The sequence below is a fragment of the Triplophysa dalaica genome, chromosome 5, assembly GCF_015846415.1.
Source record: "Triplophysa dalaica isolate WHDGS20190420 chromosome 5, ASM1584641v1, whole genome shotgun sequence".
Classification (NCBI taxonomy): Eukaryota; Metazoa; Chordata; class Actinopteri; order Cypriniformes; family Nemacheilidae; genus Triplophysa; species Triplophysa dalaica.
In genome coordinates this window covers 3,897,519-4,036,794 of record NC_079546.1, presented here as the reverse complement: position 1 = coordinate 4,036,794, position 139,276 = coordinate 3,897,519, and the positions used below count along the sequence as shown (strand labels likewise).

Below are 139,276 nucleotides of genomic sequence, written 5' to 3'. Positions count from 1 at the left end.
AAACTAATGAGTCACTTCAAAACTTGCGGTTTGAATCTGAATGTCATTGCACGAAATATTAAAGTATCAAAGCGAGTTTGTATCAAATGATTTTGTATTTGTGCTGTATCTCTTGTCAGTTTCACCTGACATGACCTGCTGCTGGATCTATCTATCTATGAGTCTATCTCCAGATGATGTTTGTTCTCCAGGCCTGAGGTTGATCTCCAGCTCTTAATAACCCATCACAGACAACAGATGCTTTGTTCTCTTTCATGCTGTTCAAGCTCATGGCTGTTGGTTTTGTTTACTGACTCCAGTGAAATGAGAGACTGAACAGGTATGGCTGTTTTTATCCAGCGGCGAATATCGTTCTCTTCAGCTCCGGTCTGTGCGTCAGGAAGAGAACTGTTGTAAATTCGGATAATTGATGGAGCAGCACAATTTACAATCCTGGGCGGTCCGCGATGTTTTCTGGGCATGATGTGAGGAGGAACATCTGCTCCACAGACCTCACCTGAGCACCTCTGTGCCGCGAGGATCTCTCAGAGGAATCTGGAACGATGTTTGGCATTCTGGCATTCACTTGACGTTTCGCACATTCTGGATGCATATCAATTTCAATGTATTAATCCAGAGGTGATTTGAATCCAAAACAGTTTATGAATGTTATGATAAGATATGATTCTCTTCAGGAGTCAGTATTGTGATGGTTGTGTTTATAATGGTGTAAAGCTCTAGTATGTGTATTACTGTATGTATAGTAGGTGATTTGACCTCAGTCTCTGTTATGAGAGTTACTCACATGCCTGTATACTGACCAGCTAGATTTTCCTTTTGTAGATTCAAGCCTAAAATACCACAGTACAGTATAATCAAGCTCATCTGCTGAGTGACGTGTACCGCGGTAAAGTTTCCCACAGGACTCTTTCAGCTCACAAAAGCAGCCTCATGTTGGCCAAATGAAACAGACCTTTCTGTGAATGAAGGACTATTTTTATCCTGTAGGAAGAAATCACCGGAAATAAAGGCCACAGCGTAGTTTATCTCTATCTGGCTTTATTTGTGTATATATAAAAATACCATTTGATCTATAATATTAAATCACTAAAACCAACGAACCAGTAAGCTACATAGCATTTTATAACAGCTTAATGACTCCGCTTCACATCGTACCTAACGCCGCTTAGCTGTTATAAAATACACTGTAACCCACGGCTTTTTGGGGATTATTGCTTTCTTATATAGCTCTTAATTCATTATTATATAGATATTTTATTATAATCCCATTTTACTGAATTATGAAAAGGGCTACGGGAATCAATTGAACATACAGCGAGAAGTAATGTACAGAAGGAATATTCAAAGTTAAGCGCAACAGCTGGGCTCTGTCTTTCTAATTTTGGTTGGTATGGCGATGGAGGATATCATTTTGTCCTAATGATGTCATCGTCACAGAGGTCAGGCACTGTGTACTGTGCGTGTGGTGTATTTAACCGTCATCTGTGATTGGACGCAAGGCACCTTGTGTTCTTTAATGACACCCATTAGATTCAGTTCCATCTAAAATACCTGCCAGGACTACAGATTGTCTTTGAGCAGTGACCGTTTACTCTATGTGTGTGTGTGTTATGACACTAAGATAGTTGTTTTTTCACACTTGTAGTTGTGTATTTGGTACTTGCAGACGCAGACTTTTCAGAATGCAGGTGTAAGATTTCGCCCTGTTTCCTGTGTGTGTCTACAGAGGTCTGTCTCCCTGTGCTGCCTTGATTCTAGTCTGTGGTTAAAGGTCAGAAGATTTTGGATAGAGAGGGTTAGAAGGTCTGAAACGCAGGCGAGTTTGATGTTAGTTAGAAGAACAGCTTTACATTTGCCCTTGGGTCTGATTGGTACAGACAGAGCTGAAGGTTGAAGAGGGAAGTAAACAAAGATCGCCCGTTTGTCCTTTGGACCCTTTCCTGTTTTTCTTTCCCAGGGCAGGAACTGGTCCAAAACCAGTCTGAATGTGTTACCAGGACAGTAACCATGACAGCTTGACCCTGGCACAGTTCCTGTGCCCTCGCCCCATGCCGAAGCGCTGCGTTCCCTCGTCCAATCCAGTTGACGAATGGACCTGCCTCCGTGCCAGGCGGCCAATAGGAGTGAGCGATGAGCCTTTCCGCTGCTGATGGGGATTCCAGAAGACTTCACCAAAGAAACGGCCACTGGTTTAATCTGTTTGCCCAATGTGTCGCCGTGTGTGAGTGTTGCTTGAGTGTATAGTGTATACGTTTGTTTGTTCTGTGGATTGTGTGTCCTTTAAAATGCTCTCTAGACAGAAGGAGCGCAACCAAACACACAGATGTTGGGCTTCTGTGGAGAGGATGAGAGCTGGAAACAGGCCAGATCTGTGTCCTTGTGAGAGAGACCTGCTGTTGTGTAAATGAGATGACACAATCACCTCTGCTATAGCGTCTGATGAGTTCAGATAAAACATATGTTTGTCAGTGTTTGATTGTGACACATGGACTTTAATCATCATGTTAAACGTCTGTTGTCGTTCGGGTCTGGTCAGATTGTTTGGAAGCCAGCCACCAGCTCATGCGATCGATCTTGTTTTGATTTAGTTATGAAATTTTGTTCTCTTCAACTTCATGAGTCTCTGGTTATGAGGGTTTGTCTCCTGTTGAACACTTGTGTCTCGCTTTCATTTTCATTCCTCTGGCTCAGTGTCGTCTCCTCTGTCTCTCAGGCATCTGGCTCTGTCTCTCGGTGTGTGTTTCATGAGTTTAATGAGAGCATTAGGGTTGCCGGGTTACGAGTGTCACATGGTCCTCTCACAGCCCTGCGGTCACAGACGACTCGATTTGTGCTGGGCTCTCATCTAAAGCTTCTGGAATGATCTCTAAACTTCTCTTCTGCATAAAAACATGCAAAAATAATTAAATCCTGAAATCTCTATCTAAAACGTCTGTGATGTTTACACCTGTACAGGAAGACTTATTACAGTAAAAATCATATATTCAGCTCTGTGTTACATTTACACAATCATCTGTGTGTGTGTGTGTATGTGTGTGTTACAGGCGGAGTTCTCTGAGATCAATCTGGTGTCCTATGTTAACTCCGGCTGTACTGTAGACATTCAGGTGAACAGAGGAGGCAGTAAAGTGGTCAGGTAAGATGCTTCACAACCTCAAAACAAACATCTCACACATTTTACAAATGTGAGAGAAATGGGTTTAACTTGATCTAACAGTAAGTGATCACTGCAGCAATGGGTTACATTCTGAGCTGTTACAGTTACCACAGTAAAACATGGTATACCACAGCAAAGAGACGGCAGCTGCCGAGTGATCAGGTCAACTCAAGAGTAAAAGAAGCAACGGAAGAGGATGTTAGTAATCGCCGAGCGCGGATACAGATGAATGTGACGTCTGAATGAAATAATGAAGCAGACATCAGGCGGGTGTATTGAGGCTCTCTCGCATTCCTGCCTCCGCCCGGCTGCTGATGAGACATACAGATTCCAGACCTCATTTTCCCACCTTATTTTTCTGTTTTCCACTGTTTCAGCCAGACAGGATTCAGCTTTGTTTCTCACCAGACTTTCACTATTCACAAAAAGTCTGGTTAGGAAACCACACACAGAACCCGTGATCACACTCATTGACTGACAAAAGTTCTTCAAAATATGAGACAGATATTGACATCTGGTTAAAGCCCCCTAAATAGAGCTGCAGGTGGGATAGAGTAATGTATGTGTGTCTTGAATGTTTTGAACACTAACGGTGAAGCGTGAACAGTGATGTCTTCAGTTTAAACCTCAGATGTCATTTTAATAGTTTGGTGTGAATTAAGAGTTATAAAATAAACATTCAGACATCTGCAGTATAACACACACCTTCAATCTGAACCTCTCTCAGTTACACGTGTGTGTGTATTTATACCTGCTTGACTTACTGTGATATCTCACACGACTAATAATACATGACACTATTAATACTGTAGTGATTCTGAACAGTACTGCTGCTACAACCCTCACTGTAATTAAACAAACCTGAAATTCACATGTGTGTTGGTGTAGGTGTGTGTAGTGTGTGTACATCCATGTATGTAGTGTATAAGATGTGTGCACGGTGTGTTTACGTGTGTGTGTGTACTTGCATGTTTGTTGCGCCGTGTTTGTACATGCGTGGTGTGTGTACATACATGTATGTTGTGTGTGTGTGTACATGCATTTATGTAGTGTGTATTGTGTTGTGCGCAGTGTGTGTACATGCATTCAAGTTGCCCGTTTGCTGTAAACCGGGTCATTTTCAGATCATTGAACTGGATTTTCATCATGTGTTAGAAAGACTGAAAGCTGAACGTCTCATTCTAGGAGTTTGTGATGAAGGTTTTAAGAGGTCATCCTGGCGTCAAGTTTGCGTTTGAAGACGGAGATTGAATGTTTGGATGAATGTAATTTCTGCATTCCTGCTGAAGTCTGCTGGACCTTTATTTTAATCAAAGTCAGATGTAAATCTCTCGTGCACTGATCTCAGAACAGTGTGAAATGAATGTGTGTGTATATTAGATAATCACGACGGGTTTCTCCGTGAGCGCTCGGCATGTGCTCGCGCAGTGACAGATATGATCCTGCAGCTGTTATGTGTGATCTGAACAGACACATTCAAACACTACAGTACTGTTTTCAAGCTCTTAAACTCTGTTCTGCTGATATGTCTTGACTGCTGTGTGTCAGTTTCCAATGATCATCTGTGTGTTTATAGAATAATGGCGTGAAATACCGCAGAACGCTGCTGTTTTATCTAAATAAATGATTCGATGTTATTAGAAGATTTCTCTTAATGTCATGTGATGTCTTTCGGTGTCATTGATTTTCAGTTTGATTTCCTTTTGGGTTCCAGATCTGTCAAGCCAGATTTTGTCCTCATTCGACAGCACGCCTACAGCATGACTCCAGGAGAGGATTTCAGGAATCTGGTGATCGGTCTGCAGTATGGAGCAGTTCCAAGTGTTAACTCACTCTTCTCCATCTACAACTTCTGCAGCAAACCCTGGGTGGTACGTCGTCTGTTTTATAGCCTGTTCACAAGGGTGGCACGTCAGACACAACCGATATCACAATAATATATTTTGCTCAGTCATGTTTATCAGTGAGATTTATAACACACGTTCACTGAAAAACAAACAGACTGTGATCTAGAGCAGAGGGCTAGGTGCTTTGTATGATATTTCTTTGGTCATTTCTAAAATCTTATGAATAAATGCACTTCAAATAGCAATTTTATTCTTTCTCATAACCCACACACTGGATTGTGGGATGACTTTGGGTTGAAGGGTAGCGTACTGTACATCTGTGCTGCAGAATTCAACCAGACATCAAGTTTCTCAGTAGACAGAGTGGTGGTGTCGCAGGTCTCCATGCTTCTAATTGATCTCCATTGAGCAGATGATGTTACACAAGCTTAGACCAAACAGAGTGTCAGACAGACTAAACATGAGGCGGGTGATCAGAGTTGATATGTGTGATATCTCTGTGACGTGTCGTGTCTTCTGTATGTCCCAGTTCTCACAGATGATCAAGATCTATCAGACTCTGGGTCCGGAGAAGTTTCCTCTGAATGAACAGACCTTCTTCCCCAACCACACACAGATGGTGAGTGTCTCGCTTCCATACATATTATTCATGACTTCACCATATTGTTGACAATATGCTTCAGATTGCGCTCCCCTTGTCTAATAAATGAAAAATACAAACTCAAAACTGTGTTTTCATAATGTTTATTATAAAAATATAAAACAGAAATTAAAAATCAAAACATTCTTTAAAGGCCCTAATTGTAAAATGGTCTCCACTTTATGGAATTGTGCACACACACAACAGGATTGATTTCAGCTGGATGTCGGTATTAATCAGACAGAATATTTACATGTTATAAAAACATGTGTTAGAGGTTGAGAAGATGATAATGTTATTAAAAACCAGCCATCAAACACAAACATTTTTATCATCATCATCTCAGCCTCCAACTGCAGGAATGAAGCAGAACATTGGTGATGTGAAACATGAGTTTAGTGGAAAAAAAAACCTTTTTAAGTTTATTATATCAGATATATGTCAAGATCTACACATATTTACTCTGTTCATTTGGGGCAATATCATCTAACAGAATCATGTCATGTACCCTCAGAGTTTAAGAAAATAACTTAAGGTTGGCACATTTTTTCTCTTCAGGAAAATGGGTCTGGCAGTAGAAATATCTTAAATTCATGTGGGGATAAAACTGTAATACAAACACATTAATCTGAAGTATGTATAAGTCTTATCTGTAATTTCTTCTTTAATGTAATAAAAAAATACTAAGCGATGATTCAATCACAACAAAATAGCTTATATCATAAACGGCAAGAAAAAAACAGAAAATAAAAGCATCCATGACTCTGAACTTGTGCTGTAAAGCTCATTTTACAGTTCTACATCATACAGTATCTATAATAACTGCCGTGGTTAATGAAACATGTACATTCTACATATAAATCTGCAGAAACGAACATTACAGCACAATCCGGAGCAAAACAGAGACGATTCATAAATACGGTATAAATCTTACACATTTATATATATATATATCTGAGTACATACAGAATAGCAGTTATTTTATATTTTAAAATGTAATACATTACTAACAAGATTCATGGATTATTGCCTTCATAAATTATAATATATTTAATCTTTCTGAATGAATTCACATGTCTCACACAGAACAGGTGTTTACTGGAAGAATTATGCAGATTAATGATGTGAATTTTCCATTAATCAATGTCATCGATGCACTGGATGACATTCAGTCTGTGTTCTTGTGATGGTTTCTGTGTCTGTAATCGCAGTTAGCACCAGAAGCGCTACCATGTGTGGACAGGACTTGTGTTGATTGTGTTTTGATGTGTGAATGTGGTTGAGGGGGAGAATGGGACTGATGGTCATGAGCTCACGGGTCGGTGGCGTTTATGGTCACTTTATCTCGGGTGGTCGTACCCCGGTACCAGCTGCAGTATCCCTCCTTCTGCTGGATGCAGGCGTAGTGACGGGACTGGTAACCTGGGTAACCGAAGTGGGACAGCATGTCCGTCCATAGGCATTCGTGCTTAGAGGTCACAAAGCAGGGCAGATAGTGACATGGTTTAATCTATAAAGAGAAGAGATGAGCGACAGGTAAGTGAAATGACATGCTTTACAGACTGAACTAATGTCACATCTCCGATGAAAGCTTAGGATTTAAACTACAGTCATGTATGCCTTTTCTATACCTGATGCTAATGAGCTCGCTTCGGCTTGTGAATGGAATCGGAGTGTCTTTGAAGGATGTTTTATGTCTCTTAGAAAGTCAAATGACGTGCGAGTATAAATTAAATCTGCAGGCGAGTTCTCATTCATTTGTTCATACGGTGAATGACTCTCGTCTCAATCTTTATTGAGATTTAGGAGCATGAATAACCATGCTTTTCTACAAATTCTGTATCTTTTGGCTCGTGATGTGACATTACAGTGTCACGTGTCAGTTTGACCATGGGCATGACGTGAATAAAATTAAACATTAATATAATACATAACAGCAACACTGCAAATCTGTTTGGCAGATATTATCAAACAGAAAAATGGTATATACCATAATCCTGATCCTTACGAGATATACTTTATGATTATATCTGTAAAGAGTGTGAGACGGCTGTTGAAATCTAACATGTCCCATGATGCTTCGCTCTAGTCTGACATTAAAGTGGAGAACATCTGGTCATCTCTCAATAGTTCAGAAAAGTTCTTCATGTGAGTCCAAACCGACTCGTGTCTCGGCTTGACTTCTGAAGCAACAGTTTGGAGTTAAACCACTGCCAGACATCTGGATTCACGATAGTTCAGTTAAGCTCTTTAAATGACAACTGAAGGAACTGGATGAATGGTTCAGTGCATACTGTACACACGTGTGTTTATGTGCTGCGCTGTGATTGGACGTTGCCCCGTCACTCACCCTGCAGTTACAGCCCAGCTGATAGCGATGATTGATGCCTTTCTTCTGAGCCATAGACAAACGTTCCCACCTCTCGTTGAAGTTACACAGTCCGGTGTAGACCTTACCATCATGAACGCGACCTGAAGGAGATGAAGAATAATTCACATCAGATATTAATAACTACATTTAAATATCGGGTCATGTTTCCTTATAGAGGTCAGATATCAAGGGCAGTATATTTGTCCCCTTTATAAATATAATGTATAGGATTTGGCTGAAGCGCTGCTGGTGGATCACAGAGGCTCTTTTGATGCTTATTTATAGTGTCTGAGTGTTTGTGGCTTATCACATACAGTACACAGCATCGTAACCTCTGTGACAGGTGCATGTCATGTGCTCACAGACCGCCCCCCGCCGGCAGAAGACAAGCTACTTTACAGTGTTCCAGTGGATGAAAATGCGAAAATAAATAGAAACTTATTCTGACCTCTCTTTGACCGAATGATCTTCATTACATCATAAGAAACATTTTTGTCACCTAATAATAACGTGTTGACCAGTAGTTTATATTGTTGCATAGTTGAATGTGTGGTCAGTGATGACATCACGCTCTCACCTGTGATCAGGTACTGATATTTGTTGATGTCAAACTTGACTCCGCACATACTCTCAGAGTCATGCGTGTAGATGTACTGCACGTGCTGGATTTTATCAAAGCCCTTATACATCTGTAGAGGAAAAGAGGGATGAGACATTATAGTGAATGACTCGACACTATAAAATGTTAATTTTGTCCAGTAGGATATACTGGCATGCAAACATTCTGTATGTTACAAGAACACAAACACAAGCGTTTTCAAACTCTGAATATCTGAGATTGTAGTTTAATAAATCGTTTTGCAGAAACAAGTCGTGTTACCTTCATCTGTTTGATGGTGTAGCGTAGGGTACCAAAGGGGCCGTCATTCAGAAGCTTCTTCCCCACAACTTTTGCTCTGATAACTGGAGACAGACACACACAAACACACACACACATGCTGGTTAATATCAGTGTTCACCATGAGGCAATCCCAGAATGCACTGCAGTCACATGCAGCAGCTAGCTTTTCATGTTCTCTGTGACTCTCAATTAATTTTTGAGGAAAAGTGTAAAGTGGGTCTCATTCGGAGTCCCTCGGAGAGCAGAGAATGAGGCCATGTCAATATGAAAGGCCTCTTTATAATCCCCAGCAGTAACCTGATCCGTGTGTTCTTCACATTCCTCTGAAGAGTCGACTGATCTCGGAACAGTCTTGACATCTACAGCCTCATTTACATCTGTAACATGTCCAGACGAGACGAGGGAGCGACGGTGTACGTTTCACCTGCTTCATGGAGGTCAGGTGACTGATGAATGTTTATCTTTCACTGCTGGAATTTCCTTCCCGGAATTATTTCAGGCTTAAATTCCTCAGGCCAGAAAAAACGAGGAACGCTTCATTCCTTCAGCTTAGATGGAAAGTTCTAGAACTGTGTTTCAACATCATCATTGTCCTCAGCGCCAGATGTCAGTCACACTGCTGTGGTGTTTCAAAGAGCTCAGAAACTCGATTTATCAGGTTTCTTTAAATGTTTATAAATGCATTGAGCACATGGAATAACTGAATGAATCCTGTTTTTCTAACAGATTTAACCTTGATGTCATCTGTCATGGGACTGTGGCTTTCATCACCTCAGCCAGGGGTCGAAGTTCATAACATTGAACTCAAGTGTAAGAATGGCTCACTGTAGAGCTCTGCTCTGATAGGCTGTTGACCTTGCACATGGTCTGTGACACCAGTGTTTTTCCACTTGTGACCTCTTGACCTCACCATCCCCATCCTCGATTGGTTTCTCTGAACTCTCTCTTCTGCTCGCTCGAGTCAACTCCGGGGCGGCCGTTAATGTTTATGTAACCTAATTCCAAAAAGCAGGCGTGTGGCATGACTTCCACCTGACCACCCTCAGCCTGGCCCGCAGGCGACGATCTTTCACGGCTATATTTAAGATCCTAAACCCCCCCCCCAATAACCCCTGTGAGTCACAAAATAAGAGCTCAGAGCCGTACGCCTGCTGTCACTCGCGAATATTCATCAAGCCCTCAGCGTTTCATGAAAGTAGGTGGATGGTTTCTGTGAGAGGTAAACGATGATGAATCCTCCTCTTCACAACTCCTCCTGACTTACAGCTTCGCTTGTCAAATAAATTCAGGGATCTACAACAAACGATTAATGATTTTTCTGAGTCGAGCATCAAATCTGAGAGTGCTTCTACTGTAGACATGTACACTTGTTATATAGACGTTTCATGTGAAAATGCTCAAGTTTAGTCAAAAGTGATTTTCTGGATAAGCGCTGATGGTTCAACCCTCACTCCATGAACACGTCAGATAAGAAACAGCCTTTCTTTGGCAGGTTATTAGACTTCAGGGGCAAACACTAATCTTTTTGAAATGACATGACAGAATTTTCATATTTGGAGGAACTATCCCTTTAAGGATACAATTTAAAGAGATTTAAAGATCTGACTCTCACCCATCAAAGAGTTTGTGAATAATTGAGTTTTCATGCACTCTTAAAAATAAAGATACTAAAAAGCATATTTTGCAGAGATGCAATATCAAACCATTGACTAAATAATTTTTCTTTAGTGTTTCATTTCCCATTTTTTTCCTATAGAAGCTTCTATAAGACTTCTGGTACCTTTATTTTTAAAAGCGAATCAGCCTGAATCGTATGCTCAAGAAGAAGTGTTTTGTGCAGTCAGTCCATCAACAAATGCTGTAAAACTCCCATCAGCCCCTCAAAATATGTTCAACATGGCAAGAGAAAGTGAAGGCACATTCTAAAGCTGTGAAAGAGATCTGGCTCCCGGCCACGGATTCAGACACGCGAACAAAAGTCCGGCACAAAGTCACAGTCTTCTTTCATAGAGCATGAATACCACACAGCCAAAGTCAGATTTTATGGGACATCTCAATATCTGGTTTATCCACAAACGCTCCGATCAGTATTCCAGTCAAGAGTGAGCTTTAAACCAGACTGGATTTCACTTGAGCCCACACACTTTCATCTGTGCCAGCGAGGCCTGGAACGCTCGGTGTTGGCGTACGCCGCCTTTGCTAATGAGCTTGAACCAAACAGTTTGTGGGTTTGAGCCTTGTTTCCCCGTCAGATGGTAGACGGCTGCTTGTCACTCTGTGCGTTGAGGAGAAAAGCGTTTAATTCATTCGCTGTAGCATGAGTCAGGATGCCTCTGTTTGAGATTTATTAACCTGCTTTATCTGTGACGTACTCGTGGACACGTTTGATTTTATTTATGGTGAACCGATAAGGGTGAAGAATAACAGAGCGTATTAAGTTATAACTGCATGGTTAGAATAGATTAAAATATTTATGTATTTTAAACAACTTTTCTGAAAAACATGCTAAGAATATATGAAGAGTTTTTCCAAAATGAGATAAACTTTTTCAAAAGTCATGTTTTTTTTGTGTGTGCTAGTTACCTGTATTTTTGTTTTTATTGGCAAAACCAACCAACTGCAGTTTGATTGATATTGATTGCAAGGCACAGTAAAAAAAATGAATTTTGAGCTTGAGAAACAAACTCTTCATATATTTGAAAACAATTTTAATCTCTACAGGACACTCTTCATCCATTCCTAAATTCGCATACTCTAAAAGTTTGTACTCAATTGCCAAACGGACGTGTTTTTATCACTTGTTTATGATCTAGATACTTGGAGATTATTATAAGAGAGCGCGTGTCCGAGAATCTGGGACGCACGTCTAAATTTAACTCCACTTTTCTCCATAAAACACCAGAACAACACGTCAGGATTGATACCCGTGTCCGTCAGTATCCAGCTGTAATAAACCTTTGCTCTGCTCCGAGCTGGCGGGACTCTGTTGCCATGGAAACCTTTAAACGTCAGTCGCTCCGGTAACTGCGCGAAACTTTGCGCTTCTCGTGTTGTAGTTGAAGCGCCCACGGTGACGCACTTTGATTCATGAACTTATCATGTGAAGCACGACACACGGAGTCAATGAAGCACGCGACACCGCACACAGACTCACAGCGTTAAATAACACCACGATATGTTATATAAGACACATTGAAATGAATATTGTGATCATCACGTTAATGCGCGCGTCACTCACCGATTTCCGAGTGGCAGTACGCGTCCTGCGGATGCGACATCCCGCACGAGCACGCGTCTGTGCTCCGGTACATCTGCAGACAGAAGAGGAATAACACGACACAAGACTTCATCCTGAAAATGTGATGCGATCTCACAAGCTCCCGCGATCCGTTCGTTACTTTCCGCGTGCACACTGCTGTCAGCCCGAGACTGACGCCAAATACATATAGTGTGCCCGTGGTGACGTCACGCCTTCGGGGTCCAATCCCAGAGCTCGGCGCTGAGCATTACAGACGCATGACGTGATTGAAGCGAGTTTACAGTGTTTTCTCTCTCTAACTCTGTTGAGGTTTTGAGGTACAGACGCTCATTTCCAGCGTGAGGCTGCAGATTGAGCTGGAAAACTGCGGCTGTCATGGAAACACACACATACATCGGGGAGATGTTGTTATTATGGGCTGGGGTAGATAGATTTATAAGTAAAAATGCAGGACATGAGCTCATTTCTCATATATGGTCACGCCACTTTTGAACAGATTCTCACTATTCTGTAATAATAAAATCATTAACACAAATGTTGAACATGGTGATGTCATGAATAGAAAATATTTGTGTTTCTTTGATGTAACCGCTCTCTTAGTCCGCTTCATGAGATTCATCTTGTTTCTAGCTTTGTAAGAGGTTTTATACTGTTTAGATTTGTCTTATCATTAAAGCACCAGACCTCAGATTCAGTCATACTTCACTAATGTTTTTCTTGTGGTTTGTATTAAATATGTATTACGTGACAGTTTGTTTAATAGTAGACGCTCATTGGGAGTATTTCATCGTTCCACAAATATTTAAATACGATTACGTCTGAGCCGAACATTCTTCATTTATAACTGTATGCAGAGGTGCTGTTGATTCAGTTATAAAGCCACAGATACGTTCTCGTCTGACAGAAAATAACACTGCAATAAAAATACACACGAGCACAGTATTCATGCACATTGAAAACATTAGAGTTTCATATGGGTCAGTTAACCTCAATCCCATAATCCTCCAGTGCAGGTCTGAACTGATGAATTAGTGTAAATAATGTGGCGCGGGTAAATATGTCACACGCTCATAATTCACTTCTGTTTCTTTACTGTAACTCTCATTCTGTAGGCGTGTAAGGTCACAGAATGTTTGTAAAATCACGATTTCGTTTGAAATTGTGTGCGTGTCATCTGATTGTGACCTTTATGTTTTCATCGTACTCTTATCATGTACAGCAGTGTCGGATGTTTCATTGTTATTTCATGTTTATTGTGTAATGTGTTCATAATTGCTTAAACTTCAGAGTGATGTTATCAAACATACGCAGGCAGTTTGATGGCATTTACACATCAATGTATGATGACAGCGGTTCTCTGTCATAAACAAATGAGAGCGGGATTGTACAGTACATAGCTCTAAGTAACATGATTTGTGATTTTTATCACCCAAAAAATAAAAGATGTTCAGTAGTTTTCTAAATCTGGTGATTCTGTGAGATGATGTTGACGGAGCTGAGGATAAACAGGAAACAAAAGCATGTTTTATTCGTAGAGTCGACACCATTAATAATTCTGTAAATATGTTTGGGGCTGAGGTTGCTCTATGGAGGGTTTCAGGAATAGTGTTTATTTGACATCCGTTCGGAGTGAAACTTGTGTTAGTTTAACAGAAGTGTGTGTGTTTGTGTGTGTTAGAGGAAATGCCTGTCGTTTTATAGATGTACAGAAGAGCTCCGGGCACCAGAATCCCAACGGGTCTACGTGTGACTCACAGGGATTTCCAGCGTCTGTTCTCATTGTGAAGATGTGCTGTGTTAGAATCTTATCTGCTGAGATTTAAGCGTCTGTGTTCATCAGTGTGGAATGTTCAGTGTGATGTAGATGTTTAGAGGAGGTTATATATACTGTACACTCCAAAAAAGGGAAAGTCTGACTGGATAATCATAATTCAAATGGATCCAAAGTTCATCTTCAGAGCTTCAGCTTCATTATGAACTCAGAGAATCACAGACGGTCACATTCATCCTTACAGTGTGTTATGATGTCACTGTGCTTGTATAAAAAATAGTGTTTGTGTAACACAATAACCGTGTGTGTGTTTTGTTGTGTGTGTGTGCGTGGGGTTGCGGCTGTCATGGGTAAACGGGTTAAGGAAGACTGTCTTGGAGATGAAGATGAAGGGTCAAAGGTCAGTGGGAGATGTCAGAGCGGGTGGGTGGAGGAAACAGGAGGCGGAGCTCTCTCAGGAACCTTTGTCTATATATAGACACAAATGAAACTTCCTGTAATTCCCTCATTCTGGCTGAATAGACACATGCCCTTAACACCCTTCCATTCATCCTCATGTCATTTTAAACATCTGCTGAAAGAAATGAAAGCGTGTGTGAGGATTCACATAGGACAGATTTGTCTTTGACATACCAGAGGGACATGCTTTAGAAAACTCAAATGTGTTTCTTACTGTGACCATCACTGTGAAGATCGCGTCTAATCCTTCACACATGTCATTCACACACTCAACAGGTGAAGTCCTATTGAATAAATATTTAGATTTGGCTGGTTTGATGTTGTTTGACTCTACATGCTGTTCCTGTGACCTCTGACCTCCAGAGGAAATGAGGTCATATCAGTCTTTGAGTGGATCACCAGTCAAATCACTTGTTTTATTTAGAGACATCTCATATTGTGTTTCACATTTGTAGATGTGATCAGTGATGTGCTGATGGATCTGTTAGTTTTAGAGAGTAAAGGGATCAGCTGGTGTAAAAGCCTGTGTTGTCTGCCGAAGTGTCAGAATCTCACACTGACGTGTTAAGAGGAATGATTCAGTCCTGTCAACGGGAATCTCGCCCTACACACACACAGAGAGGCTCTCTCTGGGTTCAGAGGTAAATGGAGAACAGTGTTGTTAATCCATTTCAAGTCTGGAAAATATTTTTTGTTGTTAATTGTTTAAACAGGAAAAGCAAATCTCATTAGGGTCTGGGGTGGAAATATCCTATAATGATTTCTTCAGCAAACTGGAACATTTTTGTAAGAAGGGAAAATAAGTGATCCTATAAACTTGTAAATATAATGACTGTGTGGAATGGTTTTATGTGCAGTTTACTCGCTTCGTAAGTTTATTTAAAGTCATGTGAGGAATTGAGTGACAGTGATTACAGACAGTGTGTCTGTTGTGTGTGCGATGTGATGGTGGGTTGTGTTATTGAAGACGGATTCCTCCGGTAACGAGGTGATGTTCGTTCATGTCACATCACTGCTCTGGGATCAGAGCTGTGGTCTATGTGCTGTTAGTTGAGTTGTGTTTGGTTAAGGAATGAGTGTGTATGTGGTTACGGTTTCCAGAAGAGTTTAGTCACGATGAAACCAGTATGAAGCCGAACGAGCTATGATGTCAAAGAGCAGTTACAGTAAAGACCCCTGCTTCTGTCTGTTTCAGCTGACCGCTGCTTCATTTCCAGTGGTGGTCAAGATGGGACACGCCCATGCCGGCATGGGAAAGGTATGTCATCGCACCATACCCTGCTCTGATGGGTTAGTTGGGTTTGTGTTTTCTTGCTGATCTAATGTGTTATTGTGAATTATCAATATTGAGAAAGACTCCAAAATAGCAGTGTAGAAATAGCTTGACCTCCGTGACCTTTCTAAATCCCTGCAGTGACCTCAGATTACCCCGTAATTGTGTAATAACAGGAAGTGGAAAATGATGGGTGTTTTGACCTCTGAACATACAGTAACATGTAGAGTAGCAAGTGCAAATTTCCTGAAACACACGAAACGCCCTCAGATCATTGTCTTTCAGATGATGATATACTGTTCAGGTAATAATGTCTGTTTAATGTGTTTGTCTGACAGATAAAAGTGGAGACAGCCAATGATTTTCAGGACATCACCAGTGTAGTTGCCATCGCTAAAACCTATGCCACAGCCGAGCCATTTGTGGACTCCAAGTATGACATCCGCATCCAGAAAATCGCCAACAACTATAAAGCATACATGTAAGAACACACTGTGTGTGTGTGTGTTGAAGAGACAAAGATACAAACTCGTCTGGACACACCAATGCTTCATGTCAACAGAAGTTCATGGGAAAAGACTTTTGTGTATCACTGAAGATGTTTGTGTCATCAATCAAACGGAGAAACAAATAAACGCCAACATCTGCTCTGATGTGCAATATGTGTGTGTCTGTTTGTTTGTCTTTCAGGAGAACATCTATCTCCGGTAACTGGAAAGCAAACACAGGATCAGCGATGCTGGAGCAGATCGCTATGACTGACAGGTGACACACACACACGTATCATCATCATCACATACATGTAGATGTCGACATTAAGCGTGTGAATTTGTTGACAGGTATCGTCTGTGGGTGGACTCGTGTGCTGAGATGTTTGGAGGTTTGGATATCTGTGCTGTCAAAGCCGTTCATGGTAAAGATGGGAAGGATTATATCATAGAGGTTTGTCCTGTCTCACACACACATCACAGCACTACCCACAATCCCCTGAGGCATCACACAGATGAACTGGAGATCACTGGACATGTTTTTGTCTAAACTTGAGGATCAGATACACGCTCCTGATGTCAAAATAAAACACACGGCAGACTGTCGGGGCATGAGTTGACCTCATTCATCTTTTGTTTTGAATCAGTGGTAGTTGAAGTGTCATGCGTTAATGATTATGTAACTGCTTTTGGATCCGTTCAACTGGAACGTCACACCAGAATGATCTGGAACGTCCAGACGGCACTTCCTGTTGTTATGATACCTGAGGTCAGCACATCAACCGCCGCCGACTATCAACACACACACATTGTGTGTGTTTTATCTCTGGTATTAGTGTGTCAGTGTTAGATTGTGTTGCATTAGATCACAGTATGACTTCATGGGTTTGGTTTGATTAGATACGACAATGAATGTGTGAGCGCCAAAGCAAACAGAGTGATGTCAATCCTGATTCACTTCACTTCACACATCACCCAATAAGGTTTGATTCTCTCTCCCTTACTGAACTATACGTCACTGTCACACATCTCACAGGTTTAACACATCAGAGAAAACTATTGAAATGTGTTCATGAAAGAAAACTCTATGAATATGTTTCCATGGCAACTATGAGTTCCTGTCATAGAAGTTGTGTATTGAAGTAATGAGGTTGTGTGTCTTTACCTACGTCATTTACATTTACATTTATGCATTTGGCAGACGCTTTTATCCAAAGCGACTTACATTGCAGTATCCTATACATTTATTCTTGGGGATCTGCAATACCCTGGGATCGAACCCACAACCTTGCGTTGTTAACGCAATGCTCTTACCACTGAGTCATACATTTAGCTTTTTTATTTGTTTCTTGTTGTGTCTCACAGTTGATCAATTGCTTCTTAACTAGACATCAGTTCAATTCAATTTTAATTATATAGTGCTTTTCACAATGTGCATTGTTCCAAAGCAGCTTTACAGGAGAAAAATAAAAGCTCAAGGTCAATTACAGTACAGTGCATGGTGTTGTAGAACAAGCAAGATCATTCTAATAAAGCGATGTTAACGGAAAATGACTGAACCTTAAACTAAACTAACATCACTGGACTTCAACACAGATTTAAAATGATTTATTGTGCAATAACAAAGATAATATTTTCAAAGGTTCAGACATTGAAGTGAGTAAATATCATCCTGAACTCTGAGCAGCAGTTATTATAAATGTGAATGGAAGTTGCAATCCTTCTGTTGTATTCATAATGTATTTGACGATAGCGCCTCTCAGTGTTCATAGCTGCATACTGCAGTCTGAACTCAAACCTGTGTGTGTGTGTGTGTGTGTGTGTGTGCGTGTGTCAGGTGATGGACAGCTCCATGCCTCTGATTGGTGAACATATTGAAGAGGATCGACAGCTCATCTGTGATCTGGTCATGAGTAAAATGGCTTTCTCTCTGTTGGGTATCACCACACCACAGACGTCATCCACTAAGGTTCAGTATCACTGTCACTGAGTGATGTCATGCTGTGTGTGTTAAACTAATGTGTGCATGTGTGTGTGCAGACTCCAGCCGGGCCACAGACGACTCAACCCAAACGGACTGCAGGTGTGGGACTACCTAAATCTCATGTGTATAATTTCACAGAATCAAAAGTGTGTTACTGTTATTTAACTGCTGTGTGTTGTGTCGTGTAGGTGGCCCTCGCACCGGCTCTCAGTCGGGTCAAGCTTCACCTCAGCGGGCACGTTCTGCCTCTACCTCACCCAGCCAGGCCTTCCAGCCGGGTCCCATTCCTGCCGCAGGACCGGGCACACAGAAACAACCGCCACAGCTCAAGTAAGATCAGTGAACCTGTCAATCTTTCCTGCTCGTATAGACACACCCACAATCACAAAACTGTGATTATAAGCATGTGATTATATTTCAGTAAATCCCAGTCGCTCACCAACACCTTCAGTGAGACGCTGCGGGGAAACATCACAGACGACGAGGCCAAAGCCGAAACCATCCGCAGCCTGCGGCAGTCCTTCGCCAGCCTCTTCTCTGACTAGTACACGCATGCACACGCGTGTGCTCACGGAGCTTGAGTTGGTCTGACGGCAGCTGTTCTTTCATCATCTGCCATCAGATGAACATCTTGTCTCACAAACAAAACCCACTCCACTGACACTGATGAGAGATTTCATACAAACCCTCTCCTTTATGACTTTCATTCAAATTCTGTGTGTTGTGTTGTGAGATGTTCAATTATGTCACACACACACACATTTAAAGTCATGATATACTGTAGAATCTGATGCAATCAGACTCATTGATAACGTATCAACCAGCAATATTGACATCTGTGCTGCTTGAGTCAGTCTTCCACACTTCAGATTCTTCCCTTTACAAACTTTCAAAGCTTATCTCTCTGTTCTTTTTCAATATCCTCTCATGTGTCGGGAAGTTTACCCCTTTTTACCGTAGTAACTACTGTATGAGAGGAATCATTGCAAAGTGCATTTGAATTCTTATGAAGCAATGCAGAAGAAGCATCAGAAATGAAAGAAGCCGTTTATAATCCATCACATGAGCTCTTGATAACACGCACAGTTACAGATGTGCCATATTCTCCACACGCTTCCTTCACGTGTGTGTCATTCATATTGTACAGTGTCTGAGAATCCAGTGAACGATCGTTCGTTTTCCTTCGGCTTGTTGAAATGGACCAAATTCTGTGTTTGGTGAAAATGAATTTGTGGTTTCCTCTGAAAATGAAGTCGCACATGATGTCGTGCAGTTAAGCCATAAACAACAGAAGAAGATTCTTTCCGTGGATGTGTTTGAATGCTTTAATGTGTCATTGATCGTGTGTTTATGCGTCTGAAGATTGTGATGATGTTAATAACGTGAACTTCTGTGCCTCCGACCGACTCTTTTTCATGTGAATCATTGTAACGCTTTAACTCTGAATCACTTTTATGGATTGATTTGATTCAGGCGAGTCATCTGTGGTCAGTGTTTATCTCTCGCTGTCAAGAACATTTGCATGAGTTTGACTAGATGTCAGCATTTAAATCTGAGGAGCCATTAAAGATCATGAGTTTAGTGTCTACCTCACACTGACAGTGAATATATGCAGAACAAAACAATAATAACTGAAACGCACACACATGACGTGACTGTAGATGAGTGAATCAAAGCCAGATAATATTCATCATGTGCTGATGTCATGTATACGGTATATAACACACACGCTCTCTCTCTCTTTCTCTTCAGTAACACACGGTGACGTCATGATTTAATGTGGCATGTTTGTTTTTGTTGTGAAGAAGATATTCTGTATCTCACAGCTTCATCTTAAACTCTAATGTATGTTTGTGTCTTTTAATTTATTTTGTATACTTTGCTCTGTTATTTATGGAAATGCTATTAAACAGTTTCAAGTGTTTAATATGATGGGCTCGTGCTTTATTATTTGATGATTGTGTTTGAATTGTTGTGTGTCATTCAGAGAGAATCCTGGAGGTGAATCTCACGCTGACGGATGCTGTCTGCAGGTACACACGTGTGCTGAATATCTTCTCTTCATGTCATGATGTTTTCATCAATGTAGACGTTTTCACTGAAGTTTACAGAGAACTACATGAGCAGATGAGAGCAGATGTGAGAATGAAGGAGTTGTGATCAGTCAGCAGATGGCAGCACATCACAGACAAACATTTCACATGACACACGCTCAAGACAAGGTAAAACACATCAATCACACACACACACATCACATGTTCTCAAGGTCCAGCAGCTCGCAATTCAAGACAGTCTCACATTGGCGTGTGAGTGCGAATGTGTGTGTTACAGGTCGTTTTAGTCACATAGAGAAATTGAGAGTTGAAGTTGGAAAACAAAGCCTTGGTCTCCATGGAAACTGCAATGTCTTAAACACAAAGAGAGAGATGAGAGACCGACAGACAGACAGATAGACAGTGCGTGGGCTAAACAGACAATAAATCAAGGCAGGTGTTTTCTGATACGCTCATGTCTTCCCATAATGCCTCTGGAGCTCAAGGTGTGATGTGATCACTACGAGTCTTTGTCTCTAAAGACAATAAGTTCTTCGGTCTGATCATTAAGAGCAGACAACGGGTGATTTACACTCACTGCTTCATCTGCACAATGTCTGATATTTATTACAGTCAGTAGTCAAGTAGATTTCTGTCTTTGGGAATGACGTTCTGTACTTCTGTTGGAATTTTCCTGAAGGACTAATATTACCCACAATCCCCTGAGGCTTGAGACGATGAAACCGTCACAGTTCTTGAACAGTTTTCAGTGATGCGCGTATGTGAATTGTGTTTTCTTTTACTGTTGTGTTGCTTTAGTCATGTAAAGTTACAATATGATGTCACAAGGAACGCGCCCTTCAGCAGCTTTTTGAGAATAAACAGGTGTCAGATGATCTGAGTTTCATGATGAAAGTAACTTTGTGTATATGTGTTTTGTGCAGAGGGTGGGCTCAGGGTCATAAATCATGTCAGGTGATGTGAGATCAGACTCTGTCCTAGCACAGGCGTGGTGCTGATGCTGTGTGTGTAATGTCTTCTGCTGAAGTGTTTAGTGTTGAGCTGCTGTTTATAGACTCAGAAGTTAAGTTTGTGCTGCTCTGTGGCTTCTATTCACAGACACACACATGTAATTATCCTTCATCTGAACATGACACGCCCCGTACACACACACCAGACGACACCCAAACACACACACACTCCAGACAACACCCAATCACACACTTTATGCTGAAGTAAGCTGCTCATTTGTATTGATGAAGATGATGGTTAATCAAGTCTTTATATTTTTTATTATCAGATACATTCTTGAGCACTTCTAGTTATGTTTGTCACGACTGTAATACAAATATTATCCAGCAGCCCATAATACAACACTGTTCTGATGATGAGAACCTTTATGTTCTGAACAGTGTGTGTTTGAGGTTTCATTTAATTTTGCACAAACACTTTACAAGACTTTGCTTTCTCAAGACTTACATCATGACACAAACTGCGTGTGTGTTGTGTTGTGTTGTAGTAATGTTGTTGATCTACACCACAGTTCTGCCTCAACCTGATACTTTGAACTGAAAGTAAAAAATATTTCACATATGTGTGATCACGTGAAGTTCTGTTGAAACAGAAACGTCAGATAATCTTCATGATAATGAAAAAAAATAACGTGTTTTTAGTGTTCGGTTTGTATCTCTTGACACAAAATCCTTCTCTATTCTGGCGCTGATTGTGTGTTCATTTCAATTGTTAAACGTCGTGTTGGAATGCTTGATTCTGATTGGCCAGTTGCGACATTTGCAGGTTCGTTATTTCCAGATAACAACTTCTCAAAACGAATAACACACGGTAACCAGGATGCAGCAAATCATTTGACAGTTTTTTTATATACAAATGAAATTTAAAAATGTCTTTTAAAAACATTTATGACATTATGTTTACCAAATTTCCTGTTTGTGATATTTAAACTTCTTTTTTTATCTTAAAACAAACCGGAATTTTTCCTTTTGTCATGTGGCAAGTAGCCGTGTAATAATTGGGATAATGTACAAGCAGCCGGCTTTTATCGGGAAATAACATCTGCGATATTTCTGCGATAACAATCGGCTGCCTGTACATTATCTCTTACATATTCCACGTGCTTCTGACATCTCAAAACAACTTCATTATTCTCATATTTCTTCTTTCAAATCATTTACACACACACACGTCCTGTTCACACATGATCTGTTTACTGCAATTTTCTGGCAATTTACCAGTAAAGACTTCATGTGTGAAAAACATACACACACACACACACATGCATATATCTGTAGGGTTCTTTGTACTGTACATTTATCTACAATATCAGACGCATTATAAACAGAAAAACACACACAGATGTGTGTTTTAACATCAGATTCACGTGTGTACACATGTTTTCATGAAGGCAGAAATGCTCATGTTTGTTCTTGTGTTTTTGAAGTTAGGAATGTGACAGAACAGAAAAACACAAACACTTTCAAAAATCTTTCCGATAACATGACAAAAATGTTGATGGCCGGTTGAGATTGAGATGTTCAGGAGACGTTCCTGAGGTCCGGCGGGCGGGTCCTCTCCACTGATGTCAGTGCGCTTGGTTTGATGAATGATGTCTGTGCTTGTGTGATGATGGTGATATCTCTGTTGACATTTCACTGTATCCTTCACTTTAGCCGTAAGAACAAATACTCAACAGACTGAAGAAAAACAAAAAATCACATGGCGTGTTTCCAGACCACTTCACGGGCTCCTAGCGTTAAAAAAAAACGTTTCATTTTCTTCCCTGAGGTCCGTTTCGACTGTTAACATCTTCTGTGCCAAAATTCCTCCATCGATGACTCAGTAAATGATTTGTTTTTCAGACACACAGAAACAGCAGAAGCTTTGACCACATTTAACTCTTATTGTTCCTCTGTTTTGAATAATAATGATGAGAGCTTTGTGTTGATGTTTTTAGCTGGTGGGTGTACAGTATCTGTTAAAGCACAATGTTCACACTTGTCTTCATTGAGAATAATGAAGAGAAACAGTGCTCCGTACACGGGCTCTCTCGGCCTCTGTGTGTTTAACTGCTGATTTTCGTCAGCATCTTGTTAATGGCCTGTTTGACGTGTGTGGTGGAGCTCCTGCGGCGTGTTTTGCCCTGTACAGCCCGTCTGCGACGCACCTCGCGGCACAGCTCGTAAAAAGCCTCGGCCACGCCGCCGCCCGTGCCCACCTGATCCGAGCATGCCGAGCACTCGTAAAACGCACAGGCCATTTCCGCCGCCAACCGCTCGCCCTCCTCAGTAGAGACCTGACGGGCGTGCTCCAGATCCGCTTTATTTCCCAGCAGCACCAGCGGGATGTGTTTGGGTCTCTTGACCTCATCCAGGAATCCCTTCAGAGGCGTCACGTCCTCGAAGCTCCCGCGGTCTGTGATATCATACACCAGAATGAAGCCGTCCGCCCAGCGCATGTGACCCTCCTTCTGCAGCACATCCTCCTGAAAAACAACAACACATCACTCTGTCTGATTGGACGGTGAAAAGTGGGCGTGTTCATGTGGTTTTGTGTGCGTTACCTGTCCAGCTGTGTCTAGGATCTCCATGGCAACCGTCTCATCATCGATGTTAGCCTGATGGCGATATGTGGACTCTGTGAGGATGTAGGAAGATTAAGAGGGGACGGGGCTTACAGTAAGGTCAGTACTCTTTATGACACAGGTGACCTTATCAGGACATTTACTGACATACATGTTGTGTGTCAACACGCTGTGAGGTGAACGCTGGAACAGACTGTGAGGTGTGTGTGTCTTACCGAGTGTGGGGTCGTACTCCCAGATGAAACGTTTGGTCAGGAATCTCACCACCAGAGCTGCACACAGACAGATTTCATGTGATTTCTGTTTCTGTACTTGTGTTTAATATGGCAGTGATTCATGTCCATTGATAGATGAATGTGAATGAATGAGTGTTGTGTGGGAGAGCAGTGCGTCTGTGTGTGGGTTTGAAGATGTGTTGACCTCCCTCAGTTCCTCACGCTGTCTGACGCTTTCAACTAGGACTGTGAAATCCGGAGATGTGTGCTGTTGTTACAGACGTGAATTCATCTTCATGAATGAAGCTTTCACTTAAACTGATCGGTCAGGATCTCAGGGCATCTACTGAAGCTTCATCATGAATGTCTGAGCTGATGTGGGTTTGGTTTGTGGTTTTGTGTGTGTTGTTTAGTAATTACATTAGACAAACACAGAACTCATGAACGCAGTCATTTCCTCACAGTTATCCATTAGGACCATCTGATTGATTTTGACAGACACACAGAGAGAGAGAGAGCAAAAGAGAGAAATGTTTGAGTAGATATGATGATGTTTGGGAATGTGTTTGTCTGAAACACAAAAGATCAGATTTATGTAATATTCTCATATTCTTCACTTCTTTTCCCACAATCATCTCAGACTGACATTAAAGTCATGATCAGAAACCTGAAACAGACCCAATCAATCCCAACATCTCCTCTGGAAACATTCAGTGTCCTCATCATGCTGCTGTGTTCTGTGCGGTTGTCAGGGTGTTGTTAGGCTCCTCTAAATGGTTGCCAGGGTATTATTGTGTGTGATGGTTATTTACATGAGATGATTTCTGCAGGAGATGATTGAGTCACTTCCTCTGATCTCTGTATGACCCTGAATCAACTTTCCCACAACCCCTTTCACCAGCACACACTACCACCAGCACGTTCACCATTAAATACACACACAAACGCAGACATACACTCACTCACAATGCTGTCATATTTAGTTTTATTGATCGTATTTATCACTTGTTCCCGCTATTTTATAAAAATGCAGCTGATCTCATCAATCCAGTTTGACCTGAATACACTTGCTATAGATGATCATCACGACTGAACGTCAGAGCTGAAGTGTGATAATGTGTGAATGAATGACATGTAAACTGATGCAGCTCTTCTTTACAAACATCAACACAAATACTGCATTCATACAAGCACTGTTCACTTCCCAAAGTAGGGCGCTTTATCGGCTCTAGTTTCAAACGTTTGTGAAGGTGTAAAAGACTCAAGATTCATCAAAAGCACTCGGAGCGATCCGTGTTTCCCACACAAACCTCTGAATGATAGAAACTACATTCAACCCGCACAGTGTGTGTGTGTGTGTGTGTGTGTGTGTGTGTGTGTGTGTGTTTGTGTGCAGATGAGTCAGTGCGGCTTTTAAAAGCTCCAGTGAAGATAAATTATTAAATATCATTAAGTGTGTCAAAGACAAAACTCACTCTTTTACTCCAGTCATCTTCAAATCTTTTTAATAGACATCTCATTAATAGTGAAGTGCGTTCTAATGACATTCTGACACAAACAACAACCCAACAAACATACAGGAGCAGCTCAGAGAATCTCAAGGACGTGTGTGTGTGTGTTTGTGTGTGTGTGATTCATGTTGATTTGTGCATAAATCACTGAAGCTCACACTTTGTGAATCTGTGAACACAACACCTGAAAGTGGACGGGCCTTAGACTGCATGTCAGTCTGTAAATGAACAACCACAATTCATTTGTATTCTTTGATAGTTAAATGTGAAATCATTGACAAACCTAAGCACAGACACACACACAGAGATGTGTATCAGCAGGTGCGTGCAGTGGCAAGAAACACATATCATATAAACGTCAACATATGAATCCAGTGTCTGATCTCACAGAACTCAAACTGAGATAACCAGAGCATTCAGTTCTGTGAAGACGTGTGTGATGTTTTCTGGTGTGTTTGTGCTGTTGATGTTTTATTTGAGTGGTCTGGATGTTTGAAGGTTGTAATTTCTGCTGTGTTATTTTCTCTTGCTGTCAGAGAGTCTTCATCTGTATTGATGGACTGAATAACACACATAACTGCATCTCATCAACTTATAAACACTCACGGCTCATCTGTGCACAAACATCTGTGTGTTGTCTTACATTACAGACCTGACATGTTTAACTTTCACAACCAATCTCTGTTTCTCTTTTCATCCACTTCAAGCAATTTCCTTATTCCTTCCTGAAACAACAGACCCACAACTGCTCTGGGTGTCATTGCACAAACGCACAAAGACACACACATGCACGGACACACATGCACGCACACACACGCCATTTCAAATCACTCCGCACGTTTGTGTGGATGTTTCTGATGCTGATGTGTCAGTGGACAGTTCTCTTGTCTTGTATGTTACTGTAAATGTGTGAAAGCGCAGTATGAGGAATGTTATGCTCTGTGTTTTCATTCAACACAACAAAGTTCAGTGTCATTAAAATGTGTCCAGATCTGATAAACAAAAGCATTCAGTGCCAGAAGAAGAAAGAGTTGCCATGACACCTGCCAAACCATTCACAACACTGCAGAAACACATCGGGAAAAAAAACAAATAAACAACATGACAGATGAATCAGAGAGATTCAATTTATCTTGTGTGTGAATTATCAGAGATTTTCAATTTGTGTATCTAAATTGAGAAATTAGTGACGTCAATGAATTTTCCAGACAGTGTAGCTGTCAAATCATTGAGTGAAAACATCATCACTAAAGACAACAGGGAAATCAATGTTCAGAGCCATGAAAATATCTCCTGCTCATGGATATTATACACATGATGATCAAATACGTTTATTTTTTGTGTGTCGATGTAGCATCACATAACACTGAAGGCTCCTCACGTGTGAATTAATGTTATGTTTATATCTTAAGTAGTTTCAATCTGAGCTCACGTTTAAATAAATTCAGCCATGAAACAGACAAACTTAAATTCTGTGTGGCTATAATGCGGTCTCTCTTTCTCTCTTACCTGACTTGCCCACTCCTGCACTGCCAAAAACCGCCAGTTTTACCTCTGGACTCTTCGCCATGGTGACAGCAGTCACAAAAACAGAATGAGCCAATCACAGAGCTGATAGAAATGATCGCAGCGGTGCTGTCATCCACCCATCGCCAGCTGAAAACATCAACACATCACTCATTATATCATTATCAATCATTTGACTGCGTCACAGACAACACACACAGAAATCTTTGTTTTGTCATATCAAAGATGGTTGTACTGTATGATGAATTTTAACAGTGAACATCAGCTCCTGATACTTAGATTGAGTTCTGAATAGGCAGCGGTTTGAACAGACTGAGGCATGAATGAAGTGTTGATGTCTCATCAGATTCCCTTAAACTGAACATTCACATCCTCAGATCATCAGTTTCTGGCTCCACTCACATCTTATACTAGACATCAGTTAACATAAACTGATGATACTGACCATGTGGAATTACAAACCTACAAAATATTTATTTTCCAATAAGAACCATTACAATAAAAAAATTCTCGGTAAACAGATGTTAAACCCTAGTCATAACATTTCTTGTAATTGAGGAGGTACATTTTTTTCATGTTTTTATATATTCTGATGTTTGACACACACATCTGTCTCGGTGGTTTCTCACAGTGCATTTATCATCTTGTGTTTATCCTTTAAAAGCAGTATATCTGATTTTATTGCATTCTTTCCTCGTGCTGATGTCATTACATCAGATGGAGAACAACGCTGCATCTTTCATTGATCGCAGATCTGTGGACATCACACAGTTTGAGTGACAGATACAAATGCGATTCACAGCAAATGTGATGTGACAATCACAAGCAGATGATCGCGTGCACAGTCCTTTAACAATGAAACAATTAACAATTTGCTTTCAACATTTCAGCATCACATTTCAAACTTTTACGTGACCACAATCCAACAATGCACAACAGATGTGTTCATAATAGCAGATTAAATCCTTACATCATCTATATCGCCGTGACGCAATAACTGCGCCCGTCATTATGTTAGTAATAAAATGACATGTTGTTTTAATAATAAAGTGATCTGTAAAAATATGACATTTGCTGCTTTGATCGTCAAATATGTGCATGTTTTTTAATAGTAGTTATTGAGTGTTTTAAAGACTCGTGTGTGTGTGTGTGTATACGAGCGGTAGTAAAATGCGCGCTTACCGTCGGATCGTTCAGATCCAGCAGAGATCAGACTAGACCAGATCTGATGATGCGTGCGTGGATGTGGCTGCTGAGAGCTCAGACATTCTGCGTGTGTGTGAGTGACGGGTCCGCCCACACACTGACGTCACGCGCCATCACGGAAAAGAAATTGACGCAACAGTGACGCCTGCTGGATAATTACACGCAACACTTGCATTTACACGTTATATGTATGTAAATATAAATGTGTGCAGTTATGTACTTTGAGCGTATATACATATGACTGTGTGTGATCTAAACTTACTCATCAAAGAGGGAAATATGAAATAGATTTTGTTATACGTTTTGCCGTATAAAGCACTAATTTTAAAATGGTTCATCATTTTTTAATGTTCTGAAATTCCACAATAAAAACAGTCAATTTATTAAAGAAGATGTTCCAGGTGTATAATTACTATTAAAATTTCCCTATAATTTTAACTGTTTGCTTTAAATTGTTTTTAAAAACCAGATCCGGTTCCTTCGTGACGTCACTCGCGATGGGAAAGCAACAGCGTATTTTCGTATTTTAATAATTTTGTGTAGTGGTATTCCTTAGTCTGTCTCAACATGTTTCTTTAATATAAAGAAATCTGTTTGATGATATCACGTTATAAAATGCCCTAAAATAACGAAACGGCCTACATGTAATTATTTGTTTGAGTTTCCAGATCTCGTAATATTTCCACACAAAAGTCTTTATTCAAACAAAGGCGTATTAGTTGTTTTTCATACCATTTCAAATAAAAATGAGGTTTAAGTCGTCTAAGTGTTAAGTAAAGTATTTAGTGGCGTTAAATGTTTTTATTAGTTTATGTTATTTTACATCCACGCAACAGAGAGCAGCACACATCAACTAGATTTAATGCAAATGCTACACACAGTATCAACAAATACAGTTATTATACAATACAATATTTAATAATAAATCTTAAGATGTAGTTAACAGTTGTTTAATTATCAGCTATTGTCATAATTAATGTGATAGTGTGTGTGCTGTTGTACACCGAAGGCCATGAGGAAAGCCTTTGTGCACATTCCATCACCCTGGAGAGCTCATCAGCCAATCACAGAGCAGCTTTTATCTGTGAGGAAAAAAGAAAGAAGGGAAGCTTGAGTGTGATTGGCCAGTTGAAAGGCAACAGCCAGTGTGTGACTGTCTTTTAAGCCTCCTGTTTTCTCACCTGTTTGTCTGATCTCATGTGTGAAATACTGTATATGAAGTGAGTTGTGTGTTTACGTGATTGAAACAACTACTAAGATATAAAACAATGATATTTATACATTTTTGCAATAATAATGAATGTGTAAAACTTTGAGTCTGATTTGTTCGTGTATATAATAAATATGAGTGTATGGTGATGATGATGTTCATGTGATACAGAGCAGATACAGAGCTCTTGTGTTCAGAGATTCAGGGCGGGGCGACAGACGGGCTGCGTCTCAAACCCTACGGACATCTCTACGCTCTCGAGCGCGCGCTGCGCTTCTGCACATCACGTGACTGATGCCATTCAGCACAACGCACTAATGAGTGCTGCAGACAGTGTTCACTAGTTAGTGCGCGCGGCGGGGTATGACACGCGGCCAGGGAGACAGAAACCGCTGCTGTGTCTCCATCATTTACCCGTCCCGCAGAGCCGAACCGCCGCGCCGGTACCAAGCACACGGACCCGATCCCGCTGCGGATGGACGGAACGCGCGAGCTGTGACTTCTGACCGTTGGCTCGTGCATGTTCGTCTCGGTGTGATCGCGGTGTGATCGCGCGCTATTGTTCGATCATGAGTTGTGCTGCGGTGTGGATCGCGCCACTGCTGCTCTTCATCATCATCATTCAGGTGCGTTTTTATTCTCATCGTTCATTCACATCATCGACGTCATGGACGGGCTGCGATTAAACGCGACGCGTACATGACGCGCGGTGCATTCACGCTGATGATTCGCGTTCGTGTGTGATAGAATGAATGAAGTGATTTGACTGAAAGCATCACATCTGATACACGAACAGTGCACGAGAAACTGGGTCATGTGTGTGTGTGTGTGTGTGCTGAGATTGTGCATGTGTAAAACAAAAGTGTGTGTGTGTGTGTGTGTGCTGAGATTGTGTATGTGTAATACAAACGTGTGTGTGTGTGTGTGTGTGTGAGAGAGAGATAACCCAAAATATTGTAAAGGATGATTAGGAAATTGTTTAAATTGTAAAATGCAGAACGTTTTGGAATGTGTGTGTGTGTGTGTGTGTGTGTGTGTTTGCGTGCGCACAGATAGAGAGATGGAGAGCATTAATCAGTTTTACTGTAACACAAGACATAAACCTGCTTGTGTTATAATAGTAATTGAATTATGAATTGAATAAAAAAGAATAAGAGTAATGTTCAGTATAAAGGTGAAGTTCACAGAGAGTAATGTTGTTGCATAGTTTCATACAGATGGATGAGAACAGTTTATGATGTTGTGTTACAGATTCACTGCATCATGACACATTAAACATGAGCAATAACAAGTGAAGATGCTGTGTATGATGACACACCTCACGCATCTCTTTCTGCCAGATCATGTTGAGCTTGATGCACTCATGTTCGTGTCCTAAGAGCAGCATATCTTCACACACGTCTGTGTGTGTTTTTGAGTTAAAGATCCTCTGATTGAGTCTGATCCGCCGCTCGCTCTGATCGGATCACATGCGAACGCTGGACGTTTTAACATGTGTGATCTGCCTAGCAATGACATCTCTCTGTGCCATCATACTGGAGCTCAGAGCTCGGTTTCCATAGCGACAGGCCTGTGTGTTACACAGACATTAATAATCAAACACTGATGAACTTAAGACTCTCATCAGATCTGATTTGTTGTGTTGTGTTAGTGACTGCAGGTGTTTGATGATCACTGGTTGGCTGAAGTAAACCAAACACTTGTTTATCCATCATCATCATCATCACACAACAGATGCGTTTGTTAGACAAATCGGGTGTTGTGGTTTGTCAGAGGTCTTCAGTCATGCCAGAGATTGTGTCTTGTGAACTTTAAACTGTAAAGCAGAGTTTTTGTCGAGGTGTGTGTGAGAGAGAGAGAGTCACAGTTTCTAACAAACACAAATGCATTTTTGCCACAATATTTGTGAAACACACACACACACACACATGATGAGTTTAGTATAGATATATATTTCATGTGAATGAATAAATGAGGACAGATACAGACAACAGTAATGACATCATTGATGGATTCAGATCCTTCTCACGGGTTTTAACTATTGAATGACATTGAAAAGTGTTTTCCATACACACATCTGTAAGGGGTCACACGTCACGGCTAGAACGAATGTTATCGTTTGTTTTAGATGTAATACAATGTTTGCACAATTTAAGGTTAAAATAATGCTGTATTTTCCACATACCGCGCTGGTTTGTATCTCCTCTTTGCCCCGCCACTCTGAAAAGTGCAGATTGTTTACAAAGCTCATCGCTCAAAAAGTGAGGTGTGCTATGATTGGCCAGTAAACCAGTGCGTAGTGATTGGTCGAATACTGCAAGCGTGTGACGGAAATGTAACGCCTCTTACCATATTTGGAACATCAGGTTCCACAACAATTGTACTGACAGGTACACACCTTACATGCGTATACATTTGGGCGATCTTAGTCAAATCATACCACAAACTGACGTTGATTTGTAGGGGTGAGGTTACACAAGGCGTTTCAGGCAGGTTTGGGTGAGAGTTCACTTTTAGAGAGAATGCATATTTTGTTCAGACACTTTCATTTTCGCAAATTTTACATCTCTATTACATGCAAGGGCAATTTATAACACACCAAAGACACAGAAAAACGTGTTTTCTCGCAATATGACCCCTTTAAAACTGTCTGAGAGTAAATATATGAGTATATGCACACTTTATGAATGAAATGTCCACAGAGTTTTACTTACTTGAGATCTCTGGTGTGGATTAATGTTTGGTCATGAATGATCCATCAGTGATGACATTCTCTTCCCATCTTTATGAATGTGTTTGTGTTCAGTGCAGGAACAATCTGAGATTATTGTGGAATAAAACAGTCAAAAAACAGCAGTATTTCTCTAGACGTGATGTAATATTTAAAGTCAAAGACATGTGAAGGATTGTGTTATGATGCTTGTGTGTAGGAGATGGTGACACATGTTAACGTCACACCTTGAGACAGCAGTATTTGTCAAGTCTGTAAATGTGAACGGGTGTGTTTGTTGTGTGAAGGGGGTGTGTGTGTTTATAGATGCTTGGGATGACGACACAGAGCTTCATTGAGTGAATGCTGAAGAAGGGTTGGCAGAGACTGAATCTTATCAACACACACACACACTTACACACACACACACACACGCACACTGTCTGTCAGCAGAAATTGATAAATGTCTTCATCTTGAGCTGATTTATTGATTTCTATTTGATTGTGAAAAGCTAAAATATGTCAAATCTCAATATTTCACACATGTCTACTGATGATGAGACAGATTTAACCTTATCATGGTTTCCTCGTCACGCTAGAATGATTTATTTTGTTGTTGTTGTGTTGCTGACTGTCTCAGCTGATGTTCACACACTTTCTCAAAAGAGTTCAGGACACACAAAACAAACCTGCTGAGTCAGACCCACACCAATAACACACTCCTATGAAGTGGCCGGATGATTTGATTGGCCTCCTGCGGTCTGGTGGGAGGGGTTTTTAAGCGTGTCAGTGGGTGCTCTTTGTTGTGTTTCCTGGGTGAGGGGGGGTTGTCCTGTTTAGTTTTAATGAAATGCCAAAGGAGAAACTCCCTTCACTCTTTATTAAAACACTCACTCATCACAGGAAAACTCACACACATTCCATCTTACAGTTTTCACATCTTCACTTTAATAACTCTTCCATTGAATGTAATCCCATAATCCTTTGTGTCTCTGTGTGGCTTCTCTCAGACCCTCAGTGTTCAACAGCAGCAGGTCTGACATTCAGTGAGTCACTCCAGATCAAACACACACACAAACACACAGAGATGAACAACAATTCAGTATTCTCACAGAGAGAGAGTCTGTAAGAGACTTTTATGAGATGAGAGTGTTTGTGAGGTGTTTGTGTTGTTCAGTTGTGTAATATAAGTTTTTTTTGTGTGTTTGTCTGTACGAGTCCAAGTCCCCCCCGCTGTCTGAGTTAATGAAACACTATCACATGTAACATGCAAACACTCACAACAACACCAACACAACAAACTAACACCACACCCATAACATCACCATAGTCTGTCATTTATAAACATATTGATAATAAATCATCATTCAGAATTTTGTTTAGTAAATAAAAATGACACAATATTACCCTTTAATACCTCAGTAATGTGAAATAAGAGAATGACGATGAATACGGCAACTCCTAACCACAGTTCAACTATCAGATTTATAATAAAACTAGCAATATGTTTGTGTGTTCATCTGGTGGGTGGAATAACACTCCCAGTGTGAACTGAACAGTCCACTGACCTCCTCACACACACGCTCAGGATCTTCTCATCTCATATTAAATCTTCAGACATACTCACACATCAGTAATATAAAATTGTTTATCATTCTGAACACACACACACACACACACACACACACACAGACTGTAGATGATGTGAACCCATGACCTCTAATGACCTCTCAGACTCACTTCATTAATGTTGACATCATCATCATCTCCCAACTGTAGATTCTCAATAATACGCACAAGACTTATCATGTTATCTCTGTTTCTCTCACAGGGGGCGGTTCCGTTCCAGGTGTCGTTACTGGATGAGAACCTCTTGCTGATAAGGTTGGACGCTGATGATGTCGCACAGAATGCTTCCGTGTATGCGGTGCGAGTGTCTGGAGGGGCGCAAACACACACGCTGTTGTTCTCCAGAGCGAGTGAGGATCAGACTCTTCCACAGCCACTGATGTTTAACGCTTCGTATCATGGCCTGTGTTACACCATATATCTAATGCTGGACAACAGCTCCAAACCGGCTAAAACCATCAGTGTTCTCACCGGTAAGAAAACATCCATGTGTGTGTGTGTTTGTGTGTCGTCCACATCACCTCTAGATGCGTCTGACACTGTGTGTGTGTGTTCAGAGCCTTTTCCTCTAGACGCTGTGCATGTGTCTGATTACGCTGCGGCTCCTGAGACGGCTGTGGTGTTTCACATCACTTCTCCTGAGAGGAACATCTACACACGAGTGAACATCAGTTACACAGAGGCACATCACCAACATTACATGCTTTATAAAGGTACACCTGACGCTGTGACTTCATCACTGACCCGTCATTCCTGTGATCTGAACCTGCGTTCATGCTTTTGTGTGTTTAGATTTCTCTAAAGGTAAAACGGTGTTCAGGCATTGGCTGTCGGGCACGTGTTACAGCAACATCACCTTCCAGCTGATCTCTGAGGTCACAGTCAACAGAACCACGCTGATGAAACGCAGTGATGTTACTCATCGACCTCTTCATCACAGGATGGGTACGACACGCATCATCATCATCATCTCACGTTTGATGGATTTCTGTTCATTTCGTTCTGCTTGATTTCCAGTGCCCAATCCTCCGCTCAACGTGTCCTTCAGAATCAGGCATCTCAGCGGTAGAGGAGCTGTACTGAAAGCATCACTTAATGCGTCTCTTCCTCGTCGGGCTCGTGACGTTGCAGAAGACCATGACACAAACAGTGAGAGCGTTACTCAAACGCCTCAGATCAGCAGCTCTGTGACTGATGTTGATCTCGTACACGAGAACCACACCGAATTGCTCCGGACTCAACCCACGGGAAGTCCCGCCCCCGCTGAGGAGGACGACGACTTCATTAACGCTGTGATTCCAGAATACGAGGATTCCAATGAACCCGGATCGGCTATGAATGTGAACTTTGAAGAGACGGTGACGCCCACCCCTCTGTTGCCCATTCTCCTGGAGCTGCGCTGGTCACCGCCAGCACCTCCGACATCATACGATGGTTTTAACGTCTACATCTACCTTGACGGTTCGTCTTCTGGTCTTCTTCTCATAACACTTCCGTTAGTTTTTCTCCGTCTTTATTTTCTCCGTTGTTCTTTGATCAGGGAACTCCAGCGAGACGGCGATGGTGGACGCGAACACTCATGAGTTCTTCAGTGAACTGTCAGAAGCAGGAGTGTACGCCATTCACGTGACGACGCTCAGCTCGTCTGGAGACTGCGATGTCAGAGAGAGTTCAGCAGACAGCGGATTCACTTTCTACCTCGGTATGAACCGCTCTTTATTCTTTTGCATACATACATGACATGTGTGACGTACTCTCTCTCTCTCTCTCTCTCTCTCTCCGTCAGGTGCGTCTGGTGATTGGATGGAGCAGCCCCAGGAGCGTCCCCGGGCCGTCAGCGTGAAGATGTTGGACTCCAGCACAGCTGCCGTCTCGTGGGCTCCATCACGTCACAGATATAACGGCAGTCTGATCTCGGTTCTGTCTCTCACGTGTATGCAGCCCAGCATCAGTCAGCGCATGGAGAGCACTTACTGCTCTGAGGTAATGATGACATCATGTCAACACTCCCGTGTGAGTGTGTGTGTGTGTGGTCATATGACGTGTGTTTCTCTTTCCGTCACAGGAGAACATCACCAGTGATGTCATCACTAATCTGACCCCCGGCGCTCAGTACAGAGTGATGGTTTATCACACGAACGGACCGCTGGTTAGCCCCGCCTCCGAGCCCGTCGTCATCGATATAGGTGTGTCCCGCCTCCGGTCACTTCATACAGTGAGAGAACGTTTGATGTAGTGATTGACAGCGTCTGTGTTTCATCAGAGCCGACGGGTGTTCGTGATCTGGTGGTGTATCCTCTCAGTCCCACGGCTGTGATCTTGAGCTGGCAGAGGCCGTATAACGTGGCTTTCCGTAAATACGTCCTGCAGACCTTCTTCTTCAATTCAGCCGCGCAGACCTCACAGTGGACCACGTACTACGAGATCGCCGCGACCGCATCTGTCATCGCCTCGGTGGTAAACATCACATGACAGCCTGTGTGATTCCGATCTTCAGATGATGATTTTATTTCTCATCATCACTCTCTGATTGGCTGAAGCTCGGGGTGCCAACCTCACTCTGATTGGCTGAGTGGAGTGATGATATCAGGTTCTCTGGTTCTGTGCGTTCATCTTTTCTTCGTTCCTCCACAGAGAGTGACGGATCTGTTGCCGGCGTGGTACTACAACTTCCGTGTTACCATGGTGACCTGGGGGGAGCCGCCCCAGAGCTGCTGCGACGGTTCAACCGTGAGCTTCGTCACAGGTAAGCTGCTCAATATACATCACCACATTGAGTCTCACTCTACAGCAATAACTACACCTGTCTGTGTGTCACAGCGCCTGAGGCTCCTCACATCTCTTCTGTGGATTACTCTCACGGGACGCTGTACGTGCGCTGGACGTATGGAGATCTCTTCACCGACCTGTCTCACTCTCGGATGCTGCACTGGCAGGTGGTGGCCGAGGGCAGGAAAGGCTCCAGGAGGAGATACGCTGTAGATGTGAGCACCTGTCAATCACACACACGCATTAGATATGATAAACATGCATTACAGCCGTCTCGCCAAGCTCAAAGTCACTGATGTGAGATGAGCTGATCTCTGGGAGATCCTAGGTGTGTTTCTCAGGATTCATTAAACTGACGGAGACCAGCATGAGCCTCTAATGAATCCAATTAACCAGCACTTATGTACATAGACAATCATTCAATACAGCACCATTAAATGTTTCCACACACACACAGATTATCTGAAGATGTAAATGATATGAAATCAGATGTATCTTACTCTTTTGAGTAGAACTGAAATCGTCTTTTTCCTTTATATTCTGTTGTCATGGCAACAGTCATTATTCTGAAATATTTGAATTGACCAATCACAACCAAGTATTCTAGAGAGCCCTGGTAAAGCATCTTAAGTTCTTCTTCTGTTGTATGTTTAGACTGTTTGTGAGACTGTTGTTGTGCTCAGGTCACTCGTAACATGATGAAGGCGTCTCTGGCTCTTCCACCGGGTGACATCTATAACCTGACAGTGACCGCCTGCACGGAAAGAAGCCGCAACACATCAGTGCCTCACATCATGAAGCTGGGTCTGTACATTCACATATCAGACATATGATGGCACGGATGCTCATGACATGAGAGAAAACCCTCGGCTTGTGTTTGATAACATCTAACAGAGCTGCTGAAACAAAACACACAGCATTAAAAACTGTTTCTAAAACTAAGCCTCTCTGTTCCCTTCTGAGTGTTTAAAGTGTCCCAATCATCAGTTTCTGCTTCCTTCTTTGATATTTTTAAACTGTTGTTGTTGAGGAACTTGCAGTGATGTGTGCGTCGCGTGTGAACAGATCCGGCTCCTCCGAAGTCTCTGTATGCAGTGAACACTTCAGACACCAGTGTCACGCTGCTGTGGACTGAAGACGGTGTGGTGGATTTCTATCAGGTCATCTGTAGACAGCTGGGACACAACAAACAGCACAGAGTAAGAGCTGCGCTTCCTGTAACACACAACATCTGCTATAACAAATTAGAATGTGTTTGTTAGAAGTAATGCGCTGATGTCGCGGTGTCTCGTCTCAATGATTGACCTTCACAGTGACACATCACACTGTTGCCTTGACAACAGCTAAGCAGGTTCAGTCTCTCTCTCTCTTCTGCAGGTGGTAGAGCCGCTGGTCACCGCTGCACATGTTCTGACGGTCTCCGGTCTTCAAGCCTCCACCGCATATAACTGTTCTGTGATCGGTACGAGTTACAGCAGCTCCAGTGAACCTGCTCACATCAGCATCACCACATCAGGTGACTGACCATCTCATCAGCTCAATCCCAGCATGCACTGCTGCACATCTGTCACTTTCACACTGCGTTTGTGTAGAGTGCGTTAACAACACACATCGGTTTGAGTCTGCAATGATGTTAACAGTGTGTGTGTGTGTGTTCAGTGCTTGAGATGAACCCGAGTGTGGCAGCGATCTCCGCTCTGGCGGTTCTCAGCATTCTGTTGATCAGTCTGCTGGTTCTTCTGCTGCTGGTGTTACGAAAGAAACACATGGAGTTAAACCGGTGAGAAATGCCCACACGTCACATGACATCAGAATGAAATGTGTTCACTTCTGTAAGACGTGTTTTCTGTGTGTGTGCGATTTCAGAGAGTGTGCTGCTGAAACCTTCGTCAACTTTGCGTCTTTTGAACGAGATGGAAAACTTCCATATAACTGGTACGACAATTAATACAGGAGTCTGTTAAACTAGCACAGATAACACACAAATCACACACACAAGGAAAGATGTGTTCAGGTCAGGTTGTGACCTCTGACCTCTGCTGCAGATTGTCATTGTTGATATTTTTGTTGACAGATCGAGAAAGGATTGACATCATCAGATTAATATAAGAGCTGAAAGACGGTCAATGAGGGCAGATTTGTGTGTATCTACACAAGAATCATCAACATCACTGCTACTCGACTTACTTTATATCCAAATCATATACATTAGAAACCCTCCAACATGAGACCCGAAAATACAAAACTGTTTCCATCAAAAAACTTTTTGTAAAATAAAAAAAGTAAATGATTGCTTCCGTCGAGGATGTGTGTTGAGAGCAGACAGCCCCAGGTGTTCAGACATGTGTTGTTGTTGTTGTGTGGTCACTGAATGTTCAGTGTTTCAGGGGTGTGTGATGATGATGATGTCATACACGTCACACACTGACTGCATGAGGCTTGAATTAACCTGTAATATTTCTGGATCATCTGTGTGTTATTGTGACTAATGCAGCATCACGTGTGTCCACTTCTGCTCTCTTCATCTTTTGCTTTTGTTTCCGTCCAATGGGCTTCAGGCGCAGGAGTCTGTTTGCGTTCCTCACGCTTCTCCCATCCTGCCTCTGGACTGACTATCTTTTGGCCTTTTATATTAATCCGTGGTAAGTAGGCGCGCCGGCGGTTCTGACCCCATGTTGACCTCTGGAAACACACTCACACACGAGTACAGATTCTCACGCTTGGCTCTTTTGCATTGTGTGTTAACAGAATGATGGAGTTGTGTTCATCTCCAGTTTTATGTGTTTAACACGCATGACGGGTGTTTCAGCATGTCACATGTGTTCACAAACAGCCGCTCTAGATTCAGTTTCATGTGCTGTCATGAGAAGGTTGTGAAAGAAAAAACGCTTAATTCTCTCGATCTATCTTTCTGTCACCTGTAGGAGTAAAACAGCCCTTAAGAAGAGAAAATTAACCAGGTAAAAACATCACATTCAGGATTATGTCCGTGTGTTATTTCACAGGAATTTTCATTATTTGTCACTAGTGTCTGTACAAGTATCCATTTTTCTTGTGTGTGTTTGTGTGTGTGTACAGTCCGGTTCAGCTGAATGATTTTGACGTTTACATCAAAGACATGAGTAAAGATTCTGCGTACAAGTTCTCTCTGCAGTTTGAGGTAAAACACTCTTTCACATCTACATTCAACGCAGTGTGTCAGAAAGCATGTGTAGTTGTGTGTGTTGGTGTGTGTCAGGAGTTAAGTTGTGTTTTTTAATTGTGTGTGTCAGGATTCAAGTGGTGTGTTTAACTGTGTGTTTTTGTGTGCGTCAGGAGTTAAGATGCGTGTTTAATTGTGTGTGTCAGGAGTTAAGTTGTGTGATTTGTGTGTTGTCAGGAGTTAAGTTGTATGTTCAATTGTTTGTTTTTGTGTGTCAGGAGTTAAGTTGTGTGTTTTTGTGTGTGTCAGGAGTTAAGTTTTGTGTTCAATTGTTTGTTTTAATGTTTGTCTGGACTTAAGTTGTGTGTTGTCAGGAGTTAAGTTGTGTGTTATTTGTCTGTGTCAGGAGTTAAGTTGTGTGTTCAATTGTTTGTTTTTGTGTTTGTCAGGAGTTAAGTAGTGTATTTTTGTGTGTTGTCAGGAGTTAAGTTGTGTATTTTTGTGTGTTGTCAGGAGTTAAGTTGTGTATTTTTGTGTGTGTCAGGAGTTAAGTTGTGTTTTTAATTGTTTGTTTTTGTGTGTGTCTGGAGTTTAGTTGTGTGTTTTTTGTGTGTGTCAGGAGTTTAGTTGTGTGTTAGGAGTTAAGTTGTATGTTTTTTGTGTGTGTTTAATTATTTGTTTTTGTGTGTGTCAGGAGTTTATTTGTGTGTTTTTGTGTGTGTTAGAAGTTAAGTTGTGTGTTTTTGTGTGTGTCAGGAGTTAAGTTTTGTGTTCAATTGTTTGTTTTTGTGTTTGTCTGGACTTAAGTTGTGTGTTTTTAGGAGTTAAGTTGTGTGTTATTTGTCTGTGTCAGGAGTTAAGTTGTGTGTTCAATTGTTTGTTTTTGTGTTTGTCTGGACTTAAGTTGTGTGTTGTCAGGAGTTAAGTTGTGTGTTATTTGTCTGCATCAGGAGTTAAGTTGTGTGTTCAATTGTTTGTTTTTGTGTCTTGTCAGGAAGTAATTTGTTTGTTTAATTGCTTGTTTTTGTGTGAGTCAGGAGTTAAGTTGTGTGTTCAATTGTTTGATTTTGTGTGTGTCAGGAGTTAAGATGCGTGTTTAATTGTGTGTATCAAGAAGTTAAGTTGTGTGTTTTTGTGTGGTGTCAGGAGGTAATTTGTATGTTTTTTATGTGTTGGAGTTAAGTTGTGTGTTCTTTGTTTGTGTCAGGAGTTAAGTAGTGTATTTTTGTGTGTTGTCACGAGTTAAGTTGTGTATTTTTGTGTGTGCCAGGAGTTAAATTGTGTTTTTAATTGTTTGTTTTTGTGTCTCTGGAGTTTAGTTGTGTGTTTTTTGTGTGTGTCAGGAGTTTAGTTGTGTGTTAGGAGTTAAGTTGTATGTTTTTTGTGTGTGTTTAATTATTTGTTTTTGTGTGTGTCAGGAGTTTATTTGTGTGTTTTTGTGTGTTAGAAGTTAAGTTGTGTGTTTTTGTGTGTGTGTAAGGAATTGAAGAGTGTCGGTCTGGATTTGACTCATGAAGCTGCTGATCTGCCCGTCAACAGACCCAAGAACCGCTACACCAACATTCTGCCCTGTGAGTGACATCAGCCTTCCCCCGCCCACTGTAGTCATGGTTACGCTGTTCTGATTGGATGAATCATGATGTGTTGAATCTTTGTTTGCACACAGATGATTTCAGTCGCGTTAAACTCATCTCACTGCACAATGATGAAGGTTCAGACTACATCAATGCAAACTACATTCCTGTGAGTGAACGCAAAGCAACATGAGCAGTTGTTCGTTTGTGTGCTGGCAGTGGTTTGTGTAGACGATGATGTGCTGGTTTTGTGTTGTCAGGGTTATAATTCTCCACACGAGTACATTGCCACGCAGGGGCCGCTTCCCGACACCAGGAATGATTTCTGGAAGATGGTTTTACAGCAGAAGTCTCACATCATCGTCATGCTGACGCAGTGTAACGAGCGCAGGAGGGTCAGTTCCCACGGCAACCAGTTCCCTTCAGCATCAGCACGCATCCTGACACATCCCTGACTTTTAAGATCACGTGTGTGTGTGTTCAGGTGAAGTGTGATCATTACTGGCCATTCACAGAGGAGCCCGTGGCGTACGGTGAGGTGACGGTGGAGATGATGTCAGAGACGGACTCGCCCGAGTGGACCATCAGGAACTTCAGACTGGGATATGTGAGAAACACACACACACACACACACACACACATGGATGAGTTTCACAAGAGTTCCAGAAATATCTCAGACGGATGTGTGGTGTTGTTCTCTGCAGGCTGATGAAACTCAAGATGTTTTACACTTTAATTACACGTCATGGCCGGATCACGGTGTGCCCACGGTCAACGCCATCGAGAGCATATTACAGTTCGTACAGATCGTCCGACAGCAGGTGAACAGAACTAAAGGACCCATCATAGTGCACTGCAGGTAAGATGACAGTTTAACCTTCTTTGATGATGTCATCTTCTACCAGCATTAAATGCTTTTTATTCATCACGAGTTTCCCGCGTTTGTGTGTGATGAGAATGAGCATCACTTGAGTGATTTAATATTGATTTTCAGTGTTGTGTTCAGATGATGCAGTGATGCTGGGAGTCAAACTGATCCCACACACAAAACGGGATTTTCCCATAAGCTTCTAGATTCTCTCAAGCAAGATCTGAAAATATCTTGAGCTTTTATTAAAAGGATAGTTCACCCAAAAATGTCATCGCTCACTCACCCTTGTCATTCGAACCTGTATGAATCTTTCATACATAACATTTACATTTATTCATTTGGCAGATGCTTTTATCCAAAGCGACTTGCAAGTAGGAGAGCATATACACATATTATAGACACGCTAAACAGTAATACTAGGAGGATTAAAGCTGGAGTAAGCAAAGGAAAGAATGAACAACAAGATTATTTTTTAGACACAAGACAGAACACTTCTTCTGTAGAACAAGTTAACAACATTCTTCAAAATATCTTCTTTTGTGTTCTGCAGAAGAAAGAAAGTCAAGCAGGTTTGACAAGAGGGCGAGTAAAGGATGACAGAATGTTCAGTGAACTATCACTTAAACAACTGATATTTTCTCACGCAAAAACTCATTCAAAATCCTTCACGATGATGTAACCGCATGCGTTAAAATGTAGCGTCAAAACTCACGAATGAGTGTGTGATGTGTCCTTGTTTCGTGTGTTTGTGTGTCAGCGCTGGCGTGGGTCGAACCGGCACGTTCATCGCTCTGGACCGCCTCATGCAGCACATTCAAGAACACGAGTATGTCGATATTCTGGGCCTGGTGTCAGAGATGCGCTCACACAGACTCTCAATGGTCCAAACTGAGGTACGCAACTTTTCCTCAATCACTGTGATCCCATCAGCAGAACGTCACAATGACAAATGACTTGTGTGCAGGAGCAGTACGTGTTCATCCATCAGTGTGTCATGCTCATGTGGAAGAAGAAGAAACATCTGTTGCACACCAGTGATGTCATCTACGAGAACGTCAGCAAGTCTTAATGAAGTGAGAATCACTCCACATACACACACGGCTGCTGTACACACAGATACTCGGCAGTAGATGTGTTCTTTCAGGGTAAACACAGGAATCATGGAGCAAAATTCAATACTTTTTTAAGATTCCATGCATTTTAAGACCTCGTCGCCACTTCAAGTTTCAACCTGTCACATTCGTGACACTTTAGCTAACATTTACTATATGCTGATTGTAAGATAGCACAACGTAACAGTCTTAGTTTGTGATAACTCCTTATTAATGCAACATAATTCAGAAGGGTGGGAACGCCTACGCAATTATTAAATCAGGCAAACTTTAGGACAAATATGAAATGATGATTTAAAATTGAATACCCTGAAAAGTGGCATTTAAGGACTTAATTTAGTTATGCACTGTTTATACTTTCTAAGTCCCCCTGCGGACAACCTATCTTTAAAACCATGAAATTCAGATTTGCAGAATAAACAAACGTCATGATTGACGGATGTGTACTTGCTTTCAGGTCCTGCTGTGTTTCCCATCAGTGTTCAGAGATGAGCGACGTCAACACCGAAACCCACCGAACCGACAGCCGCACAGGAGAAGACTTCCCTCAGCCCCCCCACACACACTCTTCATCTGCAGCTGCAGTCAAATGCCTTAAAGTCCTGCATCATTCTGCAGCTGTCACCTGACTGCATGACCTGCAGTTTCATTCACCTTTACTCTCTAGTTTCTCTGTGCTAATCTCAGGATCATCTCCACTCTCTGCTGTAGACGCAGATGATTCATCACATCTCCTGTGGTTTCAGACGTGATGTTCTTTCATATTCCAGCACTGCCACACACACACGCACGCAGTATATGTGAAGAGTGTTTGATCTGATTCCACGTTCAAAAGACCTTTAAGTCACTCGCACGTGTGTGTTTAAGCGAGTACAGCGGAGTATCGAGGGTTTGTCTTGCACTGATCATATCTGTTACTGTAAAGTGTGTCATGTTTAGAGAGATCTGCCGGTAGCTGCGCTTCTGTGACTGTGGATTGTGTTTTTAGAGTCTCTGCAATGCAAAACCTGCGTATCATGTAACCTCAACAACACGGACCTGCTGCGTCAACATCTGAAGAACAGAGACGACTGACAGCGAACGCACGCTTGCGTTTCTTCATCCAGACTGTGATGTTGAGCAGCTCATATCAGAATCCTGCCAGTTTAAACTCCGGCTGCTGTCGAACCTGAGCTCTCGAAGCGCCACAGATCATCACACGCGTGTTCGTGCCGGTTTGCCGAGTTTGACCGTTGCATGCTGCAAAGTGAAAGACGTTACTGTAGTGTCATCGTTAGGTTTAGACTCGAGTTTTTATTTTAGCAGACTTGCCTGTTATCAAACATCTGGAGGTTACAGACGGATGAAGACTTTTCATAACTGTGCATCTGGGCAACAGCTAGAACGAGTTTTATAATTCAACAATAATTAGACGGTGAATGAAATACTGTAATGTAAATACTGTCGGTTTCTACATGAAATGCTGTATTGTGTGAAATGATGTGGACGACTTGACGTGACTTGAACGTATAGATCAGCCAAAAATACAAATATCTGTCATTTGTTTACCCTCATGTTGTCATACAGGTTTGTAATGACATGTGGATGAGTAAATGATGAAAGTACTTTTGGCTGGTTTAAATGAACGCAGGAGCTGGTCAAATAGAGAAACAGTTCGTGTGAATCTGCATTTAGACGCAACTGTTTTCCGGATCAGGATTTGGAGTTATGACAGGCAAAGTCAGTGTTTGAGTTTTCATTGGTGTTTGTTCATGTCAAAGCCGTTTGTCTTTTGGCTTCATTCTTGTGTATTGTGATCAACTCACCATCATCGCCCTCAAAGTTTCAATGTGTGTGTTTGTTTGTTTGAAACAAATAAAATAAACATTTGAGTACTTATTCTTATGAGCTGTAGTGGTGTCATGTTTTCATCTAATTGCAAGTCTAATTCCTTTAGAGTTACAGACTGCTTTATCTTAGAAAAGTGTTTAAACGTACTTTAGACGTTTCATCACATACCAGTTTCTTCAACAAAAAAAGTGTGGAAAAATGTTTTTGTCGCCTTGTTTATTCCTGTCTGCTTATCAGGCACGTGACATGAGACGGGTCACGTAACAGCTAACACCGGATCACGCGCACGCCGACTGGACGTCTTTCACAGGTGTTTCAAATCGGTATTGGTAATTTGTCTTTAGTTTTAAAGACTTCCCCACCTCCTTTCAATCATATAGGGACAAATCTAGTCAAACATTATCTAGACTCCAAGTCTCGCCCACTTATATAACTTTACCGGTATATTCAAATAGATAAGTGGATTCACCTGTATGAGGTCAACGTTAGTGATCATTTGTAAATAGATTTCATCTTAAAATGTTGACAACCCTGTTTAAAATTTCTTTACGAACTGTTTGACACGTGTTCCTCGTCATTATGGTTGAATTGTACTTAATAATTGAAAAGGAGTTGCTGGCTGGTCGGAGACGTCAACGCGTCCGCCATATTGGACCGGGCAAGTGAACTTATGTTTTTCTCGATAAAACACTATAACGTTTACCGTTCTCTACTCACTGGTTAACGGTTCACATGATGTACAAAACCTTTGTTTCCAGTTATTTAAAACCTCAACTATCTTAAGGAACTGCATGTAAATACTCTTGTCTAGCTTATTTTTCTATGGGTCAATGCACCATCTGCAACCCTGATGACACACATTGCAACTGTCAATTATTTGCTTGAATTCAATTCAGACGTGAAAAGTCTTATTTATATTTGAGTATTCAAGTAAAACATAGAACAGCCATAGTAATTTCCATAACTAGACGTCATTAATTATTATTTCATCAATGTGCTTTTTTACACGCAAGCGCGTTACTGACACCGCCTGGTTGAAAGAATGAAGCGCAGCTGCAGCAGCTTGACTGATTTTATTGCGGCTGATGTCATAGACATTTAATCCATTAAATTAATGAATTAATTAAATTAATTCATTAATTAATGTAATAATGTGATTCATAAAGAAATCATAAACATGTTGCGTTTATAGAAGAATGTGTTGGATGTTAATTATAGAGTCAGTCTATAGTTTTTTGTATTAACTTGTTTTTAAATGTTAATATCTATTAATCACCTTTACTTTCTTTACAAAATTAATGAGACCTTAAAGTGATTTATGAAAAACCGAATCATGTCATTCATGAAGATAAAGAGAGCTGAAGAGAGTTTAATATCTGTGTGAATATCAGCTCATAAACACAAACCTTAGCATAAATAAATAACATTTATTGGGATGAAATCAAGAAAAAATCTTTTATAGATTTCATGTCTATCTTTTTGGTTTAATATTGAGACAACCGCCCTAAAAACTATTGAATGTTTGTGCTGTTTGTGTCTTCATGTGTAGACAAGATGAGAAAAGCTATTTAAAATTGCATCACTTTATAAGTATAAATATATAAGTATTCAATCAACTGTTTAAACCCTTTAATGTTGCGATATATATAAGTATTTCTATCAAAAGACAAATTTCCAAAAAAAAAGTTGAGTAACACCTCAGAAGCTCCAGTGGCTCAGTGGTAAGAGTATCAGCCTCTAGTTTGGAGAATCCTGGTTCAAGCCTCATGTTTGCTTTAATTTCTTGAGGTTTTGAGTGAATAATGATGACGAGGCATGACCGAAAACTCATTGAGATGTGAAAGTGCCAGTGGCTCAGTGGTATGAGCTCATCCTCCTGGTGTGGAGGATCCCGGTACAAACCCCGGTCTGGACACTGAGGGTTGGTGGTTGAAAGGTGGTGAAGGTGACGGATCAGAGAGTAAGTCAGTGAGACAAGGCTGGACTGAGCGGTGAGAGAAGGGGGGGAAACATCCGGGCTGCCCCCCCGGACCTCGGAGACAATAACCAGCAGCGATTCTACTTCAGAATAAGAGAACGACGACTTAGTTTTTAAACAAACATTTGGTCACACAGATGCTAAATTATTTTTGTCACTTCTTCTTCATATAGTCTCCTCCACTCACCCTTCTCTTCTCTTCTCCTTCAAGTGCAGGAAGTGTCTTCTTACTGCAAGTTTTGTTCAGACTCTCTCAGACTGTTCTAGCCTGGACTTGACCACCAACCATCTGTCTGTGAATCTCATTGCTCAACCTACTGAACCACCGAGTCCTAGACAAATCTCTCTCTGACAGCCACTCACTGAACTCTGATTTGATGCAATCATTGATTTCCTCTGTGCTCAGATCTAATGACGCTCAATGGACTGAAGGTGGTGTCTTACTGACATGAAGACCTTTTTTAATGATGGTTTAGATTTCCACTGCTGGAGCTTCAACAGATATCACAACAATTTGCATACTGACTGATCCGAGATGAGGAGATGACGTAAATTCACAAAACACTCACACAAACATCGGGTGTATCCATTTATTCTCCATTCATACTTCATATTTACAATTTGTTCTCAAACATTGAGCTCAAATAAATTTTTGGCCAAACTGCTCCTTACAAATAAATGAAATCAGTTGTTAATGTTTATGGTTTGGTCAGTGAGAGACGCCCATACTCACATGACCAACAGAAACATGACATGACATCACGTCACATTAACAGGGTTAAAGAGAAAAGTTCGGCAGATACAGGAAGACATTCACTGCCGTGAATTTGGCCCAAAATCTGTCAAACCTCATTTAAGACTTCTTTAACGTTTCATATGGAAGTGAAACCATACGACACACAAACAGATGAGAAGATTTACAGAATCACAATCTACTCAAACTGAACAGCCGTCTCTCTGCTTTTCTTTTCAATAGTGAAATGTCTAAAGCTTGTCATTTGGCATTACAATAAAGTACAAAATCACGTACATAAATACGATTTTTTTGCTAGTAAATGAAAATCTACAGTTTTATAAACTTTCTTACCCATGAATCTCCACGTAGATATCAAGCAGTTGATAAATATTCTATTCGAAGTTACTGTCTATCAATATAAACAAGCAATAATCTATCGGTCCAAAATCCAGCCAATCACATGCATGTGTAATGTGATCAAACAGTCAATATTCACCAGTTTGTGTTGTTGTGATATTCACAATGTTTGTTGGATTCTGATGACTACTGGTGCGTTATGTTCTTCTCCACGGGATGTTATTCTTTCTAAAGCAGCACACGTGTGAACAGAGATATATCTGAAGATGACGAGTCTGTGGACATTCAGTACAGAGAGCAGAACATCATGGCACTAAACTACTGCTCCGTGTCATCAGCACAACATTCTTCTCCCATATCACGCATGTTCATCCACGTCAGAGCCGGTTCCGTTATCAGACGGGTCCAGGAGTTCTTGACGCCGCCGCATTATGGCAGCAAACTGAGCACGCTCCACTGCGTCCTGCAAAAGGTCAAAGGTGACAGATTTGAGTGAGGGGGTCGGAGTCAGTGGTTGCTTCCCTCATCGAAGGACTCTACACCAGAATCACTCGCTGCTGTGCCCAGTGCAAGCTTCTCCTGACGTCGCCTCATGACCTCCTGCAGCTCCGACCCCGAGCTCTTCTACAGAGAGAGAGAGAAATGTGATGAGGGTCCGAGAGCATCACTAGAGTTCTCATGCACTCTTTACAATACTCTTATACCGTTCAAGCTTGTTTCCTCACAAATACAGCTGAACTGAAAGTGATGAGGTTATGTGTTAAGATGAGTGACATCTGTGTTCATGTTTGTCATCTGTGATGGGATGTGAATTATAGACAGTACAGCAGTAGATGAAAACCAAACCAAAATGACAAATGTGACATTTATAAATCAGAGGTCTTTCTTCGGAAGTCAAGAATATCTGTCAAATCCTTCAGAGTTAACAGACTGCCAAACTTTTGGGCTAATTTAATATCAGCTGTATGGATCAATGTCGCCATCTGCTGACTCTTTAACAAAACTACAGGCATATTACAACACGGAGCCCTTGATGTTTTGAAAGCAAAGAGACATTGTGAAGACAAAGTAGTTACATTAAACAACATTGATAAGTAATGAGCAGTAAAGACTAAAATTAATGATGAAAAGAACAATACCTCAAAATAACCGCTGCGTGATACAGAGAGAGAGAGAGAGACAGAGAGCGGCATGAATGAATGAATGAAAATCGAAAGAGAGACTGAGATCAACATTAAGGTTTTTATTCTGCAGGTCATCTGAACAACAGCATCACTACACAACTCTGATGACAACAGTTACTGAATTCTGTAGCTGTCTGCAGATCTTGGCCAGTTAGACTTGACAGATTTCATAGATACTTGTGTAGTTTAGAATGTGCACACAATGATTACAGAGGCGCAGTGTACGTTTGATGCTCAGTTTTAAGATATTACTCCAGCTAGAATGCTCTTTGCTTTGCATGGGGATGTTGGGGGATTCTGAGGTTTGTGAGGGGCGTTCTGGGATGGCATCTATTCTCAACACATGCTTAGTTCAGCCAAATCTTTGTTGGTCGGCTTAAATATATCTCTTATTTCACAACTAAAAAATAAAGAAGAAAAAGAACTTCAACTGCAACTGAAGGAACATGAAACCATCACACATTTCTATTCAGATCAGCTGTTATTTACATCTGTCAAAAAGCGACCAGCAGAAAGCAGACTTCACTACACTGAACTAAAATACCTTTAAAGAGATGCTGATTTAACGTTCAGGTGGTGAAGAGAGTCAGAAGTAAACCTGCAGATATCAAACAAACACCAGACAACAGCAGAGGCACTCGCCACCAGACATCAGAGTGACGTGAACCCATGTGACACGAGGGTTTACAAGAACAAAGAAGAACTGACCTCAAGAGCAGCTTTCTGAACGGTGATCTGACTGTAAACTCGAGCGCCGTCATCAGGACACACTGTCTTCAGCTCGTCTTTATTCAGAGAGAAGAGTTGAGCTCCGGTCAGAACACCCAGACTGTTGATGGTCCTGAAGAAATCAAACACACAGTTGTTGTCAATCACTGCAGTCACGATGATCATGGTGTCATGTTCACGGCGGGGAGGGGTTTGGACTCACACAGCGCTGAAGCCCTTGAGCTGAAGCCAGGCCGTCACCTCCTCAGGCGCAGAGTCATACGAGATGTTTACAGACAGACCGCTGGTGGATCGAGCGGGAGTCTGTAACTTCTTCTGAGCGCTGCGACCCAACGTTAGTCTGTGCATCAGCTCGTCCTGAACCTCTTCCATGTTTGACTTACGGCCTGAGAGAGAGACACACATAGAAAGACAAACAGTCAAAGACAGACAGACAGTATTTATATGTGTTTGTGTGTGTGTGTGTGTGTGCGTACGGTTAGCAGGTGGCGGTCTCTCTCTCTGACTGTCTCTCATGGTGACGCTGTCGATCTCACTGGTGTTGTTCTGATCAATGATGTCAGCAGGTGTAGGGTCCTGACGTTCAGAAGCCGCTGGGGCAGATATGGGAGGTAGAGGGGGAGTGGGGATCTTTCCTAAGGCAGGAGGAGGGGGTGGTGTCGGGGTGGGGGGGACTGGTGTAACCGCTGGTTTGGGCACATAGTCTGATCTCTGTTTCTGTTGAATATCACAATTACATGACATCACATGACAGCTGGATTTCATCATGACACTTTACCACTCACTACTCCAGAATGTTCCCTAACCTTCACCATCATCATTCACACTAGGGCTGTGGAATATAAAAATAAAAGCCATATGTGATAGCATGCTTAATAATGCAAATTTAAAATATTTTGAAAAAAAATATATATATAACCAATAGGGCTTCATAATATTAACAAAAAATGTGACGTACAATAATTTGCTAAATAATGCGATGTGTGATAGAATAATGGTTCAAGTTTGTAAAATACATAAATAAAATTATATTTTACATTATTTCAGATTATTGATCATCTTTCACACATTCAACCTAAAACTTATAGACAATAGACCACTTCACAAGATGTTAGAAATGTTCTATTTGTTGCATTTTGCTAAACAATTGTGTAGTGTTAAAAAACGGAAACAGGACGTTCTTTTGGACCAAATTTGGATCAGCGTTGTTTACACAATCCAAAGTGGTCCATGCAAAACTTTTTGTATTTTTTACTCATTAATTTGCAATATTTCTTATATATCAATTTACACACATCAAAAATACAGGATTAAAACAACACGATTGAAATGAACTGTTTTCTTTAAATATTTGAGACAGCACACTTTCATTCACATCAATCAATTTACCTCGTTTAACTCGCCCAGTAATTGCTTGAGAGAGAAATCAAGAGTAAAATGAACTTTACAATGAACAGATCTAAATAAATGAATAAACGCACACACATTGACACAGAAAATGGACAGATTAACACACACAAACTGGGAGATTATCAATGGAAACAAAAACTAAACACACACACACACAAGTGTCAATACATACATGTGCTGTGTGTATCTACACTACGTGTGTCCACACACACACGCGCACACACATGTTTACCTTAAACAACTCAAATTCCTTCTTTGGCATCATTAGCTTTAAGGTGAACAAACAGAATAAATGTTGTGACAAACACAGATGAGATGAAGAACAGGTGACATGAGTGATGGAGAGGTCAGATCACCTGTATGGTGTGACTGTAGATGGGCTCCCCACGGCCTGTCGTCTCCAACGCTCTGCTCATCTCCAGAATGTTGTTTGGCACATATCCTGTAGCCCCCGCACTGTTCCTCACCTTCCACCACTGCTTCCTGTCATCCAGCACCTGATAACCAATCATATCATTCATAGCATGTGTCAATCAATCACGTGATCACATTTACATCCAGCACCTGACGGTCAATCAATTACACGACTCATGATATTTACCTCCAGCACTTCATCTTTCATCACAGACAGTTCTGTGCTGTTTCTGGCCACAAAGTCATATTTGGATTTGGCAAAGTTTGTTGTCTGCATTCGACCATGATCATCGAAGTTCCTGAAGAGAAGACAAAATGACGTCAGAATGAAATGATCAGGCGATTTTATACATTAACATTACATGTTAAACAAATGATGACAATGAAGCCGACATGTACTACGTAAACACACACACACACACGTTTTCTTGACTTTCTAAATCTAGTGATGATGTAGTATGAGGTCAGATCGATGCTGTAATTGAGCGCTGCAGCTGTGGAGGACCGTCTCAAACATCACAAGAGAAACAGAACCCTGAAGAAGCTGAAGGACTGATCATCTAGAGCAGATTGAACAGAGAAGATTTCATCTGAATCAAGAGAAAACACCCAGAACCCCACAGATCAGAACATGAGAATCAAACGAGAAGATGAGACGGTTCTCCAGAGCCCTGAGCTCATCTGCACCCGATCGGGTGTACCTATCCACTTGACGGCTGACCGCCTGCTTAAAAGCCTCCACTGCTCTGTCTGGCTCCAGCAGCTGCAAACGCTTGTATGAAGTGTTTCTGATGTCATACCCATTTGCGCTGGAGAAATCCGGAAGCGCTGACTGCTGTCACAACACAACACAACACAACACAACATAAGAACAGTTCAGAACATCACGAGTGATTGTATTTGCTTGTGTGTGTAGAGGTTCAGCTCACAGTGACGGCCGCTGGTCTTTGAACCTCCGTCTGAATCAACGCCTCAGCCAGCTGAACCACTTCTTGTTCACGAGACACAATCACGGGCGGCTCCCAGCCGTCTCTGAAACGCAGCGTGTGAGGAGGGAAGGGATAATCCTTTGGCCACTCTAACCTGACACACACAAAGGCAGACAGACTGTTAAGGCTTTTTCTCTTTCTTGCTTCATGTGTCTGATCATCTCATCTCTCCAGCACCTGCACTTGGTCCATCCGTCTCCCAGCGTGACCCACAAGTGCCTCTCATCCTCTGAACCTGACGAGTGTAAAAAGTCTATGGCTTCTTTGGTGAGCAGAGGAACAATCACACTTTTAGCCAGATCAACACCTCCGGATGTCTGAATCACCTGACACACAAAAACATCAAGATCTAACCAGTGACAAATCACATTTCAAAACCCAGAGAAATAACTACACGTCTGATCATGAACACGTGTACCAGTCTGAGAGGACTGAAGAGAAAGTGAAGCAGATCCACAGCGCTGGGATTCTGAATGAGCTGCTTTAACTTCCCCTGCAACAAACAAGTTGATCTTATTTTCAAAGATCTTCTCCAGACACATGGCTTTACACAAACACAATATGTTTCCTCACCAGCAGATTAAAGGCGTGTTTGAACTTCTGCAAACAGTCGACAAACTCATCCTGAGATGGAGGTTTAGATCTCAGAGTCAACACTCCCTCTGTACAAAACACACACATCAGTGACATCATCGACACACTTCGAGTGACATCCATCAGTACACACACACAAAGTTGGTATCATGTGGTCTGACCTCCAGGTGTTTTCTTTTTACTCTTCTTGGATTTCTTGCGTTTGCCGAGTTCATTAAAGGCCTCTGCAGCTTTCTGCAGTTTATTGACAAAGTGTTCGATGTCGTCCAGGATGTGATTGAGGATTTGCTGTAACACAAACACAAGTTTTTTACTATGTACAGAGCGCACACACACCCACACACCCACACACACCATCATAAAGCATCACACTTGTGTTTTTGAGATTTCTCGAGTAACTTGTGAAGCAAGTTGTTTATCACTTTGCTGGTGATATGTTCAGTAGTAAACAATAATGGGCTTGTCTCATTTTCCACCATACAGGAAGTAAACACAGAATGCATGTCATTGTGTGAACACACACCACATCTTTGTCGATTCGCGCTGGGCTCATCTCTGGAGGTCCGTCTATCTCTGTGTAAAGTTTCTGTTTATCATCTGAAGTCACACACAAACAGAGAGATATCAGTGCTGAAGATCATCACAATGTCAGACTGAAGTGGCTATGACATCACTCACAGGTTTGCTGATCATTGGTCCAGGCAGACCAGTTGGCCACTCGACTCTTGGTGTCCGGTTGAGTGACACCCGCTGGAGGCTCAGGGGCAGGGCCTCCCGGAGGCGGAGGGATGGTGCCGTCGCTCTTCAGGATCATTCTGACACAAAACAGAGATGAAGATGCTGCGTTACATGGCAACAGCATCATCATGTACCAGTGCCTTAGTGACAGTGTTACCTGAGAGCCTCGGGTCTTTTCTTCACTTTTCCGCCCTTGTGATCGGTGACGGCACTCTCGATGTCTGCGTGGATTAAATTGGCCTGATGGAGGGAAAACACATGATCACTCAAGTACTGTTAATTAATGATGTGATGACAGTAAACGCTGTTTTGTGAGTCGTCTGAAGCACCTTGATGTCATCACACTGGAAGAGGTGCAGGTCCGGTTTGCCCTGACCGGATTCTTTACACACCAGTGCCAGGATGGAGTCATAGTTACAAGAGTTTGTGACGGCCTGACAGTGTTGAACTGTACTGAGAGGAAAGTTCTCCAGCTCGTTCTGAGACAAAACACAAAACCACAAATAGAACCTGCACACATTCACACTGACGAAATCACATGACATCACAGTGTGTGTTGGATTTGATGTGTTTCACCTTTGTGTCTGAATCGATGAGACTGACAGATTTCTCATCCACCTGTAGGATCATGTCTTGAGTCCACACCTTCCCTTTGGCGTCTAACAAACGCAGTTTTCTGATCCCATCCTCGATGGTCAACATGGCCTCTTTACGATCCATCACAAACGTGGTGAGATGCTGAATGAGAGACGGATGAGGATTACAAGATCGTCTCAAACACATGTCAATCTGAGAAGCAGTTTGTCTCACCTCTACATGGTAGCAAGATGTTTCCGTCAGTCCGTTTATACTGGTTTTGGTGTAGTTTTTCCTTTGCTCTGAGGAAACATCACATCACCAGCCATCAGATGTAAGACAACACACACATCACACACACATCACTCTCATGACATCATTCATCACGCTGGAATCCAGACCAAATCTGCAGAACATTTCATTGTGTTTAAAACAGAACACTGGAATGTGTAAGGAAGAAACACACAGAAACACACAGCAAACATACACGCGCACACTTCTGTGTCCATCAGGTTCTACCTTTCTTTTTGTGTTTGGCAGATGTGTGCAGGAAATATACTCCATCTGTTCCTGAGAGTGATGTGTGGAAGAGAGCAACAATCATGATGTACACTGACACACACACACACCTGTCTCACATTTATCCCAAACTCAACAGAATGAAACTGAAATTACTTCTCTAATTATACTCTTTAATAAATCACTCTCATCAGTGTGACACAAATATGTATTAAATGGCTAGTTCACCCAAAAATATTCTTTAAGCATTCACTCACCGTCTTGTACTTTCTAACCTATATAAATTGCTTTGTTCTGTTAAACACAAAGAAAGATATTTGAAAGAATATTTGCAATTTTCAGTTCTGGAACATCATCCAATACCATAGAAGGAGAAATTAAATGCTAGTCAAAGGTCCCCCAGCACAGTTTGTCTTTCTAACTTTTTCAAAATATTTCATTATGTGTTCAACAGAATTAAACTTTGGTAGTCAATGATGTCCCAAAACTGAAAGTTGCAAACATTCTTCGAAATATCTTTCTTTGTGTTTAACAGAATGTTTCTTATACAGGTTTGAAACAATCTGAGGTTGAGTAATGGCTGGAATAGACTTCTGGATGTTTGCCCAGATTTGCGCCAGTCTGCAGATTTTATCATGTATTGTTTTCTATGCAAACGTTCAAAAAGTCTTCAATTGTATTATGTCTAGTTTTTTTTAAATCTGTCCAGAATTAAATTCTGGAAGAATGTTCATGTTTAGTTAACACTGTTTGTTGTGCGCTTAAATATGACAACACTGTATTATAGTACAGCTGTGCTTGCGTGTGTGTTGTCATGGTGTATTGAGGTTCTGGTCGAGGTGTGTGTGTGTGTGTGTGTGTGTGTGTGTGATAACAGCATTGTGTTTGATGAAGAAAAAAAAAACGTAGCTTTGTATAGTGTGATAGGCTATATGTGACCAGTTTTGCTGCGCATATGCTTTTTGTTGTCCTATGTTGTTCCAACTGGTTCCATTGTTTACATCATTGTAAGTCGTTTTGGATAAAAGCGTCTTCTAAATGTAAATATGATGAAGAGAATGTGCAGTGTAGAGATAACACACATCATAGCTGTGCTGTGAGAGATGACCTGAGTGAAACACTTACCATACATAGCTTTAGCATTCGATCTCTTGACTGGTACATCTGGTGACACTGACCTGTGTCCACTAACACACAACACAACACAAGACACAGACTGTTAATACACATTTTAATCAATATTCATTTTTATTCATAATCGCTGTGAAGTGCTCTGAAGTGTGTGTGTGTATGTGTGTGAGTGGGTGTGTGTTTGTGTTTGTGTGTTTGGTGGACACTTGATCTGTTACATTGAGTTAAGTCACACTAATTGTGAGACAAATGAATAATGAATGTGTTGGACTGAAGGTTGAATCGCAGCCGCACACACACACACACAGGCAATCAGTAAACAGAAATGTGTGATGTGTTGTCAGAATGTCTTACTTCATCTGTGATGGGTCGTTGTTCATGTCTGGAGGTGTAGATATACACACAGCTGTAAGAAAAACACAATAAAACAAGTGAACACACTCTCATCTGAGGTCAGCCATGTGAGGCGAAATGAGGAGCAGAACATCCAATAATAGTCCAGGTCTCCACGGTAACCATCCCTCTGTGCTTCTAAATGTGTGTGACATTAAAGGGAATTAACTTAATCATGTCTAATTTTACACCACACCCGGGAATCATGGATAACAACGAGCTGTCAATCAAACATTATTCACCATCATCATCATGAGTGAGTGAGTGAGTGTCAGTAACCGGACATGACATCATCACATCTTACTACACACACACACACACACATGTGCTTTTCAGAGATCAGTGATATGACATTTTACACAATCATCACATCTCCATCAGTGTGTGTGTGTCTGATCACATTCATTACATCAAACAAAACAAACATCTGCATTTTGTAGTTCACGCCTCAAAGCAGATATAAACTCTGATACACTTACATCTGCGCTACTGTACGTATCACCATATCTACACAAAAACACACAAATACAGCCAACAATCACCTCATACACAACTACACACTGATACAGTTGTGTACACACCAATCACCTGATACCTCTCTGAATCCCGAACAGAACTACACAGTCATAAACAAGTATACACACACACACACACACACACAGAGTTGTTGTGTAGTTGTAATACCTGTTGTTACGGCACCAGTATGACTATGAAGCACATGTCAGAATCTCTCTCTCTCTCTCGCTGTGGAATCTTTAAGAGGATTTAAACACACACACACAGATTTACTAACTCACACAGGTCTGTGATTATCCAACGCAAAGAATCCTGGGATGGCAGAAAACTTTCCATCATGACAAAGACTTGAATTAAATGATCTAGAAAGAATGTGAATGAGTAACCGTGTGTGTGTGTGTGTGTGTGTGTGTGTTTGTGCTGCAGGTTAATATTAAACCAGTGTAAAGTTGAACTAATATCTCCTCATACTGACTAACAGTAAATGTGTGACTTTATACAGGCGTTTAGAATTATACTATACACATTTAAAATATTATATAATGTTTAGAATTAAACAATATTCAACATCATGATGTTGTGTTGTGTGTCTTCAGCCATACAGACTTCTATGTGTCCTGCTGATGATCCTATTAAACAGATATATTAAGAGCTTTATTCTCTCTCTTGCACACCCCCCCCCACACTCACACAAACACACACACACACACACACACACACACACACACACAAACACAAACACAAACACACACACACACAGGTGAAAGACCTCTGAAAACTCTTTAAACACTCTAGACAGCAATTGCTTTATATGCTCAGTGGAAACTTTCTTCTGTTCCTTCTGACAGTTCGATTACAATCTGCTCACGAGACCACACGTCTATATGAACAACACATACACTCTGGTAACACAGATCATTACACAGTGATCGTGTCTTCATGTCCGAACACCCATTCATCATGATGCACAAACAAGTATTAATTTAATTTAATCAAAGACGTATCATAACAAGACAATGTCCAGCTCAATATGTCATATATGAGATTATATTATGAATAAATCTGTTTTCGTCACAAGTGAGCGGGTGTGAATGGAAGAAGACACTCTCTGCTAGCCGATTGTCTAGTTAAGACATCTACCAGACAAACCCTGAGCTCAAACACCACGCTAATCTAGTTCCCGTTTCCCCTCCATCCTGATCCACACAGAAGGAAATTACATCATGGAACTATCTTTTGTTATATATTCAGTGCTGTTTGATGAGCAGAATGATGAACTAACAAAGAAACACAAAAACTAACAAACAAACAGCATCTTATCACATGAACTAAAGATAACCGTTGACCTATCTGAGAGGTCAGGTGAATCACAATCATGTGCTCATGAATCTGTTGACCCATCAGCAGGATCATCATTCATCATCTCGACCATAACAAACCTACAGTATATACTTTATAATCTTCTGTGTTTTCCTTTACGTCTCTACTGTCTGTATTTACGTCACAATTTTTCATTGTAGCAAAGCAGTTCAGGAGTACCTGTCACAGTACCTGTCACAGTCTAAACACACCACACCTACTGTCCATCTTTATAGTCAATTATTATCAAAACAAAGACATGAAAGAACACACTTGACATATTTACTAACTAACTACGAATAAATGTTTCTTATTTATTTTCTAAAGTCTTTTCATCCGAAAACTACAGCTGACAGAGAGACCCTGATCACATGAGACGTTACCATGGTGACCAGCAAGCTGTCTGGACAGTTCAGGAATCCTTTACAGTCACTATTAAAGAGACACAGACAGAGAGGATTGTGGGTAGAGGTAAAAGTTTTTCAGAAATCCGGTGACGCGTATCTGACTATGATGTTGTCATCAAAAAGATTCAGATGAGCTCGTGTTGATGTTTATTAGCACATGTCAGAATATTGCACAGGTGTACAAACCGAAACCCCACAAGCAAATATTCATTCAATTCTCTCTCTCTTTGTATTCTACAGAAGAAAACGTCATACAGGTCTGAAGCGGCATGAGGGCGAGTACATGATGACAAAGTTTCATTCTTCTGTAAGTGAATCATTCCTTTAATCTGAGTTTCCACTTGAACCGGCAGAGATCTCACCATAACAAACACAGAACATTCTACTTTGAAATCTTATTGGTCCAGCAGTTCTTATGACTATACATTAAAACATCTTCTACAGAGTATTTTAGCTGTCATTGTGAACACAAGCTGGACAGACTTCAACAATGCAAACACAACACACCTCACCCTGACCACACCAGCTGCAGCTAAAGCTCTTTTTAATGAAAAAATGGGCAACAAATAAAACGGTTCTGTAAATGACAAGAATTTTACAGAGAACATCCACCTACAGGTGTTTCTTAATTGTGTTGTTCGATGGAGAATCTGTAATTATGGCCAAATATTACTTATGTAACAATATCAAAATCTCAGTGTACTATATTTATTGCAAGATTTAAGATGACAAATGATGACTTGGAAACGTGCCGTCAGCATCCTCTTTTCTTTATCGTCTTATCATAACTGTTGCTTAGAGATGAGAGTTATAGATGGGTGAAATGACCTAAAAATCCCTTTTATAAAATAAATAATTGCATCAGACGGACCTTCCCAAAGGTAACATCTATTATTTTTTCTAACTTTCTCTATGTTAGGCCCGGAAGACCTATCGTTTCATACAGTCATGTGACCACGATGATATTGAGACAATTCTGCTATTGCGATAACACAATTTCGCTAATATTGATACATCTCAACCAAATATAGAGCCATTCCTCTGAATTTATCAAGAGAGATTATCAGGAACACACACCACAGGAACAAATGCAAACACGCGCACACATATACACATACACTCACACACTCACACACACACACAGCTGTCTGATGAGAGCGAAATAAGAGCAGGTGGAAGGAGAACCATTTTGACCTGTGTGACTTTCAGGAACCTGATCTGACCACACCCACCGCCTGAGGTCAGACCTCAAAAACATTATATAACACACTCAACCCCATGACAACAATCAGACATCAGACACGTGCGTCAGACACTGCATCTACACTGTAGACAAACACACTGTCAGTTAGGGCTGCTCGATTATGACAAAAATATAAATCACAATTATTTTGTCCAATATTGAGATCCCGATTATTTAACCCGATTACTCATTAACTTTTATAACAACATAGAAAATAATTAACTTTGCTTTTAAACTGTGAATTCAACTGCAACATAAATGTAAAGAAATAGCACAGCTGAACAACTGTAAAGGAAAGGGGTGCGCTGTAGATTCATTTCATTTCACTGTAAAATCTCCATCGAGTGAGTTTCACTTCACTTGATATGTGACATTATTTTGAACACGCTGTCAAGGTAAACCCAGACGCTTCACTCTGATTGGCTGATGCATACAGGAACTAAAAGGACCAGAACTTATTGTGCTTTCTGGGATCAAGAGCAGCTGTGCTATGAATAGAACACAATAAAGGACATTATGACTTTGTAGATAAGACGAAGGAAACGCGCTGAATGAAAGAACATTTGAGCAAACATGCTCTCTGTGAATGATATCAACACATCCTTGAATAAATTCTCTTTCCTTCGGTGTGATAATAAAAACCAACTAATCACTAATCACACAGTTTCCTTCAAAACACAGCAGATATCCCCAAGAGACAACCCTGCCACTCTCAAGTGATTACCCAGAGTTTTTAGGAGCACACATGACATGTCAAACGCTCCGGCGACTCCTGAAAAAATCACTGTGACACTTGATATTCTCTTGCTTTACACTGACAGATCCTGCATGCATCATCAAAACACAACAAACACATGTGCTCGCAGCAGAACAACAACACACAACCACGACTGAGAACATGCAGAAATCCTGGAGGAGAACAGCTGTGGGCCTAGAGCCAAAACAAAGATTTCACATGAATTCTCGGCTCCCACATGAGAAACTCTCAGACGCAGATGTGCCCTTGCGTTTTTAACCTCTGTACTCAGACGCTACTGACCTGAGATCAGACACAGAAAGTGTTTACTGACAGAAAGATGTTTGTGATGTGAAGAGTTATTTTGTGCTATAAGTGATCCGCGTACAGTCTGTGTGTGAAAGCATTAAACTCCTGACAGATGAAATGATATCAATAAAAGACGTTAATGAAATGAATGGAAACATGAAGTGATTATGTAACACACAGCTCCACATTTAACCTGACAGCACTGGGACCTGTAAAGTTCATAACACTCATTACTGAAAAAAACACTTGAGACGTCCCTATTAATTCTGTTAACCATTTACTCACCTAACCTTACACAGAACACAGCAGTGATACTCAGCATTCAACATGAGTAAGAGATCAGACACTTACATTACAAAAAATCACCTTCAATAACCTTTTTACAAATATAAGTACAGAGGGCGTGATGATAATGTATATACTCACACAGTCCGATCTCAGCTGTGATGTTAATGTATTAACTTAGACAGTCTGATCACAGCTGTGATGTCAATGTATTTACTGAGACAGTCTGATCTCAGCTATGATATTAATGTATATATTGATGCAGTCTGATCACAGCACTGATGTTAATGTTTATACTGATCACAGCACTGATGTTAATGTGACTGCAGTGATATACTCACGCAATCTGATCTAAGCACTGATATTCATCTATATAAAGATACAGTCTGATCGCCAACCTAATCTTAAAAGCGAACTGAGAAGCTTCAAACGAGCGCGTGCTGGTACCTGCGCGTGACGCCCTCTGCCATGGCAACCAGAGAGATATTTAACGCGCGCGGCAGTTAAAACAGCCAACAGCACACAAACATGACAAACATGATTAACACCAAAATCCACACGATAACAAACACATAAACATAAACATGACTGACGTGTTGTTTGTTTTCACGGAGATCGGCAGCACGCGGAATGAAAAATAACCTGATTGACAGAAGCATGCACACACACACACTGTGTTCGCGCGTGTTTGTTTGTGAGTGTGTGTGTGTACGCGCTCACCTGCTTCACGTTTCTTCGTGTTACCGCATGGCAGAATCGCAGATATTCCGGTGACTGTCAGTGAGTTTCTCCGTTTAATCCGTAGATCAACTGCAGCTCGTGTGAGTTTATCTCCGCCTCAACGTCAACGATACTCGCGCACAGCCCGCCAGCGCCTCCACGCGCGCGTACTCGTCATCGCACCTTGAGCGCGCGGCGCAGGTGAACGTGCAGTTGAAATGAGCCACAGCTGCACAGCGTGACAAGAGCCTCGTTATAATCGTTATATATCGCTGCTGTTATATTTTAGACGTTGTATCAATCGTCATTGCAAACGTACGGCCAGATTACAGTTATTTTTAAAGTAAATCAACCATCAGTCACTATGAATGTTGAAACACACACACTTGAGATTGGAGGCATGTGTTTGTCTTTCACTACAGCAGCTGGTAATATGAAACCATTTTCATCTGGTTATTTCCATTCGAAACCCACAGCCTGCTCCTGCCGAAAGTTATGTATTATTTGGTTAGTTCAAACAGAGCAGAACAAAAGATTTATTTGACATTGGGTGTAACCACTCCTCCTTTAACCTCATTACATTTAAATTAAACTACATTGCTCTTTAAATCAACGTATACAAAATACTCTTTGCTTAAATTCCTGGTAAACATATAACAATCAGTTATTCCCGCAAATGAAAAAAAATATTGATGTTAAATTAATTTAAGGTATGTTCTTCTGTCTCTTTGTCCCTTTGCCACATGAGCTCTAATGCCATGTTTATAATTAGCTGGGTGGAAGAAATGGCGCCAGGTTGAGTCTGTGTGGGTATAATGACTTTCAAATGAATTTGTCACATAAACAAAAAAAGTTAGCAGAGGATGGTTTCGATCCATCGACCTCTGGGTTATGGGCCCAGCACGCTTCCGCTGCGCCACTCTGCTGACAACGTTACTTGATGAATAACTGTAGATAAACGTAACACAAATTAATGAAGACATGCAACCACACATGGTACGTTTACAGCACTCGCATTATATTGACAATATCTTATTAGCAGGTTATATCTGTATTACATGTTTATATTAGCAGATTTATATAGTTTTTCACATGTTTGTTTCACCGATTTCTCTCTCCGTCTGGGTTTCAGTAGCGCCCTCTATCAGTACATGCCGGTACCACAGCAGTGCGATACCGCACTAGGGTGACCACCACCCAACAAACCAAATGTGGGACAGGTGATCTTTTTGTGTGGGACAACATTGAAAATGCGTAAGACTGTGTTATAATAACCGAATGAAAACACTTTAATATATATTGTTTGCTTATAAAAATAATTTTCCAACTACAACATAATTAAGGCATAACGTTAGATAAAATGTTTTATAATATAAAAACAATCATTAACAATTTCAATTAAGGGTTCACTGTATCTTTAAATGTTCAGCACAGAGATTATACGCGGTGTTATTTGTACATTTTGAAAATCTTCTCAAAAAGAGAAAACATAAGGAATAACAATGAGTTTCTCTTTTAAAATGTATTATTGTTAAATTCCCCTCATCGCTCATTTATGTAAAAGAACAAAGTATTACAATCAAAAATAAATACCAATTCACTCACGCATGTGCAGGTAGTTTTATTGGTCTCATTTATTACGATCTTTACGGTTGTGTGTGAACGCTGTCACCATACCATACTACCATACTGCACACTGCTGTTGCATTTAAATAGCATGTTAATCAGTATGCAACAATAAACGTTTGGAGATGAGTACTGCATACTGCACAGTATACACCAGAAATCGACAGTACATGCATACTACAGACAGGAGGAGTATGCTGGGGTTCTATTGAACAGCGTGTGTGGTTCATGTGATGAAAACACGGAAAGCGGAAGCGAATCTGTTTCGAGCTCTCGGGGTAAGAAAATAAAACACACTGACATTAAAAACATCGATTAGATATGAATCATAACATCCTGAGTAACGGCGGGCTCGTGTTGTTTATACCGATTGTGTATTACTGCTGTATTTACTTAAGACACGTTAAACCGACGTCAGAAGGGCCGATACAGCGCTTCAATTCCAGTGTTTTGTTATTACTTATTTTAAACGACTCATGTTAAATCGGTAATAATAATAATGTCATTTCGTCATTAAAATCTCATTCTGCTGGATTATAAAACGCGTTATTGTGTTATAAACTCGTACTCAACGTACTTTCAGTTTCACCTGATCTATGTTCAGATGTCACAATCGCATGTCCGGACACTAAATCCACACGATTCACTCTCGGATCTGGTTTTATTGCTTTTGGATGAATTTATTTTGGTTTCCTGCTAAAATGTCGCAAAATTCACGCGCTCATGGGAAATTCCCGCAGATCTGTCACGTCACCCTAATTTCAAAACATTCATTTTTATGTTCATCTTATTCAAATATATATAATGTTGTTGCATTATTATACACTTAAAACGGGAAACGTATGTCATTATCAAAGTGTTGATGATCGAATAATAATCTATGACGTCAGGGATAAATGTGAGTGTTGTACGGGAAACTGAAAGCTATAAATGTTCAACGTGGCCGTAGATTCAGTTTGTTTATGAAATTGCACAATAAAGACTTCTGAATGATAACATATTAGTATATCTGATATACCGTGAAATAACATGATTCTTGCTTACTGATTTAAATTTTTATGTTGTATTTGCTGATTAAATGCGATGCTGAGGAATAAGTTATTATTCGTATGGTCACGTGCTTCAGGTGAATCTACAGACGTCATGCAGAGTACTTCAAACTACCTGTGGCTGATGTCAGACCTGCTGGGTCAGGGAGCCACGGCAAATGTGTACCGCGGTAGACACAAGGTAACTGTGTGTTATACTCAAGAATAAAGATTTGATGCGTCACAGTGTTTGTCATCTGAAATCATGCCTTACATACACAGAGAGATGTGAATGTATCATGTTTCACTACTAACATCATGATAAAATCTCTCTCTGTGTGTAGAAAACGGGTGACCTTTTTGCTGTCAAAGTTTTCAACAATCTGAGTTTTCTGCGTCCGCTGGACGTCCAGATGAGGGAGTTTGAGGTTTTAAAGAAGTTAAACCACAAAAACATTGTGAAGCTCTTCGCTGTGGAGGAGGAGGTGAGTCTTCAGATCTATATATATATATATGTATAACTAATGTTCAGTGTGTGTTGTTCTGATTCACACAATCACAGTAATGTGTAATGTAATGAATTTCTTTGTCATGTGTCAGTCAAACACTCGTCATAAGGTGTTGGTGATGGAGTATTGTCCCTGTGGTAGTTTATACACCGTGCTGGAGGAGCCCACAAACGCTTACGGCCTCCCAGAGGACGAGTTCCTCATCGTTCTGCAGGACGTTGGTAAAACATCAGTCTGTGGTTTCAGTCACGTGTGTGTCAGGTGTGTGTTATTAACACGGACTTGTGTCTCAGTGGCAGGAATGAATCATCTCCGTGAGTACGGAATCGTCCATCGCGACATCAAGCCGGGAAACATCATGCGTATGATTGGAGAGGACGGACGCTCGGTCTATAAACTGACTGACTTCGGAGCCGCGCGTGAGCTTGATGACGACGAGCAGTTCGTGTCGCTCTACGGCACTGAGGAATATCTGGTGAGATGAGGATTATGGGTAATCAGTGGTGTTGTCAAAAACGCGGCAGTCTTTGTATGATTTTGAGGAGAACTTTTGATATGAGTGTTTTTATCCGTGTGTGTGTGCTGTACAGCATCCAGACATGTATGAGCGAGCCGTGTTGAGAAAAGATCATCAGAAGAAATATGGAGCTACGGTGGATTTGTGGAGCATCGGTGTGACGTTCTTCCACGCCGCCACAGGCAGTCTGCCGTTCAGACCGTTTGAAGGACCTCGCAGAAATAAAGAAGTCATGTAAGACTGAGGGCTCACGTCACCTCTGTGTGTGTGTGTGTCACGTGTGATTATTACAAGTATGTTTGTGTCATCCGCAGGTATAAGATCATCACAGAGAAACCTTCAGGTGCCATCTCAGGACATCAGAAGTTTGAGAACGGAAAGATCGAGTGGAGCACAGAGATGCCTGTGTCCTGTAGTCTGTCAAAGTGAGTCGAGAGAAAAACATTCACATGCTCACTCACTGCCGTCACTTATTACATTCTCTCTCTCACTCTCTCTCTCTCTCTCTCTCTCTCTCTCTCTCTGTGTCAGAGGTCTTCAGAGTCTCCTCACGCCTGTGCTGGCAAACATTCTCGAAGCCGATCAGGAGAAGTGTTGGGGTTTTGATCAGTTCTTTGCTGAAACCAGTGACATTTTACACCGTGTGGTGATTTATGCGTTCAGTCTGCAGCAAGCCACTCTTCACCACATCTACATCCACACGTACAACACGTAAGTCCACACGCAACAGCAGCCTCCATTTTAAAATATCATTTCCTGTTCTGTCTTTGATTTGTTTGTATGTTGTTATTTGTTTGTTCAGAGCAAATCTGTTTCAGGAACTTCTCTTCAGACGGACCAACATAACTCCATCACATCAGGATTTCCTCTATGAGGGCCAGCGTCTCGTTCTCGACCCAAACCGGCAAGCACAGACCTTCCCCAAAACCAGCAGAGACAATCCCATCATGCTCCTGAGCAGAGACCCGGTGAACACCGTTGGACTGGTGTTTGAAGATCGTCAGTATTACCCCTCATTATTAACACAAACAGCATCAGTCTCTTGCGATAATGTTTGTGATGTCAGCTGGTTCGGATTCTGCGGCAGATGACTATAACATCGATCATGTGTGTTTGCAGCCTGTCCACCTAAAGTTCAGCCCCGGTATGATCTGGATTTGGATGCCAGCTATGCAAAGGTGAGACATTACAGATCTCAGTTCAAGCTTTACTGCATGTGACGTTACAGAGAGAAAACATCTTGTAGAAACAGTCATCGTGTGTGTAACGTGTGTGTTTGTGCGCAGACGTTTGCAGGTGATGTGGGATATCTGTGGAAGACATCAGTCTCTTTGCTCCTCTATCAGGAGCTGGTGAGAAAAGGCGTCAGAGGATTGATGTGAGTTGATGAATGACACGAGATGAAGTGACGAAAGAGTCGCTCTGTCTCACGCTGTGATGATGTGTGTTTCAGTGAGCTGATCAGAGACGAGTACAATGAGACAACACACAAGAAATGTGAACTGATCCACATGTGTAATAACTGCAGTCAAACGCTGGAAAAAGCAGAGCAGCTGTGAGAGACACACACACACACACAGTGATCAGACACACGTGATGATGATGATGATGATGATGTGTGTGTTTCAGGTGTGAGGCGCTGATGCAGGGGAACGTGGTCTCAGCAGAATATGATGAAATCAGAGACATGAGGAAGAAGGTGATGAGGGTGAGAACTTCACTTATTCTCCATGATAAACTGTGAGCTCTGTTATGTTTGCTGCGTATCACACATGTACGTGTATGGATGATGAAATTGTGATGTTAATGCAGACAGTCATCACAGTGACGCTCTGATCTATGTTCAGCTATCCAGCTCTTTAGGTCCAATGGAGCAAACGGTTCAGGACATCAGCAATATGTTTCTGTCGGGAGGAACATTGACAGACACTTGGACACAGCAAGTTGGAACTCATCCAGAGGACAGAAAGTGAGTCGGCATGTTGCTGTCGACACGCAAGTGTGTAAAATGTAGTTATGTGTAAGTCAGATTGATTGTGTTTGTCATGTAGTGTGGAGAGGATCAAAGTTCTGCTGGATGCCATCAGCAGCATCTACCAGCAATTCAAGAAAGACAAAGCAGAGAGACGTGAGTCTAAAACTCATTCTTCTGATTCATGAACACTCTGATTCATTATAATAGTTCTTATTCTAAAACATACTGATTCATTATCAACCTTCTGATTCTAAAACACACTGATTCATTATCAATCTTCTGATTTATCAACACACTGATTCATTATCAATCTTCTAAATTCATCAACACACTGATTCATTATCAATATTCTGATTCATCAACACACCTGTTCATTATCAATCTTCTGATTCATCAACACACTGATTCTTTTATCAATCTTCTAAATTCATCAACACACTGATTCATTATCATCCTTCTGATTCATCAACACACTGATTCATTATCAATATTCTGATTCATCAACACACCTGTTCATTATCAATCTTCTGATTCATCAACACACTGATTCATTATCAATCTTCTAAATTCATCAACACACTGATTCATTATCATCCTTCTGATTCATCAACACACTGATTCATTACCAATCTTCTAAATTCATCAACACACTAATTCATTATCATCCTTCTGATTCATCAACACACTGATTCATTATCAATCTTCTAAATTCATCAAAACACTGATTCATTATCATCCTTCTGATTCATCAACACACTGATTCATTATCAATCTTCTAAATTCATCAACACACTGATTCATTATCATCCTTCTGATTCATCAACACACTGATTCATTATCAATCTTCTAAATTCATCAACACACTGATTCATTATCATCCTTCTGATTCATCAACACACTGATTCATTATCATCCTTCTGATTCATCAACACACTGATTCATTACCAATCTTCTAAATTCATCAACACACTAATTCATTATCATCCTTCTGATTCATCAACACACTGATTCATTATCAATCTTCTAAATTCATCAAAACACTGATTCATTATCATCCTTCTGATTCATCAACACACTGATTCATTATCAATCTTCTAAATTCATCAACACACTGATTCATTATCATCCTTCTGATTCATCAACACACTGATTAATTATAATCCTTCTGATTCATCAACACACTGATTCATTATCAATCTTCTAAATTCATCAACACACTGATTCATTATAATCCTTCTGATTCATCAACACACTGATTCATTATAATCCTTCTGATTCATCAACACACTGATTCATTATCAATCTTTTGATTTTAAAAGACACTGAATAATTAACAATCTTCTGATGCACATCTCTGAAGCACACCGATTCATTATCATTCTTTTGATTCATCAACACACTGAATTATTAACAATCCTCTGATTCTGAAACACCCGATTCATTATCATCCTTCTGATTCATCAAAAATACTGATTCATTATCAAAATTGTGATTCTGGAATGGTGTGTAAAATGTTTATTTTTTTTGCAGGTTTGCCTTACAATGAAGAACAGATTCACAAGTTTGACAAGTGAGTCTGTGTTTTCCTGTAGCCGTCTGAAACGTTGCAGCAATGTTTCTGAAAAGTTATGCTGAGCTGAATCTCTCTCTCTGTTCCACAGACAGAAGCTGGTTCTTCACGCCACTAAAGCCAGAGCGCTCTTCACAGATGAATGTGCCATGAAATATCGGCTTTTCATATCTAAGAGTGAAGAATGGATGAAGTAAGATCTTAAACCGACATTCACTAGATCAGATTCATTTTAAAGGTTCTAGAGGAGAACAGATAATTTTCTCTTTTTTGCAGTGATACTGATCTGATTGATTGATGTGTGTTTTTCATTTGACCATGGTTAACATGATGATCGTTGGAAAAAAACATTGTTTTGTTTTTTACTTAAACACAATAGATGATGAAACACAAACGTTCAGTTTAACAGGCATTTGAGAGTCTCAGTGGCTCTTCTGTTCTGTTGCCATGGAAACTGGGATGGAGATTTTTGGATGATAATATTGCTAAATGATGTTATCAGAAACAGCTCTGTGTGTATGTGTGACCAAATGTAAATAATATCAAATTAATAATAACCTGACATCAGCTGGAATGTATTTATCAGCCTGCGGTTCCCACAATGCAAAGCAAGTATTGAATCAAAATTTTGTTTATTTTTAACTTGCTCAGTATAAAAACAATGACAGGTCCTCAGAAAGATACCAAAACAAACGTGTGTGTGATGTTTATTATGACATTGATGCTGTTACCAGTGTGTTGTTACCTCTGTTTCCTCGCCTCCTGTAAGTCGCTTCGGATAAATGCGTCTGCTTAATGCCTTATTGTAAATGTGTTGTGATGGATGTTGTTACAGGAAGGTTCATCATGTGAGGAAACATCTTCTAACTCTGACGACTCAGTTCAGCGGTATGGAACAGGAAGTGAATCTGCTCATGCAGCGTGTGTATAAGGTGAGTAAACAGGATATTCTCTGTGTTGTGTTTAATTTAGGCTGTATGACAAACACATTCTAACAGACTCCTCGTTTGTGTAGCAGTTGGATCAGTTACCTCAGAAGATGGGACCCATGACGTCTGGTGGAATGAAGCCGCAGGCGTATCTTAGTCCCAGCACACTTGTGGAGATGACGCTCGGGTCAGTTCAGTAATGACATCACACGTCTCGTAAATGGCTTGTGTATTCTCCTCAAGTGCTCTGAACAGATCTGGGAAGATTAATCATAAAATTTGTATGAAAACCATCTGACGAACGTTTCAACTAGTTTTAATGTTGAAAACCAGCAATTTCCCCTAAAATTATAATCTCTTATCAATTTCTTTGATTAATTGACTAGCCATGATAACGGGATTGTGCGATTTAGTGTACATGTATCATGATTTGATAATGACCGACGTCTGGATTACAGGATGAAGAAACTTAAAGAGGAGATGGAAGGAGTGGTGAAAGAGTTGGCAGAGAATAATCTGTTCCTGGAGAGGTGATTTTATTTCAGTTGCTCATTTGGAAAACGCACAAAAACAACAGTTGTGCTGCTGAACTAAATGATTATTCATGAGGATATACATGGCAAGATAAATAAGTTGCATGTAAGATGTTATTGAGTGATTCTAGTTTGTGTAATTGTGTGTTTCAGGTTCGGTACACTGACGGTTGATGGAGGTATCAGGAATGTGGATCGGATGTGACCGCTCTCATCTGACTGTAGCTTTTTCATCACATCTGTTAGTTCTCTGTACATATGAATAGAATGTAAATACACAAGGGACACTCACTTTCTCTATTACATCATGAATATTTTTCATTTGTCTTGCTTTTATTTTCATTTATGTTACGTTATATAACTTCAGACGTATGATCATCAGAGAGTTTCTCTTGTGTTCATGAAGTTTTGGTGAATGATGGCTTCACGTACTGAACACCAATGCTGTTATTCCATCAATGGTTTGAATTATAAATCGATGTTAAGATATCTGGTTATTGTATCTGTAAACGTGCATTAAAGAGCAGTGCTCACAGCATTTTGTTGTTTTACATGGACTTCTCTACCCATAATGCTTTGATTTTATTCACACAAAGGGCTCCACCAGCAAAGAATCCACCACAAACAGAGGAAAATGTGTGTGTGTTTGAATTAATTATATTTGAGAAGACAAAAATTTGCAGAGAAATAAAATCTCCTGAAAATCCTCTCCTGTGTGGCACAGTTTGATGTGTTTACTTAAACAGAATGTAGGTTAAAGTCAACCCCCCATGGCAACAGACACAAAAGAGCAGTCCATACTCAGCACTTCCGTTGCTATGGTAACAGCATCCAGTATTGCGTATGTAAAAACCTCGTGCGCGTCCTCAACATGATCTTCTCACTACAAGCGCGCTCAGAAACGGTCGCACGTGTGCGTCTCTCCACGAGATGGCGCTCTGATTTTTAACGTTATAAATATATTGAAATAATTTTATGCTGTCAAATAGTCTCCTAAACATCAACCCTAACGACAAATGTCCATTATAAATCAACATAGACTATTCCGTCTTTATATTGATTGATATTCGTGTTTTATTTATCAAAAAGAATCATAAAAGGGTGACAATAAATGACGTAGAGACGCTGAATGTTGCTGCACGCGAGCGTTAGTGTAGCTCATGAATATTCACGAGGCGGATAGATACTGGAGCGTGACGTCACGGCTCGGGTCTGATATGATTTCTGGAGTCTGATGTGGACGAATATGAATGTGATGTGGATCGTGTCGAGTGGATGATGTGGTTGATTTCTGACGGATGATAATCGGATAACTGTGAATTAATCATGTCCATGAGCCGATGATGAGGATGATGGAGAAAGAAGAAACTGAATGGAGAACAGCTGAGATCTAAGGTACGAACGATCTGATTTCTTTTGTCTAACCCTAATGTCTGATTCATAACGGGAATTATATTGAAAGTGTATATGATCAGATTATTTGAGTGTTTGATTGATAATTATTTTCAGACAGACACAGAGGCCTCGCGACATTAAACACAACATAACGCGCATGCCATCTCTAAAATCTAAAGTATAAAGAGTATAAATCTACTGTTCATTTTAGGTTATAATGTTAAACATTGTATTACAGAAATAATTATTTTTGACATTTACATCAGATATTTATATAAAAAAATAGAATCATATTAAATGTATTGTGTATGTTTACAGGATGAAAATGTCCCCACACTGATGGTGAAAGTCGATTTAATTGAATTATAAATCAAACTAAATGATGTTTATTTAAAAATGTAAAAGTGCATTAAGGTTTGTGTGATGGTTTGTGGTTACAATAATCAGTTAAATACAGTATAAATAATACAGTATAAAAGCCTGTCAATGTGTGCGTGTTTCTTCAATCTCAGAGTGAAACACACAGACAGCAGAAGATCAGCTGATGTTGTCAAGGGTTCATGAATTCAACACACACACTCACAAATTTCCCCAGAGTGAACACAATACTGACATCAGCACACGACAAACACACACACAGAGTTGTGTTAATGAATGTCTGTGGAGGTTTGTGTCTCTTGTGGCTGTAATAGAATATTTGAGAGCTTCAGAAGCTCCAATACTCATGTGACACACATCTGTTCACATTCTCAATGAGAATTTATAAACATACACACACAGGTTGTGAGGTGACAGGAGTCCTGATACAGCCTTACACAAGGATTCATTGTTATCACCATGGAAACACGTTTGTACGGGCTCGTCTCGGACAAAAGATGGGCATGCAGGATGGGTTTGATAAAATGTTGATAGATCTTATAGATCCTTGCCGACAACGGCAAAAGTGATTAGCTCTAATAGATTATATTATCTTGTTGGGATTGATCCCAAATAATATCGTAGTGTTATTCCATTCTATGACATGATGATGTAACTATCCTGATAAGGAAGAACAGCAGGCAGGAGAAGAAGTGATGACAGAATAATATGAGCAAATTTTATTTGGGTTTCCAGTAAGAACATTAAGAAACCAAATACAACATAAATGTATGTAATAGTTTATTCATCTCAAGATGATCATCGCACACACACAGAGGTTTCTTTTGAGGTCATACGATCTATGAAACCTCCTGAATCGTGTTGTTGTGTAGAGGAGATGTTGTTCAGTAATTGTTCAACTGAAGTTGTGTTGTGTTTCAGCTGTGATCTGAGCGCAGGAGGGAAGATGGTGTATCTTCTGTCTGTAAAGGGTGTACAGCCCTCTTTCCACTCATCCCTCGTCTTCTACCCCACCATCAACCACTCTGACAGAAACGATTCGTCCACCCCTCCCGCTGCCATCTTATGCCGTCTGGATGGCCCATCCTCCTCTTCCTCGCAGACCAACGGCTCTCTGACCTCATACGACCTGAGCCAGGCTGAGGTGACGCTTCTCGGGCTGATCTTCTGCGTCTTCTGGGTGATATCGGTTCTGGGCAATTCTCTGGTTTGTCTGGTGATCCATCGCAGTCGCAGAACACAATCCACTACCAACTATTTTGTGGTATCGATGGCTTGCGCAGACCTGTTGTTAAGTCTGGCGTGCGCTCCCTTCATTCTGCTACAGGTGTCTGCGGGTCACTGGCCTTTGACCGTTGCCGCGTGCAAAGCCGTGCGTTACCTGCAGCATTTGTGCCCCGGTGTTCAAGTCTACGTGCTTCTGTCCATCTGCGTCGACCGTTTCTACACAATCGTGTACCCTTTGAGCTTCAAAGTGTCGCGAGAGAAGGCCAAACGGATGATTCTGGCATCTTGGCTCTTCGACGCCGCTTTCGTGTCTCCGTGCCTGTTCATCTACGGATCTACGCCGTCTCCGGACCACTGTGACTTTTTCCTGCCCCACTCCTGGGACGGGGTGGCGTACGCGGTGGTTCATCTGCTCTTCGGGTTCCTGGTGCCGGCTGTTCTCATCGTGTCTTTCTACCAGAGGGTGGTCCGATACATCTGGAGGATCGGCACGGACGGTCGCACGGTACGCAGAACCATGAATATCGTCCCCAGAACTAAAGTCAAAACCATCAAGATGTTCCTGATGCTCAACGTGATGTTTCTTCTCAGCTGGATGCCGTTTTACGTGGCTCAGCTCTGGCATCCCGCAGCCGTGTCAGGGCCCAGCAGGCAGGGGGCGCTGTTCTTCATCGCCGTGGTCTGGATCTCCTTCAGCTCCACGGCTTGCAAGCCCACGCTCTATTCCGTGTACAACGCTAACTTCAGACGTGGCATGAGGGAAACTTTCTGCATGTCCTCCATGAAGTGTTACCGTAGTAACGCGTACACTATTACGACAAGCTCGCGAATAGCTAAAAAGAACTATGTCGGGGTGGTTGATATTCCTGTGCCGGAAAAGACCCTCATCAAAGACTCGGTATATGACACTTTTGACCGAGAAGCAAAGGAGAAGAAATTAGCCTGGCCTATCAGCACCAACCCACCAAACACTTTTGTATAAAGAATCTCGCACACGGGCTCATGTTCATGTTCTGTGTGGGTTTATGTCATTATTACAGAGTTTAAGATTGTTGACATGGGATGAGAATTAAGTTTCATTGACGGGAGCGAGTCAGACTAAAGAAATTCCCAAAACCATCAATGCTTTTGTTTGTTCTCTTTGTGATGTCAGTTCCTGGAGCTTGAAGTCATCAAGAAACAGGATTTACTTAAAGGGTTATCACAGATGAGTAACAGAATAAAAAGAGTCAACAATATTTAACACTAAACAGAAGAAAACATCTGAAGGATGAATTGCTGAATGACACTCGCTCGTGTGAAATGTTCATTTCATCAGGATATTGCTAAAAAATGAAAATCATTTCCATAATTAATGTTATATAATGTACATGTACACAGTATAATAGAAACAATCCAATATCATGTGGTGCTAACAGATGATGATGGAGAATACACAAACATCCTCATAATCCTGAAAGCTCTTGTTTTGTGTTTTTCTGTTTGTTCGTGTTTTTTAATGGTCTGGTACGTGTTAATGTAAGACACACACTTGTGTTTTTGTGCCTGTAGTCACCTATCAGCTGTTTCTCATTGTTATCTGTGATGTTTATGATGCAGACAATGTCATTTTACAATTAAACTTTCTTAATATCAGACATCTGTTTTTTTTTCTCAAGTTTACTGATGGCATCCAGACACACTAAAGACAAAACCTTTCGTTTGTTATGACATGATTCAATATTAGATTAAAAAATGTTGTAGATTTCTACAAACTGTGCGTCCTCACAGAACAACGATTTCTCTTCAGTCTCAAACATTTTATTAAGAAGTTTAGAAAAGCAAAATCTCTTTTCAAAAAGCCACATGATTACAGATCATTCATGTCATGAGTTATATGCTTCTATTTTATACACAAGTTAGATTTTTTTTGAACAAAAAATGAGCGACAGATAAAGGTGGGACGTGTTTATATCATTCACAAGATCACAGAACAACTGCAAAGCAACATTGGTAACAGGACAATGTTTAGAACTATTTCTGCATTATCTTCAACAAATACGAGTTTACATTTCATCCATGTCATATAAAAATATCTATCTCTAAACTATGCCAAAGAAAAACAGATTCTGTTAACGTGAAATTAAACTACATGTTCGACATGATTTAGCTTAAACACAGTCAAACAATCAGTTATTAAACTTGAAATGAAAAGAAAGCGAAAGTAAAACATTTGGGCAGATAACAACAATCATTCAATCCTTTTCTAATCAGTTAAGTGCTTTTTTTATTAGTTTTCATTGTCAAATAGCAAACACAAAGCAAAAATGAATATAAAGATAATGAAGTACGAGCAGAATAAATGAGGAGCTTTAAAGAAAAGTGCATTTAAAGTTCTGTTAATGAAATAAATACAACAAACATTAATTCTTCCCGAGTCCCGACACACCACCCCAATTTATACAAGAGCCAAAAACAAGTGCTATGCGTTGAATTCTTCAATTTTTTTAAAGTGCAATAGGCCGATCAAGACAACATAGTGTTCTTATCTCTGAAGGTTTTATGGTGTGACTTTTCATCCCAATCAATAGAAAATATTCTGTAATTTATCTCGTGAATACAAACCTTCCTGTCTCCATTGACTTTGTGAATGTTGAAACCTTAAATATTTGGAAGCAGAAAGATTCCACATGAAATATATAAAGGAAGACAAAGTCACGCCACATAAATATTCAACTAATGTCAGACAAATGTGAATTATCCTTTCTGACTCCTTTCATAAAATGAGCTTATTTAACATCACATAACCAAACACATAAAACACTTTGTCCACATTCAATACTGTTTACACACATTTATCATTCTCTAGAACTGATCCGTGTCCTCTCACCGCATGTTGATTACGGTGCCATCTTGTTCTGGCCGGTTCCTGTGGAGCTGAATTTGCTGTTTTTGGGTATTTTAGTGCCGGAGCTCTGTGGTGGCTTCTGGTCGTCTCCGGTTAAAAGAGCTTTAATTTCCGATGGTATTTTCCCCTGATCCATGGCCAAACACCACTGCTTATACTGAAGACAACAGCACATCAAAAACACGTCATCAAACACATCATCATCATCATCATCATCATGTGAACAGAGAGGTGTTTACCATCTCCAGCTCCTCTCTCAGGGCACAGATGGCTCTCTCTTTACTGGATACCAGTTCCTCCAGATACTGGTAACGCAGTTTCTTCCTGGCACGACACTCACGTGCGCTCTGTCTGCTTCTCTCCAGTTTGGCCTTCAGGTCGATCTTGGCAGGTTTACGCCCGCGTTTACCAGGTTTCTTTACTTTACCACCAACCATCTGAAAACCACAAGAGACGCTCACATTAAATACTTTTGTCGCTCATGTCTACTGTCTGAATTAATTTGTGTTTACTGTGAAGCTGCTACTGAAATAAACTTGAATTCAATTAAAATATTATGAACACTACAATAAGTACTAAATGACTGTCATGTTTCCGTACTACTGTAACGTTACTTACAAGAACACAATGAATAGTACAATTTTCAAACAAAGTAAGTTATTATATCCTTTTAATAATAAATCACTTTTTACAGTTAGTAAAGGTAAAAGATGAAGGCATAATAAAAGGTAGATTTTTTTATGATTGTTATATAACGTTAACTCACCTTGCTATCATCCATTACGTGTCGTGTTGTGAACAATGATCGGCTGTCGTGTTCTGATCGTCGAGCATAAAACTTTCATCGATTATAAACACAGATTAAGATGATTTTTCATCTATACTGCATCTGCAGCGACTGTGTTTTTAGCCCAATGCTATGAGTGCTCTTCCGCTTCTGGATCACATGACACATACTGCGCGCACTGCATGATGGGCTATGTAGTCTTCATAATCTTCACCCTCAAAACATTTAGATGTTTCTTAGAAGCAGTTTGAGAACACAAAACTCAGTTTTTGATATCTAGTGTCACTTGGAAGATTCTTTAAGAATGTTAAACAGACTAACTGACGTTTGAGAAACTGAATTTAGGGAAATGTAAGCCCATGTGATGCAATTATTTGGATAAACTAATCATTTACACAAATCCAAATTATTTGAATTATGATGTGTTGTCATCAACGTGGCGTTTTTTGTGTGTTTGTAGATATTTGATTGAACATAAAGATATCCCTCAACTACCGCAGTGTGACAAACCACGTTCTCTTCTCTCTACGAATTACGGAAGTTCTTCCGGTGGTCGTGTACCCTACTTCCGCTCGGCCCCGACACGCCACTGTTGAATCTTTTACATGCGCACTCGAGTCATTTGAACAGGGCGGATGATTATGATGGAGCGGTAAAGTTCACGGTAAGCTGTGGTAAGCTTCCCTTTATCCGCACGTTTATACCCCACCTTTGTGTTTTATTCGTCGGCAAGGAAGTTTCGCGCGAGGCTTTTGTCTGACAGCGCTCGCGGGGAAACGGCTGTGGCGCCAGTCGACGTCACATTGAAACATTGTTATCAGCTAATTAAACCGGTGACTCGCCACGTGTTTCTCAACACGACACAGACACTGATGTGGTCGTGTCACGGTAGCCGTATATCGGAGGTTTGGCGTTTTTCGGCGTGTTTTCTCGGTCTGTCACGCAACGTTCACTGAGGTGCGCGCGTGACATACGTGTAAGTTAACAGCGAGAGGTAAAAAAGTCGATTATTTTGATGGTAAGAGTGAGATAATCGACCATTAATTCCACAGCGTCAATAAATTTGGGCGTGTGAAGTTATTCAGTTTGTGTTTTGGTTTTGTGAACTACACGGCATGGATTAACGTGACTATTGGGCCCGTGTTGCATCAGAAAAACACTGGTGAAGTGATTGTGTCACAGGGTAATACCGTGACAATACCATGATACTGTGTTATATCACTTTGTGCTGAATAAGTAGCATACTTTTGTATCGTCATACTGTATGGTGCGCATAGAAAGCTGTTAAGTATTAATACATACGAACATTACCATGGTAAGTATTGACAGTGTAGACTCAGTGAAGTGATTGAGTATTGAGTCATCCTGTAAGTGCAAACTCGGCACATAATTTATGTGTAAAAAAATACAGGCATTATTACCTAAATGACAAATACCATGCTTTACTTTAACATTTACCACTGTAGTCAATGGTAGTATTAACCAAACCTTGTTATCATAGTGTAAGTGCATTGATAAACTGTCATTAGTGCTGTCACGATTAATTGCGATTATGGCGGTTAATTGACTGTTTTAAAGTTTTGACAATATAACAGTTAATGACAATTAATTTATTAGGTGAAGAAAATATATACTACAGAAATGTAAAGATTTTGTAAATAACTAATATTATTTACTATAGAGTCAGTAACCTTAACATCTAAGACTATCTTGAGCACTAAAACTAGATATTAGGGTCTTGCTGTGTAGATGCAGCAAGTCTGGAAACAAAACAAAATCAACACAAAACTAACACAACTGCAAATATGATGGAGAAATGTCATTTGAAAGTAAGAGTGAGCGCAGATTAAGGACAGTGGATGTAAAATGCCTTGTTTTCTAAGGATTCACAATAATTGCGGTTATATGAAATGGTTGTGATGACGTCAAATAATTTCAATAAGACAATTATTTAATCATTTTGACAGGCCTAAAGTACTGTACATTTTTACGACTTTAAAATAAAATACTCTTATGTAAGACGACTTTGTTTCTGTCTCCTACATATAGAGGGGAGTACCATGTTTTTACCAAATTATTATATTATATTATACGATAAACTTGATCATTACTATATTAGTTTATTCATATTCTTTAGTGTACCATGTGATCATGTTTTTCCACATCAGTAAAATCTCACTATAATCTGTATTTATGGAGTTAAGGGCTGTATTGACACTTCAGTTGTTTGTTTTGTGTTCTTGTGTCAGTATGTTGATATTCACAGGAACTGGATGAACCTGCTCTAAGACTTACGTTGACTGATTTCCTTGTAATGTTTGTATCAGATGTGTGTTACCTGTGCGGAGGTTTGGAATAAACACATAACAGACAGCAGCTAACCCACGTATGGCCTGCGAGTCGGCTTTCCCTGCCATCATGGACGAGCAGGCCCTTATGGGACTGAACCCCAATGCTGACGCCTGCTACAGGCAGAGAGTAAGAAACACACACACACACACACACACACACAGCTTATGTTTGTACAAGTGTTGTTGAGGTCCTCAGAAGCATTAAAGTCATACATTCTAAGGAGGTAACATACTAAGGTGCCTTCACAAAGTAAATATTTTGTATAATTTGATTATACTGTGTGTTGGGGATTCCACAATTCTCAATATATGTGAATTGCAGTTTTCCATTTTGGGCATAAATGATGCACTTAATTAGACTCTGAACTGGCTTTGTCTGTATATCTTTGCGCTGAGATAGATAAACGCATCCCCATGAGTAATATCTAATAGCGAGTGATGGTCGGGGAGTGAAGCGCGGCTGCCTGCTACACAAAAGGCAATGTGCTGTTGAGTATAATGCTGATAAACAGACACGGGCTGGCTTTATTGTATGCCCGTTGTACTTAAGTGATAATTGTAGGGCCTTTTGGACAGTTATTTACATCATAACAAGAGCACCTCCAGGCAACTATTTAGCATTGCATTTCTTCCAATTTATTGCAATGGCAAACCTTGTTAATAGGAAAGCCTGAAGAAAATATATTAAGTGCTGGTTTTTGCAGTGTTACGTGCAACGCATGTTAAGTTCCATTACAGTAATCGCAAGTTTTGCATTACATTATTTCAAATACTCTTCAAGAAGCATATTTTACTGGCATGTTAATGAATAGTATACCAAAAACTGCTGTGAGCTGCCAGTGTAAACCTTTAAATTTATTGAATACACCAGGCATTTATACAAGTTGATATTTGCTTAAAGATAATAAAATAACTCCAGTAAAATAAGAGTATTTCATAAATAAAAAAATCAGTGTCACATAAGCAAAGAACAATGAAAAATCACTTTAATGTGCCAGGCCACCAGAACCGAACCGAAAACCGTGGGTGAATAAAACCGAGTTTCGTATTGAACTGTGGGTGAGCTGTATTGTTGCATCCCCAGCACAAGTGTCTTTGTGTGCGCCCGTATCGGGTGGAAATCGAAACAGAGAGCAGAGGAGATCTACGCGCGACCATGTAGAAACAAATGACATGCTGCCGTGTAAATAAGATAAATAACAAAATGCTATTTAGTTTGTTTAATAAAAGATAAAGGAATATACACGTTCTATAGGAAAGGTAGCAATAAATGACTTCTCTTGTGATCTGGCGCTATATAGAAAATAAAATTAACTTGACCTTCAAGGGGGAAGAGTGCCCCCCTTAGGCAATGGTAGGAGAAACACTGACAATCATACATGATGCCATGATCGCCAAACATTAGAGTAAAGTATCTTCCATCACCCACAAAGTTAATGTGTAACACCCAGTTAATGTGATGTGTGTGTTTCAGGCGCTGGTGTATTTCGAGCAGTTGAAAGAGTCTCTGGACGGTTGGGAGGTTTGTGCTGGAGCTCTGGTTAAAGGTCTTTACAGGTGAATATCAGACAGTTTATTCAGTTGTGCTTAGGGCTGCTCCATTATGACAAAAATCATAATCACAATGATTTTGGCCAATAATGACATCACAATCATTTAACTCGATTACTCGCAGACCTTTGAAACAATAAGTAATAAGTAATGAAACTTGTACCCCCCAAAAGTAATAAACTTCTTTTAAATTGAATTAAACTGAAAAAGTCAATGTAAATGATCTCCAATGTTTTTTGGTCTTACTTTTAGTCATCATTCAGATTCGTAATCTCTATTTGAAACCAAATAATCGTGATTTTCAATTAATCCAGAATCGTCCAGCTCTACAGCACAATAATAGTTTCACCTCAATTATTTTGTTTTTGTAATTGTTGAAGGGCAAAATTGACGATTACAATTCATTTTCGATCAATTGCACAGCCCTAGTTGTGCTGTAAAGAAACTTCACTGAATATTGTGACGTGTTTCTCCATCAGTGATGATCACGTGAAGTTCTTCTGCTTTCAAGTGCTGGAACACCAGATCAAGTTCAGGTATTTCTGTTAATACCATTTGTCAAAATGTTTCTGGACAACATTTGTAAGTCTGTTGTTGAATGACTGTATTACTTCACGGCTTCTATAAAGTAAAAGGCCAAGGTTGGAACATTTGACAAATGATCACAATTAATTTTCTTAATATGCAATATGATGAGGCATTTAGTAAGATAGCTGTGTTACTGTCTTCAAAAAAACGTTTGTGTTTGTGTACGTTCAGACATGGCTCTCTGACTGGTGCTCAACAGCAGCTGATCAGAGAGACTCTCATGAAGTGGCTACAGTCTCAGGTTAGTGTTTATTGATCTTGTGTGTGTTTGTTAATATCGTGTGTGTGAGAGAGATGTGATTCATCTCTGTGTGTTCTTGTCTGTCTGTGTGTTTGTGTGCACAGCTGATGAACATTCAGCCTGAGAAGCCCTTCATCAGGAATAAAGCTGCTCAGGTTCTGGCCCTCACGTTTGTTACGGAGTATCTGACTCACTGGCCCAAGTTCTTCTTTGACATTCTGGCACTGGTGGGGCTGAACCCGAACGGTGTGGACATCTACCTGCGGACGCTCATGGCCATAGATGGTGAAGTGGTGGATCGAGACATTTTGCACGGACCTGAGGTACATCCAGCCTTTTATGAGATCTCTCATGTCTTTATCTCAGTTTTATTCAAATAGCTTTACTGGCATGACAGAAGTACATTTCCCAAAGCATAAAAAAAGGACACGGGAAATAATCCTCAACAACTGATCATATCTCTCTGTGTCCTGACTGTCCGCAGGCAACACGCAGAAACACGCTGATCAAAGACAACATGCGTGAGCAGTGCATCCCCGCACTGGTGGAGTCCTGGTTTCAGATCCTTCAGACGTACCAGCAAACACACAGCGAGCTGACTTGCGCATGTCTGGAGGTGGTGGGAGCCTACGTGTCCTGGATCGACCTCAACCTCATCGCCAATGACAGGTCAGAACTTCATGTTTTACCCGTGTTTAGTGCTCTCTCTCAGTGCTAGGTGTTGATGTGATCGTGTGTCTGTGTAGGTTTGTGAACGTGTTGCTCAGTCACATGTCTATGGAGGAGCTGCGTGAGGAGGCCTGTGACTGTCTCTTTGAGATCGTCAATAAGGGAATGGATCCTGTAGACAAAACCAAACTGGTGGAGTCTCTGTCTCAAGTGCTGGAGTCTGCCGGCTTCTTTAACGTCCAGCAGGTGTGTGAATCTGTTCTTACAGCAGTGTCATATCATAAAATAAACACACATGATTAGGGATGTTCGTAATGACCATTTAACCGATAGCACAAATTTTGACCCATTAATACTATCAGTTAAATTATTTAAAAGGTATGTTTATTTTGAAGTTAAATAATATGTTTTATAAATTATAATAATTGAATAATACATTTTAAATAACTATTAAAGCATACATGTTTTTTGTTTTCTGTATGGTGAAAGAAAAATATGCTATTCGTGTGTTAACCCTCGGAGTGTCAAGGCGTGTGCGACCAGGTGTAAATGCCCTCCGGTTAGGGAATTAAACCGAAATTAGCATCCCTACACATGATGACACAGAAGTTCTGTCCCCTGTCAGGAGGAGGATGTGGACTTTCTTGCGAAGTTCTCTCGATTGGTCAACGGCATGGGTCAGTCTCTGGTGCTGAGCTGGACGAAACTCGGTAAGACGGGCGATGGGAAGGTTGCCACGGATACGCTACGTTCTCTGGAGGCGAAGGTCCCGCTGATGCTACAGCTGCTAATTCATGAAGATGACGATATTTCAGCGAACATCGTGGGCTTCTGTTACGACTACCTGCATGTGCTCAAACAGGTACACATGTGTGTGTGTTGTGTTCGTGCGTGTGCTTTTGTGATGTTCTTTTCTGACTGTGTATATGTGTTTGTGTAGCTTCCGGCTCTCAGTGATCAGCAGAAGAGCAACATTGAGGTAAAGCAGCATCACAGGTACATTATATCACTGTTGATTGTTATAAGCGCTGTCATTCATGATTGTTGTTGTTGTCATTGTAACAGGCGATCATGCTCGCTGTGATGAACAAACTGAAGTATGATGACGAGTATAACTTTGAGAACGAGGTCAGTCGGAAGAACAGTAAGGTCCGTCTTTGTTTCTCTCTGGATTGATTGTAACACAGTGTGTGTGTGTTTCAGGGTGAAGATGAGGCCATGTTTGTTGAGTACAGGAAACAGTTAAAGATGCTGCTCGACCGACTAGCCCAAGTGTCTCCAGAACTTCTGCTGGAGTCTGTGCACAGAGTCTTCAACAACACAATGCAGTACGACACGCACGTTTCCTAGACGGATCTTTCAGAAATAGAATGTCTTGTTTTGAAACACTGATGTGATGGCTGTGTGTGTGTTTCAGGAACTGGCGTGCGGTGGCGTTCATGGAGGTGGAGGTGGCCATCAGACTGCTGTACATGTTGGGAGAAGCTCTTCCAGCGTCACACGGAGCTCATTTCTCTGGAGATGTAGCTAAAGCCAGTACACTGCAGGCCATGATGAGAACGGTGAGAGTAACAATACCCGTTTATACCGATACACAATTCAATCTCCATCTGCCTGACGTGTGTGTGTGTGTGTGTGTGTAGCTAATCTCCTGTAGTGTCAGTGAGTATCAGCATTCATCTGTCAGTCTGGAGTTCTTCGAGACTGTCGTCCGCTATGATAAATTCTTCCTAGTGGAACCGCAGCACATTCCCAACGTCCTGGTGAGTTCGGAAAAATAGATCAGTTTGTCTAAACATCTGTTTTTGTGGACAGAAAAAGTTTTTAGGTCAATGCGTGTGTGTTGTTTTGTTCAGATGGCCTTTTTAGATCATCGTGGTCTGAGGCACAGCAGTCCAAAGGTCCGCAGTCGAGTGGCTTACCTGTTCTCACGCTTCATAAAAACTCTGCAGTGAGTCTGATATCATAACCACACATATCGTGTCTGTGTCTGTAGTTAAAGTGACTGATGAATTTCTCGGTGTGTGCAGTAAACACATGAACGCGTTTATCGAGGACATTCTGAGCAGAATACAGGACCTGCTGGAGCTCGCACCTCCGGTAACTGATCGTCCCCACCTGTTTCACTTCTGTTCTCATGTAAGTTTGACACTGAAGGTGTTCATTGTGTGTTCTGTCTGTCTGTAGGAGAACGGTTTTCCAGCTCTGCTCAGCAGTGATGATCAGCTCTTCATGTTTGAGACGGCTGGTGTCTTGATCGTGAGCGGAGAGAGTCCGGCCGAGCGTAAGCAGGCTCTGATGCGCAGTCTCCTGTCGCCTCTGATGGAGGCTTTTCGTATGCTGCTCGCAAAACTGGCTCAGGAGACCGATGAAGAGAGACAGACGGTGCTGGCCTGACTGCTTGAGTCATGCTGTGGGCTTTGCCAGGTATTGTGGGGTTCAATCGTTTATAGGAAGAACTTGAATTAAAATAGTGATTGAACGCATGGAGTGTGTGTTTTTCAGTCGCACCAGTAAAGCGTTCAGCAATAAGCAGACGGTGAAGCAGTGTGGCTGCTCCGAGGTTTATATGGACTGTCTGCAGACCTTCCTGCCTTCTCTCAGCTGTCCCGTCCAGCGGGGGGCGCTGCGCAGCGCCGTGCGCTCATTTTTGCACCGCATGATCATCTGTCTGGAGGAAGAGGTGCTGCCTTTCATCCCTGCCGCATCTCAACACATGCTGAAAGACTGCGAGCCCAAAGATCTGCAGGAGTTTATTCCTCTTATAAGTCAGATCACGGCCAAATTCAAGGTACAGGAACACACAGATAATCTGCCTTCACTTCACCTCATGACACTCGGACACTGATTTTCTCTCTCTCGCTGGCAGAACCAGGTGTCTCCCTTCCTGCAGGAGGTCTTCATGCCTCTGGTGATGGCTATATTTGAGGTGTTGTCTCGTCCAGCGGAGGAGAACGATCAGACGGCTGCGTTGGAGAAGCAGATGCTGAGACGAAGTTACTTCAGCTTTATTCAGACCATCGCCAGCAGCGGGATGAACGAGGTCATGGCCAGACAAGGTGAGACGCCTCCACCAGCCCGCTCTGATCTTCAAATGCTCGTCTGAATGCGTGAACTGATGGCTTTATCTCCGTCTGTTAGGTGCTGAAAATATCGAGCGTGTGCTGTTCACCATCATTCAGGGAGCTGTGGACTTCCCAGACCCCGTCGCTCAGAAAACCTGTTTCATCATTCTCTCCAGACTGGTGGAGCTCTGGGGTACGCGTGTAAACAACAGCTGTTTGATTCTGAGAAATGACCACGGATTGATTTCATGAGTTCCCTTCTGTGTCACAGGTGGAAAAGACGGTTTGGTGGGATTCCCAGATTTCATCTATAAGCACATAGTCCCAGCATGCTTCATGGCCCCTCTCAAACCGACCTTTGACCTTTCAGACGCTCAGACTGTTCTGGTAAATTAGTTACAGCTTGTTTTAAAGATGGATGTTTTGATGGGGATGTGTACGTGATTTGTGGTGTTTTTCTTGTGTTGTTTAGGCACTGTCTGAGTGCACACTGACTCTGCACATGATTCATCTCAAGAGAGTGAGTCTGATCTTATCTAAACTCTTTTGTTGTGTGTGCGCGTGCGTGAGTGTGTGAGAATAACACGATCTGTTGTGTGTGTTCAGGGTCCAGAGTGTGTTCAGTTTCTTCAGGAGTATCTGCCCTCTCTACACGTCTCACCTGAGATCACACAGGTACATCATCACACATCTCAGTCACAAACTAGTTTCATTTTTCGGGAATCAGACTTTATTATTTAACTGGTGTGAAATAATCCAGCAAAATCATGCAGAGATTATGAGAGGCATGTTGTTAACAAGACTGAAGTGTCACAAAATGTGTGAGCATCTGTGTGATTTTCCTTCAGGAACTGTGTCAAGTACTTCAGCAGCCGGACGTCAAGGTTCTGAAAAATTACATGAAGGTAGATGAAGATTTTATGTTCTGAACACTTTGGGGAAAATCCAAGATGAAATGATAGTAAAGACCTTTTTTGCTGGTGTGAAGTCTCGCACGAACATAAGAATTTATAAATGGCTTTTCTGTAGCTCAGTGGTAAGAGCATTGCGTTAACAATGCAAGGTTGTGGGTTCGATCCCAGGGGATTGCAAATACCTATGTAAAATGTATAGGATAAAGGAATGTAAGTCGCTTTGGATAAAAGCGTCTGCCAAATGCCTAAATGTAAATGTAATAAAACAATGTACAGACACTCTTGACTGTGCACACACACACTTGCAGGATCAAATCTATGCAAAGTTTTATACACAAGGTCTTTGTTTTAGATTTAGTTTAGCTTAGCTTATTATTGTACGATGTATAATGATATATAAATATATTTGAGTTCTAAGCCCCAAAAACTATATGCATCAGAAATCAATCAAAAAACACTTTTTAACAGAGCATCCAAAATATTATCCTTTAAATATTTTTTGTGACACGATAAAGATTTATTTTTGGCCAAATATGGATAAACCATTCCATAATAAAATACCCCTAAATCTAATAAGAGTATTGTCCTCTACAAGTAAAATATTTAGGAATATGAAAATTGACTAGTAAAATGTAGATGTTTTGTATGTGCTTGTATTAACACGTTGTTGTTGTTGTATGTCTGCAGGCTTTCTTCCAACAGGCCAAACTTTAAAACTGGAATCGTCTGGTGGAGCGTTTCAGGAGCTCAGCCGTTACTTCCAGAACACCACAACAGAGCTTAGCATAGGAGCTACTTTTGCACTTAAAGAGAAGCTTAACCACACCCATCCTGTCTGCGGGAAACGGACCCACAACAGGAGTCACGTGGGGATTGTCAGTCACGGTGACCATGCCCCTACACCGACCTTGGCCCAATCAGAGTCGTGCTCTCCATGTGGGATAAATCGCCTGGACTGAAGAGGTGGAACTACGCGCCAAGACGGAGAGTCAATGGCAGGTGGGGTTTGTGAGGGTGGAGCTTCAGTCTTGGACAGGATTTCAAAGGAAAGTCAGAAGTTAAATGGTTTCCTATTGAATTGGCAGAAAAATACAGTTTTGGGAATGTTTTGATCTAAATCTTACGGAAGTTAGAGGTTAGCAGGATGGATTTGATGAAAGGTTTATTTTATTTTGTTGTTTTGAATCGGGGGATGTTTTTTTTTATTTCAGTATAAGGGCCGGTTTAAGACTGTGTATTTAAATGTTACATAAAAATAAAAAAAAATCGTATATAGTGGAGAGTAGCTTTTAGTTTGAAGTGATGAGGTTAACATGGAAGTGCTCTTGATCAGAGTTTAACGGCATCTGTTTTGGGTCTTTTTTAATATAGTTTTTGTTCTTAAATTCTTTGTAGCCGGCTAAATTATCAGACAGCAACCACCCTCTCCCATCTTTTCGAAACAGCACAATTTTCAGTTGGTCCTTCACGTTTTGATAATGATTTGCAATCCGTTATTTGAAATATGCAATGTTAAAAACTGTGAAAATTCTTCAGCGAGGTTTGATCTCTTGATCCGCAGTGTGTGATGTTTTCAGTGTGTGTACAGTACGTTTTGAGCAGGTCTATCATTAAATCTCATTGTAAGATGTTAAGACTGACAGAATTAGAAATTATTGACAATCTGGATTGTATTTCGAGTCTTCTCGCACACTGCATGTCCATCATTGCACAGTTCCACGTGTTGAGAACGTTTAGGCCTGAACATTTGTGTTACCTGTAAGATGGTGGTTCATCTCTCACATCATTGATCTGTCACTCACATTGGCTTTAAAGTCATAATTCACTCAAAAAGGAAATTCTGCTATAACTAACTCACCCTCTGGTCATTTGAAACCTGTATGACTCTTTCTTCCGCAGTACAAAAATATATATATACACTTTTTTTGTAGAATGTAGATAGGCAATACAAGTGAAAGTGCACTGTTGCAGTTCAGTTACCAACATACTTCAGTATATCTTTTTTGTGTTCTACGCAAGTAAGAGAGCGATACAGGTTTGAACTGACAAAAGAGCGAGTAAATGATGACAGAACTTTAATTTTTGTGGAAAATACCACTTAAAAAAAATGAAAATCCCCAAAACGAAACATAGGAAGCACTTTGCCATGAACTGAAATGTAATTTCTATAATGAAATCGTTTTCTGCTTGTAATGATACATTAATGCACCAGTCCTGCTCCTTAAAACCCACTGCATTCATGCCAAATAAGAGAAAGACAGATGGAAACTTTGTGTAAACCTGATTTATTTTTTGATATGCTGGGACATGCCCCCACTTTCCCCTTTGTAGATTTGTTTTGTCATGACCAATAAAGTGTTTACTAATCTCACAGGTGAGCGTTTATTCCACATGGGTCAGCAGGAGTGCTTGGACTTCATGCTGTGCTGCACAGAACACTCGGCGTACGATAGCAAATTATTGTTAGACGCTGATCGGTCTGAGTGGCACCACACAATGGCCGAACACGACTAACTTCATATCAACACATCTTGAATATAAATTACTGTTATTAGTTTTTCCCTGTGCAAACCGTTCTACCATAAATCCAAAACACACGACTGTTTCTGACAGTCCTTTCACCTTCACAAGTGCGGAGTGTTCAACAACTCAATACTATTTGATTGACAGCTTGTTTCAGGATATCTCATTCCTTCGCTGTCGTCCTGTTTGGCTGTTTTCCAGTGTTTAACCTTTAATCACAGCGATGGGGCGAAGCTTGATGGCCTTCTTACTGATACCTGCGTCATGGCACGTGTTTACCACATCTGTGACGTTCTTGTAGGACTCTGGTGCCTGATGGTAATCAAAAAACGAGTGTTAAAACATTCTGCCACCAGAGATTTATAATTCTTTACAATCTATTAGAAAATTTGACCACTTTTTAAATTAAATGTTAAATATTACATCTACTGTTTTTATCCAAGTAGGTCATGCCTAAAGTTTAAATATGCAATCCGTAACTGTACGCATTTACAAAGTCTAATGGCATTATTTGATGTGACATGACTTTTACTTTTATCCCATAAAGAGTTACTGATTGCAGCTTTTACCTTTTATGTTACAAACATATCAATGTAACCAAATGCATTTCATCCCTCTTATTACAATTATAATAGAAAAAAAAGGAAAACAAAAAGGCTGGTTTCTCAGACAATGAAGATGAAACATGATTAAAATGCAATAACACTGGGAGCGATTCTCACCTCCTCCATCACCAGTTTGGGTGATGCCACTCTGATGGCGATTCCCTTGTCTGCCAGTTTATCAAGAACATCCTGGAAGTCCAGGTTTCTTCTGGATTTGGCTCTGGACAGTGCTCGACCCTGCAGCGTTCACAAACACACAGGTAAGCAGGTGACGGGTGATGACATCACAACCACTTTCACAATCTGTAATGTGTCTTACCGCTCCGTGACATGTGGTGCCGAAGGTCTCGTTCATCCCCTTTTCTGTTCCTGTCAACACGTAACTACATGTACCCATCGTTCCTCCAATCAACACCGGCTGACCGGTGAGCTGGAAAAAACAAACAGACCAGAGGTAAAATAACACTTCTGTCATTTAATCAACCTCGTGTTGTTGTGAACCTGTGGCACTTTAAAGATAATGTTCTTTAGAACAATAGGGTGAGAAAATAAGAGTGTAAAAACATTTCAGGGTATTTACAAAAATTCAAGGGTTAGTTGAGCCAAAAATTTATATTTGCGCACTCATGTTTCATTCAAACCTTCTATGGCTTTTCTAGTTCTTTGATTTGAAAAGGCTGATATTTTGTAAGTTTTCAGGCAGAATATTGTGATTGCCTCTTCAAAAGTACAAACCTTCATGATTTAATGGATTATGTATTGGTTGTTTTTACATTAGTTTGACCTTTTTGCCTGCCTTAAGGACACTTAGATTAAATAACACAAGTCATATCAAGAATTGATGCTGTAGTCTCTAATGAACATTCATAAGTATTTGTTTTATAGTTACACAACCGAAGTAACATATCACATGAGTAAAAACACATGCGTTACCTGATAGTCGACAGGTATGAGTGGGTGATGAGGAGGAAATGCTCGTGTCGAGCCCTTCCTGTGCACCAGAAGAGTCTTCTGTTTGCCGTCCAACATGTGCTCCTCAACCTTGGCGATGTTATGCGAGACGTCGTAGATGACGTGCATGTCCAGATCATCTGGCGTGGTGTTGAACACTTTGGAGAAGGCCTGAAGGTCAGAATAAACTCACATCAACATGGTCTTAAAGATGTATTTGTAATGCAGTTTGTACAAACAGACTATCATCTGACCTGTCGAGTGAGGAAGGTCATGGATGATCGGTTGACCCAGGCGTAGTTTCCCGCTGCGGCCATCGCCTTCAGATAGTCCTGACCTTCAGCAGATGTGGCTCGAGCGCAGGCCAGCTGACGGTCATTTACTGTGATCTTATCTCGTTTCATGGCCTTCTCCATGGCAACCAGAGCATCTGAGTGAGGGAGGCAGAGAGAGGGTATAATGATGATGTCAAATTACTTTGACACCTGATGAAGGGTGCAGGTTGGGTTTCTGCTTACCTGTCGCCACCTGGTGGCCGAGACCTCGACTGCCGCTGTGGATCATCACACACACCTGTCCCTTGTGATCAATGCCCATCTTCTTGGCTGCATAGTCATCATAGATCTCATCTACCACCTGAATCTCAGCGTAGTGATTCCCAGCACCCAGAGTTCCTAACTACACAACGGCAGGGAGAAAAACTTTATTCAACCAATAAACACACAACAATGTGCAGGTGTGAGCGTTTGTGTACCTGTGGCAGTCCTCTCTTCTTGGCTTTGGATGAGACTTTGGCTGGATCAGCCTGCAGCATTCTGCCATATTCCTCACAGTGTTCTTTATCCTCGGCCCAGGCGTATCCCTCCCTCAGAGACCAGTCCACACCCATCTCCAGAGCCTCCTCCAGATCTCTACACACACACACACACATAGCTTTATACTCACTATCTAAACTAAACTTATATTTTCTGTGTTGTGTTTCTTATGTTTACTTTGCACTCATGGGAATAACGCCCTTGGATCCGACCCCGACGGGAATGTGGTCAAACATGGACTGTGCCAGCTGCTCTTTCACCGGCTGTACATCACCCTCGTCCAGGTTTGTACGCAGCAGACGCACACCACAGTTGATATCAAACCCAACACCACCTGCACAAGAGAGACGCACAGTCACATTTACTGTAGGAACAGGTGTATATATAGCCGGAAGGGATGCGTACCAGGAGAGACGACAGAGTCAGGATTGTCCATGTCGAACGCAGCCATGTTTCCAATGGCAAACCCATATCCAGAGTGAACGTCAGGTAATCCAATAGACCTCTGAAGAACCCAGACATGACACGGTAAAACAAAACTCTACAACGGAGTAAAATGCTGAAATATTACCCTCAACTCACATGTACAATTCCTGGCAGGGCAGCAACGTTTCCTATTTGTTTCATAGCAGGCAGAAATCCACCAAATCCTGTGAACTCACATGTGTTCATTCATATACAGACATTCATCTCTGTTTGTGATTACTGTCATAATAGTCAAACATTATAATATGTGTTGTGTTGGGAAAAAAAAACAATTTTCTTAATGCATGAAAAATTAGATTACCATTGTAGATTTATGTGTATCTATACTAAAAATAACCCTGAACAATACCACATAGCCTAATTGTAAACAAACCCATATCAACAAGGTTCACTTTATTATTCTCACTATCAGTATATCGTTTTTAAACTAACCCAGTGTCTCCCAACCCAGTCCTACTGTTTTCGATCAATCAGGTCTTTTATATTGGAAGAGATCTATAACATTCTGTCTGGGGTGGCACATAGGACTGGGTTGGGAAACACTGATCTTAGCATTAACTCACTCAACCCTGAACCCTTAGACTACAACACGTCTTTTATGACTTAAAGCAATGGGTGTGTTTGTGCATAAAGATGTAAAGCATTGTTTGTTTGACGTCACCTCCACCACGACACGCGTTTCTCAGCTCTTCAAACATCAGTTTCTCCAGAGGATCATTTACATAGAAAATTCCCTCAACCTGGATGTCAAACCAACATTTCATCATTTAACAAATCCAATTAATCATCAGCAACAAATATCTAAGACACATCACAGAAACACTTAACAAATAACGTTACACTAATACGAGTTTAATGTGGTAATTTTGAAATATATGATAACAATGAAGGAATGTCTATAATATTTATATACCATTAAAATATATGTTACAAAACCCATTACAAATATAACAACTACAAGAATTGTTTAATATTCGCGTACTTTTGCTAATAAGAGAATAACAGTTAAATGTTTGACCGGTTTTTAATGTGTTCAAACTTGTCTCTGTACGTCGTCACACACACGTTTGCATTATATGTGACAGGTGCTTTTTACCTGCATATTCGGCACGAAACCTTTCTTAATCCTCCAGCAGTTCTTATCGATTTTATCCAGATACTGCAGCTCATCGTTGTAACTGCGACTCATTTTCAAAACTTATGCTTTAACTCGTTTTTCGACCAGAAAGCACATTCACGCCCGCAGCTCGTCTTCTTCTGTCGTTTTCACTGCAGACTGTCCCGGTTGTTAAGAGTGGATTCAGCGCCGTCTGTTGTTCACATGGCCGTACTGCAGCAGAAATGTAATGATAGAAAGGCGTCAAAGATTATTTCTTTTTACGCGTTTGGTTAATTAATGAACTATGTATATCTATTTATTTTTCTATGTGTGTATAAATATTAATGATTCGGTTTGTTACAAAGGTCTAAAACTGATCGATAATCATCATGATATTTAAACGGTGTACAAATAATTTCTGAAACGTGCTCCGCCTGCTGTTGAAAAAAGGATATTACAATTTATAAAATTTGTAAACAGAAAGGTAACAGAAGTCAGCTACTAGTTAATGAACACATTTCTAAATAATGGCGTCTGTGGTGAATTGTAAATTTGGTTGATTTGAAACAGAATTAAGTCCACTGAAATAAACACACAGAACAAGTATAAAACGGCACATTAAATCCGCAACTGTGACCATCAGATGGCAGCATTGTAGCCAAAAAAATAATTCGCGTATTAATTGTGATTGTTGTCCATCGAAACACAAAAAAAGTTAAAAGTTACCACTGGTTATATATTTATATAAGTATGTGTAAATGACAAATAAAAAAATCTTGAGAAGTCAAACGTAGGGCTTTTATTTTGAAATAATATTTGGCCAAAGAATCTCTGGCTTCACTGCGCTCGTGCTTTTGTGACGTATCCGCAGGTGGGTGATGTTTTCTGATGTTTACATGTCTCGTCTTCCATGCTAATATTTAAATTGACGACTTTCGCTACATTTATTTATGTATAATTGTCAGTAACAAATAAAATTGCTGTTAAAATTGCTGTTACGGTAAAATATCGCTGTGCTGTATGTCTGCTTTCAAACTTTAAACGGCTATTTTAAGGATGTGTTACGTCACGGGCGTGACATATAATACGAGCACTTAGACTGAAATGAAAGTGAATTGTTAAGGCGGATCTCGGGTGTCCTGCAGATCGGAATGAAGCTCAGGGTGAGAATCAACAATCAAACCCATAGACTGCAGCTGGACGGACCGGAACCGAGTCTGTCTGATCTCAGTGATCGGATCAGAGACACTCTGCTGTCTGAATGTGGGTTGAGGTGAGCTTGAATTTATCTGCAGCTTTATACAGTCATGACATCAGTTAATATATTAATAATAACTGTATTAATTTATCATGGCATTTTCTATCATGATATAAGTACAGTATATGTGACAACTAACCCCCTCTCTCTCTCTCTCTCTCTATCTCTCTCTTTCTTTCTCTCTCTCTCTATCTCTGTGCAGCTCTGATGTGGAGTTTAATCTGTCTCTAAACGGGAAGGAGGTTCTGGTAGACACGGGACAGACTCTTTCCTCCTGCGGGGTGGTCTCCGGTGATATGATGAGTGTGATTTTACCCCCAGGCAGCTCGCAGGAGACACAAACTGCCCCAAACAACCTGAGCAGTGCAGGTGTCCGGCAGGGGCAGAATCAGATGCACTCGAGTGAGGAGGCGAGTACTGACCCGCTCACCTCTGAAGCTCTTAAAACTCTCCTGAAGAGAAACACTGAGAGTTTGATGAATTAGTTTTGTTATTGTCTAACTTTATTTGTGTATCTCATCAGTCAGGACGCAGTGACAGAGACGGTGAGCAGGAGCAGTGGGTGGACGGAGATGGAGGCATGGTCACCGAAGGCTCCGCCCCTCTGCCACTGCTGTGCTGTGAGACTGTGGAGGGTGTGATTCCTCACGCTCTAGAGAGGCTGCTGGACTCGGCGAATTGTCAGAAGCCGTCAGACTGTCTGATGCTGGCGATACATCTGATGCTTCTTGAGACCGGATTCATTCCGCAGGTCAGAGTTCACCTGATGGTCACCTGACCCTTCACACGCTCTCTGAGCCCCTGTGAGATTATTCCAATCGAATCCAAACTTTCACAATGTAAAGTGTTTACGTAGACATAACTCTTGCCTCATCGGTTCCAGGGTTGGAACGTAAACTCGGGTGAGATGCCGATTGGCTGGCGGGCAGCAGGGGGCGTGTACAGGATTCAGTATGGTCATCCTCTTCTGGAGAACAGTGTGGTCACAGTGGTGGCTGTGCCGATGGGACAAACTCTTGTCATTAATGGTATATCAGTATGAATACACAAATTGATTCACTCCGTCCTATCTGAACTTGGGAAGATTTAACTGTAATTTATTGTTGAAACAGCTGTTCTGAAGATGGACAGAAGTTTGGAGAGCTCCCGTAAATTGACGCTGAAACTAGATGATCATGTGACACCTGACTCTGCAGGTAAGAGTGCAAAGCAAAAGTGAACTCTGCATCACGTCGTGCCACAACGCCCTCAGCTGTTATAAAATGCACTGTAACCCTCTGCTTCGTGGGGTTTATTACTTTCTTATAAACCACTTGTATAAACTAAAACGTGGACCAATTTAGTCCCTAGCAATATTAAATAGAAGACTTAACAAATACACTAATATTTTTATATTTAATATAAAAAGTATAGTTACATTCAAGTATATTCATATTTTATAAGGGCAATCCGGCTTTAACATTCTGTCTCTCTCTCTCTCTGCAGGTGTGAGCACAGGTGTGGTTTACAAAGACTTACGGAAACTCTCTCGTCTGTTTAAAGATCAGCTGGTGTATCCACTCATGGCCGCAGCCAGACAGGGTGATTATTCCTCTCACACGCATGTTTAGTTTATCATGTGGTATGTTGTGTGTTTATAACGTGTGTTTGTGTGTCAGCACTGGGACTGCCCGCTCTCTTCGGTCTGGCTGTTCTTCCTCCTGAGCTCCTGTTACGTGTTCTGCGTCTGCTGAACGTCACGTCTCTCGTCTCGCTGTCGGCTGTGTGTCGAGATCTGAACGCCGCCACCCAGGATCCATCGCTCTGGAGACACCTGCTGCACAGAGACTTCAGGGGTAACGCCACAAACACACACACTACACAAACACTCATCAGAAATGTGTGTATCTAAAGCTGTTGTGTTGTGTGTGCAGTGTGTTATCCGGCCGGGACTCAGCATAGAGACACAGACTGGAGAAACGTGAGTCTGCACTTCAAGTTTTTTTAATAATCTGATTTAACAAAACTCAACGTCTTGTTATTTGTTTTGTCATTAGGTTTACAGGATGAAATATAAGCAGAAGAAGGAGATGGAGCAAAGAAGCATATGCAGATTTTACCCGCCCCACCTGCCACCCATTTACCCTCTTGCCCCCATCCCACCTGCTCCCCTTCCCCTCTACCCCTACCCGCCTGGCATCATTGGTGGAGATTATGACCAAACGCCCGTTGTCCTGCCCCGCCCACGCTTTGACCCCATTGGTCCGCTCCCGGGTCATCTTCCAGGTGCGGACTTTCCCATTGGCCGGCGTTCTCTGAGGCCGGGAGGAAACCGAGCGGCGGACATCAGGAGAGGATTTATCTGAACGCCAGAACTCGAACATGTTCAGCACAGACTTGTGGACTTGTGTTGGATAAAGTCAGATTGACAATTTTGAGGCAGATATTCTTTTTGTGTGATTTCTTATATATAAAACAGTGTGACATTACAGACTAAAATATGACACCATTAACACATTTTTTTTTTTTTTTCAAGTACTCAAATGAAATTTTAGACTTGTTGTATTTTTGCTTTTGACACAATAAAAAACGTACTAATAAGCGACTTATGTAGAAATTGGTCAAACCAATAATAAATGGGAAAATATCTCCATAAAACATCTGAATCAAATATATTTTTTATTGAACATTAGATTACAAATGCTGCATTTGAACAGGATATTTCTGTCAGTTCTTATGTTTGATTGCAGTGAGTTTAAACAAAAGGTGTGTGCCAGTGCTGAATCACGTGTGGATTATCTCTGGACTGTTACTCCAGACGGGACGTCTTTTCTCCAGGAACGCCCTGATCCCCTCCTGCCCGTCAGGAAGCTTCAGGTTCTCCAGCATGGCACTGCAGGCGGACGCGTACGCTGCGTCTCGACTCTGAGACATCTGTCTGTGAAAAACGGCTTTCCCCAGAGCGACCACAGGCCGACTGGACTCACACACCCGTGTGGCCACGGCCAGCGTCTCCTCCTCCAACTGCTCCTCTCTCACCACCTTACTGACCAGACCGTGCAGCAGAGCATCCTGAGCCGAGATGGGTCGGCCCGTGAACAACATCTCCATGGCAACCTGAAACAGGACTACTGTAAATGGGTAATGTCTTTTTGCTACAAAAGCTTACTTTAAATTAGTTTTGAAGTCAATGCTTGAGTCACGTCACCTTTCTGGGTACAGCTCGCCCTAACGCCACGCCCGGGGTTGAGCAGAACAGACCCACATTGACTCCTGGAGTGGCAAAGGTGGATTTATCTGTTGCTATGGCAATATCGCAACTGGCGACTAACTGGCAACCTGCCGCAGTGGCGACGCCGTTTACCATAGCAATGACCGGCACGGGAATGTCCTGAATCAGGGTCATGACCTCAGAACATGTCTGGAACACCTTGCTGTGGTAGTCTGGACCCTTTGTTGAGGTCAGCTCCTTAAGGTCATGACCTGATGAAAACACTGGACCCTGCCCTGCAGACAGACAGACGGAGTCAGCATCAGGTTTGTAGATGGTTATTTTTTTTATGTTTTATTCTGAGTTTTGCCTGATATGATGATCACTCGCAGGTCTTCAGTGTCTAAATCTATCAGAATGTTTTCTCTCAGTGATTCCAGCATGGGCAGAGACAAAGCGTTCCTCTTCTTGGGATTATTCAGAATAATCCTTCTGAAATGATCACATGATAGGTAACAACCACAGCAACTCAACACTGATCCAAAACCAAATCCAGGTAGTTTTTAGTTATTGAAAATAAAAAATATAGACTACCACAAAGCAATGTAACGCAAATTACAACAGTAAATATTAAAGTATAAATACAGCATTTTTGCTTGCGACTTGAAGTTGATTTCATTTTCGCACTTTTGGACTTCCGCGTTCAATAGCTTTGTTTATATGCAATGATAATTTGTAATTTTATTTTATTATGCTTTCCAAATGTTGAAAAGCCTTACCTACAAACTTTTGTCAAAGTTTTAAAAAGGCTGAAAACATGTTTATCTCTATGGAATGATGTGACATCATCATCCTCAGAGGGACATTTCTAGTGCTACTGTGTTAATTTATATGGTTTCTTCAATGACACATTCTCCAGATCTTTAGGTTTTTAAATGAATGACTGGGCTAAAACAAGTTGGAAATCTTGCTTTTATCCAAAAGAACATACTACACCTCTTTAATCTGGAGTAACTCAGCTCACACAATGAGCTCTCTCTCTCAGAATATTGTCTTGATGAACCACACCAAGTTTAGTAGCATTACTCCTTTGTATTCATAAGTGTTTTTTTTGACAAACTTTGAAATGAGCACCCAATGTCCAACCGAGGAACAATTGGTATGCCTTAACTTGGCATGACTCAAGGAATTAAACGAGACCCCTATCATGACTATAGATCAACCATTTCAGAAGTTATAAGCAAAAATGTATGTTTATATAGTCCTCTCTCTGTGTGCGAGCTGTCATAGGTAAAGAAAAAAAACTAATGATTTAAATTGGGGTCTTTGCTCCTTCGGGCTTGACCCCTAAAAAGAATTAGTGTAGTCATTTCAGTTAATTTAAATCAATAACTTTGAAACAAACATAAAACAAATCAAGGCTGAATGTCCGAAAAAATTTATTTAACCTTAAACTCTTAAGTAAACAAAGCAACAAGGCCAAAGAAATAATAAACACTATGAACAAAAAGTACTGTTTTTTTTTTATGCATTTAGCAAAACAAACAAAACAAATTACACACAGAGATACAATGAGCACCACTTAATAAATTATATGTAAAACACAAAACCGTGGTTGGTCTTTTGATAGGGGCATGTTGAGGCACTTGACTTGAAAGCACCCCTGGCACGATTCACACGGAATCTGAGGACAAAAAGGACACGTGTCGTTAGATTGTTCTTATTGTTTTTCACTTCCTATTTTGTCACTAGTGAAATCATGACATTGATTACCCAAATGCAGTGCTTTTGTGTTCGATGTTTTGTTTCAGTTGATTCTTCAAGGTCCACTCTGGTCTCCTCTGGGCCATTGTTATTTAGACCACTGTCCTCAGATGCATGTCTCTCCAGGTCTGCGCTGTCCTCCTCAGAGTCTATTTTATTTTGGACAATATCTGCCTCAGTGTCCTCTTTCCAGCTCATTATGGTGTCTATGGTAGATTAGAGTAAACAGTAAGTGTATATTCATGAATATTTTGACAATTCGATATTTATGGTCAGCACTGGGTAACAAAATAAATGCTCCGTAACAACAGTGGTTTGGGCTTTAAAATATTTGTCCAAGATTAAAACATGATGATATGTTTATAATACAATGCATAGGAAAGAAAGCTGAACAGTCATTTGTTTACGATTTAGCCAAATTCTATTAGCTTAAACAATAACTTTGGCCACAGCTAAAGTGTCTTTATAATTATGTCATCCAACAGCAACTGTATACAACATATAGAGTACAGACAGAATAATTTACCTTCTCCTGTCTCCAGTCGTCTTATCCCAGTTGTTTGATCACTTGTATTGCTCATGTGCAGTTGGTCCCTCACACCTTTTCGGTTTTGTCTCCATGTGCACAATAACCAGATGCGATTTTTTAGTGTATCTTTACCAAATAAAGCGATGGATATATCTGACCAAACATCTGATGAATATCCCTGGTCCCGGTTTAAAATATCAGCTTTCAATAAATGAAACGCAACAACTTCCTTTCCTCCTGCTTCTGCCCATACATCTTTCCTTTTTGCCTTTTTTCCTTTCTTATATCTACCCATGACTTGATAACATTTCACTCTTTTGTTTATCCCTGAAGAATCCCCAGTATTGGGCCTTTATAGTTTTCGCTTATCTAACACCTGATGGTCATCAGATGATTATTGTCCAATTTGTGGGACCTCCCACAGAGCTATAAGCTGTTTTAATACAAGGCTAATTTCATATACATCTTTGTTTGGACCCTAACATAGCATTATTTTAGATTGTGAAGTTGTCAATATAAGACAAAACAGCCTAATGAACATGTTTTCCTGTTGTAATTTGCATGCATTTCATATTGCACACACAAATATCCTTCTGTATGTGAGATTACAGCCATGCCAAACTCTTAACTGTCCATGATGCTGAATTCACCATGTTATTGATAACACTCAAACCATAACCCAGACTGAATGTTATTTGGTCAAACACTTCATTCAATAACTTTGAAATCATTAAAGCTTTTGGTAAACATTTTGTGCCTGTTGTTCAATTTGTGGCGTTGATTATTTAAGTAACCCATGACAAACCATAAAGTAATTATTTTAACCGTACTAAGCATATACAGCTTATATTTTCACCTGTTTTTTTGTTGTGAATGTGTGATCATTGAAATATAACCGTGTTCACCAGGTGTGACTGGACTATGATTTATCTTCTACATCAGTAGTTCTAACAGAAAGACTCGGGAGGCAAGATTCTTGCAGTTGTCAGCTGCATTCATCGGCAAACAAAAGGGAGACTTGTGTTCTGGTGTCATCTTTATGCTGTGTCACAGGAAAATTGGCTCATACCATCATGTTCCCATGGGGGGAATCTTTATTGCAATGCACATGAAAAATTCAGAAGCATTGGCAGTTCTGCAAGACTGCAAGTAGTAATCAGTGAACATGGATTATGATATTGAGTGATTTCAATGTTAGATGAAAACAGAAATAAATGAATATATCTTTTTTAATTCAACACATAACAATGTTGCATTATAATAATGAAATGTCATCAATAGGTATGGAACATATTTAGCATATAATTGTGCAATGAAGAGTTGTAGTATGTTCTTGAGGGTCACAACCCTAATTTCAAAAGCTATTGCAGTGAATACAGCATTACAAGAGATAACAAATCAAACCAATAGTTGCTGGTAGACCTGGTGTTGGCGAAAATGCTTTTAATGCAATAAGAGTTTGGAGACAAGTATGCAAATTAACACTTAAAATGTTTTATATCCCCAAGACAGCTAAATGTTGAACTAATACTTTGCGGTTTTTAGTGATCTTGGGGATTGTAGTTGGTTTTCATAAATGTAGGTGAAAGTCCGAATGTGCGAATATGAAACCAGCCTACCGCAGTTTTCGGGTGACATCAGATAAGAGTTCAACACCTGATTCCGTTCTGCTGGTGTCTCAGAGTCAAAGATGAAGAATCGGACTTCACATTTCTCCTTAAAATACTCCACAATCTCCTGTTGCAGTTAAGAAGGTTTGTCACTCCATTAAACCCACTTAAATTCATGTTTAACCACAGCACCTCGAAAACGGTTACGACACCGGAAATGCCCGTGCTTTCCAAAATAAAAGTCCACGCTCGTAAGTAGCACTCAATAATAAAAGTTATGTGTGTTTAAAAACTGTCTCATCATTTTTTCCAGTTTATGAGGTTTTCCGTCTTAGTTTTAAAATGAGACGCCATGAAAGTAATTATCTTATCAAGGCCTAAATTATTTAAATAACAGCTGTTTTCCTCCTTTTGTATGTCGTTTTGTAAAAAACGAAAAATGACAAATAGAGAATAATATCAAGCTCGTGCCACAAGAGGGCGACATTTGTGTGTGATTGAATACCTGTCCTGTACAGGTGAGTACAGAAACATTACAGTTTAGATTTAGGCTAACGCACGTCTGATCAATACACGAGACATTACAGAACATCTCAAGGCTTTTTCATACAGTTTAAAACAGATAAGTGTATTCATTATAAGAGCTGTGAATGTGTCGTTCTCAGTAAATGAGTCACTGTTTATTGCAAATGAATCACGTGGAAGAAATCTGATCCTCATCATCAGGATGAAGGAGGAGCTCGCGTGGTGGAAACCTGATCTTCTCATGAAGGAGGAGCTCGCGCTCATTCACGCGCTCTTGAAGAACCAGACGAGACACTTAACGCGCGGAGCGGGTCTTTAAACACACACAATTTACACACTCAAATAATACACTTCTCCGTCGAGGTCTTACAGGATGTTTTGGTGAGTCTTTTCTTCTTATTTATATACTTCCTTTATGTATTTCATAGTTGTATACTTCCATTTTTTATATAGAAAACGAAGCCTATTTTAAGCTCAATCAAATGTTTAATTTCGCCTCGAAGTTTTCATGACACTTTCGTTAAAATGTTTTATTGAACTTCTACTTAGTGTGAATTTATGCTGAATCAAAATATATTACGTAGCCATGATGAGAATGAGATTTGCTTCTGTTGTAATGGATGAAATATGATGATCAATACCTGCTGAGATTCACCCGGATATTGTTACACGTCTGTTTTGTGTAGACATTAGTTCTGTACAATTATTCTTGTTTATTTGCCTGCATCAGTATTGTTCAATAGCACATGAGTAAATGTTTACTCAAGCTAAGAAGTTATGAATGGATGAATGGAGAAGATGAATGCCTACCTGACATGAAGTCAATTATAGAAAATGATATATTAACTACTAATACTATACTATAAAAGTATGCTTTTAGAGAAACGCTTCATGTTATTTGAAAAAAATGTCCACGGACACGTCGCGCATCAAAAATGTGTAGGGAATCCTTTGAATGACTAAATAATCATAATCTGATAAACTGCATAATTGTGCTGGTATTAGATCAGATGAGAGGCGCTGTAGTCAGACCTCATCTGTGTGAGCTCATATACACACACATTATTTATGAGAGTTATGTAATGATATGTGTTGTGTTTTTCAGGTGTGTGTGATGATGCGACGGGTCAGCCGGGTGTGTGGAAATGCTTCACATGACCCCTGACCTCTCCTGCTTGACCCAGTACAAGACGCCGCCCCCCTTATCCTGAAACCATGGACGTACACGTGCACCGGACGCCTCATTACGGGCTGAAAGACCGCCAGCCTGTGAGTATTAACACACATACGTATATACAGGGTTAGTGAGAGAGTAAGTCTGTGTGACACACTCTCTGATGGAAGACTGTCATTGTGTAGTAAAGGCAAGAATGCAGCAGAACAGCATGTGAGACATCTCAAACACAACCAGCAGGTTCAGCATTACAATGCATTCTACTGTGATGACAGAGTCACTTTAACATGTATTTGTATTAGTCATTACAGTGTTTGATAAGTTCAGTATCACTATGACACTGATACTCATACTGTGAGATTAAATGAAAGACAGTCATAATTAGAGTCGTTCTGTTATTGACCTAAAAACTGAGCAGAATAGTCAAAAACATCAAACTGTTCTAAGTTAAATCTTTGTAGATTCGATGAAATGTGTTGCATAAATATCTTTCAAGGTTTAAATTACACTATGTGTGTCACATCAAATAAAAAGAGTTGAATTATGAATTAGGCCAATAAGCATCCACCCTAGCAATCTGGCAAAAACCACAAGAACACCTCAGCGACTGCATAAGACCTCTAAATGAGTGTTACACATAGAAACTCATGTTTTCTTAGGACACTGTCAAACTGGAGTGTATTTTTAGCGCGGTTACGGCACACAATCGTTTCCTCGTGACATTATTGTACAGATTGTAATCTGATAACAACTATGCACACACAAGACACTCCAACCCTGTGTGTTAATGGAGTTACACACGAATCAGCTGTTCTGTCTACACGACAATGAGAAGAAAAGCCGCTTTGGTTCTGTCTGTTTGTCTTGTTTTTACATTTTAACAACACAAACTACAGCAAAGCTCAACTCTCTCTCCCTCTCTTTCTGTGTGTGTGTGTGTGGACATCCCGGCCGCTGAAGGGCTGTTGAGGGTGAAGGGCGTGTACGCCGGGACGATGAACAAGAAGCCCACTGTTCACACACACCTGTGAGAGTAGTCTGTTTTTTACATGAGTAGAGTCTGTGTTCTCATGTTTGAGTTCCTTGCCTCTCTCTCTCACTCTCTATTGCACCCGTTAGACCCGTGAGGTGAGTTTGTCAGGGCCCGAAATTACATATTAACAAACACACTCAACCTGAATTCCCTCTTCTAAACTTGTCTTACACCAGCCATAAACATCTGCCTCAGGTGGTCTGAGAAGACAAATCATTGGTTTACATGTGTCTCAAATGTTTCTCATGTGACCGTTTATCTTTGAATTTCGGGGACAAAGGTACAGAAAAGTCAACGCTGCGCACCTGTTTCAACCTGTGTGATGTAACTGAATCTCTCTCTCTAGGAGGATGATCTACAGTTCCTCAGTCTTGAGGAGAGGGAGTGTATTTTGTTCTTTGAGGAGACCATCGGTTCTCTGGAGGAGGAGTTTGAGAATGACGGAGCGGGAAGAACGGCACAAAGGCACACACCTGCAGAGATGCGCCCGGCCTCGTATGAGAGAGATCATGACATCATTGATCTGGTGCACGTTACACCTGAAGACAAACGCACAAACGTCATGCCAGGTACTACACAAAAACAGCAGAACAGACAAAACTCAACACAAACCACAGGCCACATTCAGAACCCGGTCTAAATCATAATGCAAACTAACACTTGAACTACAACATGTGTTTGAAATGAAATACAAACTGTGAAGTGTACTTTGCATTCTGACCACTAGTTTTTAATAGTTGGATTTGAGAGCAGCTTTGAGTCATCCTTATTTAAGATGTTTTTTTTAAATCCAAGACCACTTTGAGAAAGTTTGAGAAAACTTTATTGGTTGTTGATAAAATGTTAAAGATATTGTCTTTTCACTTGTTCACTTTCACAAGTCATTGTAAAAACTTTACGCATACTGTGCACTCATTCTTAGAAGAGAAGTAAGCACAGCTGAACCATGTGAAATATTTTGGAACTTCATTAATTATAGTTATGTGTTTCTTTTGCAGATTTCCAGAAGCTGATTATACCTCCAGAAACCCACTATGAGATGAAGCCCCAACGTGAGCCCCCCATGAATTTCCCTCCAGGGCTGAACATCACATCTCCAGCATCAGAGGAAGGTGGACACCTGCCACCACCCGGTTCCATTCCCACCCCCGTCGTCATCGCTAGTAAGATCGCCGAGCACCAGGGTGCAAACTCTGCATCCGCATCGCCTTCGGTTCTGCTTCAGCGCAGGCTCAGTCTGGAGTTACCGCAGAACCCCGTGACCAAACACGGCCCTCCGACTCATGCCAAGCCCACGCACCTCCCTGACAACATCAGTTTGTTGCTCGGCAGCCGGGAACACATACCTCATTCCATTGCCATGGAAGCCGTCAACGCGCAGGAGCGACGGGCCCAGATGTTAGCTAACCTCACCGGCCCCGCACACCCTCTGGAGGGCGGAGAGCCGTCTTGCGTCCGCAACCTTCCCACGCGAAGCGTGTCGTTCCGACAGCCGACGCCAGACCAGTCCAGGATGGAGGCCCTTTCGAAGCTTGGACTGGCTCAGAGACGAACGCAGTCGGTCATGCAGCCCTCTGCAGACTTTAACAAAGACAGCAGCAGCGGTAGGACGGCTCTCAGGAGTAACAGCACATCGAGGTACACCCTCAGCAGTGTGAATGAGCCTACCATTGCTAGTATGCCTCCACAAAATGCTAACATGGCCATCAATCATAAGAATGGCAGTACATCCAAAGTTCACGGTTTTGACACCACCGACTACTCCCAGAGCAAAAGCACCGTAGACAGACAGGACAAGTCTAGTCAATCAGCAGCGATAACAAGTGGCGAGATCAGACACGGTGATTTTAACAGCTATGGTGGGAAGAGCATCATCTTAAACCCCGCAACATCCTTCAAATCCGGCAAAGTCCCACATCACAATGCCACATCGCCCAAATCAAACACCCCAGAAGTCCACCTCAATAGCTTCGGCGGTTGGTCCAGAGTCATGAACCCATCCGTGGCGCACAGTGATGAGCCAAACCCTGCATACAGCAGCTACAGCCAATCACCACCCAACACGAGTCGCATCAGCCCACCAAACGCTTACGGAGCCAGATCCAAGACCTTCTCACCAGTCAAAGAGGTTAGCATAACCGCAGACGAAGACTCGCCTACAAGAGATGCGGTACCCCTACACCCCAAACCACCTTTCCATCCCGCCGCGACCAGACCTGCTGAACAATCTCCCTCTGCAGCCTCAAGACCTGCACGTCACTCCGGTCCTCTGAGCCCCACCAAGCCAAGAGCCAGTCCCACGTCCCAAGAGATACGCAGTAAACCTACAGTGAAACAGTCCTTCCGCACGCAGGGAATAACAGTCCAGTTCTCTGGGAAAGGAGCCACAGATGAAGCTAGACGTGATGCCCTACGCAAACTCGGATTGATGAGAGGAGGCCCTTAATTGTTCATGTGCAAATGTCAATTGTTACGTTGTGGCCAAATGGTACTAATCTCTTTATACTTTGTGTACAAAAGTTCCATTTAAAGTGACAAAATGTCTGTAAACACCCAGTTAGGAAGCTTTATAAGGTGTCACTTGTTTATATGTTGCCAAGTCGTTTTTTTTACTTTGTAGCTACTTTTCTATGGATGTAAAATGAGCAACATCCTTTCCGACCCAATACTGGTGTGGTTCGGGCACCTGTCCAGTAGGGGTTACCCAAAGCCCCTGGAATAAATGACTTTTATCTTGTTTTTGTGATTTGTGTAGGATGAAAGTAACATAGAAAACTTACCTAATCAAGAATATTTATTTGGAAGACACTTTAATGTATAACAACACAGTGTCTTTAAAGTATAAATGTAATAGTTATTTGGGATCAAACCCCCGTGCTTGGTGTTGTCAGCACCATGCTCTACCAACTGAGCCACAGAACTTAAGTGCGTTTGGTTAGTTCTTTTGGTCTTTGTATAGTGTGCCAGAAGTAGTGTGTCAGAAGTAGTGTGTCAGAAGTAGTTTGTCAGAAGTAGTGTAGTGCACCAGGAGCTCTCCTGAGCTCTCCTGAGCTCTCCTGAGCTCTCCTGAGCTTGCAGCCTCCAGTGGTGCAGTGGTAGAACATCGGTTATTTAAATCTGAGATCCATGGTTCAAGACCCGGTGAGAATGTTGTGTACTTTGTCTGTTTTGTCAACGGATGCCAATTTCGAGAGACGAATACGCCAGGAGATGTGTCAATAACGTGCAGGCTCCAGTGGCTTGATGCTAGAGAGACGGTAACGTGATTCAAAGGTCCAGAGTTCTAGCCCAGGTTGCTGTCCTACCCAGAACCGCAGAGGGGGGGGTTGTTTGGGTTGTCTCCCCCCCCGGGTTTCGGGAGTATGAACGCAGGGGTTATGCATCTTTTTATTGTGCGCTGTACGACGTATAATTAATATATACACTAATACTCGACGACTACAATAATACGCATCTATACAACACTTGCGACGACTAAATCATGACAGCTTTCACAGACTTTAATAGACACTTTTATTAATTTTGTTTTTAAGTGTTTTAGATACTAATTAGTTAACTTCCTAAAGTTCTTTACATTTTTATTTTTGTCTATTTAGTATGCATACTATGCATACTACTGTTATTGGATTAGTTAACTTCCTAAAGTTCTTTACATTTTTATGTTTGTCTATTTAGTATGCATAGTATGCATACTACCTTTATTGGATTAGTTAGCTTCCTAAAGTTCTTTACATTTTTATGTTTGTCTATTTAGTATGCATAGTATGCATACTACCTTTATTGGATTAGTTAACATCCTAAAGTATTTTAGATTTAGTGTTTGTCTTTTTTGTATGTTAAGTATGCATACTACCTTTATCGGATTAGTTAACTTCCTAACGTTTTTTAGTTGAAAGATTATTTATTGTTGCTAGTATGTCAACTATGGAGATGTAGTATGTAAAAGTATGCAGTTTTTTACTGTTAAGATAATTTTCTAAAGTTTCTTATGAGTATGTAAAGCATGCAAAGGCAGTATGCAGTGTGGTTTATTAGTATGTTTAGTTAACAACCCAAGAGAAAAAACGTTTATTTATAATCATCAAAGTGAGCAGTTTCTTAAAGTGCTTCTTTATTATGCCTTATGTGTTTGTTTAGTTTGGTGTCACTTGTTTCAGACCATGTGGATATGATATAGTTACTTATCTTCAGGAAACTTCTTTATTGTGAATTTGGATAAAGAGAGATTTACTCCAGGTAGCATGGCATGTATAGGTTGACTTGGTTCTGTTTTTTTATTTGTTATTTACCTTAATGTTTAAAGTCATATTTTTCCTGATATAAGAATCATCTGATGGAAGCCAATTTGTTCAGGTTGGTTCTCCGCTCAGGTGTATGTAATACCTCATGTTTGTAAACATATTCATGTTGTCACATTGTCTGTAAGCATGCAGATAGTTCATGAGTTTCAGTCTGATGAAATGCCAGTGAATAATAATGTTGTATTTATTCTGTGATGTTGAATTATGGGCACTGTTTTCTGCATTCCTTTGCCGTGGACCACAGAGGATCTCAGGCTAGTTTGAAGTCGAGATCCTCCCACACTAAACCACAGACATCTAAATCTAGATCCTGCTGTGGAGAGAAAAATGAGTCTGGAAGCACATGAGGATATAATCCAGCAAGCAAATGTGTGTGAAACATCGATGGCTTCTGTTGTGTGTGATGTGTATTTCAGTGTGAATGAGTTGAGTGAGTGTAAAATGTTGTGTGTGATTTGTTGTAGTTATTTTTGTTTGTTTGTTTTGACTCCGGTTTTTTGCTTTCACTAAAGCATTTTTTGAAGGATACTGGATGTGTGATTGAGAACACAACACACACACAGTAAAGCATACACTTTCTTTTCTCCTGTTTGTGTAAATGTGAACCCGGCTTTATATGTTATGATAATAATAAAGAGTTGAAACTCATTGACATTATGTAGTAAATTATTTAAACAAAAATGTTTTGACAGAGACACACCTTTGACAGAGATGTTTATTCAGGCAACTGAGTGAAAAGTCTGAGTAGAAAACAAAGCAGAATCACTTTACAACCCATTTCAAAACACAAGCTATCACTTTTTACTGATGACATGAAGAGATTCAAAGCACAACAAACACAAGTGACAGAAAATCCCAACCAAAATCACATCAAATCTTGACATTTAAAAATCTTTCTGTAAATAGACACATATATGCCTTCAGATGGGACACGCGTCACATGATTCTCTGTCTAATTCGAGTCAGGTATCAGACAGACTTACCTGTCCCAACCACAGACACGTTTCTGTCCGGTTCTACCGCATTCTGTGCGGCTGTATTACAATAACGTCACCTGCACTAGTTAGTGAGCTCACCCGGACACATCGCTGTCACAAAAATGACACAAAGTCACTTTACTGCAACACAGAACATGTTCACAGCTGCGGTTATCCATGCAGATCACATACGGCACTCCAACGCTGAGAACAATATCAGGAGAAAGAATAGAAAGAGATCGAGTGAAGCAACTCGATCATGAGCTGAAGGTTTGTCTGAAGAACTTAAGTGATTCGTTCACCTCCATTTCAGTTTCAACACTGGACAATATCAAAGTGCATCAGTCAAAACAAATCACCTTTGTGTCGATACACGCTTCAGTTCAGCATCGCTCACACGCGTGTGTGCATTAAACTCTTTCACACGTCTACACACTCCTACACTGTTTGTGTCCATGAATGTGTGTGTGTGTGTGCTTGACTCCCTCTTCATCTCCTCCAGCTGATGATGCTCCATTTTGGTTGCCGCGGTGAGGCTGGAGTCAGGAGGGCGTGTCCGTAATAGGTGGGTCTCCATCCCAGAGCAGGTGGATCCAAAGCACCGCTGTCTACCCGTCTGTTTCTGTCTCTCTCTCGTTATGACTCCGTCATGTGCTCATCCTGACATCATCAGCGTCTCCTACAGAACAGTCATGGGTCAGTGAGACAGAAAAACTTGACTTTAAACGTTTTTTTGTAACTATGTTCGAGTCTGACCTGCCGCCGGTCTTGAAAATGAGATCAGCGTTCGGTGCTCCTTTTGGGTGTTGGTATCGCGGGCGGCGCTCTCTGTTTGTGTTGGCGGGTGCCGGTCTCTGAGCGAGGGACTGCATCATCTCTACAAGCACATACATACAGCAATGAATTCCAGAATGAGCAAAGATTTAACAAATATTTAAAATACTGAGTGGAGTATGTGTGACTCACCCTGATAATCCTCCTGCTCCTGACGCTCATTGATGTCCAGCGTGAGTTTCTTCATGCGCATGCGCTCCTCCTGCTCTGCTTGCTGCTGGTTGAAGTGATTCGCCGCCAGATGAGACGACAGCGGAACGTTCAAGATCTTAAACTGCGCGCACACACACACACACAAACAGATAGTGTGAGTAAAGATATTCATCTTGACATCCCAGATTACGTCCAAGTTGATTTATTATAGGAGAAACAGACTGATTGCCTTTGTGTTATCATGTACAAAAACCGGCAACAAAATATCTTAATTATAAGATGATACTTTGATGAATACTTTATTTTGGTCAAATATTATTAGTTGCTCTCTAGATGTATTTATTCCAAAAAACTGGAGGAACCACAACTGGGTCAGTGTGTGTGTGAGAGAGTAAGTGAGTGTGTGAGAGGGAGTAAGAGAGTGTGTGTGTGTGTGTGTGGTAGTCCAACAGTGTAAGCGTTGTATGCTGTAGTTTACCCTCCCAAAGCCACATCCTGAACACACCCTTCAGACCCAAAACCCTTCCAACAGACAAACACACACATGTACCTGCTGTTTGTTGCCTTTCCGCGTGAGCATGACAAACTGCATGGTGTTACTGATGTCTGTGTCTGCATCGGCCGTGCAGGAGGGAGCAGGGTTTTTCTTCAGCTGACTCTTTAACTGAAGAGGAATCGACACATCCAACTGATGTACCTTCACTGCCTCTCCACTGCGCTGCTATACACACACACACACACACACACACACACACACACACATGAATAATACACTTAAGGCTATAGAAATACAGTGAAGACTTGGTCAGATCTTCAGACTGAAGATGTCAGATGGTGTTGGTGGATTGCGATAATGTGCACCTGCAGGTTTTCCAGCATCATCTTGTCCAGCGCCTGGATGAAGTCTTCATCCTCAGCACACGCCACGTGCTTGATCCCCCCACCACGGATCATCACCTCCTGACCAATGAAAGAAGAGCGTCAGAACAAAGCACAGATGACAGACAGCTCTCTGAGCTCTAGTGTGACTCACATTATTCTCCTCATCCGTCTCGTTCTCTTTGTTCGAGTCTGTCAGATAGTCAGTGTTCTCCTCTTCCTCATCATGTTCCTCTTCCTCATTCTCAGAGCCCTCCTTCACATGAGAAACAAGGAGTTAGTCAGCATTACTAGTGAAGCCTTTACAATCAGCTGGAAACCGTCCCATCATGTCAGGTCTTTATCACTAGACTGACATTCTTTCTCTCTAGTATAAACTTTTTCTTTTTGATACTTTACAAGCTGCATTTTTTTCATTATTTATGTTTGTAAATGTGTACCAGAAGTTAAGGTCACGTTTATGTTGTTAAAATGAAACCATCTTTAGGTGTCCTTGCTACTGTTGTAAGCCAGTGTTTGACCCGGATGGGCAAAAAGGTTTTTGACCGCAAAAGCATAAAACCAATGCACATTATAAATTTCCTTTGTAAGTATATAGTTAAGTATAAGTTTTACACTAAGCTCAACAAAATGTTTATTCTTTTTAAATGTTTATTACGTTTTGGAAAAGACTCTCATTTAGTATAGTTAAGGTTAAATCGTTCTAACAGTGTGAGGGAGATGTTAATCCCTAAATATGTGAAACTGCCTGTGCGGAGTCGAGTGGAATTGAAGAGATATATATTTTAATAGTGTTGGTGACACACTCATACAGAGTTCATGACCTTCAGCGACACGCCCATGTTAATCAAAATCAAAACAAAAATAATCTGGGCTGGTTTTCCGGAAACCTTTGTATCACTACATCGTTCTTAAGAATATACCGCTAGCACTCTTAAGGTATAAATGAAGAATGACGTGGCATTAAGAAGGTTTCGGGAAACACAGCCCTGATTGATATTTTAATAACAGAACAGACGCTGTGGAGGGGGCGGGGTTTACAGCTGCCGATGTTACAGCTGCATCTCTCATGTTAGAGAACATTCACCTCTTCCTCCTGGTCATTCATCTCGCTCTCATTTCCAGACTGTTCTTCTGTCTCTGCACCTCCCTCATCTTCATCATCATCCTCCTCCTCATCCAGACCCTCGTTCTCAGCCATAGCGCTGGAGGAGCGACCGTCTTTTTCCAAACCTGAACACACCCACACACACAGATAGAGAGAGAGTGAGAGGAATGTGGCTACTGACCAGAACAGCATCCGGTTAGACCAAGAGATCAAAATAAACCTGTAATATCAGTTTAAAACCAGACAAACAACACACAACAGCATTCCAGAAAAACAATTCAGTCTTTTCTTTTCTCAAACTGACACGTTTCCACCTGCTGAAGGAATGCGTCTCTCGTTCTCTGCACACGTCACGCATGCAGGCGCGAAGAGAAGTCACTTAAGCTGTGAGAATCACTTAAGCTGCGTGTCAGTGTGAAGAATGCTACCAGACAGGAAGTTAAAAACAGGAGCAGATCAACCGGCAGAGCCACACACACACAGACACAATGTTGTGTTATACCCAGTTTGACGAGGAGCTCTCTCTCCAGCTGTGTGACCTGAGCACAAGCTTCATCAAGAGACGAACACAGCTTCATTTTGGGTCGCAGTAACTCCAGCGTGTCTGTGATCATGTACTCGATATCGATGGGGAACGGCTGCTCTTTGCTCCACACGTCTAGACTCTTCTTCCACCAGATATACCTCTACACTCACACAAACACACACATTTGACATACCTTTTCAAGACAATAAGGTCTTCATTTAATCTTTATTCTTACATGACCAACTGAAAGCAAATCATTCAAAATCTAAGATTGTTTTAACAATCAAAAACATCCTGAGATGAATCACTATATTCTATTGAGAACTGTACCTTTAGTTCAAACCAGCTCTGATTGGCTGATACAAATAAAGGGGTGGAGCTAACCTGGAAGTAGATGAGGAAGCAGTCAAGCTTCTTCTTGCTGGATCCGCGATCAAAGTACTGTCCGCAGGTGTCGAGCAGCGTGCAGACCACCCGTATGCGGAACAGGTGCTCGGGGGGGTCAAGGACACCGGGAGAGCCGTCAGTGTTCACGCCGAACGAGATGAAGGAGAAGAGAGTCCTGAAGATGACGGCAGACTCCACCATGCGATAGTTATACAGCTCGCCCAGAAACTTAGCGCTGCTGATTCGCCGCTGGTTAAACTTGGGCTGATTCACCTGAAAAATCAGATCATGGATACTCATTTAACATGGACACCTTGACATTTCTACAGCTGTGAATTTTGTAGATCAAGTTTAATGTTTTCATTTGGAATATGTGTTCTGATGTCATTAAGTCACATTCTCAAGTGTCACATTCAAACAGATGATCAACAGGAGCACAAAATATTACTTCTTCAAACACACCACCTTTCTGTGTGTCTAACATCTGAGCAACAAAATGAAGGCCCTGTTCTTTCAAGATGTAATGTTGTTGGTCACTGTCATTAGAAATAAAATAATGCCATGATGTGCCCACCTCCATGCCCAGTCGGATGTCCTCCAGCACGCCGTCCACCACGTGAATGCCAACGTCCTCCTGATACGCTACCAGGCCGGCCAGCAGGTTAGCCACGCAGTGGATGCTGTTGTATTTGACGTTCCAGATGTTGACCATACAGCATATCAGATAACTCTTGACGTCAGAGTCATGCCACGGTAACTTTCTCATCTGCCTCAACACCTGCACACACACAAAAGCATTACATGTTTATGTAAAACATATGTAAAAACAACCATATCCACAGCTTTGGGGAGGGCAGACGACGTACTTTCTCAGTTGTGACCTTCGACAGATCTTTATAGAGGAGTTTGCGGATGTACTCCTGTAGCGGGGGTCTCTTCTTGCGTACCGTCTTCTCCATCGGTGGAGGGTTACAGTAGTAATAGGCGTTCTCCACCATCGTCACGTAACGCACATCCAGATGCTGAGCCTGTTTCTTACGCATCATCTGATCCTGTAAACGCAGCAGTGTTAGTGTGCTTATGGTGTGCTTGAGTGTGTTTGTGTGAGAGAGGACGGACCAGTAAGACGCTGGTGCGCAGGTGAGATTCCGGTGAGCGGAAGAGAAATCGTCCACACGTCTCCAGCAGCGTGCAGGCCATCTCGATGTGATGATGAGAGAAATCAGACAGCAACATCTTCAGACGCACAGACCGAAAGAATTAGAAAGACATCTGAATATATACACATACACATGTTTAATCCGACATGTCTCTCTAACCTTCAGACAGTGCAGCGTGTCGTTTTTGGAAAACATCTTGAATTTGGCCAATTCCCCGATAAACCTCACCGTCTTATTCTTGGTCTCGATGTTGATTTGATCTTTCTTTCTGATCTATAAGACACAGACACACTTAACACACAAACTCAGATGTTTTTTCTCTTTTCTTCTGAAGCGTGTATGTGTTTTCTCACATGGAAGCGGAAATCTCCCTTGAGCATTGAGCAGAGATCTTCTGCTACATCAGACATACACGGGTGAAGAGTGGCCACCAGACGAGCGTAAAACGGCAACAGATCCAGCCTGAACACCACAAACAAACACATCATACATACACATGAACAGAGTTGCGGTGCCATCTAGTGTTCATGAGAGGAACTGAACACACACCTCTGCCGGGGTACAGTGAAGAGAGCCCGAACCAACTTCCTGCGATTTGATTTTGTGTTCATGTTCATACAGAAGTCCATCGCTGCCTGAGAACACACAGAAAAACATGTTTGTATCACAACCCTTCAGTGCATCAATCATGTCAGTGTATGTTGAGTGTACATTCTAATATTCAAAATATTATGCACATCCACTTAAAATGATCAAAAAAATAAGATTGTGTGTGTTTAAATGTGTTTTGTGAAGTGTGTGTGACTCTTTACCTTATCAATGAGGTCCCTATTGATGCAGTTTGGCATCTGTTGGATGAAGGCATCCACGATGAGTTTGAGATGAGAGCCGGTGCTGGCCTCCTCATCCTCTTGTTCTACACAAACACACCAATCTCGTATTATTACACCAGATTCAGCCGACCTGACACTTTTATCACACAGACTGCTGTTGTTTAACACACCTTTAAAGAGTTATTATGGCACATTAAAACACAAAAATACAATGAAATGATCACAAGTCTTGTGTATTTGTAGTAGGAGAAACAGAGAAACTGACTGATCTATGATCACTGGAACAAATTTGGTCTTTTTTCTATGATATCGTTTAGTTTTATCCTGCATGTGTACTGTGTGTTATTTGTGTGTGTGTGTGTGTGTGTACCTTGCTCATCCAGTATTTTCTTGGCCAGTTCTTCACTCTCTGTCTCATCAGCCGTGTCCAGATCCAGAGGATCATCGGTGATGTCCAGAGCCTCCAGCTCAATCTCCAACTCCTCAGTGCTGTTCGCCTCACGCTCCTCTGCAACAAACACACACATACACAACCACATCATCTGCATGAGCGTCTTCATTTGCCAAAAACTGCAGTACACATGCACACTGCATAACAATGTACCCACAATGCATCACACCATGAACAAGCAGTCGGTACCTTTCTTGTTCTGTCCGCTCTTCTCGTTATCTTTGAAGAGGATGGCAGGAACAAACGCCTTCAGATCCACCATATTTTCATAGAAGTTACGAGCGTCCTCGTCCTCCCAGATCCCGCCCTCCAGGTCAAACTCTCCCGGCTTTCCTGGTGTGAAGATATCGATGCCTGGACCGTGCTCTGTCACATACAACACAAACAGAACGCGTCAAACAGAAACTCCACCAAACGTCAGAGTGACACCTTGTAGAAGAGAGATGGAGGTCACACCTTCCTGGGCGGTTTTATCTAGAGGAAGTTCAGGCATGTTCTCGTCCAGTAGATCAGCCAGAGTCTGTGTGTTTGCCAGGAGCTTCTGATAGGAGGTGGCGAACTCTTCATACTGCTTGTGTCTGTCTTCACTGAGCTCTCCTTTAGAGTGAAGAATCCGTCTGAAGAGAGAAAACAAAAGCTGAGTGTCATCACATCATTCACAACAGAGCCTATCGAAAGATCCCGTCACTCACCTGTTCTGTCTCTCGATGTTTTGCAGCTCTCTGTGGTCTTTCTTCAGGTGTTTAGTGAGGGAAGTGAAATATTCCCTCAGAAGGTTCTGGAACGGCTGCTGTTTCTCAGCACTGATGATCTGACTGAGCGGGAAGGACAAGCCGAACTTCTCCGTAGCGTTTTTCACCTTCCGTGGCACCAGACTGGCGACATCATCACCGCAGTGCTTACAGAAGCTGATGATGACGGCCACGTGCGTGTGCGTGTCCCTGTCTGATCCGATGATGCTCTTCAACTGCTCGTAGATGAGCGAGAGCCCCTCTTTATCTGTGAACAGCCCCACAATGGTGAGCTCGGCGATGAAGCGCAGGTCAGTGCGCAGTTTGCTCACGTTGGGCGTCTTCTCATCTTTCCTGGCTTCAAAGTGTCTCTTCCAAGCGCCCAGCAGCAGCGGAGCGAAGTCTGCGTAGCGCTGGTGAAACAGAGAGCAGAGGTGCACGGCACAGCTCACGTCTGAGATCTTCAGCTTGGCCTCCACCATGGAGCTCACGGCCTCGCCGATGTATTTGCTGAGGTTGAGCAAGTTGAAGTCTTGAGAAAGGGAGGCGCGCTGCTGCTCCGTGAGCGTGCGGAGCTTCTTGACGAACGCCGTGTTCTTCTTCAGACTGGAGTCCAGACGGCTGAAGAACGCCTCCTCTGGACGTGTCTCCTGCACGTGCTGGTTCTTACCGCGGAGATCTTTCCTGCTGTGGTTACGCTCCCACGCCTCCTGATGGAGCTGCTCGGCCTCCTCCTTCTCCCTGAACACAAACACACACAAGTTTCAGTGCTGTGAATCATATTTCAATGACAGTTTTATGATTTTCAAATGACATCAGAACCCAGAGCTCTTACTTGAGTTGAGCAGCCTCCTCCTCTTTCTGTCGTTTGGCTTCTTCCTCCAGCAGCCTCTTCTCCTCCTCCTCCTGTTGTCTCTTCTCATCCTCCTCTTTCCTCTTCTGCTCCTCCTCAGCTTTCAGCTTCTCCTCCTCTTTCTTCTTCCTCTCCTTCTCCTCCTTCCTTTTCCTCTCCTCCTCTGCTCGTCTCTTCTTCTCGTCCGGTGTCTTTCCTCCCTCTTTCTTTCCGCTCATTTTGGTCTCGTCTTTGCTTTTCTCACGAGAGGCGGTGGCGGCTGGCCTCTCCGCATCTTTGTCCTTATTGCCAGTCTCTTTCTCCTCCATGTTTACAGACTTCTTACGCTCAGCAGGCATAACTGCTCCTGTAAGACACAATATAATAATGATCAACTGATTACACACTAAATATCAAGGGCTTTGTTTGGATTGGGATATTACTAATCCATTTAAAAAATAAATCAACTGTGAAAACATCTCACTTTTAACAGATATTTTATAATGGGTGTTTAAAAAGCCCAAAACTTTAATGTAAGCAATTATATTTGTAACTTTTTCCAATTCCTTAGACTGCCTACTTAAAATATTTTAAAATATTTTATTTTATTTCGTTTAGTTTATTTATTTATAAAGCACTCTTTAAACCTGAATAATTTTCCCATTTCTAATCTTCCATTCCTTGCCAAAATTTTAGAACAAACAGTGGCTTCTCAATTGCTTTCACATCTTTCTTCGAACAATCTTTTTGAGCCACTTCCATCTGGATTCCGTAAACTACACATTACTGAAACAGAATTAGTTAAGGTCACCCGTGACTTGGTAATGTCTTCTGATTCGGGTCACCTATCGTTACGGATTCTTCATGATGTTAGTGCCGCCTTTGACACTATAGATCACTCTATTTTAATCTCCCGTTTAGAGTTTCTAATTCTGCATTCAAGTGGTTTAAATCCTATCTCTCTGAAGCAGTTTGTTGTGATGGGTAGTTGCAGGTCTGAGGTTGGTGTGCTGCACTCTGGTGTTCCCCAGGGATCAGTTTTGGGCCCTTTACTTTTTAATATTTACATTTTTCCTCTTGGTCAACTTTTAAGAACACTTTGTCTTAACTTCCACTTTTATGCAGATGGAACTCAGATCTATATACATTCAAAACCAGATGTCAATATGCCAGTGGCTTTTCTTTCTCAATGTTTTGCTGAGATTAAAAAATGGATGTCTGAGAATTTTTGTCTAAACATTGATAAGACCAAAGTGATGCTTATTGGATCACCCCACCAGTCCGCAACTTTAGGTCTGGACGGGTCTGCTACACGGTTTCAAACTAAACTAAGAAATCTGGGGGTGATATTTGATGTCAACTTAACATGTGATCCGCATGTTTGTAATAAAGCCAAAGCATCGTTTTTTCATATCAGAAACATTGTGAAATTACGTCCCATGTTGACTTTTCAAGTGGCTGAAAAGTTAATCAACACTTTAGTGTTTTCACGTATTGATTATTATAATGCATTGCTGGCTGGAGTTTCAAAAGCTACCCTAAGTAAATTACAATTGGAACAAAATTCAACTGGCAGAATATCGACTAGGACCAGCGCAAGGGAGCACATCACACGTTTCTTGGAAAAATTGCACTGGCTTCCTGTTAGTTTTCGTTATGATTTTAAAATTTGCTTGCTTACTTATAAGGCTTTGAACAATTTGTCTCCTTAATATTTGTCAGAGCTTTCAACCCCCTATACACACACACATTTTCTACACACCTCTGAAGCTGGTCTTTCATCTGTTCGAACAACTGTCTTAAAATTATGGGCGATCGTGCTTCCTCTTCAATGGCTCTTAAATTAATCTTCTAATATTAGAAAAGCTGAATCCCTTAATGTTTTTAAATACTCCCTTAAAACTGACTTTTTAAGGTTTGCGTTTAGGTGATTTATGTGCTTAATCTGTTTTATTATTTTGACCTTGTTTTGTTTGATGTGTTCATATAGCTTGTATTTTGGGGCTATCTTTTTTACTTCATATATGTATGTAAAGCGCTTTGAGATGCTGCTTTTAAAGGCGCTATATAAAATCAAGTTTATTATTATTATTATTATAAACCAACGCACCGCTGTAACAAGGTGCTGTACAATACATCACACTTATATTCATTATATGGCAGGAGCAAGGCAGAGTACCTCTAATCTAGACTCTAATTTCTAATCTAGAAAAATCTGATCACTGTAGTGACCCCAAATGTATCAGAACTTGTGTGAACTTCCGGTTCCGACGCAGGCACAAACAAACGCACTCAAAACCGACACGCGCTCACACACAAACCTTACATTTCATTAATTCCTGCGTACTTCGTTATATGATAGTTATAAAGTATTCCGAGACCCAAACGACAAAAAACAACAAAAACACAAAATCAATACGCAACACCTGCAGTTATTGAATCCGTCAAAATGAACGTCCTCAATTTGGAATTCATTGTTAACTCGATTTAAAGACACTTATGGTGTGTAGCTCCACTATGGAAACAATAAAATCGTTTAAAATAAATTATGTTAGTAATTCTATTGCATGTTTACGAATTAGCATTAGCCGTTAGCTGCAGCGAGGTCGCTCGTATGTCAAGCATTGACACATTTATAGCACAAACAGACAGAAATCACACGAGCAGGGAGATTTTCTCTCGGACACAGATGTGTGTATTAATCAAATGTTCGTCTTACCTCATGTGCATGTGTTTATATTCATAAGTGAAGTGGGTGATGGCGCTTGATAGTTTTCACTGTCAGGACCCCTCAATAAGGCGCTTCAGTAGCGCCTGATCAAAAACACCAGTACATCCTTACAGATAACAATAAGACCTGAAAACATGTAGTGTACTTGTTTTATTTACGTACTATTGATGAGTCAAGTGTTTGTTTAACTTTAACTCATCGGGTTATTGCATAATGTAGAAACCTGTGGTACTATAACCCCACATTTTACCACTTTAAAAATGTTAACCTTAGGGTTTAAACTTCAAACTGTGCTTTTCTTCTGTCACCTTGTTTGTCATTTATGTATATATGTATGATGCCTGTTTACATTTCTTTGTTCTGCTAATATAAATGTAAATGTAATAATCAATTCTGTAGTTGCTGTTATGCGCCGCTGTCATATATGTCGCCTGCAGATGGCGCTGTAGACACACATACAATAACACGCATTTATATTCTAAAATAATGAGCCAGGGTCATTAATAATCATGATCATCTTAAGTGAGTCTTTCATCAGCTGGTGATATGCAGTCAGATGCTGAAAAATTGCCTGAGGTGTTCAAATAAAACAGTTTCGAAAGACAATCGTCATATATGGGAAGCTTTAATTTAATTCAAGAGAAAAGATGTGCAGATTGAACTTTGATGATATTTTCAGTCTTCTGAAACCCCTTCTAGCAGAGAAAGCAGGTTTTGATTTGCCGCTGGGAATACTCCTGGTGTTAAGTCAGTTAAACACGAGCAAGGACGTGATGATGATGATTATATGAGCAGATGCATAGTCTGAGGATAAATGGAAAGTCTTACAAGGACACTACACCTCATTCTCTAATAATGTGTCATCACATTGGACTGCTTGAGATAAACAACACCTTTTATGCAAAGAATGTGATTTGTCATTGTGAAGGTGAACTTATGCAAACGCTGATCTTAAAATGCACATATACAGTCAGACCACAGTGAAACGCTGTAAATACAGACTTCAGGACCCAGATTTTACAGAGCAACGTCTTTAAACGCCTGCTAAAGAAATCTATGGTAGTATTGTGTTGTATTTTAAAATGTGTCACTCCGGCTGGAGGTCTCCTTTAATGGCTTTATAGAGTCGTAAGAGGGTGTTTGCCCACAGCTCCCTCTGGTGGCCAGGGTTGGTGTGTTGGACATGTTGGGCTGTGAACACCATAGTGAGTACAGTGCGCTCGAAGTCCTCCATCCGCAGCGATCCGTGATGCTGTGCCAGGTGAGCGCTGAGCCGCTGGATCTCAGAGAGAGTTCTGGGCAGCACGTCCTCACACAGAACGTCCAGAACCTCCAGTTTTCTTAAAGAGGCCAGTTCCTGATCAGATATATGCAGTGTTCCTCGCTCTGTGTCCCTGTACGCTCCAGACCACAACACCTGCAAAACAACAAAGAACATGAGACATTCAACAGACTGATGAAAAAATGTTTTTGGGTGATTGATCTGATTTCTGTCAAAATCTGGTTAAATCTGTTGTTGCTCTTGCGTTTAGAATCTGATGTCTGGAGGTGAACAGAACCAGATGAATAAAACAAAATGCAGATTTTTGGCAGAATTCTGTGGAATGGATTTAAATTGTTCAACAGCGTCTGGCAGTTTAAAACATGATCAAAATGGCCAAAAGCGAAATGAACACGTGTGGGATGAGAGATGTGCAGATCATGTTTGTTGTTGTCTGATGAGACTTTCATGGCATGCTGATATCTGATGTTGTGATGTCGAATTAGACGTCTGTCTCAGGAATATATATATATTTTTAGATTGAATCTAAATGGAGATTTTGTTTATTTCTCTGATGGATCTGACAGCTTGATATCACAGAACTCAATAACACTGAGCTCAAGTATTGACTGTTTCCTTCACTCAATGAGAAGACGCTAAAAAACACATTCAACTCACCGACGAACTCCATGAACTACTTGCTCGGGAGATTTGAGTTTTCAGTTGTGTTTCATTTTAGTATCAAATTAGTCTGAGTTGTTTCTTCAAAAATGGCTTAAAACAGAATCAAATGAGAGTGTAAATGCTGAAACACATGAAGAGTCTGGAGGTGAGAATGAATGTAGATTGTAGAGGTCAAATAATCTGGATTTTAGTTAATTTGATGAGAAATGTTTGAGTTCATATTGAGATCATCAATAATATTGACTTTTGATTGCAGATTTGACAAATCTGAGCTCAGTTTGACACATTGTTGACATCTCAAACTCTAATGACAGACACATTTCTGACATTTCTGACTCTTTTCTCCGGAGAAACATCTGAGACACACATGAGACTTAAGCACAAGTTTCAATTTTCTCTGTTTTATTTTTCTGATGTTGCTGTTTCATATCTTGTGATATATTTTATTGATTCACATATATGACCAAATCTGACAATTGTCAAACAGAAAGAATACTTACAGGTTTAATTCGTTTTTGATTTAGTTAGTTAATAAACAAAATGTTCCTTTAAAAATAATTAATAAACAAATAACTATTCATCAATGCAGTCTTTCAGTAATGTTTAGTGAATTGTGAGAGATTGAAATTTGTCTCCCCATCAGATTATGTTCCAGCAGACTGTCTCCATAGACACCCCATTGATTCAAGATGGATCAAATCAGCTTTGTTATACATTTGTTTCTTATTGAATAACCGTTTTTTTACTGGGAAATACATCCTATAATGCAAGTAAAGAATGCTTTCATGTTTTTAAAGTTCCCTGTGATTAATTTCAAAGCTGTCAAGGAGAAATACAACTGAGATATTGAAGAGACACGAGAGAGAAAGACTGTGACACACACCTCATAGAGAAGGTTGGCATCTTCCACTGATTTCTGAAACGAGGGGTTGAGCAGCGCTGGCGTTCCTCGCTTCACTCTGAAGGCTGATGGGTACAGAGCTGAGAGACACAGAGAATCATGGGTAATCTCGTCACACCACAGAATCACAGATCAAAAGCAGATATTAATGTTTAAAAACACATGAGAAGTTTGTTTTATTCGACAGTGTCCTGTGGAAACACATTCACATGTTTTGACAGTGCATGTGTTCACCAGCTGCACATCATGTCTGATGTGTGGGCATGCGAGCGTCTGATTGGCAGGGAGGTGTGTGTCACTGGAAGATATTCATCTCCTCGCGGTAAGGTGAGTTTGAAGAGTGTGTGACAGGACTGAATCAAATCAGGATTATGTGGGAGGCTCACAGTCACATGATGGAAGTCGTTTAGTGTGGATTACTGACCAAAGACCGATTCGCTCACACACACACACACACACACACACACACACTAATCATCAGCTCAGGATGTCGCCACATCACACACATTCCAAAGCTGTTCCGGCCAATCGGGTGCAGATGTGTGCACGCAGAACGCATGAGTGAGTTCTCGACCTCTCACCTTTACAAAGCTGTGGTGTAAAATTCCCTTTCACTTAAATAAAACCAACCTGTACTATAACACAAGCCTCAGATACAGCGGAACTCAACCGTCCCTTGACCGCAGAATTGTGAGCTGATGGCACGGCAACACAAAATACGCGGAGACATTTCTCAAAATATCTTCTTTCGCGTTCCACAGAAGAAAGACTCACATAGAGATTAACATAAATGATGACTGATTTTTTTGTGAACTGTCCCTTTAAGGACTTGTGAGGTAAAATCATCTGCGGCTGCTGGTTTTTAAAATCTTTGCCAAAATTCCAATATGAACGTTCTAGAAGCTCATATATGAGTAACTGCACATGTCTATTAGTGACTCATTAAGGCTCATTTAACTTCATTTCATCCTTCTATCTTTCCTCTAAATGTCTGTTTGTCTGTACGAACAGCTCTGGTGTCCAGCGGAGGAATGTATTGGAAGGTCAGGACAGATATATGAAGACACAGAGAGCGCTCGTTGTATGCAGCAGCAGTTTATCTGCGGCCGGCGTCTGGTCGGCCCTGCGGACGACGCTGACATGTTTTGTTTTCAGAGATCTTGTTGTGAAAGCACAAGGTCATTGATCTCTAAATGCTAAGCACTTCAAATTCCATAAACAACAGAAGATACAGATACAAACTCATCTATCGTGTCTGTCTGCCGTGTGATTCTGCTTAGGTTTTCTTGTTTTCTTTTTAACATTAATGGACAACACTCAAAAGTAAAAGTTTAGATGCAATTGTTGTTCAGATGATTTAAAACATTAGTTTGTTATTTTGATGTTTTTTTTGTTGTTCTCTCATCAGAAAGCGAGTGATCAGATCTGATCTAACACTCACCTGTCGCACTCATGACTGATGTCATCGTGTGTCTTACCTCTCCGCCAGTGAGATGCTGAAGATATCGGACACATGAGTGCACACAGAGACAGAATCCACAACACTGACATGATGTTTCCTCTCTCTTCTCACTGACTCAAAGTCAGGCCCGTCACTGCTGCATGAGTAAATAAACACAGAGAGAGAGAGGGAGAGAGAGAAAGAGAGAGACTGGCTCCATCATTCTCCTCCTCCGGTTTCTCCTCCTCCTTTTAGAGGAATGTTTTCTCTCTCTCTCTCTCTCTCTCTGTGTGCGTTTTGACATTTTCATCTGGAAGTCATCGAAACTCAAAGACAGCCAATCAGTCAGTCTGTCTCTCTATCTGTCTGTCTGCTTCATCTGTTTTCTGTCTTTCTCACATGCACCGAGTTCACGAGCATTAACATTCATGCTGATCACACACACGCTTTCTATCTGAGGACATTCGACAGACATCTATACACAGATTAATTGACTATACATTTTGATAATGCTTCTACGTGTCCATGAAGAAGGGTTTGCACGAATTGATCAGGTGTTTGTTCACCTCTGGGTAACAACTCTGTCCCCATCATACCTACAGTAGATGTCTAAACAGACGTCATGCTAAGGGTTCAATCCTGCACTTTGTTCTACACGCGTGAATGAAATCTCAATCGTGTTGTGAGGGATCAGAATATCACGGACACATGAGGAGCTCCTCTTTTCACTGTCACCTGTCAGATGCAACATTCTAACAACAAAAACATTATGTAAAACACGTGAAAGACTCTGCACAAATGAGTGCGTTATAAGTGTGTGACTGTGTTATCTTTAAAGATCTTTAACAGCAAGTGTTTTTTTTTCAGAGATTCAGAGACTGAAATTTTCCACTGAACTCACAGTTTTCCGGCAAACTGGGTGTTTTCATTGGCGATACCATGAGGACTGCAGTCCCACAGCAATACTTTTGACTAGAAATAACACTGCAAAGAATCACACACAAGCTGCCTACACGGACTGCTTTCTTCTAAGGGAACGTTGCTGAATGATACAGAAGGTTCTAGATAAGAAGCACCTCGTCACACAAAGATAAAACATGGACCTGAAGAGATGTATGACTAATGTTCCCGTCCAGTTTTCAGAAGAGACTGGTGCCGGCGACACGTCACTGCTGGTGCTTTATATTCATGGATGCTACAGTATGAAAAACATCCCAGCATGACAGAGACCCGAGCGGATAGAGCAGGTGAATGTGAAAAACATCAGCAGCTGGTGTGATCATCAGGTCTCTCCACGCGGCTCCAGGGTTCTGAGTGTGGACAGATGCTGCGAATGTCCTCCAGCTCACAGATGGATATCACATACCCAACCCCCCGGGAGAACGAGAACCGGCGAAGGTGCTGTCTGAGATCAGTTTAGGAGAGGGTCACTGCTTAAGTAAACCTGCTGATAAGAGCAGAGCTGATCTGAATCAACTCACGTGAGGGAGATCTTAAACACTTCTCTTACATTTCAACAGAAGAAATATAAAAATGTGGAGAGATGTGTGTGTTTTCTCCTGGTGGTGGTGCTGTCGGAGCATGATTGTGTGTGTGAACGCAGGAACTCGGGTTGGTGATTCTTTCAGAAAACTATGGAAAATACTTTAAGGTGTTGTTGGGCTTCAGATCCAGGTGGGCGCTCTTGTGAGACCCTTGAAGTAATTGGCCTGGTAAACCTCAGATATGGTAATGCCCTCCGATTGTTGGCTTTGTGTCTCTGAAGAGCTGTAATTGGTGCACCGTGATGTCGCGTATAAAAGCACCGGTTCATCTGCTATTAAAACCAATGAAAGAGCACAAGAGAGAACAACAGCGCTGACATCTACATCACCCGTCTCTCTGTCTGTCTGTCACGCTCACCTGAGACAGGTGAAACAGTGTAAAATCAATGAACTAGTGTGTGACCCAACGGATATGGTCGACGTATACATTTCTGGATCACATCAAACCTGATTTCAAGTCATGCAACAACATACCTGTCTATCACAACTTCACAAACTTTGTACGGCAGGGATTTTGTCCAGGAATGTTCAAGAACACAGTTTATGTGCAATTATGTGAAATAATCCACCCATGCTAATTAGTATGCAAGATTAGAATGAATCCAAATCATTGAAATTCGTCTGCGTGTTGAATAGCAATCATGTTGAAAATAGTACACTGCACACGCAGCGGATTATAAATGTATGAACAGACACAGGATTTTCTCCACCACTCACTGTGTGGTGTATGTTATGAAGATTTGATATTTACATTAGAAGAATGACCTGCACATATACAGACTCATGCACCCTCTCAGATGAATGACATAATCACACTAATGGGCAAAATGCTTTGGACAGACAGCCATGCTTTTTTCCCACACTCTAAAATAAACCCATTCAGGGAGCTGAGAGACGGGGAGAGAGAGGGGGGGAGAGAGATAGAGAGAGTCCACGGGGGCCTCGCGCGCTTCTCTGCGCGTCTGACAGCTTAATTGCAGGTACGCGCGATCAAAGGCAATTAAACTCTGAGAGACGCAAGCGGAAAGTTCGAGAAACGCTTGCGGTTAAGAAGAGATTCAACATCATCAACATCTTTGAAACATTTAAAGTAAACACATGATGAATGCTGATCATCGGTTCTCAGATGCGCGGCACTGCCATACACCCGTCGGTAGTGCGTAATCGTGCCGCGGGCGCAGACTGGGCAGGTCCGACCCGTCACCCAAACATACCCAACAAAGACAGAAAAACACAACAGAAAAAGCAAGTACGCAGGCACACACACACACACACATATGAATAACCCATATTGAGAAACAGCCAAAGACTACTTAAACACGGGGAATATCACTTACACTTTCCTTTGCCTTACAGTATAGGCAGATTGGGATGCAGCACTTGTTTACTATTGATTAAATACTATTTTTCCATACTATACACTAGTACGAAGATTTATATAGGGGGTATGTGAAACATAATGTATGCAGACTCTCAGTTATTTACTGCTGATGTATTTGGCTTATAGTTAGTTATCATTTGATGAACAGATAGTGTGCACATACATACATACATACATACATACAGTATGTTTCAGGTCTAAATCTAAGACAAAGAAAGAGAGGCAGTATTTGTTTTTTTTTTTAATCAGAACATAGTGTCTGTATGTCTATGAGGTGTAAATCATTTTAACTTTGGTGATAGATCACATGAAACTTTACTTGACAGTCTTTCCAACTTGCAGTGAATAAAAGCTCTTTAAAGGCAGAAGAGGAATGGAGTTGTCTTTGGATGGATGCTTATCTGATCAAACACAAGGCTTTACGAGCAGAGAAAACAGCACAATTAATAGAAAGCCGGCAAAGCTTAGATTTGTTATTATTTGTGCTCAGAATGCAAAGCACAAAACAAAAATCTACAACTCGATCTTCACTTTGTAAGGTAAATGTGTGTGGTATTTTCAAAACATTATAAATATTGGAAGAGTATTGATTGAGTTAGAGTTGAATAAAGTGTTAAAACATAAAGCAGCCGTATTCTGAGTATGTCAAGTCAACCAACCTCATTCTGTCAGACACTGTCACTCAACGTAGCGTCATTCACCGGCCTTCTCTTTAATAACCGATGATTAATTTCTCAATGACTCTATAATCTCTGGCCTGCAGCAGACGGACTCTGGTAATGGGGACGGCCGTCCGCAGACCCTCAGCACTCCATCAAAGACGCCCCCTCACCCTACAGGGCGCACAGAAGAGAACATGCAAATGATAGAAATTATTCAAATAACTAGACTGAGGGACTTCCACCAGAGACAGACACACACACCGACATCTCTGTTTTTTACACTAGTTCTTACGTCCTTTATCTCTCAGAAAACCAGCACAAGAAAGTCTCATGTGTGTCTCAGATATTTCTCTCAGAAATCACACAAATGTGTCTGTCATCAGAGTTTGAGAAGAGATGTCATCAATGTGTCAAACTGAGCTCTGTTTTGTCAAGTCTGATATCAAAAGTCAATATTATTGAAGATCTCAGTATGAACTAAATCATTTCTCATCAAATCCAGATTCATTGACCTCTTCGATCTACATTCATACACACCTCCATACTCTTCATTTATGTCATGTACACTTTCATTTGTTTCTCTTTTAATGTCACAAATTGTTTTAGAAGAAACATCCTAAGTTCAGCCTTAAATGAAACACAACTGAGAAGTCAACATCAAACCTACCGAGCTATTGAAAGAGTAATAACATGATCCACAAGAGAGCTTCTGCTTTTAATTTGATTTAATTTAGAATCAAAAGAATAAAACCAAATAGTGAAACAACACAAACACAGCAAATGACAGAAGATCCAGAACCGTCGAAAGAATGATACAAAAGTTCAGACTCATAAATGTTGGCCACAGGACAGTGACTTTCATTTGAAAAGAAAGACGAGGCTTGAATTATTCACAAAGCTTTGCCTTGATTAACAAAACGTAACTTTCTTCATTAAAAATGCTGTTCACTCTTGAGTATTCTCCTGTCATATCAGTCAGATAAGACCGTGCGTGTGTGCGTGTGTTGTGTGTTATTAGCAGAGCTCGTGAGATCGCTCTGATATCAGGAGTAAATGCACCTATTTGTTGAGTTTATTTGAGACTTTGACAGTCAATTGATGATCAATCTGACACACTAGCAGATAGCAAATTTATAGTAGAGTTTACGGTATATATTCAGTTTGACCTTTACGGATGTAATTGCGAGAGCGTCCCTGTTCTCCCCTGATATGAAATAATAACTTTATTTAGTGTTGGGCTTTCTGCATGAGCGCTCTGAGCAGATATCATATCTACAGTAAAGCAAATGGGCTGGTCTTTCTTTCTAAAGAAGCCTATTATAAAATGATAAAGTACTCATAACCACAGTGCTAACTACATGCTGTAAGACAGTACACGCCGCAGACGACAACATTAAAACCGTCAGGACCAATGAAAAGCAATCTTACACAGGGAGCAATCGATAGTGTGATCTGAATCCTCTTTTTATGTGAAAGTGTGTAACCGAGGTCCGCAGGCACACACACACACACACACACACACACACAAGAATCCATTCTCTCAGTTATAAAGAGGAAGTAATATTCACTTTCACCCTATAAATCTGATCATTTATCATTTCTCCTGGAAAGTGTGATATGGGCTCGCTGACTCCAGGGTTTTAAAACAGAGTCTCTGTGAGGACAGACACCGCTACCGGCACCTTTAAAACATTTAACTCAACTAGTGATGACAGTGAATATATCATCAGTTTAATTTGTTATTCCTATTTTGTTAAAATAAACAGAAAATATAATGTACTACTACTGGAGCTCTAGAGCACAACCGTTCTAATCTCTTTAAAATTAAAAAAATCATAGAAAATTGTACTATACTGTTATTATAGCAAACGTGCACAACACATTTTTGGCGTATTGATTGACATTTCTATTACTTATGTTGTATTTAACTCATATCATTTTTAATATAATTTAAATGTAATAATTTAATAATGTAATGTTAAAATGTTTTTTATAATCAATCATTATTTTACAACAAATACACACTGTTAATAACGTGATCATTAAGTTATATATTAACATTTGTTTTTGCGTTATTAACTTTTAATTGAAGTAATAATCAATTACTAGTATTTAATTTGGCCAAGCAATTTCAAGATTATACATTATAGCAAGCTTTCTTAAATGATGTAGCTTGCATAAAAATGCACCTCTCTCTCTCTCTCTCTCTCTGCATGCTTTACTAGCTACTGAAATAATACAGTATTTGTCCTCATGTCCATCACACAACATTCAGCGCACGCGCACTGGACAGATTGTTATTTCCAGCTCAAATGTGCAGATACAGCAGAACACAGTAACTCTAAATTCAGCGTTAAGGTCACGTTGTAAATGTCTTTTTGGCCCTCAATACACAGGAGCGATTAAGCGGCGGCCCATCTCCAGAGCTGGACACGTTTGGACAAACTATTCAGTGACAAATCCAGAAGAGATCCGAGAGTTTCCATTCCGGTTCCCATCCAGACATTTCTTCGAGTCTCAGTTTCAGAACACAGTGAGCAGTCTGTTATAACTCCATTCACGGTTAGTTTCACCAGGTTGATGTTGAAATGTTTAAATAAACATTTCAGGGTTGTACAGTCTTTTTTATTAGACTGAAATATTTTTTCTCATAACTTGCTTTGCAAAGCGCAGAGTTCTGTGGAGCTCATTACCCAGAATGCACTGGTTTCCTTCATCTCATTTGTGTCTTCCATTGTTTCTCATCTGAACACCAGCGGCAGTGATAAATCCTCTTTTATTTGCAATTAAACTGGTTGTTACAGCGGTCTAGCGGGCATCGATTTCCCAGGGAATGCTGGTCCAGCTCAGGGCTGCAGAGGCTGCTGTGTTTGGCTGTGATCCGGCACTGAACAACTGATGAGAAAACTGAGGAATTTCACCGGGCACGCTTACCAGAGCCACTTCCATTACAAACACAAATTAAACGCCCGTCTGTAGCCCTCAATCTGTACCGCTAACCACACCAACACACACACGCTGAGAAGTCTGGAATCGAGCTTAATTTAAGTCAGCTCTGAACATTTTCTGTGCTTATATATATCCCTAATATGACTACAAACATTGCAGATTTGCTTGGCCTGTTTTCTTATATTATTGTGTTTATAGAGAGCTGTCAAAAACACACAATAAACAAGCTGTTCTATCTGCTCTTCTATCCAATTCCTTGTTTTTAATTGGGACAAATCACATTTGAAAATGATTCGCTAAATATTGCACACAATGGGACAAATGCAAACACATCAAGACATATACGTCATCATAAATTTTTGGAAAGATATCAAGACTTAAGATCTACTGCCATACAGCCCTCATGCTGATGTGTTTGTGTATACATGAGGAAAAAATGTTTACAAAAGAAGATTGAAGGTTTCTCAGACAAAACCTCGAACACAAAGAAAAATAATAATTATTTAAGTCATTTAAATGAGATACTTCATTAAGCACAATTTCAGGCTAGATGATCACAAGGCATCGCTCTGCATGCAGTCACCATGGCAACAGCACAGGCGTGTATTAATGAACACAGCTGTTGAGTCTATCGGTTATATTGACTGCTGCCAGTGTTTATGTTTGTAAGTGTGTGATTGTGTAAAACTGCGCAAGACGCACACACACACGCATACAAACACAAATCATTTTTTGTAATTTGCATTTACATGTGACAAAAAAACAGGGGGCTGGATTTGTTTTTAGACACTGTCATTTGATTGAATGGTGGGTGTGACATAACGGAAAAGCAGCCGACTGCGTGCATTGGTCAAAACCTAAGCGGCCTAGATGATGTCACTCAAAATGTCATTTAAGAGCAGGTTATTACATTTTAATGAAAGATTACATTATAAGATAAAAGTTATTTTAAATTAGAAAAGTGAAAATGTCACGGCACAGAATAAACACAGAAATTAGATGATGAAGTAGAGGTATAAACAGTCAAATGTGACTGACATGTTGAGTTAAGGCCTGAGCAGATGACAAAAATAATCACAGCACACTTTCTGTCTTAAAAGATAAAACAAGAGAATTAGCTGTTTTATATTCAGGGGATGTCAGGAAGAGCGCGAGCGAGCAGGTACCGCTGACATTAAACTTTATCAGGAAGTTGTGCCGCAACTGAATAATTGATTTCTTTGTGTTGTGGGAAAAGTGTGAGAGCCGCTGAATGATGAACAAAAGCACTTCATTAAGCAAAACACACTGTTAGCACAAGAGACTTCAACATCAATTCCTTGCCCTCACGCACATATGCACGCATGCACACGCGCACACACACACAAATGTGACAAAGTCTACAAAATCATTTGAAATCACTTTATTTGTTTTCAAACTGACTTTACAACAATGCCAGATATGGATGTTTAAACGTTCACTTGAGGATCAATGAGAAGATTCTGAATACTGAAATGAAAATCTGAAATACCATCATGCAGAGAGAGAGAGAGATAGAGAGAGGGATAGAGAGAGGGAGGGAGGGAGAAATAAAGAGAAAGATTCCAGACAGAAGAGTATGACATCTCGTCTGGACAGCAGAAAACGTCTCTACTTTGTAGAGTAAGACATGTCTACCTCTAGAGAGAGAGAGAGAGAGAGAGTCAGGTCTCTCTTCATGTTGATAGACGTTTCTAAAAACACACAACAGCTGAGAATTATTTTATTTATTTCTGCAACAACAAAAATTCAAGAGGGCACAAAGCAAATGTGTGGCCAGTAAAATGATCGAAGTGTCTGAGTGTTCTTTTGTTTGTTTTCTGATTATCTAATATGCAGTAATGTCGTCTGATTGACGTCGGGCCGGAGTGTAGTTTTCTTTTTCAAAATCCTATGAACTGACCACTCATTTCTAAATCACAATCGCTCCTTTTTTGTTTTACAGTCCAAAAAAATAAATGCACACATCAATTTCATTCTCTACTCTACTGTGTTTCATGCTGTCATACAGGCGGAGTCCGACGGCTTTCCCATTGGTCCTTACGGAGGCATGAGTGACAGGTCCATCAGCCAATGGCTGCTTTTGATAAACTAGAGGAGACAGCAGCTGCTCGTCTCCCAAAATAAAATAAGATCATGAAAAAACTAAAACAACAGGAAAGCAAGAGGAGCTGATGCAGTCAGTGGGCGGAGACAGAGAGGCGTGTGTGTGAGTGAGTTTGTGTGTGTTTGTTGGATTCGATGGCTGCAGGCTCAATCCTCTCTGTTGTTCAGCAGCAAGTGACTCACTTCAGTAGATCTTTGATGGCCTCGCTCTCGGCCGCCTCGAGTGCGCTGAGACCATCCGGACCTTTCCGCTCCTTATCAGCCCCCTGGTGAAACACAAACACGCAATCATTACACATACAAAACCCCTAATGAAGAAACAAACACACACACACACACACACACACACACACACACACAATCATCCTTAACTTAACAGCACTGGCACACATACACCCACAAACATTTATAAACCCACAGAATCAATTCAGTTTTACTTCAAAATAAAATCCAATGCAGAATTATTTTATCACCACTACACACACACAGACACAGAGCATGTCGAGATCTCCACACACCTAAACAATACTTCTGTGATCCTTTTAGAAAATACTACTAATCAAAACCCAAGAAAACTCAACACTGTTAAACACAACCAACAGTGTGCACACACAATGCAAGACCATCAAATGCATTTCAACACTGTTACACACATTTTAACAATGTTCAATGCTGTTTCTCACATATCTACACATTCAACACTGTTAACCACATTTCAACACTGCTAACCACATTTCGACACTGTTACACACATTTTAACAATGTTCAATGCTGTTTCTCACATATCTACACATTCAACACTGTTAACCACATTTCAACACTGCTAACCACATTTCGACACTGTTACACACATTTTAACAATGTTCAATGCTGTTTCTCACATATCTACACATTCAACACTGTTAACCACATTTCAACACTGCTAACCACATTTCGACACTGTTACACACATTTTAACAATGTTCAATGCTGTTTCTCACATATCTACACATTCAACACTGTTAACCACATTTCAACACTGCTAACCACATTTCGACACTGTTACACACATTTTAACAATGTTCAATGCTGTTTCTCACATATCTACACATTCAACACTGTTAACCACATTTCAACACTGCTAACCACATTTCGACACTGTTATACACATTTCAACACTGTCACACACGTCTTTACACCGTTCAATTGACAACACCGTTACACACATTTCAAACATTTCAACACTGTTATACACTGTTATACACGTCATAAAAATATTTAACACAGTTACACGCATCTCAACACTATTATAGTTAGCAACACTCAGCTCTATCCCCCATAACCCAACAGTCAAGAAGATGACATTCCACTTTACTGCTTACACACCTCCTCCAGAGCCCAATATGAGCTGATTATACAATTATTGAGTAACACTGAAAGTCTTGTGCATAATCTACACCGGGTCGGGCCCTCAGGGGCCCCTCTAATACAAAGCAAAGCTTTAATCGATCGGCCACAAGTTCTTTACAGAAATATTTTGAACTGCATTCTCTATGTGGATCAATGTGACGTATTGATCTGTTCAGTGCACAGGCTCTGAATTTTTTCTCTTTACCTCACAGTTTAAAGTAAAGTCACCTGAAGTCACTGTTGGACTTCTGGAAGTGTTTTAACCCAACAATTTTAACCCAAGCTTTTGTTAAATAAGAGGGATCATATTCATGTGAACAACACGTAAGTGTAAGAACTGAAAACGGCGTGTTTAGTGGGCCCATATATATTTTTTTTTACAAGGTTTTATCCACCATTTGCAAATAATGGAGGCTGTTTTGAAGTGTTTTGGTTTTAATTCGGCTGCTGGGTGATATCCATAAGTTACCATGAGTCTCCCGTTTGTTTATTTATCATGGAAACTCTCGTAATATTTGAGACCCATGATCACGGTGATCATTTGTACCGGTTCGGGATTAAACACCATACAAGTATAGGCTATGCAAACTATACAAAAAGACTTGCCATCACATCCAGGAGATAAGTCAGTAAATTTGAGTAAAATCATCCCTTGCGAATGAGTCACATGAAATACAAATGTGGGGAGGTCATTTATAAATCACAGGAGGTTTCCAGATAATAGTGATGCTGTGCGAAAACTTTGAATGGTGCTAATGTGTAACCTAACGCTACGTCTCCAACCAAATTCACAGAAGGCTCCAACTATGCAAACTACTATCCAATCAAAGCAGTGTGCGTTTACTTATAAAGTCTTCAAAACCGAGTGTTTGCAGAGCTGGCTTCAAAACCAGTGTAGGAAATAGCCTATTACATCTTGATTTTGATGGTTTTGAATGTAAAAATCACGCAAACCTCTTAACTAAACCTCATACAACAGTATAAAAGAATAAGCAAGGCCAGTTCATGAGACCTTTAAGATGTTTCAATAGAATAGCTGTAAATAAATAACTTTATCAAATGACCTTAAGGCATTACTAAATCAACAAAATGTAATATTCATAATGCTTCTTGGTAAATAAATATTATTAAAAAATTTGCAGTGATTTAGTCTGTGGTGTGAATAACATCATTCTATCCAGCTAAAACCCAAAATAAAACAATCTGTAAGAAACTGATGTTAGTTATCAGTGAATGGGATTTATTTCAGTACCACACGTGTCAGAATGAAAATAACAGAATATTCCTTTCAATCCACCAGTGCAACAGTCACAAAAGTCCAATCAGACCCTACAGAGACCTCACAGCTGCCCGAGGCCACAGAACACGCGTGTGCGGTGAGACAGGGTCCTGCGGGACATCATCTCACAGTAAAGAATGTGCAGCGGTGTTCAGAGGGTCACTAATTCCCCCATCCTCTGACACAAGCGCATCATATAACCCTGAGTGACCCCGCTGGTATCAACGCTTACAACACAAACAAAATGAATGTTCTCTCTGCTCGCCTAAAAGCTCAAAACACACACCGCTCACACAAGGCTCTCTGCTGACCCGCTGAAAAACGAAAGGTTGTGTGAACATGTTTGTACCTTTTCTAGAAGAATCTTGACGCAGGTCACGTGACCCTCATAAATGGCAGACAGCAGAGGGGTAATACCGTGTTTATCTGGAGCCTGTAAGAGTAAAAATCATAAATCAGGAACATTCAAAGGATTTCCCTCCAGCAGAGGACAAATCGCTGTAATTCTGTAAAAAAACGCCTCTCTTCAGCATCCTCTATGAATTACAGAGATGTTGAGATGAGTTTATCAGCGGACTTCAGAGGTCTCTTATCTTACAAACATTCTCTAAATGCTGAGAGTGAACGCAGTCAGACTAAATGAGTGCAGAAATGGAAAAACAGTTCACTTATTAGCCCACATTTTCTGATATTCTGCATTACTTGATGTTTTTCTATACAGGGAAACTGAAAATATATATATAGACACTATAATCTGGTGGTGTGTTACGTAAGCAACAATGACACAAAGCAGTTAAATTATGACCTGAAACCTAAAAAAATGAAAATATACACAGTAATATTAAAAATAAATAATAAAATGGCAACAATTTAACATTTTTATAACAAATTTTCAAAAAATGTAACTAAAATAATAAAACCTAATTCAAAGAATTAATGCAACTAAAATAAATCCTATTTTATGTTAGAGATTAGAAGACAAGAAATCGTGATTACTTTTTAATATAGAGGTCGCCAGCTGATTATACACATAATTAAATAAGCTTTAATTATTAATTAAAAAAAATTCTTGAAATCTAATAAATGTCCCGTGTTTGAATCATCAGTAATGTCTCAAGATTAAACATGTATGATTTACATAAAAACAGACTTTATGAATAGTTTACCTTGTAGATACACTTTCAAAATGTACTATTTCAGTTTTGCTAAGCAGTCTTTCTCTCACAAATGCTTCAAAATTCATTTATTAACCCACTGGATGCATTTGAATTCATTTAATGATGGAATAATGTGCTTCTATGTGTTGACCTTCATAAAATAAGTAAACACAAAAGCACTTTAAAATAAACGTATTTGATCAACTGAAGAAATGTATTCATATACATCTCAGATGCCACTAGGGCGAGTGCTTGTGTCGACAATTTCTTTAAAAAGAGTGAAATCAGATTGTTTTAAGGAAGTTTGTATGGTAATAGTAAGTCATGCAGAACTAACAAATGCTGCAACTCCACAAACAATAACTTCTATATAAACATAAACAGGTGCGCATTTGAAATGTGTATGTTTGACAGCAGAAGATACATTACATTGACATCTGCTCCTTTAGACAGAAGAAACTCCAACATCTCTGAATGACCACAGTCTGCAGCGTAATGAAGAGGCTTCCGACCGCCCTCCAGAGTCCTGTTCACGTCCTCCGCCTACATGCACACGCACAGCAAATTACTGAGGGCAAATGTCACCTCATGAATATTCACCACCGGCACCGAGCGGCTGACAGACATCACACACACTTATGAAAAAACACATCAATAACACAAATTTTAACATTCATAGTTGTCGAAGCAATGTTAATTCAGTCTCATTATCAAACTTTTAGGACAAACACTCAATGTGACTAAACAACTTAGACAAGTCATTTGAAAAATGTGTTTTAGTTGTGACTGATGGGAATTATAACGGCTCTGTCCCAAACATTATTGAGCTGTGCTCCCTACATAGGCGACATTGGAAGGCATCATCTGGTGGAGGTGATCCCAGAATGCACTGTGATCAGTGAACCAAACCATCCAAACAGCTCAAGAATGGAAAGCAGTTGAGATGTAAGCTGCCCCCCAAACACACTTATAAATCCCAATGTAAACATTTGATGTAAATTCAAGAACGGTAAGACACAACATATTTTTATTGTATTTCACACTACATCATTTCTCAATATTTTTCTTCTTTAAACAGTTTGTTATTCATAAAACAGTTTGACATCTGTGAATCAGAATGATCTTCAATCATTCCTTTCTCTTAAGAAAATAAATGTAATGAGGGGTGTGAACCTAGTTGTGAACCACTGAGGTGAAAGAGTCACTGACAACACCACGTGTGAATCCTGTCAAATATCACCAATTTAAAAAAAAAATGTAATAGCAAAGCAGTTTCATCTGCAGGACAAAGACAGGTGATTTCTGCTACCCGTTTAAGAAATAAAGTCACCTTTATCATGACATCTGCAGTGAGGAAGTCTAAGAGTTAAACCCTGCGGTTCTCACGTTGAAACACACAACGCCTGCGGTTACCTCACCACATCCACAAATAACCCCCCCCCCCCACACACATGCACAGAAAGAAGAACCCTAGTACACACTATTATTCAGCCCTGAAACACACTCGAACAGACACACAAACAGGGTCAACACAGCAGAAATCATCTTGTACTTGTTTCTGCAAGCACGTTCCGTCCAGTGTGTGTGTGTGTGTGTGTGTGTGTGTGTGTGTGTGTGTGTGTGTGTGTGTGTATGAATCGTGTATACAATTACACAAGGAGGTGATGTGATATTGTGACACAAGATACACACTTAACAGATGAACTACAGGCCAGTGTGTGAGTGTTAGTATTAGATCAATCTAAAACACAAGCACAAACTCATTATATAACTGCAGCTCATTTTGTTCTTTAGATTTTTCTAAGAAATGTTGATGATGCTGTTTTAAATTCTTGATCAAATGCACCTAATGCTTTTAACACCGGGCAAAAGTACTATGGTAATAACAT

The 139,276-nt window shown here is 40.8% G+C and overlaps 16 protein-coding genes and 1 non-coding gene across 28 annotated transcripts in view; 7 read left to right on the top strand and 10 right to left on the bottom strand.

The window, feature by feature from the left end:
* Positions 1-20,079, top strand: part of syn3 (synapsin III) — a 28,533-nt gene extending 8,454 nt beyond the window's left edge. Inside the window, exons 4-14 of the mRNA XM_056748723.1 lie at positions 3,045-3,136; positions 4,872-5,028; positions 5,534-5,623; positions 15,601-15,663; positions 16,017-16,159; positions 16,369-16,443; positions 16,518-16,620; positions 18,004-18,135; positions 18,207-18,249; positions 18,339-18,480; positions 18,572-20,079. Coding sequence (XP_056604701.1) covers positions 3,045-3,136; positions 4,872-5,028; positions 5,534-5,623; positions 15,601-15,663; positions 16,017-16,159; positions 16,369-16,443; positions 16,518-16,620; positions 18,004-18,135; positions 18,207-18,249; positions 18,339-18,480; positions 18,572-18,695 — 1,164 coding nt within the window. The 3' untranslated portion in view covers positions 18,696-20,079. The remainder of the gene's footprint in view (positions 1-3,044; positions 3,137-4,871; positions 5,029-5,533; positions 5,624-15,600; positions 15,664-16,016; positions 16,160-16,368; positions 16,444-16,517; positions 16,621-18,003; positions 18,136-18,206; positions 18,250-18,338; positions 18,481-18,571) is intronic.
* LOC130421058 (metalloproteinase inhibitor 3) lies at positions 5,733-12,362 on the bottom strand. The gene is made up of 5 exons (XM_056748724.1): positions 12,155-12,362; positions 8,896-8,978; positions 8,593-8,704; positions 7,995-8,116; positions 5,733-7,154 (listed from the first exon to the last, which is right to left on the bottom strand). Exons 1-5 carry the CDS (start codon positions 12,264-12,266, stop codon positions 6,957-6,959), a joined length of 627 nt encoding a protein of 208 aa, XP_056604702.1. The 5' UTR covers positions 12,267-12,362; the 3' UTR covers positions 5,733-6,956.
* Positions 20,080-21,458: 1,379 nt separating the features above from the next.
* On the bottom strand, positions 21,459-28,318 carry rerg (RAS-like, estrogen-regulated, growth inhibitor). The gene is made up of 5 exons (XM_056748726.1): positions 28,217-28,318; positions 27,017-27,163; positions 23,997-24,053; positions 23,761-23,834; positions 21,459-23,682 (listed from the first exon to the last, which is right to left on the bottom strand). Exons 2-5 carry the CDS (start codon positions 27,075-27,077, stop codon positions 23,263-23,265), a joined length of 612 nt encoding a protein of 203 aa, XP_056604704.1. The 5' UTR covers positions 27,078-27,163; positions 28,217-28,318; the 3' UTR covers positions 21,459-23,262.
* A 1,392-nt stretch (positions 28,319-29,710) lies between these two features.
* On the top strand, positions 29,711-45,141 carry ptpro (protein tyrosine phosphatase receptor type O). Of its 3 annotated transcripts, none has more exons than XM_056748719.1 (27): positions 29,712-30,076; positions 33,992-34,262; positions 34,347-34,502; positions 34,582-34,734; positions 34,807-35,250; positions 35,330-35,491; positions 35,576-35,772; positions 35,855-35,975; positions 36,053-36,246; positions 36,424-36,535; positions 36,610-36,773; positions 37,242-37,362; positions 37,624-37,757; positions 37,936-38,074; positions 38,218-38,338; positions 38,425-38,493; positions 39,117-39,200; positions 39,483-39,518; positions 39,637-39,718; positions 41,181-41,271; positions 41,367-41,443; positions 41,535-41,669; positions 41,759-41,881; positions 41,979-42,133; positions 42,903-43,038; positions 43,110-43,218; positions 43,715-45,141. In XM_056748719.1, exons 1-26 carry the CDS (start codon positions 30,020-30,022, stop codon positions 43,212-43,214), a joined length of 3,639 nt encoding a protein of 1,212 aa, XP_056604697.1. In that variant the 5' UTR covers positions 29,712-30,019; the 3' UTR covers positions 43,215-43,218; positions 43,715-45,141. The 3 variants fall into 3 exon arrangements, with proteins under 3 accessions (XP_056604698.1, XP_056604697.1, XP_056604699.1); XM_056748721.1 differs by lacking the exon at positions 29,712-30,076 and adding an exon at positions 33,185-33,206; XM_056748720.1 differs by lacking the exon at positions 39,117-39,200 and having other exon boundaries at positions 29,711-30,076.
* A 2,500-nt stretch (positions 45,142-47,641) lies between these two features.
* On the bottom strand, positions 47,642-62,654 carry eps8a (epidermal growth factor receptor pathway substrate 8a). Of its 5 annotated transcripts, XM_056748696.1 has the most exons (22): positions 62,411-62,654; positions 57,520-57,588; positions 56,797-56,848; positions 56,437-56,498; positions 55,027-55,094; positions 54,793-54,954; positions 54,546-54,695; positions 54,374-54,456; positions 54,157-54,293; positions 54,002-54,075; positions 53,640-53,766; positions 53,458-53,546; positions 53,303-53,377; positions 53,062-53,210; positions 52,825-52,978; positions 52,597-52,730; positions 52,083-52,194; positions 51,838-51,978; positions 50,548-50,788; positions 50,274-50,457; positions 50,051-50,183; positions 47,642-48,782 (listed from the first exon to the last, which is right to left on the bottom strand). In XM_056748696.1, exons 3-22 carry the CDS (start codon positions 56,820-56,822, stop codon positions 48,666-48,668), a joined length of 2,418 nt encoding a protein of 805 aa, XP_056604674.1. In that variant the 5' UTR covers positions 56,823-56,848; positions 57,520-57,588; positions 62,411-62,654; the 3' UTR covers positions 47,642-48,665. The 5 variants fall into 5 exon arrangements, with proteins under 5 accessions (XP_056604674.1, XP_056604673.1, XP_056604675.1 ...); XM_056748695.1 differs by lacking the exon at positions 57,520-57,588; XM_056748697.1 differs by lacking the exon at positions 57,520-57,588 and having other exon boundaries at positions 52,597-52,727.
* A 610-nt stretch (positions 62,655-63,264) lies between these two features.
* trnam-cau (transfer RNA methionine (anticodon CAU)) lies at positions 63,265-63,336 on the bottom strand. Its single transcript has one exon. It is a non-coding gene; the product is annotated as a tRNA-Met (tRNA).
* Positions 63,337-64,113: 777 nt separating this feature from the next.
* On the top strand, positions 64,114-71,804 carry tbk1 (TANK-binding kinase 1). 2 transcript variants are annotated; one of them, XM_056748916.1, is made up of 21 exons: positions 64,114-64,314; positions 65,163-65,266; positions 65,409-65,549; positions 65,665-65,794; positions 65,867-66,048; positions 66,164-66,324; positions 66,405-66,515; positions 66,622-66,801; positions 66,893-67,089; positions 67,210-67,268; positions 67,377-67,468; positions 67,544-67,645; positions 67,720-67,798; positions 67,938-68,059; positions 68,142-68,218; positions 69,596-69,635; positions 69,727-69,828; positions 70,471-70,567; positions 70,654-70,751; positions 71,023-71,094; positions 71,251-71,804. In XM_056748916.1, the coding sequence occupies exons 2-21, from the start codon at positions 65,180-65,182 to the stop codon at positions 71,300-71,302; spliced, it is 2,181 nt and encodes a 726-aa protein (XP_056604894.1). In that variant the 5' UTR covers positions 64,114-64,314; positions 65,163-65,179; the 3' UTR covers positions 71,303-71,804. The 2 variants fall into 2 exon arrangements, with proteins under 2 accessions (XP_056604894.1, XP_056604893.1); XM_056748915.1 differs by having other exon boundaries at positions 64,115-64,314; positions 70,651-70,751.
* A 337-nt stretch (positions 71,805-72,141) lies between these two features.
* Positions 72,142-75,688, top strand: gpr19 (G protein-coupled receptor 19). 2 transcript variants are annotated; one of them, XM_056748748.1, is made up of 3 exons: positions 72,142-72,492; positions 73,792-74,077; positions 74,198-75,688. In XM_056748748.1, exons 2-3 carry the CDS (start codon positions 73,817-73,819, stop codon positions 75,077-75,079), a joined length of 1,143 nt encoding a protein of 380 aa, XP_056604726.1. In that variant the 5' UTR covers positions 72,142-72,492; positions 73,792-73,816; the 3' UTR covers positions 75,080-75,688. The 2 variants fall into 2 exon arrangements, with proteins under 2 accessions (XP_056604726.1, XP_056604725.1); XM_056748747.1 differs by having other exon boundaries at positions 72,144-72,492; positions 73,792-75,688.
* A 341-nt stretch (positions 75,689-76,029) lies between these two features.
* Positions 76,030-77,936, bottom strand: crebl2 (cAMP responsive element binding protein-like 2). Of its 2 annotated transcripts, XM_056747882.1 has the most exons (4): positions 77,751-77,936; positions 77,224-77,421; positions 76,967-77,141; positions 76,030-76,736 (listed from the first exon to the last, which is right to left on the bottom strand). In XM_056747882.1, exons 1-3 carry the CDS (start codon positions 77,763-77,765, stop codon positions 76,977-76,979), a joined length of 378 nt encoding a protein of 125 aa, XP_056603860.1. In that variant the 5' UTR covers positions 77,766-77,936; the 3' UTR covers positions 76,030-76,736; positions 76,967-76,976. The 2 variants fall into 2 exon arrangements, with proteins under 2 accessions (XP_056603860.1, XP_056603859.1); XM_056747881.1 differs by having other exon boundaries at positions 76,030-77,141; positions 77,751-77,935.
* A 366-nt stretch (positions 77,937-78,302) lies between these two features.
* On the top strand, positions 78,303-89,521 carry xpot (exportin, tRNA (nuclear export receptor for tRNAs)). Its single transcript, XM_056747879.1, is given in 26 exon segments — positions 78,303-78,435; positions 80,099-80,249; positions 81,597-81,679; positions 82,153-82,209; positions 82,433-82,502; positions 82,607-82,825; positions 82,987-83,171; positions 83,249-83,417; positions 83,797-84,033; positions 84,112-84,150; positions 84,237-84,299; positions 84,375-84,499; positions 84,589-84,733; positions 84,815-84,934; positions 85,028-85,122; positions 85,202-85,271; positions 85,359-85,565; positions 85,567-85,598; positions 85,677-85,962; positions 86,041-86,230; positions 86,313-86,429; positions 86,508-86,623; positions 86,709-86,756; positions 86,843-86,911; positions 87,085-87,141; positions 87,838-89,521. Coding segments are annotated over 25 exon segments (2,916 nt in total). The 5' UTR covers positions 78,303-78,435; positions 80,099-80,159; the 3' UTR covers positions 87,865-89,521.
* rtcb (RNA 2',3'-cyclic phosphate and 5'-OH ligase) lies at positions 89,419-93,830 on the bottom strand. The gene is made up of 12 exons (XM_056747880.1): positions 93,627-93,830; positions 93,192-93,270; positions 92,627-92,694; positions 92,450-92,549; positions 92,222-92,378; positions 91,984-92,140; positions 91,748-91,907; positions 91,484-91,659; positions 91,212-91,400; positions 90,598-90,708; positions 90,396-90,515; positions 89,419-89,985 (listed from the first exon to the last, which is right to left on the bottom strand). The coding sequence occupies exons 1-12, from the start codon at positions 93,717-93,719 to the stop codon at positions 89,878-89,880; spliced, it is 1,518 nt and encodes a 505-aa protein (XP_056603858.1). The 5' UTR covers positions 93,720-93,830; the 3' UTR covers positions 89,419-89,877.
* Positions 93,831-94,434: 604 nt separating this feature from the next.
* fbxo7 (F-box protein 7) lies at positions 94,435-97,310 on the top strand. 2 transcript variants are annotated; one of them, XM_056748886.1, is made up of 10 exons: positions 94,435-94,500; positions 94,753-94,902; positions 95,090-95,297; positions 95,411-95,638; positions 95,771-95,915; positions 96,000-96,083; positions 96,373-96,468; positions 96,546-96,722; positions 96,801-96,847; positions 96,924-97,310. In XM_056748886.1, the coding sequence occupies exons 2-10, from the start codon at positions 94,781-94,783 to the stop codon at positions 97,230-97,232; spliced, it is 1,416 nt and encodes a 471-aa protein (XP_056604864.1). In that variant the 5' UTR covers positions 94,435-94,500; positions 94,753-94,780; the 3' UTR covers positions 97,233-97,310. The 2 variants fall into 2 exon arrangements, with proteins under 2 accessions (XP_056604864.1, XP_056604865.1); XM_056748887.1 differs by having other exon boundaries at positions 94,482-94,500; positions 94,775-94,902.
* Positions 97,311-97,528: 218 nt separating this feature from the next.
* Positions 97,529-102,213, bottom strand: echdc3 (enoyl CoA hydratase domain containing 3). Its single transcript, XM_056748889.1, has 4 exons — positions 102,027-102,213; positions 98,448-98,569; positions 98,075-98,373; positions 97,529-97,983 (listed from the first exon to the last, which is right to left on the bottom strand). Exons 1-4 carry the CDS (start codon positions 102,155-102,157, stop codon positions 97,651-97,653), a joined length of 885 nt encoding a protein of 294 aa, XP_056604867.1. The 5' UTR covers positions 102,158-102,213; the 3' UTR covers positions 97,529-97,650.
* Positions 102,214-102,620: 407 nt separating this feature from the next.
* LOC130420262 (proline and serine-rich protein 2) lies at positions 102,621-109,661 on the top strand. Its single transcript, XM_056747424.1, has 4 exons — positions 102,621-102,886; positions 103,611-103,774; positions 105,059-105,281; positions 105,711-109,661. The coding sequence occupies exons 2-4, from the start codon at positions 103,721-103,723 to the stop codon at positions 107,156-107,158; spliced, it is 1,725 nt and encodes a 574-aa protein (XP_056603402.1). The 5' UTR covers positions 102,621-102,886; positions 103,611-103,720; the 3' UTR covers positions 107,159-109,661.
* A 49-nt stretch (positions 109,662-109,710) lies between these two features.
* Positions 109,711-120,686, bottom strand: upf2 (UPF2 regulator of nonsense mediated mRNA decay). Of its 2 annotated transcripts, none has more exons than XM_056748945.1 (22): positions 120,604-120,686; positions 117,888-118,251; positions 117,014-117,793; positions 116,778-116,938; positions 116,511-116,687; positions 116,241-116,378; positions 115,850-115,953; positions 115,587-115,672; positions 115,391-115,499; positions 115,197-115,310; positions 114,997-115,113; positions 114,744-114,929; positions 114,452-114,655; positions 113,875-114,150; positions 113,467-113,650; positions 112,944-113,089; positions 112,011-112,112; positions 111,839-111,937; positions 111,528-111,698; positions 110,957-111,098; positions 110,747-110,867; positions 109,711-110,669 (listed from the first exon to the last, which is right to left on the bottom strand). In XM_056748945.1, the coding sequence occupies exons 2-22, from the start codon at positions 118,241-118,243 to the stop codon at positions 110,660-110,662; spliced, it is 3,783 nt and encodes a 1,260-aa protein (XP_056604923.1). In that variant the 5' UTR covers positions 118,244-118,251; positions 120,604-120,686; the 3' UTR covers positions 109,711-110,659. The 2 variants fall into 2 exon arrangements, with proteins under 2 accessions (XP_056604923.1, XP_056604924.1); XM_056748946.1 differs by having other exon boundaries at positions 111,528-111,695.
* A 538-nt stretch (positions 120,687-121,224) lies between these two features.
* Positions 121,225-125,108, bottom strand: LOC130421110 (protein FAM180A). The gene is made up of 3 exons (XM_056748827.1): positions 124,940-125,108; positions 123,444-123,541; positions 121,225-122,032 (listed from the first exon to the last, which is right to left on the bottom strand). The coding sequence occupies exons 1-3, from the start codon at positions 125,010-125,012 to the stop codon at positions 121,703-121,705; spliced, it is 501 nt and encodes a 166-aa protein (XP_056604805.1). The 5' UTR covers positions 125,013-125,108; the 3' UTR covers positions 121,225-121,702.
* Positions 125,109-132,825: 7,717 nt separating this feature from the next.
* Positions 132,826-139,276, bottom strand: part of mtpn (myotrophin) — a 7,325-nt gene continuing 874 nt past the window's right edge. The window contains exons 3-5 of the mRNA XM_056749334.1: positions 137,817-137,930; positions 136,580-136,663; positions 132,826-133,828 (exon numbers count right to left, since the gene is read on the bottom strand). Of these exons, the coding sequence (XP_056605312.1) occupies positions 133,742-133,828; positions 136,580-136,663; positions 137,817-137,930 (285 nt within the window). The 3' untranslated portion in view covers positions 132,826-133,741. The remainder of the gene's footprint in view (positions 133,829-136,579; positions 136,664-137,816; positions 137,931-139,276) is intronic.

Bases quoted from the DNA above. Each gene is read 5' to 3' on its own strand.
- ptpro (XM_056748719.1), top strand. From the start codon at position 30,020: ATGAGTTGTGCTGCGGTGTGGATCGCGCCACTGCTGCTCTTCATCATC. The intron at 35,492-35,575 runs GTATGAACCGCT...TCTCTCCGTCAG, and splicing joins CGGATTCACTTTCTACCTCG to GTGCGTCTGGTGATTGGATG. The intron at 36,536-36,609 runs GTAAGCTGCTCA...TGTGTGTCACAG, and splicing joins AACCGTGAGCTTCGTCACAG to CGCCTGAGGCTCCTCACATC.
- echdc3 (XM_056748889.1), bottom strand. From the start codon at position 102,157: ATGAATTTAAGTGGGTTTAATGGAGTGACAAACCTTCTTAACTGCAAC. The intron at 98,374-98,447 runs GCAAAACTCAGA...GTCTGTCTGCAG, and splicing joins GCGAGTGATCATCATATCAG to GGCAGGGTCCAGTGTTTTCA. The intron at 97,984-98,074 runs GTGACGTGACTC...GTCCTGTTTCAG, and splicing joins GGCGAGCTGTACCCAGAAAG to GTTGCCATGGAGATGTTGTT.
- LOC130420262 (XM_056747424.1), top strand. From the start codon at position 103,721: ATGGACGTACACGTGCACCGGACGCCTCATTACGGGCTGAAAGACCGC. The intron at 103,775-105,058 runs GTGAGTATTAAC...CTCTCTCTCTAG, and splicing joins GGCTGAAAGACCGCCAGCCT to GAGGATGATCTACAGTTCCT. The intron at 105,282-105,710 runs GTACTACACAAA...TTTCTTTTGCAG, and splicing joins ACGCACAAACGTCATGCCAG to ATTTCCAGAAGCTGATTATA.
- gpr19 (XM_056748747.1), top strand. From the start codon at position 73,817: ATGGTGTATCTTCTGTCTGTAAAGGGTGTACAGCCCTCTTTCCACTCA.
- fbxo7 (XM_056748886.1), top strand. From the start codon at position 94,781: ATGAAGCTCAGGGTGAGAATCAACAATCAAACCCATAGACTGCAGCTG. The intron at 96,469-96,545 runs GTGATTATTCCT...TTTGTGTGTCAG, and splicing joins CATGGCCGCAGCCAGACAGG to CACTGGGACTGCCCGCTCTC. The intron at 96,723-96,800 runs GTAACGCCACAA...TTGTGTGTGCAG, and splicing joins GCTGCACAGAGACTTCAGGG to TGTGTTATCCGGCCGGGACT.
- rtcb (XM_056747880.1), bottom strand. From the start codon at position 93,719: ATGAGTCGCAGTTACAACGATGAGCTGCAGTATCTGGATAAAATCGAT. The intron at 92,141-92,221 runs GTAAACATAAGA...GTGTGTGTGTAG, and splicing joins GTTATTCCCATGAGTGCAAA to AGATCTGGAGGAGGCTCTGG. The intron at 91,908-91,983 runs GTACACAAACGC...GCCGTTGTGTAG, and splicing joins AGAAGAGAGGACTGCCACAG to TTAGGAACTCTGGGTGCTGG.
- rerg (XM_056748726.1), bottom strand. From the start codon at position 27,077: ATGGCGAAGAGTCCAGAGGTAAAACTGGCGGTTTTTGGCAGTGCAGGA. The intron at 24,054-27,016 runs GTAAGAGAGAAA...GTCTGTGTGCAG, and splicing joins TGCAGGAGTGGGCAAGTCAG to CTCTGGTGGTGAGATTCCTG. The intron at 23,683-23,760 runs GTAACGCACACA...GTTGTTTTTCAG, and splicing joins TCCTAGACACAGCTGGACAG to GAGGATGTGCTGCAGAAGGA.
- LOC130421058 (XM_056748724.1), bottom strand. From the start codon at position 12,266: ATGAAGTCTTGTGTCGTGTTATTCCTCTTCTGTCTGCAGATGTACCGG. The intron at 8,979-12,154 runs GTGAGTGACGCG...GTCTGTCTCCAG, and splicing joins GTACTGCCACTCGGAAATCG to TTATCAGAGCAAAAGTTGTG. The intron at 8,705-8,895 runs GTAACACGACTT...TTTCCTCTACAG, and splicing joins ACACCATCAAACAGATGAAG to ATGTATAAGGGCTTTGATAA.
- tbk1 (XM_056748915.1), top strand. From the start codon at position 65,180: ATGCAGAGTACTTCAAACTACCTGTGGCTGATGTCAGACCTGCTGGGT. The intron at 65,550-65,664 runs GTGAGTCTTCAG...GTCATGTGTCAG, and splicing joins TCTTCGCTGTGGAGGAGGAG to TCAAACACTCGTCATAAGGT. The intron at 68,060-68,141 runs GTGAGTCGGCAT...TTTGTCATGTAG, and splicing joins ACTCATCCAGAGGACAGAAA to TGTGGAGAGGATCAAAGTTC.
- crebl2 (XM_056747882.1), bottom strand. The intron at 77,142-77,223 runs GTAAACACCTCT...TGTTGTCTTCAG, and splicing joins TGAGAGAGGAGCTGGAGATG to TATAAGCAGTGGTGTTTGGC.
- LOC130421110 (XM_056748827.1), bottom strand. From the start codon at position 125,012: ATGTCAGTGTTGTGGATTCTGTCTCTGTGTGCACTCATGTGTCCGATA. The intron at 123,542-124,939 runs GTAAGACACACG...TGTGTCTCTCAG, and splicing joins AGCATCTCACTGGCGGAGAG to CTCTGTACCCATCAGCCTTC. The intron at 122,033-123,443 runs GTGTGTGTCACA...GTTGTTTTGCAG, and splicing joins ATGCCAACCTTCTCTATGAG to GTGTTGTGGTCTGGAGCGTA.
- upf2 (XM_056748945.1), bottom strand. From the start codon at position 118,243: ATGCCTGCTGAGCGTAAGAAGTCTGTAAACATGGAGGAGAAAGAGACT. The intron at 115,311-115,390 runs GTGAGAAAACAC...TGTGTCTTATAG, and splicing joins AGGGAGATTTCCGCTTCCAT to ATCAGAAAGAAAGATCAAAT. The intron at 113,090-113,466 runs GTATAACACAAC...GGGTGTGTTCAG, and splicing joins AGAGCTCCTCGTCAAACTGG to GTTTGGAAAAAGACGGTCGC.
- eps8a (XM_056748696.1), bottom strand. From the start codon at position 56,822: ATGAACAACGACCCATCACAGATGAA. The intron at 55,095-56,436 runs GTAAGTGTTTCA...ATGTTTCCTCAG, and splicing joins GAATGCTAAAGCTATGTATG to AGCAAAGGAAAAACTACACC. The intron at 54,955-55,026 runs GTGAGACAAACT...TCTCTCATTCAG, and splicing joins CATCTTGCTACCATGTAGAG to CATCTCACCACGTTTGTGAT.